The 123,166-nt window shown below is 40.7% G+C and overlaps 1 protein-coding gene across 1 annotated transcript; it reads right to left on the bottom strand.

Moving 5' to 3' along the window:
• Positions 1-59,523: 59,523 nt before the first annotated feature.
• Positions 59,524-117,490, bottom strand: LOC124880274 (mitogen-activated protein kinase kinase kinase 11). Its single transcript, XM_047385307.1, has 10 exons — positions 115,400-117,490; positions 96,887-97,067; positions 89,355-89,503; positions 88,266-88,441; positions 84,446-84,692; positions 79,320-79,436; positions 74,344-74,512; positions 72,718-72,830; positions 71,940-72,560; positions 59,524-68,296 (listed from the first exon to the last, which is right to left on the bottom strand). Exons 1-10 carry the CDS (start codon positions 116,154-116,156, stop codon positions 67,695-67,697), a joined length of 3,132 nt encoding a protein of 1,043 aa, XP_047241263.1. The 5' UTR covers positions 116,157-117,490; the 3' UTR covers positions 59,524-67,694.
• Positions 117,491-123,166: the final 5,676 nt, after the last annotated feature.

Raw genomic sequence — 123,166 nt, 5'->3', positions numbered from 1 at the left:
ATCGATAGGTTGATTAATTCATCCAGTCTTTCGGGTTCATCTCTCAAAACCAACTGGTCCTTTACTTGATCTGCAAGGGAATTAACAAAAATACTCTTGAGTGCCGCTTCATCCCAACCCACTTCCTGCGCTGCCACCCGGAAGTCGATGGCGAACTCCGCCAACGCTCTCCTTCCCTGTTTGAGGGTGAGTATCTTCTTAGCCGCTACCTCCTGCTGGAGTGGTTGATCGAAGACTCTCTTGAAGTGACTGAAAAAAATGGCATAACTAACAGACTCAACAGGGTTAGATGCCAAATAGGCGTGCGCCCAGCGCAGAGCAGATCTCTTTAGCGAGGTAACAATATACGTAATCTTGGAGGCTGCAGTAGGGTAAAGGAAGGGGGAACGACTAAATGCTAATTCACACTGGAGAGAAAAACCACCAAAGTTATTAGGATTACCCTCAAACAGTTCAGACGGACGGAAGTCAGGCTCTCGGATCCCAGAAGATAGAATTGTGGGTGGCTGAGGATTCTCTAAATGAACTGGAGGATTGGAAGAGGCAGGTGAGAGTTTGGTTATGATTTTGCTTAAAGCATGAACCATACCACCAAGTTCCGTGAGATGAGAATCTGTAGTCCTTTGTTGTTGCAGTAGCTGTTGAAGCATGGTTTCAGTAGATTGTAGGCGTTCCTTTAAGGAAGTCTGTTCATCATCTGAATTGTTCTTCGACTTGTTAGTTGGCTGGAACATACTATCATGAATTGCTTAGATAGTCGAATTAGAACAAAATCAGAGGATGAAACAGACTCAGCACACAGGATAAGACAGTAAATGAGGTTTATTTCTACTGTAGACTTTGTTTAAGGAATCTTGAGTTGGAGTTGTCCAGAAGCCAGAGGAGGAGGAGGTAAACCCAGGAATCCAAGGAGAGAGAGAGAGTACTGGTGATGAGAATATTTACAGTGCAGTCCTTAAGAAGGAGTATTACCAGATGTTGGCAGGCAGGTAGGCAGATAGGCAGGTCGATAAGCAGGTTGATAGGCAGACAGACAGGAGTCCACATAACTGAGGTTATGTTCCAGCAAAGGTCTGTATCAGCAGCTACCTTAAGAAGCCCATGAGCTCATTAGGAGAATGCGTTGCAGCTGCAGACAATGAGCTGCCAGAACCAACCAGAAGGGGAGGAGCAGAGATCCTACAAACAGGACAAGGCCTGGCAAAAAATGCTTTCCAAACAAAGTCTTCAAAGTCATCACAAAACCTCAACACAGAAATTAAGTATCTGTGTTTTGATATTTAAGGTAATCAAATAATCCAAACATGTCCAGAGTGTAGGGATCAGTTAGGGAAATGTTATTAAATATCTTTGAATGCATTAATTTAAACTCCTATTGCATAATAACTGGCAAGATCTGTTGTCTGAAAATTCTAGCAGTCGAATCGCCTTTATTGTAGTGTTTGTTGTTGGACGACATGTTTGTAGACAGTGTGTCTTGTTTTCCACATTGTCCACCATGCTGTACCTAGCCTAAGCTAACCGAAATTGCTTTATGAACAGCAACGTCTAGGACCAAAGGTTTTTTTTTCTTGTTTTTTTTGTTTTTGTTTCCAAAACAATTTGCTTTCTGCTTCATGAATTCCTATTATTACACTCCGCCTGACGTCTTATGATGTGTCGTCTTCAGACCGCTGATAGAAAACGCTTTACCCAAATACCCAATAGTAGTCAATCAGCTTGGTAAAATGTGTATAAGCTATGGTGACAGCATGCTATTGTGGCAAATCTACCAAGCAATTCTACACCTCAAGGGCCATCTCCACCAGCTCTTCAATCAAACACTGCAAGGCTGCTAAAAGAACAGCAGTAAGTGATCTACACTTGTCATGGTGATTTACTCATGCTGCGAAAGCTTCAAGGGTTTCTGCTCTCTGAATACCACTTTGTCATTTTCGGTTTTTATTGTGTACCTAAAATACAAATAACTCCTACATGTATATTTATGGTCACTGTGCTCAATTATAATTACTAAATGCAAAAAAGATATTCTGATAACAGCAACTGAACCTCTTTTGACATTAAATAATGTCAAAATTGATGGATTTTGTACAGATTTTGAAATGATATTTCTCCTAGATAGGCTCAGGCATGCACCGCTCAGCAGGGAAATTAAAGGAATATGTCTCTAAGACACCTCTGAAGATTACAGAGACTGATTACACAAGTCTATTTCAAGATTATTGATGACACTGATAGTCTTCAATGGAAATGATTAAGGCGACCATGTCAAATTTACATGAAATTCAGTTGGACTATTGAAGTTTGGCTTGCTGTAGTTTTTGTTTGCTTAGTTTCTTCATCTTGTATTCTACCACTAATCCAAACTGACATTGCTCTGATTGTTCTCTACAACCAGTAAGATACCAGGCAGCCTGTCCCAGATTTGTTTATTTATACAGCAGGTGTTGAGCCCTTTGTAGAAGTACCAAAGAACAATGAGGGATTGAATGTGACAAAGGAAAACTACTAATGCTATTATTATTGAGAATGAGAAGAATGTATCAATAATATGTTTATGTCAGTCATAATTAATATAGCTGGAAGTCAAAGTAATGTTGCTGGCTCATTCATGCAATTATTTCTGTTAAAACATTCTTCTATCTTTACAGCACATTAAATAGAGTGATAACTAATTTAAATTCATTTCAGTTTGTTTATATACCGCCAATTCACAACACATGTCATCTCAAGGCACTTCACAAAACTTAGGTACATACAGGGGTTGGACAATGAAACTTAAAACACCTGTCATTTTAGTGTGGGAGGTTTCATGGCTGAATTGGACCAGTCTGGTAGCCAGTCTTCATTGATTGCACATTGCACCAGTAAGAGCAGAGTGTGAACGTTCAATTAGCAGGGTAAGAGCACAGTTTTGCTCAAAATATTGAAATGCACACAACATTATGGGTGACATACTAGAGTTCAAAAGAGGACACGTCTTGGTGCACGTCTTGCTGGCGCATCTGTGACCAAGACAGCAAGTCTTTGTGATGTATCAAGAGCCACGGTATCCAGGGTAATGTCAGCATACCACCAAGAAGGACGAACCACATCCAACAGGATTAACTGTGGACACAAGAGGAAGCTGTCTGAAAGGGATGTTCGAGTGCTAACCCGGATTGTATCCAAAAAACATAAAACCACGGCTGCCCAAATCACGGCAGAATTAAATGTGCACCTCAACTCTCCTGTTTCAACCAGAACTGTCCATCAGGAGCTCCACAGGGTCAATATACATGGCCGGGCTGCTATAGCCAAACCTTTAGTCACTCATGCCAATGCCAAACGTCGGTTTCAATGGTGCAAGGAGCACAGATCTTGGGCTGTGGATAATGTGAAACATGTACTGTTCTCTGATGAGTCCACCTTTACTGTTTTCCCCACATCCGGGAGAGTTACGGTGTGGAGAAGCCCCAAAGAAGCGTACCACCCAGACTGTTGCATGCCCAGAGTGAAGCATGGGGGTGGATCAGTGATGGTTTGGGCTGCCATATCATGGCATTCCCTTGGCCTAATACTTGTGCTAGATGGGCGCGTCACTGCCAAGGACTACCGAACCATTCTTGAGGACCATGTGCATCTAATGGTTCAAACATTGTAACCTGAAGGCGGTGCCGTGTATCAGGATGACAACAATACACACAGCAAGACTGGTGAAAGATTGGTTTGATGAACATGAAAGTGAAGTTGAACATCTCCCATGGCCTGCACAGTCACCAGATCTAAATATTATTGAGCCACTTTGGGGTGTTTTGGAGGAGCGAGTCAGGAAACGTTTTCCTCCACCAGTATCACGTAGTGACCTGGCCACTATCCTGCAAGAAGAATGGCTTAAAATCCCTCTGACCACTGTGCAGGACTTGTATATGTCATTCCCAAGATGAATTGACGCTGTATTGGCCGCAAAAGGAGGCCCTACACCATACTAATAAATTATTGTGGTCTAAAACCAGGTATTTCAGTTTCATTGTCCAACCCCTGTACATTCCAATTAATCCTAACCATTGAACCAATTATGATAGGTATAATAGATTTGCATCAAGTAATCTTGATGCAAAGAAAAATAAAAACAAAGATGCACTGAGAATTATACAAGTGTCCGGAATTAAACGATTTTCAGCTTATTTGGCTCTGACTGTTGATTAGCTGGTCACATCTGTTCTTTTTCTGATTAGTGACTGCAGCATACTATTCGCTACCATCTTGTGCTGACTCAAAATTATCTATTTTCAATATCAGTAAAGGTATTTAAAATTCAGAGGAAGAAAGCACAGATGCTGTAAGATCCATTAAAAACCTGCAATTTATTCAGACCGTGAAACAGAGAGACAGAGAGAGTGAGAATATCAATAGATAAGAGGAGGGCTGAATGAAGTACAGCAAAGTTGTGCTGTTTTATGCTTTGAGCTTAGCCTCTGTTATGGAACATGCTGGATTTGGAAATATTGACAGCCTGTTGAACATCTCAGACTAATGACAATTCAATGCAGTTTATTTATACAGCACCAATTTACAACACATCATCTCAAGGCATTTTACAAAGTCAATGCAATGGAATCATACAGATTCCAAGTCAAGTACATAAGTTCCAATTGATGCTAGTTATCAAACAATGCAGTCAAATTCAGTTTATTATTCAAATTGGTTAAATAGTTTTCTATCTAAAGAAACCCAACAGGTTGCATCATCTCAGTGACTTGCAGCATTCACTCTTCCTGAATGAGCATGTAGCAACAGTAGACAGTCACTTGCATTGTGTCGTTGACTATGCAGCTTCCCTCATACCGATGCATGTAGCAACAGTGGAAAGGAAAACTCCACTTTAACAGGAAGAATCCTCCAGCAGACACAGGCTCATTGTGAACAGCCATCTGACATGACCGACTGGGGGCTTGAGAGAACAGAGCATACGCACAAAATAAGACAGCGGCACTAACCTAGGAGTACTTTCAATGTGAAATAAAAGTAAATGTTAAAGACAGTAGTAGCTTCTTCAGTGGCTTCATGTAGGAGAGAAAAGCAGCTAAGCAGATAAACTCTGAGCCAGTTTTCAAGTATACAGTATGAAAGAGCACATACATTTAGTCACAGCAAAAGCTCAGCCAACAGCTATGTCTAGGAGAGATACAGGATTAAACACCGAAAAACAGGGCAAACTGCATATTTGTGAAAGGAGAATATTAAGCTGTTGGCATTAGTAGCTCAGCCGATGCAACCGTCCTGGAAGGTGTAGCAGCTAAACACAAAGCCAGGCCAGGTGTAGCTTTTAGGAAGAGAAAAAAGAGAGACAACATAAAGTTAAAAGCTGAAATAACAGCAAGTAATGCAAAATTGGAGAGTAGTAGGAGAATGTAGAAGAGTGAAGGAAAGTGGGTCATTACGTCCTCCAGTAGCATAAACCTATAGCATCATAACTACAGAGATAGCTCAGGATAACCTAAGCCACTCTTACTATAAGAGGAAGGTTTTAGGCCTAGCCTTAAAAGTAGACAGGGTGTCTGCCTCACTGACTAAAACCGGGAGCTGGTTCCACAGGAGAGGAGCCTGATAACTAAATGATCTGCCTCCCATTCTACTTCTAGAGGCTCTAGGAACCACCAGTAAACCTGCAGTCTGAGAATGAAGCGCTATGTTAGGAATATATGGAACAATCAGATCTCTGATTTATGATGGAGCTTGATCGTTAAGGGCTTTATATGTGAGAAGGAGAATTTTAAGTTCTATTCTGGATTTAACAGGGAGCCAATGAAAGGAAGCTAAAACTGTAAAAATATGGTCAATCTTTTTTAATTTTCATCAGAACTCTTGGTGCAGCATTTTGGATCAGCTGGAGGCTTCTAATTGCATTTTGTGGACATCCTGATAGTAAAGAATTACAATATTCCAGCCTTAAAGTAACAAATGCATGGACTAGTTTTTCAGCGTCACTCCTGGATAGGATATTTCTAATTTTGGCAATGTTCCAGAGATGGAGGAATGAAAACCTAGAAACCTGTGTAATATTGGAATTAAATGACATGTTGTGGTCAAAAATAACACCAAGGTTTTTTACTTTATTACCGGAGGTCAATTTAATGCCATCCAGGTTAATTAGTTGACTAAACAGTATCTTTTTCAAAGACTCTGGAATTTCATTAGTGACTTTTTGAAACTCTTCCAACAGATAATTACTGTGTAAATGCTAACAAACTTGATTAACAACTATTTTCTCGAATTTTGATAAAAGTTGAAGATTGGATATAGGTCTGTAATCTATTAAGTGATATTGATCAAGAGAACATTTCTTAAGTAAAGGTTTAACTACAGCAACCCTAAAAGCCTCTGGTACATATCTGATTATTAAGGATAGATTAATCATATCTAAAATGGGGCTGGTAATCAAAGGGAACACTTACTTAAATAATTTGAATGGGATTGGTCTAACATACAAGTTGAAGGATTAGATGAAGCTAATATATCTGATAATTTAGGAAGCTCCACTGGATCAAAGCAGTCCAAACACACAGATCGAGTTCTAAAGTTACCTCCAATGCTGTCTTACTTACTGAAGATGAAGTAATCATGTTTGGGAGTATGCTAATGGTTCTATTTTTAATAGAATTAATTTAATTCATAAAGAATCCTGTAAAGTCCTTACTGCTGAGAGCTAAGGGAATGGATGGCTCAACAAAGGCATGACTGTGTAGTTTGTCAGCTGTGCTTAAAAGAAACCAAGGATTATTCTAATTATCTTCTATTAGTGATGAGAAATTAGCTATTCTTGTTTGGTGAAGTTTGTTTTTTTTATATATATATACAAAATTACTGTTTTTCCTGATCAAGTAGGACTCCTCTAGCTGTATAGAATGCCATTTATTCTCCTATTCTCAAAGATTGTCCTTTAAAATATGCAGCTCTGAATTAAACCAGAGAGCCAGCATCCTATGAATAATTACCTCTTTTTTTTAAAGGGGCTACGATGCACCACGCAATGAGGAAGTACCACATGAACAAGATAATCAATTTGGAACATTGAAAAAAACGAATTTACTGCCCTCCACAGTACTTTGCTGTGATAATGAGGACATTAAAAAGAGAACAGATTCTTTAACGTTTAGTACAGCATTTTCTAAAAATTATTTACTAAAATGAAATTTTCTTTCAGGTGTGGAGTACTCAGTTAAATTAAACTCAAAGGTAATTAGAAAATGGTCAGGGTTATGTGGAAATAGTGTTATATCTTTACACGCAATGCCATACGTCAGCACAAGGTCCAGAGTATAAAGGCAAAAGTGGGTAATTTTGCTAATGTTTTGAGCAAAGCCAACTGAGTCAAAGATAGCTTCAAAGGCTGTATTGAGGCTTATGTGTCAACATGAATGTTAAAATCCCCCACTGTAATGATTTGATTGGTATTCAACACTAAATCAGTTAAGAAAACTAGGGTTAAATATTCAAAAGAATTATAGCCATTAATTTGTCTTGGAATAATCAATAGTTCATTCATTCATTCGTTCATCTTCTGTATTGCTTATTCTATAGTGGGTAACAGGGCAGCTGGTGCCTATCTCCAGCAGTCTATGGGCAAGAGGCAGGGTACATCTTGCACAGGTTGCCAATCCATCGCAGGGCAACACAGAGACATACAGGACAAAAATCCATGGACACACCCATTCACACCTAAGGGCAATTTAGAGAGACCATTTAACCTAACAGTCATGTTTTTGGACTGTGGGAGGAAGACGGAGTATCCGGAGTGAACCCTTAACTTTTTTCATATCTAATTTACTTTTTCACAAACCTATTCAAACCTAGTGAAAATCTTAATTAAATGTATAGGGAGTCTGTACTTAAGTAATTTTCACTCTTCAGTGATGTTCATTGTAAAACAGAGACTATATTGGCACCTGCAGTTCCCTATCTGTGTGGCATCACCAGCTCTGATTGCTGTACTTAAACAGCTCTCTCTGTAGGGGTGAGCTAGGTAGAGTGTAACTGAAACACTAGTCAATAAATTCTATGATATTCAACGCAAAGCGCTAATTTATCAAGCTGAACAGCAATGATTTTTGTAAGTTTTACCGCACTGCTGTATGTTATGAGCCAAAATATCCATAAGTTACAGCAAATTAAAGAGGAAACATGCTTACTTTAGCCTGCAGCGGCTCATCAGGCAAACCTTGTCAGCAGCAGAAAGACCTGGGTTTATAAAAGATTATAGTTGCATGTGTTCAGCCTGACATATCTTCAGAAACATAAGGCTGTCTCTGATCGGGATCCGTCATCAGAACTTTCCTTTTTAATACCATAAGTACATTAACATTATTAACATGTAAAGCCCAGTAGCTCCAAAGTGTTATAAAGAAATTATGTATTCTTGTTGTTTACTTTGTATTATTATTATTATTATTGAATTAAGTCATATTACTACTAATTAGAGAAATATCTTCATTTAAAAAATGCTTTCCAAAACACTTCCTTCCATGGCTGCAGTATTACTGCACAACTGGGGGAAAACCATTAACAGTGACTCTGATACTGAGTAGTCAATGCTTGGGATAACAATGATGCATCTCCTTTTTAAATGCTATAACAGTATGAGAGAGTATATATGTTTGGACCTTGTTATGAAGGGTTGAAGGAAATGGTGTTCCTCTGCGAAACATTACGTAATAAGAAGAAAAAGTGCCTCATTCCAAGCACCAGATCAGGCTAAAACTAACTAGCTTTGCATTAACCTTTAACGCAGCAAACACAATCAGGTCCTTTACTAAGTGCTTCCACCATCATCTCTACTTTTATTTTGCTTGTTTGATTGCCAGAGAAAAAGATATGGAGATCAATGAAATTCTGAAATTTAAAATACCACCAAACTGGAAATTGAGGCTTAAAAATACTACCATCACCCATTAAATGCTGTCTGCTTGCCTCTGAGAGGTTGCATGTGCTGACCTATTAAAAGCTTTCCCAGTATTTCTATTAGAGCAGATATAAAAAATTGCCTAATGATGTCTTAATTGTAAAATGGCGGTAAATAAGTTCCCAACTCTTAAAAAACAAAGCTGTCCTGTGAAAGTAACCACCTCTATGGGTATAACAGCATAGTAAGTTAGGCAGCAAGCCAAACATGCTGCCAATTTATTACAAATGCATGAAACGTCGACCTTATCTGATGTTAATCTGGTTATATCTTGAGATTTTTTGTGACAAATTGTGAGTTTGTTTTTTATTTGGAAAAAGTTTGAAAATATCTTATTATTGTAATAATTTTTTTTTTTTTTTTATTTCCCCAGAATATATATATAATCTAAGGACATAAACATTGTTTTATTCATTCCAGACTCAGTAGTCACATGAGAAGTCAATTAAAAGTATCCAGCTGATCAAAAACACTGCTTGAACAGTCCTGATGAAAATTAAAAAGAGAGATCATATTTCTTCAATTTTAGCTCCCCTTTGTCGGCTCTCCGTTAAATCCAAAATAGAATTTAAAATGATCCTGCAAACTCCATGAAGAACCCAGGACCTTCTTGCTGCAAGGCAACAGTGCTACCAACTTTGCTGCCCTGCAGCCCCTCAGTTCAACATAACACATCTAATATGAAACTGTCACTAAGAAAACATTGCAATACTATGCTTTGAGTACATTACTAGGAAACACTGAATGTAAAACATTTAATTGAAAGCAGTTTTTCAGTGAATCTGCCCACATACATCACCTTAAGACACTTCAGTGAAAAACACTTTGTGCTGCAGTGGTACAAAGAACAGGGCTCATTTAATAGATTTATTAAAGGCATCAATTAAAAACACTACGGAGCTGAAAGTTGAACAAGGACTGAAAGCAGCCCTCCGGAGAATGTGAATATACTGAGCCAATTTCATGCTGCTCCAGCAACTACTGATGCTGCACAAAATGCTGAGACATAGCTGAGGCATCAAAAATGTGATGATGCAATGCTGCATTTTTTTCTACTGCTCCACTGAGAAACACTGTGTAGCAGTAGAAAACACCCCCACCAATATTTGGAGAAATGTCACCAGTGAAACTAACTAGACTGAAGTGAGTGAAACATTAAACATGAAACATGTACATAGAGCGTCTTTACCAAGAAAAGAACACCTTCGGTTGAGTAGAGTTGATGCTCTGCTACTTCCGCCTCTCTGCCTGCTCAGGCGCTTTTCTTCCACTGCTCCCTGCTTGCTTGCATTCTTTTACTCTTAACTTTTTATCTCTTAGCCAAAATTACGGAGAGGTTGGAATTAAACTAATTCATACCTGATTATGACTCCCAAGGATTATTATTATTTTTATTTTTCCTAAGGATTTCGAATCGAACCCGAAAGAAGGACAAGTCGATGCCAGCTAATCAGCACAAGATGCCTTCCTTCACCACACAGAACTTCGACAAACTTTCACAGAAATTATCTGTTTTGGAGATTAAAATCCATCGACTAGAAGTGAATGTTGAGGTTAATATGTGGTACAGTGATTATTCAACTCTGCCTGTGATCCCAAACAGTGACAACCAGCTCAACAACTTAACCAGCAAACAGAACGCCAAAAATAAACCCACCGGCAGAACACCCCTGGAATGTTTTAGACACAAGGCCAAAAACTCAATCAAGACGACTCACTGGAAGATCTCGACAATTAAATAATGCAGAATGGCCAGAAATACAGAGAAATTATCCCTTTTCCCCTGAGAAAAGGAGACTTCGACAGCGAGCTGTTGTCACAACAAATGATAGGAGAGAGCTGGCAGGAAATAATGGACTTAGATTCAGTTTTATTTATATAGGGCCAATTCACAGCACTTTAGAAAGTCAGTTCAATTGAATCATACAGATTTCATGTGGGGTACATAAAGTCCAATTAATCCTAACTATCAAACAGTGTAGTTGGATTCAGTTTATTATTCAAATTGGTTAAAAGTTTTTCTATCTAAGGAAACCCAGAGTCAGAGTTCCCTCCAAATCTGGATCGGAATTCCTCTCCAAAATAGATTTGCCCCACTACAGAATGAAAACCAGGAAAATGATATAGCTTCTAAGAACAAAACAAGGTATGAGGACAATCTTCATTCTAAACAGTCTTCTCCTAATCTACCAGATAAAGAGAACCCTACTGGGCCAAGGAGCCTAATAGTGGACATGCAACTGCGAATGGGATTAAAAACGTCTGCAACAAGAAAAACACAGAAGTTATGATTGGTACCTGTAACATGGTGTCTGATATCTCAGAGAATATTCTGGCAATAACAGAAGAGCACCCAACCCTATAAAACCTTATCATACACTTAGGAGCCATGGATAACGTAGCCAAGAAAAAAAATGGAAGTATTGAAAGAGGATTTCATTCGTACTCATACTCGTACTCGTCGTCTTCCGCTTCATCAGGGAACGGCAGGGGCAGCAGACTCAGCAGAGACACCCAGAAGTCCATCTCCCTAGACACCTCCTCCAGCTCCTCCGGGCTGAGCCCAAGGCGTTCCCAGGCCAGCAGAGAGACATAGTCCATCCAGCGTGTCCTGGGCCGTCCCCTGGGCCTCACCCGGTGGGGCGTGCCTGGAACACCTCCTGTGGAAGGCATCCAGGAGGCATCCGGTATAAATGACCGAGCAACCTCAACTGGCTCCTCTCGATGTGGAGGAGCAGCGGCTCTACTCCGAGCCCCTCCCGGATGGCCGAGCTCCTCACCCTATCTCTAAGGGAGTTCCCGCCCACCCTACAGAGAAAGCTCATTTCAGCCGCTTGTATCCGGGATCTCGTTTCGGTCATGACCCAAAGTTCATGGCCATAGGTAGGGTAGGAACGTAGACCGACCGGTAAATCGAGAATTTCGCTTTTTGGCTCAGCTCTCTCTTCACCACAATGGACCAGCACAGTGCCCCCATTACTGCGGCAGCCGCACCAATCTGTCTGTCGATCTCCTGCTCCATTCTTCCCTCACTCGTGAACAAGACCCCGAGAGGGCATCACGATGGACACAGTCGAATGCTTTCTCCAGGTCCACATGTGGACCGGTTGGGCAAACTCCCATGAACCCCTCAGGTACCCTGTAGAGGGTATAGAGATGGTCCAGTGTTCCACGGCCGGGACGAAAACCACACTGCTCCACCTGAAGCCAAGGTTCGACTATTGGCCGGACTCTCCTCTCCACTACCCTGGCGTATGCCTTACCACGGAGGCTGAGGAGTGTGATCCCTCTGTAGTTGGAACACACCCTCTGGTCACCCTTCTTATGAAGGGGGACCACCACCCCAGTCTGCCAGTCCAAAAGCACTGTCCCCGACCGCCATGCAATGTTGAAGAGGCGTGTCAACGATGACAGCCCCACAACATCCAGAGACTTGAGGTACTCAGGGTGGATCTCATCCACCCCCAAAGCCCTGCCGCCACGGAGCTTTATAACCGGTGACTTCAGCCTGGGTGCTGAAAGAGTCTAGCCCCGAGTCCCCTGCCTCTGTTTCCACCAGGGAATGTGTGATGGCAGGATTGAGGAGATCCTCGAAGTACTCCATCCACCGCCCGATAATGTCCCCAGTCGAGGTCAGCAGCCTCCCACCCCTACTGTAAACAGTGTTGGTGAAGCAGTGCTTCTCCCTCCTGAGGCACTGGACAGTTTGCCAGAATCACTTCGTGGCTAACCGATAGTCCTTCTCCATGGACTCACTGAACTCCTCCCAGACCTGAGTTTTTGCCTCTGCCACAGCCCGGGCTGCGACACGCTTGGCCTCACGGTACCCGTCAGCCGCCTCAAGGGTCCCACAAGCCAACCACAGCTGATAGGACTCCTTCTTTAGCTTGACAGCATCCCTTTCTGCCGGTGTCCACCACCGGGTTCGGGGATTGCCACCAGGACTGGCACCGCAGACCTTACGGCCGCAGCTACGGGCAGCAGCATCGACAATAGATGACTCTTTGTCTCCAACATCTCCCGGAATCTGGTCAAAGCTTTCCCAGAGGTGGGAGTTGAATACATCCCTGGACGAGGGCTCTGCCAGACGTTCCCAGCAGACCCTCACTATGCACTTGGGCCTGCCAAGTCTGTCTGGCTTTCTCCTCTTCCAGCAGATCCAACTCACCACCGGGTGGTGATCAGTGGACAGCTCAGCCCCTCTCTTCACCCCGAGTGTCCAAAACATGTGGCCGAAGGTCTGATGATACGACAACAAAGTTGATCATTGACCTCCTGCCTAGGGTGTCCTGGTACCAAGTGCACTGATGGACAGCCTTATGTTTGAACATTGTGTTCATTATGGACAATCAGTGACTAACACAGAAGTCCAATAACGAAACACCACTCGGATTCAGATCGGGGAGGCCATTCCTCCCGATCACGCCTCTCCAGGTGTCACTGTTGTCTCCACGTGGGCGTTGAAATCCCCCAGCGGAATAACAGAGTCCCCAGGAGGGGCACTATCCAGCTCCCCCAACAGGGACGCCAAGAAGGCCGGGTACTCCACACTACCGCTCGGCCCGTAGGCTGAAACGACAGTCAGAGACCTGTCCCCAACCCGAAGGCGCATGGATGTGACCCTCTCATCCACTGGGGTAAACCCCAACATGAGACGGCTGAGCTGGGGGGCAACAAGCAAACCTACCCCATCCCACTGCCTCTCCCTGTGGGCCTCTCCAGAGTAGAAGAGAGTCCAGCCCCTCTCGAGGAGTTGGGTTCCAGAGCCCACGCTGTGCATGGAGGCGAGCCCGAATATTTCTAGTCGATATCTCTCGACCTCCCGCACAAGCTCAGGCTCCTTCCCCCCCAGCGAGGTGACATTCCACGTCCCTATAGCCAGCCTAAGCATCCAGGGATCGGGCCGCCGAAGTCTCCTCCTTCGTCCGCCGCCCAATCCTCTTTGCTCCGGTCCCTCACGGTTCCCCCTGCAGGTGCTGGGCCCACTGGGAAATGGCCTCGCATCTCTCATCATTCGGGCTTGGCCCGGCCAGGTCCCGCGAGGAGCAACCCGGCCACTAGGCGCTCTCCGACGAGTCCTGACCCCAGGCCTGGCTCCAGGGCGGGGCCCCGGCTCCACTGTACCGGGGGGTGCCAGGTGCCTCGATTTAGCAGTCCTCATGAAGGTGTCTTGAAACACTCTTTGTCTGACCCGTCACCTAGACCCTGTTTGCTATGGGAGACCCTACCAGGGGCATTTAAGCCCCAGACAACATAGCCTCTAGGATCATTCGAGCACTCAAACCCCTCCACCACGTTATGGTGGCGGTTCAAGGAGGGGTTTCATTCGTCTGCTGAATAAAGTTAGAGGTCTCAATATCAAGGTATTTCTCAGCAGACCCTTTGCACTGATTTTATGTGAAGATTAGATTTTTGTGAGACTTCTGATGATTAATAAATGGTTGAAAAAAGCATGTGCTACTATATCTTTGAACTTCATCAACAACAAACTTAATATTTTTTGGGAAAAAAGAAATCTATTCAAGCTTGATGGTTTCTGTTTGAACAAGCCGGGAGCCAGATGTTTCACTTCTAATCAATATTAGATCAATGAATAGATATCTAATCAATATCTATTCAATAGATAATGCACCAGCAGCCTCGACCTTTAGCAGAGAGCATGGAGTATCAACAAAAATGATAAGGCTGCCACCAACAGCTCCAGCAGAGATAGAGATAACCAGGCAGTTGGCTGAGAGAGAGAGTTCCACAGGAAAAGTGGACCCCACTAATTAATTACCTTCATGCCACTGTAATGTACTTTTCCTATTATGTCTCTTTCTCTTTTTTTTCGTGTACAGCACTTTGAATTGTCTTGCTACAGAAATGTGCTATATAAATAAACTTGTCTTGCCTTGCCTTCAAGCTTGACTGAAAATTGCAGCTACTAAAGTAGACAAGAAATTTCTTGAGTTAAATGTTTCATAGCTGAAGGAGACAAAGATTAAGTCACACCAACAAAAAGCATGTTTGAGGCTTTAAAACTTAAAAACACTGTGCCAACTGTCAGACACAGCAGTGGCAGCATCATGCTGTGGGTCTGTTTTACTTCTAGTAAAACTGATGCATTGCACAAAATGAGTGGAACAGCAAAGAAACCGCCTCAATTCAACATCTAAATGGATGAAACTTGGACACTACTGTGTGATCCAACAGCACAATGATCCCAAACACACATTAAAACAGATGTCAGAATAAATAAAGTTAGCTAATGTTCATTTTTTAATAAAAACAAGTATCATTACACAAGTATCATGCACTTAGTACATAATAAGTATGTGCCTTTTGTGAACCAGTATATCACCTTTGTTTTGAGCATACCTTTTACCATTTTTATCATTAGTAGTGGTAGTTGGAATAATTTTTCGCCATTATCTCATTTTGACCAACAGAAGGACTTCTGTTCAATCCATCAGGGACAATCGTTTCTCAGCCTGAACACACACCACAGCCAGCAGTCAGACATATAGACATACTGTAAGCTGTGTTGATTAGACTTCAAATATACCATTTAAGGTTGGGAGCACTATATAGTTAAGGGTCTTCTAGTTATAGTTTGCTGTATTGTTGCTTTACAATATAGGCATAAACAGTTATTTTATTCATTTGGCAGTCATGTTAAGTTTAAACAAAACCTCTAAATACAATACCAGTAGTCCAATAAGCCAGACAAGCTATTAACAAGTTAAACAGGCATGCTTTGGGAATTGCCCCAAACATAACTTAGTTAAAAATTATTGGACCACTCTTAAACACCGGGTCTATATCAGGAAACCAAACTATTTAAATGAACTCCACATTTTCTAATATAAAGAGCGGTAAAACATCCAGACAGAAATACTCCAGAAGCTTATGAGTGGCTACAAAAAGCAATTGCTTTATCTGCAAAGGACAAATATGTGTGAGGATGTATGCATACACCTGTCTTCATTTTGACCATGTGTGGAATTGGAAAATACCCGCAATTCTTGTTTTTAAAATAATGTTTGATTTTTTTGTTGTAAAATGTTTTCACCATGAGAAAATTAAGGGTTCAAATGCATCATTAGAAGCCTAAAATGAATACATTATTTGCCATGATGTGTATGTAAACCTCCTACAGGCACAATATGTCAATCTGGAAAAACGTGAGAACAACTGCGGGTACCTGGATGTTCACCTGGACAACAGATCGCTGTGGAAATACAAAATGGCTGTATACAAGAGGGGACAGAGATTTGACAAAGGTTAGGTCCTTTAGCATCATCAACATGTACAATATCTTCCATAAATTGGGGGGGAAAGTGTACTTTTCTACAGCCATCTGTAGGAACAGCAGCATTAGAGCCAGAGACTCAGAGAAAGTGAACAAACTGATAAAGAAGGATGGTTGTGTGCTGGGAGGCACTCCGTAGTCCCCAGAGATGAAAGCAGAAAGAGGAATGTTGCCAAGCTGTTCAACATAATGAATGATACTGTACACCATCTGCATTATATGTTAATGAACCAAAGGAGTAACTTTAGTTGGGAAGTTTTCCAGCTCTGCTGCAAAAATGATCCGTGCAGGAGGGGGTTTTGTAGTCAATTCAGTTTTAATTCTGTTAGATCATCAATAACTGTGTGTTACATAAAAACAGCTTTTAGATGTTTCTCACAATGCACAAGTTTTGAGTACTATGTCGTATGTTGTCTAATTTTAAATATTAATTAAACATTTACTCAAAAGTCTTTAGAGAAATGGTCCCACCAGGATGTAATCAGTGTATTTAGAGAAGCAAGATAGAAATCACAAACTCCATCATCTTGGAGCAGAGGAAGGGGAAAAAAAACAACTCCTCTGTGTTCCGTTTTTGTGAGGTGTTTCCTCCTCATTTCATCATCCAATCTTCAATCCTGCTGTGAGTAGTACCTCATGGTTCAATTTCCCATCTACTCACCAGTGTGTAAAATATGAGCTGCATGCATGCATAAATCACACTAGAAAGAGGCCAAGCCAATATTCCCTTGCAGAAACTGATAGATGCACTTTTCTTGCTCTCCTCCTCATTTATCAAATCAGAAAGTGGAAAAAGAGCTGTGGCATAATTTTCCTGCAGGGAGAAAGTTCAGTTGGAAATGGCCCTGAGAACTTTGCTTTCAGAAGGAATACAATATCTGGGGTTAGACAATCAGCAACAATATCATCTCAGCTGCCGCCTTGCCATTTTAAACCATCAGCGCTGTGCTTGGCTGTGTGTCTGAGCACATGTGGGTTCTTGTTAAAGCAGAAACGATGCATCTTTAGACTCAATTTGTTTATTTGCCTCTCCCCCGAGCAGAAGCTCAAATGAGCTGTGAGCTGCCTGTTTGTTTGTTTGTGAGTGCATTGTTCTGAGTTCTGTGTGATCGTGCACCCCAAGGCACCATTCCTGACAAAGGGGGGCTCCCTAAGTAACTCACGATGATGCAGCTTAGGAGGGGTTTTAATGCTACGCATACTCAGAGAAACACCTTTTAAAGTAAATCCTCAGACAGCTGAAGACTGAGCTGGAGTGTGCTTCAAAGTCTACAACCCAAAACGTATTGATCCAGAGCCGGCTTTGCTTTGAAGACAGAAACCAAATACTTGCTGCAGTGTTTCTGACCACAAGAGACATCATGGGGCCATGCTTTCTTTGCACTTGCCCCCTTTACACCACATATCAGCAGCCATTACAATCCAAAGAGCCATTTTCCTCTCATTCTTAATAAATAAAAAAGAAGTCGTCGTATTGTTAAAGGCATTCTGGTGTGGAAATTCTAATTCTGCAAATATTGCATGAAAAAATGCTAGAACTAGTGTTTTTTATCTTTGTATATAAAAACATTTCTCAGGTCTTCATCATTTTAGGCCAAAGTTATGAAGAGGCACTGTGGAGGATCTAAAGAGCCACATGTGGCTCTGAAGCCGCAGGTTGCAGATCACAGCTTTATATGTTTCCACATAATCTATGCCTGCTTTTGTTAAATTATTTTCTAATAGAAAAGTCTACCACCGATAACCACCAACCTACCAGCTTGAAACACTTGGATCAACCTTAGTTAAGCAAGCAACATGCAATCAAGTGTTTTACTCAGGTATGACAATCCACAAAAAGGCACGGGAAAAAGAGGGTGTACACTGACTGCATAAGGAATAAGTAATCCTTCATCCTCCAGTGCAATAATATTACAAAGCTGTAATCTACTTTGAGTGTCCAGGCATACAAGCTGCCATGTGCTCAGGGATGCCACCAAGGTACAACTGCTAGAAAACAACAACAAAAAATCATAAGGCAGAGAGATTAGGCTGAGAAACACCTGTAGGCAGATTTTGAAAAGCTTGATGGACAGCTGAAATGACATTCCCTCCTCATGGAGCAGGTGGACACATGCTGAATAACTAATAAGCACATGGCACAGTGGATTATCAAATGTTGAGATCATTCAGGATGAACTAGCTGAATGTTTTTCAGATAAGTGTGGGCAGGTAAGCATCTCCCAAGCCTGATGCAAATGCGGCAACAAATCCTTTCAGCAAACGTTTGGCCCAGCAGCAAAGATCCCTGAGCTAACAGCAACATTATCTTCCTCCCTTCCTAACCCAACCTAAATCCCTAGACTGAAAACTCCACACATCTTCATTAAAAAGCATTCATATACTTTTTCCCATTTTGTCATGTTTCAACCACAGACTTCATTGTTTTTATTGGGGTTTTGTCTTATAGACCAGCAGCAATGCATAATTGTGAAGTGTGATTTTCATCATTTTCTTTTCTATTTCCCTATATAAAAGCATAAATGGAGCAAATTAGCCAAAGTGTTTTTTGCACATTTTTACTATGTTTTCATATATTTGGGTCTCCAACTGCTTTGCCCAACAAGAAAAAATGTCTTAATTTAAAAATTATTATCGAAATTTCCTAAAATGCACTTCCTACAAAATAAGTACGTGATTTTTGTGAGCCAGTTCATCACAGTTGTTTATCTTCAGCATAAATGTCACCATTTTCAACATTAGTAGTGATAGTTGCAATATTTTTCATAATTTTTATAGCTCTCTCACCAAAGAAGGTTTTCTGTTCAATCCATCAGGGACAAATTAACATTTTTCAGCCTGAACACACACCACAGCCAGCAGTCAGACACACAGAGATGCTGTCAGCTGTTTTCGTTAGGCTTAAAATATACCATTCAAGGTTAGGAGCACTATACAGTTAAGGCTCTTCTAGTAACGGTTGGCTGTATTGTTGGGATAAAATTTAACAAACAGTTATTTTATTCATTTGGCGTTCCTGTTAAGTATAAACAGAACCCATAAATACATTACCAGTATAGTTCAATAAACCAGACAAGCTGGTAACAAGTTAAACAGGTGAACCAGAACATTCTGAAGAGCCCATACTTCAGGCTAAATGTTGACTTTACTTATAAACCAAGGAGCTAGTAAGTGTGGAGAAGATAAGTAGTCATGTAGTGTCCTTCAACATGTAGTGAGGACATAACATCTAAAAAAAGCCTGTTTTGTGCATTTATAAAGAGGAGAGTACAGCTTATTTTATTATCTACTGCTCTTTGGTGGCAGAAATGTTAATTTATATATATTTGTATGTGTCTGAATAAGAGCATAGAACTGTTTTTACAGATCCTCAATACCAAGTCCTTCATGATCTAATATTATCAGATTGTCCACCCTTCAAGAGATTTGGTTCTGGACTTTGACTAGGCCATTCTAACTCATGACTAGACACTGATTTAAACTAGGCATCCCTAACCCCAGCCCTTAAGGGCCAGAGTCCTGCATGTGTTAGATGTAGCTCTGCTATAACATACATGAATTAAATGACTAAATTACATCTTTAGCAAGTCATTCAGCTCTAAAGAGTCTTTATAATGAACCATTCATTTAATTCAGGTGTTCTGAACAGGGGTTATATATAAAATATGCATGAGGACTTGAAGACTTTCTTTGCCCACCACTCACTTAGAACATGGGTCAGTAACTTGAACAACAACTCCAGTCCTAAGGAGCTGCTATCCTGCAACATTTAGATGCATCTCTTCTCCAACACACCTAAATTGAGTGAATCGGTCTTTACCTGGCCTCTGTAGAGCTGAATGACATGCTGATTAAGTAATTCAGCCATTTGACTGTGTTGGGAGGAAGGATTCATATGTAAATGCAGAATTATGAGGGATTGCTGAATTCATCTTGTGTTGGTCTATCTAAATTTCCAATATTATACTGCAGAATGGAGGGTTGTTAATGGGTGAGATGATTGAAAGATCCATTGAAAGATCAAGAGGATCAAGAGGGGATCAGCATTGCAGCCGTTCATTTGGATAAGCTTCCAAGAAAATGTCTACAGGTTATGCAGCTAATTACTGTAACTAAAACCACAAAGGAGACACATTTTGACAGTAGTGTTACTAACCTATTTAAAAACTGGATCATTTCTCTGAAATGCTGATTAGGAGACAGAGGCTTTTCTCCATAGCTCTTAATGAACAGTTCTGCTTTCTACCTGGACAAGGTTTTTACATTTGTGGGCACATTTGACCTTCTTTTAGTGACAGTCTCTCAGTAATAAGTTTGTATCCAATCCCCTTTTCATTTGGAGCGCATTCTTGCTCAGGAGGACGGATTGCTGTCAGGAAAACGGTGCAATAAGCTGGGTTTTCCTGGAGTTTGATTGCACTGTATTATGATTATGATTGAACTTTACTGTATGTAATTGGATCTGAAAGTGACATGACTGGAGGATTAAATTGTTTGGGACTAAACCGGATGCCTCCTGGACGCCTTCCTCAGGAGGTGTTCCAGGCACGTCCCACCGGGAGGAGGCCCAGGGGACGGCCCAGGACACGCTGGAGGGACTATGTCTCTGGGTGGCCTGGGAACGCCTTGGGCTCCCCCCGGAGGAGCTGGAGAAGGTGTCTGAGGAGAGGGACGTCTGGGCGTCTCTGCTGAGTCTGCTGCCCCCGCAACCCGGTCCCGGATAAAGCGGAAGACGACGAGTACGAGGGACTAAACTGAATTTATTTGAATTAGGACTGAAATGGATTCCATATAACTGCATGTGTAATGGACCTGTTTGTAAAGTGCCTTGAAATGACATTTGCTGTTATTCGGCACTGTTTTAATAAACTGAACTGAATTTGGTCAACTGAAATCGGTGGCAATCAGACAGAACTCGGTACCTGGCATCCTTGTCCCAGTAGTTTCTTCTTCATGCAATTCAATTTGAGGGATTACAGATTGGTTTTTTTTGTATTTACGTAGTCAATTTGATCAGTTTCAGGGTTTATTCACACGAGCAAAGTCCTTTAGTCTGCTTGTTTGGTCCGGACCAAAAGAAGACTTTTTTTTTGTTTGGTGCAGTTTGCTTTCAAATTGTACTTTTTGCAAGTGAACTATTACCTGTAAACAAAGCCACGCCGGTGATGATCATTGCTCCCATTGGACAGAAATGACAAGGGTGGGACACAGACCCACAAATATAGGAATACAACTGTAGACGTGCTGCGGGGAGCAACTCTGTTCTGCATATTTGCACCGTTATTACAGCTGCAATATTATTGTGAGAGTCAAGAGCAGCTCATTCAACACAGATTTTATGTATAATTTTGGAATGGTGTTGGAGAATGTATGTGCCCTGTCCCACAACATGCCATGCCACAAAAGGTCCGGACCGACGGGGGAAATTAACTCTGGTCCGTTTAAAGCGCACCAAAAGTGGGCTACTGGAAAGTTGAGTGGAAGGAAAACGTTGACTATCTCGTATTAGATGGAAGTAAATGTTATTTTATAAGTAGAAATCAAGGTCCCAAAGTCTGAAGGGACAGTGGACAAGCAAAGAATCCAGCTTGCCTAAGGTCCAGTGATGTTTTGGGGAGCCTACACTGTGTTTTAATAAGACCATAGTGAAGGCAGCCAGTTGGCAGGAAAGTTTTGAGCACTTCATGCTTCCCTCTGCTAACACGCTTTAAATAGACATTGATTTCGATTTGCAATATGATTAGGCACCTGCCCTCACTGCCAAAAGTAACACACCTGCTTTAATGACCATGGTATCACTATGTTTGAGAGACCAAATCTAACCCCCACAGACAATCTTTGGAGTATTGTCAAGACAAAGATGTATCACAACAGCCAACAATGCAAATAAAATGAAGCCCAATATCAAAGCAACCTGGAGGCTGACCACCTCCATGCTACGCAGCAGTAATGCTGTCCCAATCAAGTATTGAATCCATTTGCTGTACATATTTTTCAGTAGGCTGAGATTTTTGTGTTACAATCCTGTGTTTAATTCATCAATATAATAAGAATTGAACTTTTTTAACTGTATTACCGAAATAAATAAACGTTTTGATTGCATTCTAATTTACTGAGACATACTTGTATTTGCTTGGGAAACAGTCAACTGGCCAGTTGCAAACTCTGGCAGATAGAAAGGGAATCTGACTGTCTAAGCATCAGGTATCCTTATTATCTTCTATTACGTCACAAGGACTGTAAAAGTTATCAGCACAGCCAGTGGGTTTAAACTACTCTCTGAGAGATGATCAGAAACAAAGTGTCACATAGTTAAGCACAGACATGTAATACCGGGCTTGAAATTCATTTATTTTAAGTGAGTTTGCCCCAAAGATTAGATCAAGCTGCAACTAGATGCTCTGCTAACACGACTTTATGGTCTAGTCTGTGAAGTTAATGTGAGCACTGTGGATTCTGATATAACAACAGCCATGTTGGGAGGGTGGGAGAAGGGAAAAAGGCGAGGACAAAGAGGAGGTACGAAGGGGGTCAAGCTGGGACACTGGTGTGCACAGGCTTCTATTAATTAACAGCTTGATGGAGGCTGACGGGGCGTGTGCTGCTATCAAATAAAAAGGTTAGGGTTGGTCAATGGTTTCAGGGCAGAAAAACCTGATTAACACTAATCCTGGCTTAAGTCAATTAACAATGCCGGTTCAGGGATTCATGCAAATGAGGTGCTTTTGTGAGGTGTGCTTGCAAAGAACGTAGCACATGGAACATCACATTCAGACATGTAAAACATCAATAGAACATATAAGAAAGGAAAAGAAGAGCAGTCAAGCATAGCTCTAACTAGTGGTCTTTAACCAGATCTACAGTATGACACCTAATGTTTGATGAACAGACTTGGTTAAACCTTAAGAGACGGCTCATACAAATGCAGATGCATTAAACAAAACATGGACTACATGTTCCATAAGCATGCATACAAACATTTTAATAGGTCTCTTTAGTTTGGGAAAATGCACACATGCTGGCCTGGGAATCTTTCAGCAGGACTATGTGTCCTTTAACATTTGGCCTAGTCTCAGTCCACTTTGGATGACTTTGTAAGGTGTGCAAATATTCTCCTTTCCACCTAAATGTCCAACTGCAACTTCTCTCTTGCAGATACTTTCCCAAAGCTATGTTTCCTTTCTCCAAGTCCAGCTCTTTACAAGCTCCCACAAAATTTGTGTCTCTGTCTGAGTGCAGAAGCTTGGCTCAGTGCATTTATAAAACTATGAGTAGACATTGTCTCTATCAGTTCAATATGCACAGCTCTGGTCGATATGCACGTAAACAACACGCCCCAGCGTTTACTCTGGGAGTACCCGCCTTTTGTGCGACACATCACAATTGTCCATGGCCGAAATACATCGAGACCGACAGAGTGAAAGGTGGCTCAGGGATGATTCAGTCAGCAGGCAGGTCGCCATATTGTGGACCTGCATTTTGCCCCCCAACTTGCAACATGCGACGCACTTATGAATGACAGAGTAAACAAGGCACTTAGCTCCAGCGATCCAGAATCCAGCACCACGGACAGTTCCTTCAGTTATGTGTCTCCCCTGATGAGATACTTTTTCATGGTAGTGTCTTACTAGTAGTGTGGCAATATTGTTAGTAGATGGGTTCTTTTTTTTTCTCTGCTAGGTTAGGACAGGAGAGACGTTCTCCGACTCGTAAGAGGTTGTCCTTGTCCACTACAGCATTGAGCTGACTGTGTCAAGTTTCGCATTTGTCTGTTTTCCTGCTTTAGGATTTTTAAATGTCTCTTCGTAAACATCTTGCTGGACAGCTCGTATAATGACTATTTTGGCTTGTGTGAGTTCTTGGATGCTTGGAGTCTCACTGAAACTGTTCCATCCCCTTTGTCCATTTGTCTTTTGTTTGAAGGACGAGATGACATGAATAAATCTAGCTATGACTCTGCACAGTGTGGTTCAACTGGAGTAGCTCTCAGAATGCTTAGAGCCTTGCTGTGAGTCACTTCAGGAAATCTCTCTTTATCTTTCTCAGGTTCAATGATTGTAAAAGGATTAGTTTTGTGTGATTCTGCTTGTGTGTCATAATAAAAAAAGGGTGGACCTGAGCACCAGGTACTGTTCTGCAGGTTGGCTGCCGGAATTAACCTAGGCGCTAGGTCAGCTGGATTTAACTTAGTTGTTACATAATGCCATTGGTTAGGGTGTGTGGACGCTCTAATGCGTGTAATCCTGTTGGCAACATACATGTAGAATGGTCTGGGCGTGCTGTGTATGTACCCTAACACAATTCTACTGTCTGTATAAAACTTCACATTGTGTACTTCAATGTCCAGCTCATCCCTGATGAGCTCAAACATTTCTACTGCAAGCACAGCAGCACAGAGTTCTAGGCGTGGTACCGTGTGTGCGGGCAAGGGTGCGAGCCCCTTTCCCCATTACAATCAAAAGATAGAAAAATATTTGCTGTGGTTTATGTGTTTGTTGTTGAAAAATAATAATATATTTTATCTGTAAATTGTTGAATTTGGAGCATAATTGAAAAGACAATAGGACGAAAGAACATGGTTAAAATGTAATACATGAAATCTAGAATATAAAAAAATGGAATTTGTGCTAAAATAAAGAGAAAAATTGAGAAAATCTAAGAATAGGCATTCCTAACTATTTAGTAGTTTGCCTAAAGGTACAGGTTCATCCCAGATGAATGAGTGAAATCACAGGTTGAGTGTCTACCACACGTTTCCAGTGTAATACAGACAAACAGCAGCCAACTACATGTTATATGCAGGAAATGAACATACATTAGTGATGAATGTCAGTGTTTTCACCATGTCATGGTGCATGTGCTCTTATTGTCATGGTTTTTAGGGACATGTGCCTAGAACAGAGCTATCACTAATGCTGTTAGTTTGAGCCACGCTTTTACAGGTGCTGCTGCCTCTCTCCCTTCATCTTCCTGCAGCTCCTTCCTGTTAAAAGCAATAAAAAGTGGATCATGCAGAAAAAAAGTCTTTTTAGAATGTGTAAAGCATCTTTGACTTCGATCTTCGATTGCTGGTTCTTTGGTAATGCACGCTTCCTTTTCAGCCAAGAATACATTATTACCATCAGATGTTCTGACGCGGAAAACCCAGCATAAATGTTCAAGCGACTGAGTCATAATCACAACCTTCCTAGTTGACAAGGGTTGTGCAACAAATCTTTGGTTATGTCAGAGGTTCGACAATGAAGCAAGAGAAACTGACTAATACTGATTGTTACTGTATTAATGTTTATCTTTAAATATGCACCATGTTGCTTTAGGATATAAATATTACTAAGTCTTACTCAGAGCAGCTTGTGTGTGGAGGAGTTGATCATAGTCTGGCCAGGATGTTACATAATCTGAATATTTTGGTTTTCATTAGCTATAAGGTTATTTTAGACGGCATGCCACATGCAGCCTCTTCGGCATCAACACCACCACTCACCTGCGTTCAGCACGTATCTGAGGATGAGCATTTCATAAGAGGCTCCTTGGGTCCTTCTGTGCATAAACACTATCTCAGGTCTGTTGTAAGTCTGAATTCACCCCCATATTTTCATTTTCCTTGTATTTTCCTTCTCTCCGGTCTCCCTTATTTGGCTGCTTTTTTCCCACCCTTCATCTCCCTCTCTCTGCTCAAGCAGCGTCATGGTGTTTAAACTAATTGACAGCACCTCTTGGGCATGACACAAATAGAGCCACAATTTACAAGTCAAATCTGTATAAGGAGCAGAGCGTGAATGGAAGGGAGCCAGGAAGAGCTGAGAATGCAGAAGGGCGAAGAGTGTGTGCGTAAAACCGAACATAAAATGGTGAGTAGAGGCTTAAAAAACATTTATACCAGAGCTGAGGATATATATGAGAAACCCTGTGGCTGCTACAGTATTTAATTATCCACACAAATGAAAACCTGGCATACGCATTTTTTTACAAGCATACAAAACTGTGCATGCAAGTGAAAGGATGTCTGTCCCTGCAAGGATAGATGCTAAAGTTTGCATAACCCAGGAGCATAATCCTCTAAAATCTGCCCAGCAAGAGCCAGCTAAAGACTAACAGCTTCTTTAAAAGGAGGGTCTCAACAAATCTGGAATAAATTACCTGTTGTCAAACAGAGAATCAGCAACTGGGAAGAGAATGGACCTGACACCACCAGTTTCCTCCATCAATTAGAATAAAGGGCCCTGGTCCAATGAGCATTGACTGTATTGCCCTGTTTACACCTGGCTCTAACACAACTCTGACTCTTCCCTAAATATAGCTGTGAACACACTAAGGACGCACTGCGAACGGTTTTTCTCAGACCACATTGAGAGGTGGCCTGGGACACATGTGAATGAATTAATTTAGCAGTCGGTACGCAATCGGTCATGGGACGCATTGAGGGACCACCCACTGACATGACGTGAATTCCCCTCAAGCAGCAAGTTACCTCCACAGCAGCTGACAAAATTAGTGCTGCACCGGATCCTCATTTAAAAAAAATTTGATTTTCACCAGTAGGGATTTTATTAATCAACTGACATTAGGACACTGTACAGAGCAGTGAATTTCTCTCTCATAATATTTCTTTAGTATCGTTTTGGAGTTTGAATCAACCCACTGCAGGCGTCCTGTTAGGAATTCTACTCAAGGAAATCACATCAACTCTGGAATCTCTAGTCACATTTATGCAGCGTCATGCACATAAACTAATAAAGTTGGACAAGCGAGCCATTAGCTCTTTCATTTATTTAACATCTCTGTCAGCTAACACTGAGCTTTGGAAACGACCACAAGAGGCTATTTATTCAATGCCCCCTCCTGTCTGTGAAGTTACACAGTTGAGTTTATAAAGAGTTTGCAATATTTCCACAAAAACTAGACTCAGATGAATCTCAGCCATGTTGATGCCTGAATAACAATGTGACCCAAGTAAATTAAAGCATCTGTGACATTACAGAAACATCATGCAAACAGTGGACTTGTTAAATGCTCAGCTGACAGCCCATCCTGACGTGACTACGTATTTATTTGCATGTAAAGAGGGTAGCTGTGAGAATAGTTGTTTGGTATGCCTACTTATATCCTGGATGCATGGTTATACTAGGTCTGAACAGAGCCTAAGACTGACTTGAAAACACTTAATAGTTAATGTAATATATTTATATCAATGTATTGTCTTGTCACCGAAGCCTAACCCTTCCTCAGAGATGGGAAGTGCAAATACTTCGTTACTGTATTTAAGTAGCTTTAATAGGCTTCTGTACTTTACTGAAGTATTTATTTTTTTGATGACTTTTAACTTTTACTCCCTACTTTTGAACACATTTATCTGTACTTTCTACTCCTTACGATCTCAAAACTGGCTCGTTTCTTCTACATGTATCAATAACAACATGAAGTAACAGTCGTAACAAAACAGAGGGAAAATCAACTGCACAGAGAGAAGGCATCCACTGGGAGCAAAAAACATTAACAGTGACATGTATGAAGATAGTGAACTAGGAAACATTCCAGACAACAACGGAACAGATTCTTAAAAGAAGGCTGTTCCCCATCCACAATCTTGTTTGAGAAAACTACGATGTTGTCGGCTCCAAGAATAATTCATAGCGAATGTGTTCTGTTTTGTGCCAACCTAAAAACCACAAGCTTCTGACATTCAAGAATTTGTCATGAATCTACAAAATAGAACTTTTTTCGTAGGGCGGGTTGTGAGCAAAAGAGGAAAACTATAGTGACATATCAATGCCAAAAATCCGCTAGCGTAAATGATATCCAGCAGGCAAGAAAAGAGATCCGCGAAACCAAAGAGAAAGATCTGCATGAGCAAAAGAGATCTGCACAAACGTAAATGAGAGCAAGGTTTTCTCTCCTCGCGCGAGCAGCTGCTGCTGCTTTTTGGGAGTAGGTGGTGGGTCATGTCACTATGGTTACAGTTCCTGTCCTCTGTGACTGGCCGTCAGAAGAGGAAGAACAAGCAGTAGTAGTAGGAGAGCCAAGACAGCTTCATGGCAGACCATCAGGAGGTAAGTTACATACAGTATGTCTTACACTGCATACTGTGCATATTGGGTGTAACACAGTTTATAATTCAGTTAAAATATTTTTGTAACTTACCTTACTTTGCCGCTGCTGTCTTCCAGCAGCACGTAGTTGTAAACTTGACATAATGCTAGCTGACTAGCATGTCTTTTCTTCTTGTTTGTTTATGTCTATATAACAGTCACAGTTGAGTGCCAGGCAAGTGGTTGCCTTGTTATGGAACTGCATTCCCCTTTCGCGGATCTCTTTTTTGCTCATTTACTCTTGCGGGTTTTTGCCAGTGACATGCCACCATAGAAAACTGGCCTATCTTGTGTGCATATAACATTTTTTTCTTTTGTAGAGTTATCAATGAAGGTCAAAATAATTTTTTACTTTTGTACTTCTACTTTACCTTATGTAAATAACTTCACTCAGTACTTTTAACCTTATCAGTCTTTTGTTTTACACAAGTATGTGTACTTTTACTTAAGTAAAGAATGTGATACTTTCTCCACCTCTGCCCCCCACTGAGCCATTTTACAGGACCCTGAATGGCTTCTGTCATGAAAAGGTTTTCTACAGATTAGACCAGAGGTGACAATTTATCAGTGGAGAGTTTAGTTCTTACTGATGCAAAACAAAAACTAATTGTATATATGTTCACATAATCTTGACACCTCATTGGCCCAATAAACTGGTGAGTATCCTAATATTACCAACAAAGACAAATCTGGTTTTCCTAGTAGGAAATGCTGTGTATTTATAACCTAAAAACATTTGTACATTTATTATGAAATCACTTCCTTCAGAGTAACCACACTTCCATTTCATAGGAGCCAAACCCACTTTCGCTCACTAAGGTTTTCCTACAGCAGTAAAGCCTTCTCTCTTCTTTTCATACCAGAAACACAAGGAAGACATCCAGCTGGGGGACTCCTGCTGCCTAAACCAAGTCAAAGCTGGGGCTATTTCTGCATGAAGAAATGCAAATGGGTTCTTTCTTAAAAAAACACCAACTGTGGACACACACCAAAGATTGCTACAATTTACCAGTTATGTTAACATTTTATTTCTTTATACAGGCTGCACAACTACGTGGTTGTTAGTACTGTTCCCTAGTAGCAAAAAGGCCCCGAGTTCAGTTCCTGACCAGAGGTTTTTCTTAATTGTCGGCTCTAATTTGCCCCTAGGAGTGTGTGTGTGTGTGCGTGTGTGTGTGTGTGTGTGTGTGTGTGTCAGTCTTTGCGTTGTTCTGTGATGGACTGCAGACCGGTCCAAGGTGTACCCTGCTTTTGGTTCAATGAACACCAGGGTGACATGCAGCAGCTCCCTGCAACCCTGCATTGATAAGCGGGTATAGACAGTGAACGCATGAATGGAAGTGTCTGTAGACACTTATTGTTATTTCTTAATAAATAGACTAGCTCCCCCAGTGCATGAGAGCAGTTTCAAATTTGCGTTGTTGTCAAATTCCTCCCTGGCTTGCAGATCCAGTACATTGAACATAACAGAGAAGTTAATCACCATTTCAAGAGGAGCTCTGCTTGTTTTTAAACATAACAAATTATTTTCAAGTATAGGGCAAACAGTGGTAATAATATAGGATTCCTGCGTACCAAGTTTACCATAACCAGGACACTAAACAGTGCAACACAATCACATTAAAAAGGAAGTGACTCTAAAATATTCTACTCTATATACTATAAAAGTTGTGCTGGCTACACAGCTAATCAGACATTTGCATTAAAAGGCTAAAATATATACATATGGCCCCACTAATTTTGGAAGAAATGCCTCATAGCAATTAGCATAGCAGACTAGAGTTGCACAATATATCAAATCATAATCACCAACAGAATATCAGTGGGTGGGGCACGGCGCTGGTGGTGTAGGGGTTTAAGCGTGCAACCAATGTACAAGAGGCTTTGTTCCTCAACACGGCAGTCCTGGGTTTGAGTCTTGAAGGTCCAGACCCAGTGACATTTGCTGCATGTCTTCCCCTCTCTCTCCACCTCTGTTTCCTGTCTAACTACTGCCAAAAAAAAAAGTCTGGAAAAAATAAAAGCCAATAGTGCCACAAAACAAATCTTTTAAATAAAAGAAGTGGGTGTAATACTGCAGTCGCAAAGAAATACTGAGACACAATATTTGAAAGGATAGAATATTTTAAGTGTTATGCCTTCACGTTCTGCAGATCCATGTTTGGCTGTATAGATTGAGTCTAACTGGCCTTAATGCGCACTCCAGAGGTAGGTGTTTAGTGGCTGAAAAGTTAAAACTCACAAAGAAATGACTGGCAAATATGGTAGTTAATTGCAAAGAAACTATCCACCTTCTGAAGCCATTAACAAACTTCTGCCATAATTCTGGATAGATAGTTGACCAAACTTCTTATGAGAACTGACCATATTCAAATTAAATTAGTTTTTAATGGGGTTGAGGTCAAGGCCATTCCAAAACCTTAATCTTTTTATCCATTCCTTAACCCGTCTTGACATGTGTTTGGGATCATTAGAACACTCAACTGTGTCCAAATTATAACTGTCTAGCTGTTGGTTTGAGGTACATTTGAAGACACTCATCTGACCCAAACTGTCATCCTCCAATGAAAGGACATTTATTTGGCTGTACAAGAACAACCTTGGAACTACATAGGCTCAAGCCTGTCATGTACGTGAAAAAGCTAGAACACCAGTGCCGCTGTCACCAGTGAAATACGTTTTGCATCACTATATCCTGAGTGGGGACTAGCCATCTCAGACCCTGGTCGAATGAGCCAAATATTGAGCCAAGGTGAGCCTTTCTGCCAGGCATGGTGGTGATAGTATCATGCTATTGGTCTGTTTTGCTGCCAGTGGTACTGGTGCATTTTATACATAGGATAAAATAATAAAAAGGAGAAGGAATACCTCCACTTTCATCTAATTTGTTACATCAACAGCTTCATGATAGAGGCACAGACAAAGCTGGTTGTTCCTACAGGACAATGATCCCAAACACACTTAAAAACTGGTTTTAGCATGGGTAAAATTGCCTTGAATGAACATTTATGGACTATGCAAAAAAGCTGGATGTGTGCCACAAAACAACCAATTAAAATGAAGTCTGCCTATTTTGAGAGTGGTAAAATATCCAGCCAGAATAATAATAGAAGCCATGTTGATGGCTTCTAGACTGTCAGCCAACTAACAGCGGCATCCATGCTCCAATCACATAAAAAGGCTTGATTTAATTTTTCCCTATTTTTCCCAAACACCAGAATGCTATTTTTCAAATTGCTGTGTCCCACAATGAATTGTATCAGTAATTACGAAAATGGCAATGCAACAGTGCTTGCTCTCTGCTTAGCGTCAAATTTATGTGTCCATGAGAAAAAAATCATGAATGTTATGGGAATGTGTTATTTTTTATTTTCTTAAACCATACAAATTGTTGCCAGATGTTTTCTGGGATTATTGTCTGTGAGAAAGGCCTCAAATTGGACTAACACACACAAACAGACACACACACAGTTTAACATTATTTATGCTACTTAATCTGTTACCATGTTCACGTTGCACTTTTTCCGCTTGTGACTTGATGCTACCTTGAAGGCAATACCCCTTCCTAAACTATCAAAGCTGGTGGAGACCTAAGAGTCTGATGTTGGATTCATAAGCTGTTTTAATTAATCCCCTGATGTTGCTATAAAACGTGCCTTAAAAAGGAGATAGTAGAGTGAATAAAGATGGAAAGAAGAACTGGAAAGTTCAGGTAAAAAAAGTTAAATGAAACAAAAGTGTTGCAAGATAATCCTGCCAACTGTGGTAAATATATACTCACCTTGCCAACAAGCAAAATGCTGACTCACTTATTCGTGATAACTTCAAACCAAAAACATTCTAAAGTATATCATTTTAAAGAAAAACATTACACACACACACACACACAGTGCATTTTCTAGCCTGAGGGCAGCAAACAGACCGTTTGAAATGAAATTTACTGAGCGGTAGGTGTATTAGTGTTAGCATATATGCCAGTTTACAGCATAGGTGCAATAACCTGCCAGCACAAATCACATTTTAAATACACAGTATGTTACTGGCAACTTATAAAAGCGACACATATTCAATGTCGTAATTTTTAGCAAGAGATTCAATTCAAATCATTTTAGTTTAAAAATATTTTATTCCACTGCAAAATGAACGTAAATGTCAAATAAAATGTTGTAAGTTGCTTAAAAGATTGCTTTGGGCAGGAAGGATCTCCTAGCGGTCTGTATTGCTGTGGACCTGCTAAAGCGTCTGAATGAAGACACTGTTGTTGTATTACAATCTTGTGAAGACAATGCTCAGGGTTTTCCATTATGGTCTTTTAAAAAAGGGACAATTTTTTGGGCAGAGTTGTTTCCAGAACAGATGCAGCCCTCTTTACCAGCTTGTTCAGCTTTCTTTTTAAAATGGCTCTTTGGATTAGAAGCTCTGGCACTTCCAACCCAAAGGATGATGGCAAAACAGGTAGCACTCTCCACAACAGACTTCTAGAAGATATGCAGCACCTTCTTGCAAACACTGACAGACCCAAGCTTCCTCAAGAGGTATAGTTTGAGATTATTTAGTTGTCTTTAAGTTCTTCTTGGAAAGTTTGTCTCTAAGGATGTTACTGTATAAAATAACTGGGTGAATGTGGGTACAATATATATATAGGAACTTAGTGTGTGTGTTTGTGATGGTGTGGATTAATGAAATAATTGTTGTCAGTATAGAGACAAATCTGACTGTAGGGTTACAGGGAACAAGGAAGATGATGAATGAACAGGTAACTCCAGACCTCTGCTGCTGGAATAAAGCCATACAAACAACACATTTAGCCATCAATCTGGCTGTCAGCAGATCACACTTTCAGATACACACACAATACACACTTACAGAAAGATTTAAAGAGAGAAGGAGATGAGTCTGAGAGAACGAGGGACAAAAGATAGAGAGATGTTGAATGGGGGACAAACATGTTGAGAGATTGCCAAAACCAGCAGGCCTGTGAGAGGGTTTGCCTTTTGATGATTGTGTGTACCCTCTGCTCGCCCGCAACTATTTTTGCCCAGTTACCATGACAACCATCATTCTTGTGCAACTGTTTGTGTGTGTGTGTGTGTGTGTGTGTGTGTGTGTGTGTGTGTGTGTGTTTGGGGGGGAGGGGGGGGGACAATGCAGTTTTTGCTTTGCTTGCAAAAACTGCATTGTCCACACCTTTCTGCAGCATTCCTCACCCGGCTCTGATGTCTGTGGCAAGTGAACAAAGCTGGGACAGCTCCCAAATACAAACTTCCCCTAATTCCATCGGCCCGAGATCATCATTCATAGTTTGGGATTATTCATGGCCCCAGTTATGTGGAACAAATTAAGGACACATAGAATGACGAGGTGCTCATTAGGGCCTATTCCAGATAGGGTTCCATTATACAGCACTCTAATTAAACTGCTGCAGTACTGAACCAGCATCCAGCTGACCTCACTGCCTCTGAAGACACTTCATCTCCATCACGCAGCCCGGATCCACTCGTTACAACTCTGCGCTCTATCTGGGCTAATTACAACATGTCTGTCTCTGGATTGGAGGGCCGTTTAGTTTTGTTCATTTATGCAAGCTGTGACAAATGCAGTTACATTAAAGAATAAACGCATTACTGTAAGTTTTAGAAGTACATGTATGTTGATGTGCAAGTCTTATTTCCCACACGTTTTAAGATAAGGATTTTTAATGCACCATGGAGCATCGGGGGGCTCTCGTCTTGGTCATGCAGAGGTAGAGAACACCTTTATCCTCAAGGACTTAATGAGGGTGGTCCACAAAAAGCAGTCTGATCCTTCAATAAACAATAGAAGAGCTTGTTTCTGGTACTGGTTGGATCTCACCAGTTCCGTCCATTATCACAAATCCTGTTTGTGGTGTTCATGGACAGGATCTCAAAGTGTAGTCGTGAAGAGGGTGTCTGGTCTAGGAACCTCACAGTCTCACCTTTGCTGTTTGCAGATGATAGACATTGGCACCATATTGGTGTCTTTAAAGACTGACCTTCAGCATGCACTGAAGCTGTTTTAGCTGAGAGTTAGTTTCTCCAAGTCAAGTGGAGGATTTCAAGTATGTTTTTTGTATGGTCCCCACATGATAGTATAATGGGGTAGGAAATAGACAGTTTGATTGTCACCTCATCTGCAGTAATGAGGACACTAATGTTATATGTTGTGGTGAAGAACAAACTGACCCAAAAGGTGAAGGAGTCAGCTGAGGTGGTTCGACATTCTTATCAGGATGTCTCTTGAGACGCCTCCTTTTGGAGGTTTTATCCCTTTAAAACAGGTCCCAAGGACACACTGGGAACTCACAAGAGGAACTATTTATGCCTGACCACAGAATGGAAACTAAGGTGCTAAGGAGAGGGATGTCCAGGTTTCCCTACTGGACCTGTTACCTACTTGACCCAATCTTGAATAAGCAGAAGCAGACAATGGAGTGATAAATGTAAACCATCTTCAAAAAAAAAGCCTCAAGGATTAGTGCAGTATTTTGCATCAGTGTGTAATGTTTTGAGATTGAGCAGGACCAAAATACAGCCAGTTGGACGGGAGCCGCATAGTGAGTTGACAACATGTATTAAGAACTGAAAAACACTTACACAGGGAACGCAGGCAGGGTAACAGACACGACCACAGAGACGTGGAACTGGGGATGTGAGCAGAGAATCCAGTGGTGAACAATGAAAACCAGAGAACTTAAATCCTGAGGAAAGTGGAGTGTGAACCAGTGAACTGGGAGAGGAGCTAATCAGGAGAATGTGAGACAACTGGAGACCAGGGAACCTAAACAATACCGAGGGAGAATGACTGATTAGCATGAGGAATATAGAGAGCAGGCAGGTGGCCAGAACACAAGTAAACAATGACTAGAATAAAGAACATAAACATGAAGAATCCAGATCTATCAGGATATAACTAAACACATCTAACACCGGAACCCAGGAAGCAACAAAACGAAACAGAAGGAATCTAAATAAACCAAAATGAACAGAAAAGCACCTGACTGAGGAGAGAAGGTTAACAAACACAAGTCTAACAGACAGATCCTGACAGTGAGATTAGATCTGCCTTGCTGCAGCTTCATTGATCAGGTTGGTTGATAGAGAGGACTGTTTAAGTTAAATATTGAGTGTTACAGAACCTTGTGTGGCTACATCATCGTGATAACAGGGTTTTTCTTTACATTCATCTTTTAATAGAAACACCAAATTATGCATTTGCTGTTAAACCATTTCAGCAATTAGCATTATGATCAACATCAGTTTCACAGCCGCTCATTTGCTCAGACATTAAATCAACAGGTTCCGATGAACAAATCCAACACTTCCAGGCTACAATGTAAGCTGTTGACAAGAAATCCAATTTCTAAATATAAACTAATTCAATTTTAAGTCTTACTCCAAAACTAAACCCGGTAAGATATAAGACTGTGTCTCAGCTATGTGTGGCAGATGTTGTTAACACATCTGTTCTGGCACTGTCCTGTTTTGTATAATTACTGAAAAAATATATTTTATTGGTTTTCTAAACATTTTGGTTTTGACATTCAGTTCAATTGTAATCTGGCAATATTTGGTTGCTGTAATGGGATGGGGCCTCTCCCCATTCCCCAGAGACAGATTCTTACAGCAGGCATGGTTGCAGCTAAAAACTAATATTGTTAAAGTGGAAATCAAAATCACCACGATTTTTCCACCATGTGGCTAAATAAGATGTTTATAGAACAGATTTGTTATAGTAAAAGAAATAGCCCTAACTTTTTTTCAGAGATTGTGGAAGCTATACTTAACGTTACTCCACTGGGACCAGAAAGACTGCTTGCTGCACTTTAAAAGCATTTTTATGCAGTATTATATTGTGTATCACATGTTTTGATGTTTTCCCTGAGTTATTTTTATGATTTTTGAATGAGTTGTTTATTCTTCTTGATTTAGTTTTTTCTTTGTTTTTCTTTTTAGTTCATCCTATTTAGATCTGGGATCTTCTATTGCTCCGTTGATTTACAACACATCTTTATACACCTGACAACACCGGATACAGGCGTTGATGTAGTGACGTTTATAACACAAATCTCTTTAGAAGGACATAATACATAAGAATACTGCCTGAAAACTGAAATATTTCTATTTGTGCCCACTTCTACTTGTTCAGCCAATTAAAGACAGACGTATCATCATCTTTAGTTCTGCTTTAACAATCACTGAGATCTTAAGAACACCAGGGATGAACCAGAACCTTTGAAAAATCTAGTTATAAAGAGTTTAGGTGCTTGTTTTCAAAAGTATCTCACAAAACACAATTTATTTCTCTAGTGGAATCTCTGAAAAATACCTATGGTGTGGCAATCGGACAGATATGTAATAGGATTTTTCCACTGATAAGGTGATTCAAAAAATGGTTCCATAATTCTGACAAGACCCCACAATACCAACCTATTTCCCAAAAGCTTGGCCTTCAAGTTGTATTCCTCCGCAGTAAATAAAAAAACGGACAGCTGCCAAAAACCAAAATGTTTATCATGACACTGAACAATACATTGTCATGATGAGGTTGTGTTGGACACAAAATGAGTGAAATAGCAGTTAAAGTCTGATGAAAACATCCAGAAAGCCTAGAAAAATATTGATTAGGATTCACTCTTCATTTTTCTGGCAGATCTGGAGCCACATGAACTTTAAGGAAGCAGTTCACTTCTACAGAGAGGCTGGTTCATATGGTGGAATCATAGAGGAGGGTAAAACACATTAGCCCTCTTGGGGACAGCTGCAGTGTTACTGGTGCTAAGAAAAAGGGCTTAATTGCCCATAGGCTGAATGGTCAGCAAAACATTAGATCTATAACCGATGTATACAATGAGGATCATTGTATATTTACAGCATATATAGGAAAGAGATGAAAGATTACTGTGTCATCCTGTTCTACAGTGAAAATCAATCATGTGTAAGAGTAATTGTATTGAATGATTGTTTCATTTGCATATAAAGTATGGAAGATAATGTGACTATAGTAGTAAATGTAATAGGTGTGAAGTATGAGTCATCCGAAAGTGAAACAGTACAAATTTTAAACAGGGAGGGGAATTAATTGGTGTTGTGGAGGAAAAAGGTAACCAGGCCAACTCACTGTAGGCACAGAGGTGGGTCAGCTCATGACATATGTATACAGCCAACAGCTCTACCAATTTATTATCTCCTAAGGGGGATGAATGGACTTCCTGGATTTCATTTGGATAAGAAATGAGCCACGGCAAAGAAAACCAATCCGTCATCATTCCAGTGTGCTCAGGACAGGCTATGAATGGCTTTTAAGAACACCATTTATTACGGCTGACTCTCCACTGTATACCCCTGGTTCCTCTTAAAATGTTCAATTGCACCTCCGCTGGTCATGAATCAAGATATGGACTCATAAATCCCCAGGGACTGAGCCTGAGGGAGAAGAATTAACCGCACCATCGGCGCTCTGCAGTACAAAAGCCATCTGCTGCTGCTAATGATATCTTTTATATTTTGCTTTCAATATAGCAGGACTGATTATTTTGTTTGTTTTATTGTTTCATCATTTTTATCATTTAAAAACTGTTTTCCTCCTCTGTATACTCATGTTATTTATTTCTTTCTAGCTTGCTCTATTAAAAAATAAAAAAATTATATCTGCTTCAGCAGCTGTTCTGCTGCTGTCTAGATGAATCTCAGGATTTTCGGTCAGTTTTGTTTCACTAAAAAAGATTTAGTGTTTTGTTTTTTTTGGTCACAAAACTCTAATAAAGAATTCAATGAATATTTTTCAGCCATATCAATGAATATATTATTTTTATTATCATTAGTTAGAGCATGGCCAAAATGAAAGTGGATTTCCACTCGATAAAACAATCGTTGCAATTGTCATTTTCTAAACCTTTAAACATCTGTTGGCTGTTCACAAAGTAATCTGTGATTATTTACATGAGAGATGGAAGTAGGTCTCTGCCTGAAACAAATGCATAAACATGATCTGCTTTAAATGAAACATCTTGCATAAAAGAAAACAATATCAACTAAAGATCCCAGTGGAGGTACGACATTCTAGCATCTTGCAAAACTGTCCATACTTCTTGAACTTTTTCACATTTTGTTACTTTAGAAAAACAAACCTCGATATATTTTACTGGGATTTCATGTGACAGACCAACACAAAGTGGTGCATAATTGTGAAGTTAAAGAAAAAGTATACATGGTTACAATTCTGAAAAGTGTGGCATTCATGTATATTAACCTAGAATCAGTCTTCTGTGGCATAAACCAGTGTTGCACATTGAATAACTAAAATGTATGCATTCTCTTTTGCAAAACAGCTAAAGCTCTAAACAATGATTTTCAAGTCTTGCCACAGATTCTCAACTGGATTTAGGCATGGACTTTGAATAGGCCTACACTTTTAAACAGGTGCAACATACTCAGGATTTCTGAGTCTAGATAAACAAACAGAGATTGTGATTGGTCCTCAAAATAAGAGGCCCAATCACAATCACAGAAGAAGGAAAGCCAGGGCTGAAGCTAATGGTTTGATCACGTTTCTTTTTGTGTATAAGAAGTTTCAACTTTAACCTCTGACATACAATGCTGCCATTTTAAATGTTCCACATGAATAAGCCATTAAGATTTTTCAAATTCAGTGCAGCAGATGATGCAAATATCTGAGCTGTCATCCCGATTCTGTAATGTCACATTCGCCATGTATGATTGGGGAGTAGTGTTAAATATATTTAAGAAATAATAGAAATAAATATTAAAATATCAAAAAAGCCAAGTTAACGAGCATGAAGTACTCGATGTGCCAATGGTGGGATTTTTCTTAGGGTTAAATGGCAACCAAACCTTTTAAAGTTCAAAGGTAGACTCGTTAATTTATGAATTAGCTCCAAACAGGAGCTGAGATTTCTCTCTTTTTACAGGATACTCGGGTATCAGTTCTGCTCAGATTCGTCTCATGAAGATTTTTCTTGCCAAAGAATGTCTCAATGAACCTCAGAGTGAAAGAGGAGAAGAGAGAAGAGGATATTAGATCATAATTGTATGTCATTTGCTCTCATACACTGTTAAAGCCAGTGCTTTAACATGTGATGTTGGAACAAAGCCTGCTCAGGAGCAGCTTTTGACATCCTGCACTAACCCTTTTATAACACAAAATGCAATGGTGTCAGTTAATATTAGAAAATCTAAATGTATTTCTTAATGAAGGAGTTTTCAGCCGAAACCAACTTTTTTGTTGCTATTGCTTTATTATTTTCCTTACTGATGTTGGTATTACCCTGTAATTCTCATATTGATCACACTAATTGATATTTTCAGGTTCAACAAAGTTCATCTGCTAATTTTACTGCAGCTATGGCATTTTCTCAGAGTTTGCCCGATCATTATGCTTGGCTCCCATTATCAATTAGAAAAATAGAATGCAATACTTGCACAACCCCTATCCTTCCAACAAGAACAAACTTCAAAAATCAACAAAACAATTAGGAAGACACTGAGAACGTGCTGATGTTTTGAAGCCGTTGTAATGGAAAGCTAAACCCTATGATAGATCATTTAAATTCAACCTACTCTTTGGCATGTCCATAGCTTTTAACAGCCTGCTAAAGGAGACGGACAGTATCAAGTGAGATTTCTCCTCCTAGTGTTGGTGGGTTTCTCAGGCTGAATAGGCAGCCGTTGCTGTCTCGGGCCATTTTTGTCACAACAATGAAGCATGTAATTGTTCCGTACACATGCTTTAAGGCCAACAGCAATATTTATCCTGCAAACACGTCTCACTCAGAAGTCTTTTGTTCATGCAGGCACATTTATTTGGTGTACCCTTATCGGGTGCCACAAAGTAGCACAAAGTGCTGTTGTGCAGTGTGCATTACCTGCAAGCACTTAATGCTGTGATCATGGACATGCTCCTTTTCATGCAGGTGAAAGCCAAAAATACAGTGAGAGGATGGATATTTTTACATTAGGTGTGTCAAAGCTAGACAAAACAGCAGCTAATTTTGCATAAACACTTTAGGCATTTTGGGAACAAATTGAGAATTCGTCTTTGAACAGTAATACCGCAGCAACTTCAAGAACATCTGAGGTGAGCTTCATGCCGAGCATGTGTGTTTTTCCAAATATCGAACCAACAGGGGGAATTAAAGAGATTAAAGAATACCTTTGTATACTGCCTGTTCTTTGTGCCATGATAGGCACACTGTTATGATAAGGAGTAAAGACCAGAGATTGTGTAATGTTTCTGCCGACATTTCCTTTTGTGTGTAATTTCCATGATCTCAATCTGTCATTCAGTCCTCCTCTGTTACATGTGCAGCTTTCTGTTGTGGGAGGACATGTGCTCTCTGAAAACATCATTATTCAGCCGTGCCATGCAGTGTTGTTTCTGACAGCAGCTCATCAGAGATGCTCCACATGAGCAGGGAGAAAAGAAAACCATGCTCAACCTCTGACCTGATGCAGTGTTGATTTAAAACTCTCTGCTGGACTTGGATGGCATGCTATGGAAACAAAAAGGCAGACTGCAGGGAAGACAAATAGAATAAATTAGTACACAAAGTCTGATATCATTGCGCAGTGCAGTAGTTGCACTTACACACTGCCCCCTGGTGGTTGGATCTAAACAGGCTGATCTGCAGGCTGATAATGAATGCAGTGAGACATTTAACTTGTTAGATTAAAATGTGTTGGGGTTTTTTTTGTGATAGTTTCACTTTCAGATGACATTGGCATTAAGATTAACAACCACACCACTATATTTAACTAATTGGGTCCTCACCTAAGTTGAACGTTGTGGCTTTAGCCTCTTGCTTTTTTATTGCTACAACAAAGGGGACATCTTCTATTCCAGAGTCGATTTGCCCTGAGCAAGTCTTATCAGACAGCAATTTTTTTCTGCTCGGGCTCATTCCCCTCAAAAGCACTTTGTGTAATTTGGCTGGGGGAGCACATATCACACTTCAAATTGGCTCTTAACAGATATAAAGCCAGAGGAGCTGAGAAGTTTTTTTACCCTAAGAGCTGGAGGCTTATAGATTGTGCAAAGACAGTAAATTTATCAGATAACAGTTAGATCTCAGTGAATGTCAGTATCATAGCATCTTGGCTGCAGTTTCTTGCAAAAGTATCCAAACCCCTGTTCACATTTTGTCACATTGTTACCATAAAAATCTGTGTATTTGATCAGAATTTTACAAGACCGACAGTCACAAAGCTGTGCGTAATTGTGACGTGAAAGAATAAATTATACAAAAATCTGTAAAGTGTAGTGTGCATTTGTATTTAGCCCCCTCTACTCAGACACCCCTAAATAAAATCCAGCGCAACCAACTGCCTAAAGTCACCTAATTGGTAAATAGAGTCCACCTGTGTGGAATATAATCTCTGTATAACTTCAGTGAAAATCCAGCTGTTCTGTTGTTGGAGAACATTAGTGCACAAACAGCATCATGAAGACCAAGGAACACAGCAGACAGGTCAGAGAGAATGTTTAGGAGACGTTAAAAGTACATATAAAACTTTTCAGCAACTGACAACACAGTTCACTCCATCAAACAAAATGTAACGAGTGTGTCACAACAAAGACATTATAAGACATGGTAGTCCAGCCAAACTGACAAGCTGGGCAAGGATTAATCAGCACGCAATCTAAAGGCCTGTGGTAACTAGAGAAGCTGCAGAGATCCACAGCTAAGACTTGAAAATCTGTCAACAAGACAACTACAGTTCACACATTTTGCAAATCTGGCCTTTAAGGAAGAGTGATAAGGTGAAATTCATTGTTGAAAGAAAGACTTTAAGAAGTTCTGCTTGCAGTTTGGCAAAATCATCCAGGAAACATAGCACACTTGTTGAAGATGTTCAGGTCAGATGAGACCAAAATTGAACTTTTTGGGCTTGATGGGGTGGTAACATCATGCCGTAAGGATACTTTTTTTCAACGGGTACAGAAAATCTGATTGGGGTGTGGCAGGAATTATAGATGATACTAGTTTTAGTATAGATGTAATTAACTTAAATAGCCTCTAACAGATTTCCTAGAAGAAAGACTGTTAGAGGCTACCAGGTAGAGTGGGGAAAAAGTTCACCTCAGACCCTCAGCATACAACCAGAGCTACAATGGAAAGGTTTAGATGAAAGCATATTCATGTGTTAGAATGGTCTAGTCAAAGTCCCCACTGGTCTCATAACTATCAGATTTAGAGTTTGTGGCAAGACTTGTAAACTGATGAATATCAACACTCTCCATCCAAATAAACTTTATTTGAGATAAGAAAATGCACAAAGATCCCAGTTTCTGGATGTGCAAACCTGCAGCTGTAACTAGCAAAAGGTAAGTCTACGAAGTACTGGCTCATGAGAGGCTGACCACAGATGCACACCGCACATATTTGTGAAAAAATGGGAGGAAAACAAGACATTGTATTTCTTCCACTTAAAATTCTGCACTAACATTTATAATAAACTGTATCTGACAAAATCTGGACAATGTGGAAATGTGCTGAAGTCCTAATGAGGGTTCAACCTTGGCATCATTCACAGCAGCTCCCTTTGATATGGACCACCGCATCTGCCTACCTCCCTGAAAACAACAATAGAGCAACAGTTCCGAAGCCTCAGAAACCATCTTTGTTATACTGAAAATAATGTGGTAAAATGTGTTGATTTGAAGGAAATAATTGGATGAAATTACACATGATGAATTAAGATGTTGAGGGTAGAACCAAAGAAAGGTTTACAGTGTACATATATATCACTGTATATTTGGTTTTGGACAACATTTTATACACAGACCCTTCCACTAAATTAGAATATTGTTAAAAAGTTTATTTGTTTTAGTAACTTAGCTCATTAAGGAAACACCTTATGCATGTTAACTGCACACTAACTCATGATCTTTAAGCCTTTATTTCTGTTAATTATAATTTCCTGCTTACAGCCTAATGAAAACATGACATTAAAGGTTAGAATATTACATCAGACCAATAAAAAAAAAAAATATATATATATATATATATATATATATATAAATGTATATTTAAATAAACCCTTTGTAATGTTGCCTAATAATGGTTGGTGGGGCTGCATTCGGATGCACCAGTCGGTCTGAGAAAGGGATCAGGATGTATGGCTTCCCTAAAGACACTGAAAGAAGAAAATGGTTGCCATAAATACTAACTTTGTCAAGGTTATGATGTTAATGTACTGTTGTTCAAACATTTTTATTCAGCTCTTATTATTTTTGCTGGAAAATGACATCGTTACCTTGGTGATCCTGTGCATGTAACATGCTTCAGATGTTCTCGTGTGGTTTAACTGAAAAATATGAAATATTTCGCATTTTTCTTTACTGATAATATCCCTATTTATGCTGCCATTTCTGACACATTGTCTGTCAAAAGTTTTATAACTTGAACTAAATTAGCCATGTCAGTTTCACAGAACAAAAGATAGTTTAGTAACTGGAATATTAGTTAAAGATTGTGGACACAGCAAAAAGTAAAAACCTTCTTCCTAACAATCGTTTTGTCCTCTGCCAGTCAGTTGGAGCCTTCACTCCTCACACAAACATTCTGTCTCATTGGAATGCATTTTAAGCTCACAAATTTTAAAAAGCTGAATTAGACTAAAATAGACCAGTTTAAACCCATCAAGACCCAACATGCTCACAATTAGCTAGCTACAGTTAAATTACAACTAGCTGGTTAACATTAATTAACTAAAACTGGCTAGATGAAATATAACTGTTGACTTATTTTGGTACAGAGCAGTCAGCTAACATTTCACAATGCAAAAAAATGTAATTTCATCAACTTACCAGAGAAAATTCCCTTCTTTCTATGGAAGTCTATGAGAATTTCGCCACTCTCTCTATTGTAGCACTCTGGTCTTCCCCCTGTGTTGAACTGCCAGTCATGGTTCCACACCCCTGTTATCTGAGGCCTCGTCCCAACGCCAAACAGGGTCTGAAATTGGGTCTTGAAATTGAAAAAAACAAATCTGAAAGTGTAAAAAAAAAATCTTTTGGCAGTTGGGTAGCGGTCCTGTGTGGTGATCCTCTGGCCATCGCGTGGGGGTGCGGTGAGGCAGGCGTCTTTGGGGCCTGTGGTTGCACCCGGCTTCTTGGTCTTGTGCTGGTTTACTTGTCTGCTGGGTGGTTCCTGGTGGGTGGTGTGTGCTTGGGGTTGATGGTTTTCACTGTGTCCCTACAGACATTTGGAAGGATGTGTGGTGTTGCTGTTGGTGGTTCTACGTCTGGGAGGGGGTACATCTTTTTGTGGTGCAGACTGTGCCTCTCTGTGGCACTCTTTGGCCTCTGGAACTGTGCGCTCTGTAGGTTCTGCACCCTGGGGTCATGGGTGTTTGGGCGTGTTTGGTTGTGCGCCCTCTTTTGCTCTGTGTATTCTTGTTGTGGGTGTTGCATTGAGCAGGAAGGATTTACCAGCAAAATACCTCCTATTAGAAAAGAATTTTTGATAGGCAAATTTTTCAGGCAGAGATATTGGATAGAAAACTCATAATCAACCTCATTTTACATTGTTTTATTACAGAAAAGTTTTCCTCTTAACCATTTTAATTTATCTTAAACAGGTGCTCTCATGGGGATAGTACTGTATTTCTCGGGTATTGTTATTCATTTCTTAAAAATTATTTTTGTCTCTGGTAAAACGTAGGCCTTTAATGAAAACCCTGAAAGCCAAGACAGTTTGCCCTCGCTTTTGTTGCTTTTAAATGTTCAGCAGAAATAAATTTGACATTGACAGTAAACCACTTATCAGTGAGGTTAGTTGAAACAATAAGCTTCAGTTTCCAAGGAAATAAAATGACTAATACTAATGTAATGGAAAAAGTTTCTTCTTGCTAGTTGAATACACTAAATGAAATGGTTTTTCCATCAATAGCTTTTATTCTTTCCCTGGTGGTGCATATTCCTAGATGGCAATGCCAGGATTCATTGACCTCAAATAGAGGAAGATTGGTTCAGAGAGCATGATTCTATCTGATCGTAAAACCTGCAATGGTCTCCACAGAGTCAAGACTTTTACTCCACAGAGAATCTTCTTGATGTACAGAGTAGACATTACACAGTTGAATGACTTTCTCACAAGGACTAGATTTGAACAGATTATTGTAGGTAGTGTAAATAATTAGACACACAGGCAGTTCTTTACTATTCAGAATTCAGGAGATTCCTGTGCACACCTACAGCTGAATTGTTCCATTTCCAGCATACCAAAGTTGTGGCCAGAATTCACATAGAATCCAAAAATGTCAAGATGCAAATGCTGTAAGATGGTACCATTTTCACCCCCAAGCTTTTGTCATGGGTTAACCAGCCCTCACTCTCCTGTACACAATGATTGCCTGAATGATTAAAAATGACACAATTTTCTCTTTATTTTCAGTCTCTTGGGACTGTTTAGATGATGACATTTTAATTCTGCTGTGTCAGACAACACCACGGCAAAAGTGATATTAAAGTCAGCAAACATATCACAGGAAAAATTCTAAAATTCGCAATAAAAGGGAAACTTAGCAGACACTGGCAAGCTTTTCTTTAAATCCATATAGAGCCTTTTCCTTTAGATTTGTTAGACACAAGCAGGCTGATTTCATTAACATCTCATCCATTTAAGTTTATAAATTCCATTAGAAATTACCTGCAAAAACTACAAAACAAATAGAGCATATATATATAGCACATAAAAAGCACATTATATACCAGCAATAACCTATTTGAAGAGTTTCAGTCAGGCTTCAGAGCTCATCATAGCACTGAAACAGCTCTGCTGAAAGTCACTAATGATATTCTTATGGCCTCAGAAAATAGACTTGTGTCTGTACTTGTCCTGTTAGATCTCGGTGCTGCATTTGATACAGTTGATCACAATATTGTCTAAGTTGGAATATGCTGTAGGGATCAGTGGAACAGCGCTAGGCTGATTTAAATCTTATTTGTCAATGATAAATCATCTTTAAACTCCAGGGTTAATTGTGGAGTATGACTGTGGAGGCAACTGTGGCTCAGTAGGATGAGTAGTCATCTTGCAATCAGAAGGTTGTGGGTTCAATTCCAGCTTCCTCCTGCCACATGTTGATGTGCCCCTGGGCAATGCACTTCACCTCAAGATGCCTACCGATATGAATGTGTGAGTGTGATTGGGTGAATGTGGCTCTAGTGTAAAGTGCTTTGAGTGGTCTGCATGACTGGAAAAGGGCTATATAAATTCATTCAGTCCATTTACCACAAGGTTCAGTACTTGGGCCAATTCTCTTTACTGTATATGCTTCCAATAGCTCAAATTATCAGGCAGCATAGGATACATTTTCACTGTTACGCTGATGATACTCAGCTTTACTTATCCATAAATCCTGATGAGCCCAACCAGTTAGATAGACTACAAGCATGTCTTGAAGATATAAAAACTTGGATGACTTTAAATTTTTTGCTTCTAAATTCAGACAAGACAGAAGTTGTCGTCTTTAAAAAAGAAACTGCTTAGTCAATCACTTAACCTGGATGGCATTAAATTGACCTCCGGTAATAAAGTAAAAAACCTTGGTGTTATTTTTGACCAGGACATGTCATTTAAATCCCATATTAAACAGGTTTCTAGGATTTACTTCTTTCACTTCCAGAACATTGCCAAAATTAGAAATATCCTATCCAGGAGTGACGCTGAAAAACTAGTCCATGCATTGTTACTTCAAGGCTGGACTATTGTAATTCTTTACTATCATGATGTCCACAAAATGCAGTTAAAAGCCTTCAGCTGATTCAAAATGCTGCAGCAAGAGTTCTGATGAAAATTAAAAAGAGAGATCATATTTCTCCTATTTTAGCTTCCCTTCATTGGCTCCCTGTTAAATCCAGAAACGAATTTAAAATTGAGGTGCAAACACACCCTCCATTTCTGCTACCTGTATGACCCCTTCGCTTTTCCAATGGTTATAATCAGTCTGACAGAGGGAGGTATCCCAATCCTTGTGGTTTTTAGTATAACAATGACCATCAGTGGGACCCTTTATACACCGTTCTGGAGAAGGGAATCATCCGAGCTTCTGCTGACAACAACTTAATGCTCACCTTCTACCGATGATCCACATGGCCCTGTCTTTTAGTGTTTAACTCTTTCTCTCTCCTAGACATGGCGATTGACTGAGCTTAACTGTAACAAACTCTATGTGCTCTCTTTCAGACTCTAACCTTGAAAACTGGCTCAGAGTTTATCTGTTCTTTCCTTCTAGGTGAAACGACTAAAGGAGCTACATCCATTAACATTTACTTTTCCTTCCCATAGAAAGTACTCCTGGATCAGTGCGTCTTTGTTCTCTTTGTGTCTCTGCTCTGTTCTTTCTCTCTAACCCCCAGTCAGTCGTGGCAGATGGCCGCTCACACTGAGCCTGGTTCTGCTGGAGGTTTCTTCCTGTTAAAAGGGAGTTTTTCCTCTCCACTGTCGCTACATACATGCTCAGTATGAGGGATTGCTGCAAAGTCAACGCCAGTGACTGCCCACTGTCTCTACATGCTCATCCGGGAGGAGTGAATGCTACAAGTCACTGACTTGATGCAATCTGCTGGGTTTCCTTAGATAGAAAAACTTTTTATCCAATTTGAATAAATAACTAACTCTGACTGCATTGTTCAATGGTTAGGATTAATAGGAATGTATGTAATTGACTTTTGTGAAGTGCCTTGAGACAACATGTGTTGTGAATTGGTGCTATATAAATAAAACTGAATTGAATTGAATTGAAAATTGTTCCAGATTTCAGTTTTAAAACAGGTAAAACAATTACTGATGGTGTTTCACTATACGCAGGAGAGATGTTGGGAATTATATTAGGTTTGGGATGGATTGAGGAAGTCCGTTGGTTAAGAAGATAAGTTTGCTCTGATTCTAGTTCATCATTATAATTATTGAACTACATCATTCAGAAAGCAAAGCAGACCTTCTATTAGAAATTCAACAATTACGGTACATAATTCAAGCAATGCAACTAACAGTTACCTTATATATATACTTTTGCATGTTGGAATAAAAGGAAATGAACTGGCAGGCAAATATGCAAAACAAGCCACAAAAAACAGCCAAAGTGATATAATTGTACCATTCAGTAAAGGAGCAATGCACTCAGTAATTAAACAAAAGGTAAAGGGTAGATGGCAAAAATAGTGGGAAGAAAAATGAACTGACAGGTGGCTTTATAACATTCTAAGAAAAGTTGGCAGAATGAGGAAAATAGGATGAAATAGAAAGGATGAAATAACTATACTCAGATTACTGTTATATACTGTTATAGATTACTTATTGTTCTGTACCAAATATGCTGTGGAGAGAAGAGAACTGGTACGTAATTTACAACACAAAAGAGAATAAATTGTAATTTATAAATATATGAAGCAATTTAGGCTCTGTCTACACCACAATGATCAATGTGATAGTGATATATTTAATTATGCTTTCTTTTTAATATACATATTTTTATTTCAAAATTATAAACACTACACTTCACCTGAATGCATAGTTTCCTTAACACTGAACAAAAAAAAAAGAAAAAAACACCCACGTGGGTACCATCTTATATAGATGGAGTTTTGGTTAATAGTGAAAAAATGATATTTATGAAAAATCTGATCTTACAGGTGTTGTACACTGAGTTCAGGGTTCCTGGAGGAGTGTGAATTTCCCGCCTAATGTCGCAAAATGAAATTCAGCATCTGCATCACATAAATATTGTAGATCACATCCATCCAGCCTTCAATTGAAGGAGGGACAGTAGTTAGCCACTTTCTGGGAAGTACTTTCTTACTGGCTACCAACAAAACATAAATACTTTTTCTCCAAACCCTCCAGAGTTTGAGGTTTGAAACCCAAGTATAAGGTTTCGAATCTCAGCAAAATAGTTAATTTATTTTTATTTTTTTTTTATATCTCATGTACCTCTGTCCAAAACTGGAGGATCAGTGGGCAAGACCAGAAAGTATAGAAGTGGTTTGCATTTCTTTCACCACAGGTTCTCCAACAAGACAATTATGTGTGTAAAAACTAACACTGCACAGGAGACCTGCAAAATCTCACAACATTCTTCCATCCAAACTCCATCCAGGTCAGAAAGGAACGACTTTTCCACTGGTGCTTGATTATGTGTTCCCAGGTTTCCAGTTCCATTTTAAAATAAACTTTCTTTTCCCATTTTCCTTTAGGCTACAATACCATTCTAACCTTATTTAGAAAGCACTTTAAAACTACCACAGCTGAAACAAAGTGCTGCACATAACCGCAAACTATACACATACATTAAAAGAAAAGGCAAATATGGCATTAGAACGCTTAAATATTAAACACACAGTTAAAACAGACAAGATCAAGCCTTGCTAATGTTGAAAGATAAAGAATAAAACTGGGATTTAAGAAGGGCACTGAAGGAGTCTCTCTAAGGTTATTCCACACCTGAGGAGCAGCATTAGAGAAGGCTCTGCCCCCCCTCCTGCTAGACCCTGGTACCTGCAGGAGCTGCTGTTAGGCCGACCTGAGGGACCGAGAAGGTAAGTGGAGATGAAGAAGCTCACCGAGGTACAGTAGGGCAAGATCATTGAAACAATAAAAACAAAAATAAGGATTTAAAATAACCTCTGAAATGCACAGGCAACCTGTGGAGTGAGGCCAGAACAGGGGTGGTGTTCTGTTCTTGGAGTACCAGTTTTGAACCATCTGCAGGCAAGAGAACAATGAATTTATATACAGTATATTTTCCCCATCCAGTTCTTCTAATCAGCGGTATTTTGAAATATATCTAATTCCTGGCGTTAATTGACATGTCATTAGAAAAATCTTCAAATCACCTGACACAGTCCCCCAAACTTTCAGGATCATCTCCAATGATGCTTGTTCGTTAATAGAGAAGAAAATATTTTTAGGTGGGCATTAAGATGTTCTGGTAAAATCATTAACAAACTACAATGTAGTCTTTATCTAAACAACTTTTTCCAACAAACCAAGAACAATGGAAGGAATTAACTGAATTTGTTCCTCCTTTTCGGATCAACTAATCAGTCTCTGATTTGGGTTCATGGCAAATATAGATATTAGCACTTTTTAGTTAAGTATTTGTTTCATTATAGCAGCTTATACTGACATCGCAACATTCGGCAACTTTATTGTGTATCACAGATTTTCCAAACATAAAGACAGTGAAGTAGTGACTTAAAATGCTGAACATAAAGGTTCAGGGTTGTGTGTTTTCTACAACAGCAGCCCTCTCCAGAGACATCTGGTCGTTGACCACTGCACCACGATGTTGTGCCGAGGGATCCTTTCCAGATGTGTTGCATTTGTTTTTTTCATTTTGCGGCACTAGTGGCCTTTATTTATTAGTGGCTTGATATTAAGGAGGGCAGAAGGAGAAGGGGAAGATCGGGGAGTCGAACACAGGACAGAACTATAGCCTCTATACTGTAAGTTGCAAAGGTAGAATTAAATAAATTTAAATGTGTGGTGAAAAACCCCGGACTCTACATGTTGCTTTTTCTTTTGTTATTCCTCATAATGTCTGAAATAACTCAATCTATGGTCAACTATAAAGTAAGTTTGCCTTTATGTATGGATGTCAGAATGTATGTCGAGACTGTTTGTGCTTTGTCTGGCCCAAAACAATAGCTCACATGCTGAGCTAAAAAGGAGAGTTTAATCAATTGTTGCAGACTTTGTTATGCATTAAGTTCAACATACATTGACTGATAATTAATAATCTGAAGAAGATGTTGTATTAAGCCCATTTTACTTTGATACCCCTAAATAACAAACTCATGTAGAGAACATAGCAAATATGAGGATGAATACACCATCTGCATGGTAAAACATGGCAGTGGCAGCATCATGCTGTGGGGAGGCCTTTTTTTAGCAGGGACAGGGAAGCTGGTTAAATCTGATGGGAAGCTAAGCATAGAGCAATCCTGAAAGAAAACCTGTAAAGGTGAAAAGACTTGAGACTGGAATGGAGGTTCACCTTCCAGCAGGATGATAACCCTAAACATACAGCCAGAGCTCCAGTGGAATGGTTAAGATCAAAGCACATTCATGTGTTAATCAATCAATCAGTCTTTATTCCAGACACAAGGTCCATAGTAAAGTAAAAAGAAAAAGAGATAAATACAAAGAAATACAAAGAAATAAATATAACGTTAGAGTGGCCCAGTCAACATCTACTGTACACCTAAATGAAGACTTGAAAATTGCTGTTCTCAGATGCTTTCTATCTTATTAAGCTTGGGCTATTTTGCAAGGAAGATTAGGCAAAATAAAGTATTTGTAACAGAACAAAAGTGGAACAACTTCAAAGAATAAATACAGTGCAAGGCACTGTACATCTGTCATACAGGATGCAAAAAATGTTTCAAGATATTTTTGAGTAGCAACAATAAATACTGAATTAAAATATTTTTGCTAAGTCAGTTTGAAATATAATTTTTTTTTTTAAACTAGACGACTGCTGGCAGGTGTCAAAAATATAAACGGGGATATAAAAAAATGAATAGTATGAAATGCAACAACATCTACATAAGGAATTTTATATTTAACAATTGGGCAAAGGAGTTCAAATGCACAGCATTATACATGACGCAGATGTAAACATTTCATGAGTTACAGAATATAGTTGTATTTGTCACCGAAGGTTGTACCTCATCACATGCATTTTCATGGAGTGATGAGAGCCTCACCACCATTTGGGCCTTCAGGATGATGCTGATGTGACAGATAGGCTGAAAACAAGCAGGCTGCCTGTGGAAAGGTAGCATAGATATGCAGAGTGAAGCAGGACGCATGCATCTTTAACAGATGAACCCAGACCGTATGGATCAGTTGGATTTGCCATGTGCTGTGTGAGGTAGGACATGTGTACAGCAGCAGTGAAGCTCAACCTTACCATACAAATATATCTTACTATACAAATGTTATATACAGCATCCTTATGCATTTATTCAGTAGTGAAAAGATCCCATATAAGGAACAAATGATTTTTAACAAACTCTCATGTGCCACACTTCTAGGCTCATTTTAAATATTTCTGGTAAAATAAATGTAACTGCTGTAATTTTGTAATTAATATTTTACTTTTTAAACTAACCCATGACTTCCTCTTCTCCCAGGTGTTTCATATTCTTAGTCACTCACCTAAATAGGAAAGACAAGAGAACATGCAATTCAAGTCCGGCACATGTCAGAAAATGGCTTAGAAAACAACCCTAAACCTGCCACACATCTACAGTCAGAGTGACTTCTTAAACACACAGTGTGCAATAAGAAAAGAAATCACCAGCAGTTTTCACTGTCAGAAAACTGCAGCAAAACATGGCATCTTAAAGTGACAGGGTCTCCTTAACAACCATTACACCCTGTCTACACAATAGCTGATATCCATTGTAAAGTATGGTGAAGGAGCTTTGATGCAGTGGCCTGTTTCTCTGAAAAATGACCTCAGAGTGAGTTGCATCAGAAACTTAGAAATCTGCCAGATTTTATCAGGGAATTGAAATAAGGTCTTCATCGATTAAGTGTGTCACCAGCAGTTTTTGTAAAACAAGCAAACAAACAAAAAGAAAACCCAAGATGTTACTGCTAAAAGTTTTTTTTGTAGTTTTTAATCCGCTACTTGTAGAAGCTCTTTTTGCTTACAACTCAAATAGCTACTCCTTGGAGATATTACCAGGGCTGCTCTGGGTTTTTCGGATCATTATCTAATCCACCTCATCCCAACCTACAGACAGAGACTAAGAGCGTCCAAACCCAAGGTTCACACTGTTAAGAAGTGGACTGAGGAATCAAAGCAGATGTTACAGGCCTGCTTTGAATGCACAGACTGGACTGTTTTTGAAACCTCATCCACTGACACCTGTCAGTGGATCAACAGCTTCCTGACGGACCGACAGCAGCAGGTGAGACTGGGGAGCATCTTCTCCCGCACCAGATCAATAAGTACTGGAGCCCCCCAGGGGTGTGTTCTATCCCCACTCCTCTTCTCTCTGTACACAAATGACTGCACCTCATCGGACTCGTCTCTGAAACTCCTTACGTTTGCAGACGACACCACTGTCATTGGTCTGATCCAGGACGGTGATGAGTCTGCATACAGACAGCAGGTGGATCGGCTGATACACTGGTGTTGTCAGAACTACCTGGGACTCAACCCACTCAAGACTGTGGAAATGGTGGTGGACCTTCGGAGAACACCACCCTTATACACCCCCCTCACCATCCTGAACAACACTGTATCGGCTGTGGACCACTTCAGGTTCTTAGGAACCACCATCTCTGAGGACCTGAGATGGTCCTCACACATAGACACTGTTCGAAAGAAGGCCCAGCAGAGACTGTACTTCCTGAGGCAACTCAAGAAGTTCAACCTTCCACAGGAGCTGCTGGTCATCTTCTACACTGCCATCATTCAGTCTGTCCTGTCTTCATCCATCTCAGTGTGGTTTGGCTCATCCACAAAACAGGACAGGTCCAGACTGCAACGAATAATCAGAGCTGACCTTCCCTCCATCCAGGACTTATACAGGTCTAGGGTCAAGAAAAGAGCTGCTAAACTCTCTGCAGACCCCACACACCCTGCACATAAACTGTTTAGAGTTTTACCTTCAGGCCGCCACTACAGAGCACTGTTTACTAAAACCAGCCGCCACAGAGACAGTTTCTTCCCCCAGGCTGTTTCTCTGTTGAACATTTAATAAAGTACAAAACAACTACATACAGATGTTGCAAATGCACCTTTTTATTATATATGTGTATATTGTACATATGTATACTCTTTAATGCAAAAAACAAAAACCAGAGAGCAAAGTGTATCGGAATCAAATTCCTTGTTTGTATGTACAAACTTGGCAATAAAGCTGATTCTGATATTTCTACTTAGACCAGTATCAGATGTTTTAATTTTTAGAATGATATCCAGTCTGACTTCTAGTAATCAGGGTGAGTACCCCAAAAGCAGACCTTGATGATCGGACAGAAATTTAACAACACTCAATAAATGTCTTTAATGTGAGAGATCGGTCCAGCAGAATGCAAAACAAGCCGGGTACATTTCCTCAAGAGGTGGAAAATAATGTAAATCTTGAATTACTGTTCCTGAAGCCGAGGAGAGATGTTCCGAACTTAATGAAGCTGCTAAGATGATAAATGTTTTGGCCAATTTTATCTCTTTCTGCTGGAAAACCTGATAATTTTCTATTTGAAACTGATTACAGGCAAAACACAGACAAAAGAAAAAGTTTAAATTGTAGCTTGAGCTGAATGGGAAAAATGAGCTGCCTCCACTAATTTTGTTGTTATACTCATGGAGTCAGCGAGTGCTTAAAAGGTGCATAAACATAAAACAAGAAGACTATTTAAAAGAGAAAAAATAATGCATTTGTCTAAAATAATCTGACCACCAGAGAGAGCATGACTGTTTGTAGCCTTTGGGTTTGGACAGCCTGCAGCGACTGAGAAAGCAAAGAAGCCATAATTGTGGCAATTTCATCTGTTGCTTTGGATCCATCGAGTAGTAGATTGTTTCACCCAAAGCCACTTACAAATTCACATGAATATTGGCTTTGGCATCTTGCTCAAGGGCTATTCAATTTGTGAATTGACTGAACTGTACGAGCTGCAGACATCTAACAGGCCTTTTGTACACTTCTAAACTTGGTAAATAATCAAGATGATGCTTGGTAGAATGTGCACCGATAAAACAAACTGCTCCAATTATCTGCTAAAACTGGTGTTACCGTTTGCATTCAGTTTATTTGGGTTGAATCGAATTTGAATGTATGTAACTTTGAATCTGTTTGTACAGGTCCTTCTCAAAATATTAGCATATTGTGATAAAGTTCATTATTTTCCATAATGTAATGATGAAAATGTAACATTCATATATTTTAGATTCATTGCACACTAACTGAAATATTTCAGGTCGTTTATTGTCTTAATACGGATGATTTTGGCATACAGCTCATGAAAACCAAAAATTCCTATCTCACAAAATTAGCATATTTCATCCGACCAATAAAAGAAAAGTGTTTTTAATACAAAAAACGTCAACCTTCAAATAATCATGTACAGTTATGCACTCAATACTTGGTCGGGAATCCTTTGGCAGAAATGACTGCTTCAATGCGGCGTGGCATGGAGGCAATCAGCCTGTGGCACTGCTGAGGTCTTATGGAGGCCCAGGATGCTTCGATAGCGGCCTTTAGCTCATCCAGAGTGTTGGGTCTTGAGTCTCTCAACGTTCTCTTCACAATATCCCACAGATTCTCTATGGGGTTCAGGTCAGGAGAGTTGGCAGGCCAATTGAGCACAGTGATACCATGGTCAGTAAACCATTTACCAGTGGTTTTGGCACTGTGAGCAGGTGCCAGGTCGTGCTGAAAAATGAAATCTTCATCTCCATAAAGCTTTTCAGCAGATGGAAGCATGAAGTGCTCCAAAATCTCCTGATAGCTAGCTGCATTGACCCTGCCCTTGATAAAACACAGTGGACCAACACCAGCAGCTGACACGGCACCCCAGACCATCACTGACTGTGGGTACTTGACACTGGACTTCTGGCATTTTGGCATTTCCTTCTCCCCAGTCTTCCTCCAGACTCTGGCACCTTGATTTCCGAATGACATGCAGAATTTGCTTTCATCTGAAAAAAGTACTTTGGACCACTGAGCAACAGTCCAGTGCTGCTTCTCAGTAGCCCAGGTCAGGCGCTTCTGTCGCTGTTTCTGGTTCAAAAGTGGCTTGACCTGGGGAATGCGGCACCTGTAGCCCATTTCCTGCACTCCTGTGCACGGTGGCTCTGGATGTTTCTACTCCAGACTCAGTCCACTGCTTCCGCAGGTCCCCCAAGGTCTGGAATCGGCCCTTCTCCACAATCTTCCTCAGGGTCCGGTCACCTCTTCTCGTTGTGCAGCGTTTTCTGCCACACTTTTTCCTTCCCACAGACTTCCCACTGAGGTGCCTTGATACAGCACTCTGGGAACAGCCTATTCGTTCAGAAATTTCTTTCTGTGTCTTACCCTCTTGCTTGAGGGTGTCAACAGTGGCCTTCTGGACAGCAGTCAGGTCGGCAGTCTTACCCATGATTGGGGTTTTGAGTGATGAACCAGGCTGGGAGTTTTAAAGGCCTCAGGAATCTTTTGCAGGTGTTTAGAGATAACTCGTTGATTCAGATGATTAGGTTCATAGCTCGTTTAGAGACCCTTTTAATGATATGCTAATTTTGTGAGATAGGAATTTTGGGTTTTCATGAGCTGTATGCCAAAATCATCCGTATTAAGACAATAAAAGACCTGAAATATTTCAGTTAGTGTGCAATGAATCTAAAATATATGAATGTTAAATTTTCATCATGACATTATGGAAAATAATGAACTTTATCACAATATGCTAATATTTTGAGAAGGACCTGTATGATTAAATTGACTTTTTCTGTCTTAAGTGCCTTGAGACAATATTTGTTGTAAACTGACACTACATAAATAAACTGAACTGAATTGGAAAAAATATAGAAATTACAATCGATATAACTCCAAAGGAAACCTTCAAGTGTTCAATGCAGTCACACCGCTGTGCTCCCCGTCCTCAGTGTCCATGGAAACAGGAACCTTTGAGACGTATGCTGGTATAAAGGAGGGTCAGGCGTTGCAGAAGGTTCCTGCTTCACGTCTTCTCTGATGCTGCTGATTCCTGATTCTCTGTGTTATCCAGCTGAAGTTGGCAGTTTGTGAGCTCTCACCTCTTCATTCGGACTAAAGCTGTTTCCTCGCAGACCTTCTCGGGTTCTGACATTCGATGGCAAACATGGAATACTACATCAGAGACAGAGCCTCTGCCACCGCATGCATACAAAACACCTAAAGCTATAAATAATTAGTTTTCAGCTATGGGATTTCATGATCTTGGCATATGCCAACAAAATAAAACAATATTTCTTGTGTATTACACAGAGATTTTATAAATTCCTGATCATTGACCTAAAAGCCTCCAAGCTTAGGAAAGAAATCGGAAAATATTACATAAAGCCTAACAATAGTCTGTAACGAGGTAAAAAACAATCGTCTGCTCTGACAAGGCACCAACACAGTGTGAAATTAAAAAGTATGGTGGCCCAAACTCATGTTTTGGAGGACACACACCTGTTAAAGCCTGTCATCACCTAAAGCAACGTCTCACCACTGACTCACACCATGTCCACGTGATAATGCTGCACATGCACATGCAGAATCACTGAACCACAATCAGTTTATTCAATTCATAATACGGAAACTTCCTCCTACTTTTTTAGATTATCAAATGAAAAGTTTTAGATCATATGTAGACCTAGTGTCGGTGGTTTTTGCACCGATACAAATTTTGGTTCCTGGAATCTTTGCATCTTCAGTATTTAGATGATTATGCAGTGTGCACATTAATTCACTGCAAAAAGTTTTATTAACCTAAAACGTTTAATTTATGAACAAAGCTCACCACCTTCATATTTTTGCCCTGAGAGAAAACAGTTAACGTTTCTTCATTATACTCCCATCAGGCTCATTATAGTCCTATCATCAGCACAGGTTAAACTGTGAAAGAATCCAGCTGAAATTACTGTCGATGTAATTAGTAGACGGATTTCTATAAAAGGGGGACAGATGTGTTGGAAATCATTGCCTTAATGTGGGAACACTGGTTTCCTTAGAAGCTTGCGCCCATCACTATGGCTTCTAATGTAATGAAGCGATGCTGCAAATATTGCAGGGGAAAGTTTTCCAGATCAGTGACAACTTCATGGTGAGGGCTGCATTGATATCCAAGACACCCTAGAAAGCGAAAGAGGATGTACAGTCATGTGCTAACATTGTGTAGCATTGGCTCCAGTGGTAAGGGTTCGTCCTGTTACTGGTGAGGTTGCTGGTTCAAACCACTGCTCCATCTTGGGTGCTGGTGGTGGTCAGATTGTATGACAGACCCGCTTCTGTTAGTCTGCCCCAGGCTACGTTGTATCCTACCACTGTCAGTGTAGTAGGATACAGCACTATAGAAGCGTAGGCCATTTACCATTGTAAACATTAGGGGACCAAGAAAAAACCTTGAGGGCACCCATGGCTCAGTGTGATAGAGATGTGTTTTCCAACCAGGACTAATTGCGTTCTGCAAGTCAGAAAGTTCTGAATCCAGAAACGAAAGGCAGTGTTCAGACCAAGCAGGAGCAACTTCTTTATTTCATGTTCACATGAAATTTGCTGCGTTTGCTACAAACCGATTTTAAAACTTTAAAAAATTTTTAACTGGCTCTTCAATCTACAACAAAAATATAAAAAAATATATTGCAGTCACAAAACACATTTGTATCACTTTTGCAAGAGACTGATTTGCAGTCTTAAGACCTGGAGTGAGAAGCCTCCACTGGGTAAATTAGAATGAGATTTGAGCCACCAGGAGAAGAAACAATCACAGATCTACGAAATCTCAGTACGAGGATGAAAAGCATGGTTAATATTTGTTGGATTTCTTCTTTTAGCTGGAGACTGAAAATAAGTAATATTCTGTCTCTGGAAAACATTCTACTGGGGATTAGCTATATTTGATCTGTCAACGTAAACCTGGTGAACCATGTAGACTAGATATGGTTTTGTGTGCTTGGGATTGGGGGTTTTTTTTTTCTCCCCTCTCCTTTTAGTCGGCAAATTCTGATCACAAGCCTGCTACAATTTAGGATGCGTCTGTCAAAATCAGCTTTCTTCACGTAGTACAGCAAACTCACACTTCAGCTGAAATCCTCCCAAACCTCATGCATAGATTTTAAATTTTTTTTAAATTAAAAATGTGGCATGATGTGAAAATGTCAATTATATTTTCAAACAAAATAATTGCTTTGATAGATAATTGTTCTCATTGAATAAATAACACATTTGTTCCAGTCTGTGACTGTTGGTGCGACACCGGAGGTTTCACACTTCGTAATTGGTGTCTAGTGTGGCGGTGAAGTGCGGGAAAATTGTTCCAGACCATTGTGACAATAGTTCAATCAAACAGCAGAAATTTCACACTATTTTTATATTTGAAGAATAAAGAAATCATGAAAGCCTCCCAGCAGTGGCTTAAAATTGTGTTATTGCACTGCTTTAGCTCAAAAAGAAAAGTCACAGATGAGTCAGGAGTGTTACATTTTATTTGGTCGTTTCTTTTTCAGCTTTTTTTTTCCTCTCCACAGGTTAAAACCCATTGTAATAGTCATGAGAAATAAAAACATTTTCACATACTGCATACAGAAATAATACTCTAAACGCACAGTAAAAACTGTTGATTCAGGCCCAGCCCAGTGTGAGACTTCAATAAGACAACATGCAATGAGGAGGAGTTTGCAAAAGTCCAAAGGTGTGCGGAACCTTTAACGCGCGCGCGCAGTGACGGTCAGTGGGGCGGGTGGACGATGTGACGATTGCGATCTCACACCGCCGAGAAAACGATTCTCAGTTATGTTAGGAATGTACATACAGGCAAAGAAGAGATGAAGCCTGTCTGCAGTTAAAAAAAAAAAAAAAAGAGAAGAAAAACCAGCCCCAACTTTGATTGAACAATTTAACACAGTATGGGTGCCCCAAGGGACCATTAGGCTGAAATTCCTGTTCATGATTTTTACCGAGATGCTCACGAAGAGCCAAACTTTTAATCCTGCACTCTGCAGAGAAAATATTTTACAAATGAAATGTGCAGTTAATGTGTCCAGCAGGAAGCACCCAAACATGCCTTGTCAAGACTCCAGTGAAAACCTAAAACTAAAACCAATCATCCTAATGTAGACTGCGTCAATAGCCACCTTCAAAAAAGTCTTTATCCAGTGTTTAGGAAGATAGCCAGCCATAAAAATCCTTAGGAAGCCCTGCATATAAATGCCGTGAGTGTCCTCGGTAGGCTTGCAGGGAGCTGGGAGAAGTAAAAACCTTTAACTGTGCTGAAATACTGAGTGTGAAACATTTGACTGGTGAGTCAAGGGAATTTGTTCCATCCAGAAACTTGCAAATTGCATCTGTGCATCATTGGGAGTTCAGCTCTAATGAAGACCTGAAAGAGACCACCCATTGCTAAATGCTCCCATGCTTCCATTAATTACTTTTAAATGCCTTACAGAATATGAATCAGGTTGACTGTCAGTAGATAAGCAAAGTCAGAACTCCACATGCAGTGCTGTGATTAAGTATTTGTCCCCATCCAGATTTCTTGTTTCTGCTTTTATGTCGCAAAAAAGTTCAATCATCAAATAAATTTTAATATCAGACAAAGATAATCCGAGATACAATAAAACCAAGCTTTACGGTCATGCCACACCATTGTCATTGGATTTCAGTCCAAGCCACTCCAAAACATTTTTAATAACCATTTTAACATCATATTTGTGAGCTTTTGGTCATTTTTATGCTGCACACCTTCAGGATAGAACTAGGAGAATTAATTAATTCAGGCAGGCTCATAAACAGCCCCACACTATGATCACACCACCACCGACATGATTGGCTGTTGGTAGGAATTCTTCTTAATGGTCCTATTGTGACCTCTAGAAAAAGTCAGCGATGCCCTCTTGGAGTAATTTTGGTAGGCAGGTGCAAGGTTCATCACTGTTCATCGTGTTTTCTTCATTTGCGGATGATACCTCCCACTGAGGTTTGTTGGGCTGCATGTAGGCATCCATACAGACCTCTAGTAGACCCCAACTGCTGGCACCGGAGACAAAATGTATGTCATATTGTAAACCTTTCCAGATTGATTGGTGTTAATCATGGTTATCTAATGATTTAAGAAGGGGTGGGCAATTACCTTTTAAACAGAGCCAGGGTGGCTTGTATTATTATTCTCTTTAAATAATTGAAAATAATGAATTGAAAGCTGCATTTTGCATTTACTCTAGTTAGCTTTGTCTAATGTGAAAAGAAGTTTATCTTAAACATATAGCTTTGACAAAAAACTAAAGGATGAAAGGGGGCAAATACTTTTTACAACTCTTTAAAAGCTTGAAAGACTAGTTTATCTAATGAACAAGAGAAAGGCCAAAAAGATCTTCTACCTGTATGAGCAAACAGTAATAAATCATTTAGCCCCTCCATATCTAAGAGGTGATCGGAACTTATCCAACCAAATTGATTTGCAGCAGGCCTGTTCCATACCGCAAAAGCAGAAATTTAAAAACTGAATAGCTTCTGCAAGAGAGGAAGATGACAAGGTAATTGAGTGTCAGTAACTAGACAGAGCAATAATCACAAGCAAGCGGCTGCCACATGCTGCTGAGTTCAGTGAGGAAAGCGTATTTGAGCGTTGGACTTGATAACCTTGCTGAAATCTGTGTTTATTTTCCAGACGCGCTGCCAGTTCTCTGCAGGAGCCAACGCTCTGCTCTTGGAAACCAATCAGCCTTTCTTTCACAGCTACTATTCATTTTGTTTTCATTGTTATTGGAAGAGAAGGGACAGCAGATTGTGACCTTGGGTGCCCACGCTGAAAGAATTAGAAATAATATTCAGTTTCACAGACTGAGCATTAGCTTCTGCACCTGGCGGCATCCCTCACAGATGCGGCTTTTCCCCACCGGGATCCGCCATTGCTGTATGGTCAGCAAAAAGGTCAGATTTAATCATTTGGGCCCGGCCTTACGAGGCCAAACAAAGGTCCGGGCAGGTGTTTCACTTTTGCAAAAGCTCGAACCGGCAATAATAGCTCTGGCTTTGATAGCAAGCTGAGAAGCAATTGTAGCTAACCTGAAAACCTAATATATTTGTAACTTAACTAAGCCCAAGCAAAGAAAAAAAACTGCCAATGATAAATGGAGTGAGAGCCACAGATTGTAGTGACTGTAGGAGGTAAATAATGAAATTACATTTCCACTCAAAATTTCTTTAAGCCAATCTAACCCAGTATGATTACATGCACACCGTTTCTCCTCAGTTCGACAAGCATTTAAATGATACATTTTATTTCCCTTCCTTAGTGACAAAGGTTTATGTGTTTCTGTTGCAGAGCTTGGTTAGTTTACCCTGAAGGCTTTAAAGTAATAGATTTTCAACCTCCATCACCATCCCACCGCGTTGCAGCGGCTGCATATAGCACATTGATTTATGTTATTTATCCTCTCCATTTTTTTGACAGAGAGGTGAATTAGATTCTGTCTGCATGGGTGCAGAAACTGGAAGTTGGGAACACACATCAAACTAGCAAGCAATACTGATTCGTTCAGATTTGGATAGAAAAACCAGAAAAAAATCAAATCCGTACAATGTGAAGCTGTGCATGAATCTTACGAAGTTTAGTAATAACACCTAATTCTAAAATAAATATGAAGTTTTACGTTTCTCCTGGAGGTTTGGTTTAAAAAGCAAAACTTAGCTTAAGCACATTGCTAATGCTAAGCGAATCAAGCTAGCTAACAAAGAAAACTGTTTAGTTAGCTTTTTAAGTTTCTTGTAATGTTTTAGTTCAAGTACTTATGTTTTCAATAAAGCTTTACTTTATAATGCTTTAGGTTTTCTGATTTGCGTCCATCTAAATGGCAACACACATCCGTGACGTATAACGCCAATCAAAACATATGGCCACTATTGGCTAGTAGTGGCAACACGCATCACTGGTGTATTATGCACGATAAAAAACAAAACGGGAATTTAATATTAAGGGAAACAGCTTAATAGATTGACCTTTCAGTTTCTATTAAGGCCATCGCACATCAGCAGCATATGATGTTTATGTCAAAAAATGTGCCCCGATTATTTTCTATTAAGGGCAAAAACATTGATGGCACTGAAGCTTTAAGCAACAGCGCCGCCTAGCAAACTTGTTTGACTCAGAAGCATCAGCTATCCACGACTGAAATCCACTAATCTGTACAGTCCTGACACACTTCCACAAAAAGTGTCTGATTTGGGTTGATGGTGGGAAAAAAACTTGCAAAATGATGCTACAAACATATATACCTATTCTCCTTATAGCTATAGATATAATCAATAGAGTACATTCATTAGCAACAACTGGTGGTGGTACTAATTAAATACTTGTTAATTTAATAACTGTAACAGCTAAATCAATGTCTCAATCGAAGTCTGAATGTAAACATCAATGCTGACACATTGGCCATTTTGCATTCAGTTATTACTGTAAATGCTCCAAGCATGTCTTTAAATGAGGTTTGTCAAATCAGGCCGGAGGGACTTGACTGTCAGCTGTACTCAGAACAGTGACTTGTGGTGAGGGACTGCCTGCTTCCTCGATGCGCAGAGACCCGTCAGGACTTTCTTGTTCGGGGGGAGGGGATTGCGAATGGCAGCTATGCTTCTTAAATCTGACAGCTAAAACCAAGAATCAGACACCCTGTCAAAGACAGCCTGAATAAAATGTGTCAAGCCCTTTTCCTCAGGGCTAGCAAATTAGAAAACCTAGTTCAGGGAATCTGAGTGTGGGGAGTATTTATGTGCAAATGCAGTGCTTATTCATTCTGTTGCAGAAGCGATTACCAGGAAGAAAAACATTCCCCCTCTGGATGCAGGTAGGAAAGTAATCATCTGTGAGAAGCACAAGAGACTCCTTTTATTTCAAGTTATATTTTAGGTCCTCAATTATTAAACATTTTTGATCACTGTCTTCTTTTGAAAACAGCAGCCGCCCAAAGGTAACGACTGTCATAAGATAGATCTCGTCAATGTGTGTTGACATAACGAGACAAGGCATTAACTGTTAACTCACAATCCCAGTTGAATGTCCATATATTTTGTTTGCAGGGGCGAGGGATCATTGCAGCTAATAAAATAGTTTCTAACTAGTTTGTAAAGCAGGCCAGTCATACTGTATGTATTTTGTGAGGTGGTTATTTCTCTCTGTTGCTGCTTTGCACCTTTGTTTTTGGTAAATTCATGATGGACTTTTCTGAATAAAAAGTGGAGCAGTTTGCTGTTGGACATTCTGTACCGACCACTTTGTGGTCATATCCACTTTGTTAACTTTTTTTAAAATCTATTGTTTGTAAGGAAATTTGGTTGAGCTGCTACTATAAATGCCACGTACCAGCAGGAGGTGCTTAGCTTTATTCGGGTTTTCTCAGGGGTCATAAAGCTTTCATATTTCATAAGAGTCAAAACCACAGTAAATGGAAATCTATGAGATTGCAGCATTTTATGAACATTTAACGCATGCATTGCAACTAAAATAATATAGCTTATTAAATATTGCATGAAAGCAGTTCTTTAGGATTGTGATATTGCACATATTGATACTGATCTGATATACTTCACAGCTCTAGATGAAATGGCAACTCGTAGGTACAAAATGACTAAGGAGCAAATTAACCCAATGAGTGTTTGTTTCTGCATTCCAGCGAGCTGTTGTGTGGCTGACCGACTTCAGACTTTTACGTTTCTAGGGATGACTATTTCTTCCTAACTGGTAGCCATTTAGTAAATCTTGTGGCCATTCAAGACACCTATAACACTTTTAGAGTCAGGAAGCAGAAGGACAGCACATAATATTACTTGAAACTCCAGTAAATGATGTGGACCAGTACAGAATGTGTTAAAAAGAAAACAATCGCTCCTCACTAAATGGACTCTGCCCTGGAACAAATGCCACTTTTTCTCTCCCCTCCGGCACATCATGGTTGTTACAGAACTGAAAGCTCCCCAATGCCAGGACTGCTCATGAGAAAATGCTCCGAAAAGAAGAAAAAAAAAAAAAGAGTAGGAGAATGCAGGAGAAAATGAAGAATGGCCAGGTAAACAAGACGTGAAGGAGGGAAGGCTGCAGAATCAGAAACAGCCTTACCAATGAGGGAGAAGAAAAAACGTTGCAGCCAGCAGCTGTAGCCCCTGGCACAGAAAAAAAATAGAAACGGAAGGGAGGAGACCCTGCTCACACAGTCTCTGAAACTTCACACGGGCCACAATGTAAATCTGGATCTGAGTTGGTGCTGCAAACAGACGGATCTCTTGCCTAACGCAAGGTATCGTCAGCGCAAATTAATTAACCAAAATCACTTTGTTAGTGCTACCCACTCCTTTCTTGAGGCTCATTATCGCGGCCAGCTTTCTCTGGTCCACGGTGGGATCGCTGGGGTAACCCCACAGCTGTTCAGTCAAGAATCAAATCCGATGACAGGGCCTCTCCTGGATGAAGCCAGTCAGAATCTGGACTTTGTGATATTTAAAACTATTCTTAGCTAACAGGAAGGCTTTCTGCTATGAATGAGATAAGATAACATAAGATCAAAGCCAACATCCCATCGACAGTCTGGAATGTAAATGATATCATCAGTCACCCGATCAGGCACTCTCAAATTAATATAACCACAACTAAAGCATGAAGCCAACCAAAACAGCCAGACAGGCTCAGAGCAAATGTAACAGAAATCCACCAATTTGACTGTATAACGTGGCCTAGATGTCTCAGCTAGTTGCTTGGCAACTCCATGATGGCCAGTGTCAAAGAAAGACCCACGGGATGGTTGAAATGTCTGAGAAAGCCAAAGAAATCAGGACGATTTACCTTCAAGACTTCTTAATGTGGAAGTATGTGGAGATTTTATGGTAGAAAATGTATGAAAAAACAAACTGATAGTGTTTTAAAACTGATATGTGTGGTTGTGAGCAGTCTGAGTTTAGAATGAGGAAGAAACATCCCAACGTCCCAGGGAAAAGCTCGGATTTCTTGGAATTGAAGTTGTATAAAAGTAAAGGATTCCTCAAAAGCAGTGGAAGGCTCATGGCTAGCAAGACAGCAGCTGATCAGGCGGTCTGACGCAGCCAACAGCCTCCCCCACTGCAGTTTAACTTGTTAATATCTAAAATCAGTTAAAAGGGAGGTCAAGAAGTCATCCACAGCTCTGAGGATTGCCTCATGTTTCTACAAACTCAGTGTGATAGAACATCTTTCTACTACAGGCAAGGAATTAACGACTATTACTAAAAGTTAAATCTTAGAATCTGCACTTTTCTCTTAAATAAAAAGCAACAGAAGAGTGAATTTTTCATTGCATCAAAATCAAATCCCGTGTTTTTCTGAAAAGCATGGAGACGCTGGCCAATGATGAGAAAACAGTGAAAAGTAAATACAAATCTAAAACTCAGCATCAGCTGTGCTGCTTTTAGATGTTTGAGCTGTTTTAATCTTCCCAACAGATAACTATATCGTCCATAACGTCTGGAAAACAAGGGATCAACACCAAGATTTCTTTAAATGTAAATATTGTAGTATTTGGGTTAGTGATTTTTTTTTTTTTTTTTTTTTAGAAAGCTCTAAAGCGTTTTCAAGTTCTATGAAGAATGTAAGATTTTGACTTTGCTACCATAATGAAATGTTTGTGTTCAGCCCATATGTAGCCGGCCCATCTTTGTCTGCGCTGCTCTGCTGCCTGGGCCTGGCACTACACGGAGCTGAAAACAGCTTATTTGTAAGCACCTTTTGTCCGAGCGTTCAGTGGCATTCCTTGGCATGAGGAGGGGATGCAGAGGGCTCCTCATCCCGCTTCCTGTGCCGCGCCGCCTGCCAGCCGAGTGGATCTGTCCAATCCCTGGCGTTTCCCAAGGAATGTGACTGGAATGCTTTCTGCTTCTGAGGGGAACGCCCGAGTCATGGTTTTGTTATGAATTTCATGAGCGGCCTAGAATAGCTGCTGTGAGTGGATTCTACCATAAGGCAGCAAACAGTTAAGAGAAAAGAAGCTTTGTTTGAACAATGAGACACAGATGCAACGCACATGATTTCTTTAACATGGTCTGGAAATTTAGGTCAAATTCCTAGCATCTTAGGTGTGCACCAGATAAACGGTTCACAGGAACTTCGAAGAGATATTAAAAACACTTCACAAAATAAGGCACTCCAATTTTCTATCATTGTCCTGAACGTTGTCAGTCTGCAGCGCAGTAGAGGCGGATGAAGCTGTAAAAATGGCCTGATCCACCTCTGTATTGTCACAATGCTTCAAAGCTATGGGGAGAAAGAAAGCAGGTGATACGAGCAGGCTGACATAAGCTCAAGATGAGGCTGCTGATCTATGAACTGCTCCTTCAAAGGGACAGCAGTAACAGAGACAGACAGGAAAAATGAAATCGGCACCAGCAGTTGGTTCACAGGCAGATATCCCACAATCCATTGTACTACCTTTCCACTGGCTTTGTGCTTTTCAAAGCACCAGGCTGGTATATAAATAAGAACTGCAGCCCCCTCCCTCAGTAGGATTTAAATTTTAAGGTTCCAAGTTTTCGTCCAACAATAAACCAGTAGTAAGGTCCTGGACTGAGCTACTGGGATGAAGTCTGCATTGTGTATAATCCATAACTGGAAATGAGACTGGATTCAGAACCGATCGTCTCTGTGTTGCGTCGGAGACTTGAAGGGCTTGAGCCCCAGTGTTCTACGGGGGTGGGCCCTCTCTTTGGTCATATCCAGAGGCTTGCTGCAAGCTGCCCAGCGCAGGTCCATGAAGGCTGGGTCTGCCGGATTGATGGGCGCGATGCGGAACGATGGCAGTGTGGGGGAGCCATTTGCAGAGCACGGGGCAGAACGGGACGTTGGAAACGGAGCAGAGAAAGGGTCGAAGGGGGACGCAGCATCAGAGCTGTTCGAAGGGTCCGCCTTGAGGGCAAAGGGGTCACAGTCCGGAGAGGGGAAAGGGTCACAGCTGGTGAAAGGGTTGGTGGGTGAGGGCTGGTAACCCAAAGGGTGGCTGTCCGAACGGACCGGGCTACGGCCTCCAGTTGAGATGCCGCCGCCTGCAGAGATGAAGCTCCAAGGGTCAATGCGGGGCCGTATGGGAGAAGGGCGTGGCCGGGGAATGACACTGACCTCCAGGCGGCGGGTTTTGGGGCTCCATAGCGCTGGGTTGGGGTGGAGAGCATAGGGCACAGAAGCCTTGTCCTCAAAGTCCAGTGTGTCTTGGCATAGGGGCAGATCTAGGACTGGGAAAAAAGAACAAACCAGTGTTAGCCTTCAATAGTTTCTTAAATAAAAGAAATTCTCTGACAGTCAAGCTGACCGTTCAGCACTCATCATTATAGTACCATGCTAAAGCATCCATAACTCCTAAACTTCAAAAACGTCAATGTATTTTACTGGGATCTGTTGTGATACGCACTAACAGAGTATAATTGTGACGTGGGAAGAAAATGATACATGTCTTCAAAAATTATTTACAAACAAATAGGAAAATGCAGAGACTTGTGGTAACCCTGGAGCAGCTGTAGGGATCCACAACTCAGGTGTGAGAACCATGTGACTGTACAGCTTTTACATTTTTACCTACACAAATATGGCCACCGGGACTAAGGGCAAAAAACAGAGCCATTGTTGAAAGAAAGTCAAGAAGCTCTGCACAGCAAAAATGTGAGGTAGTCTGTCCATATGAGACAAGAGTCAAACTTTTTTGCCTATTTGCAAAAGCACTAGTAGCTGAGAAAAACAAAAACTGCAAATCACCATCAACACACCATGGCCATCATGAAACACAAGTATGACGGCATCATGCTGTGGGGATGCTTTTCTTCCACAAGGACATAGAAACCGGTCAGAACAGATTGGAAGATTGGGCCCACTTTCAAAGAACAAACGGAAAAAATGGCCCAGTCAAAGTCCAGACCTAAATCCATCCGAACTAAGCTTGAGCCATTTTGCCTAATTAGGAGACATAAGACTTGCAATTGTAATTGAAGAGAAAGGTCGTTCTACGAATGCCGACTCAAAGAGTCTGAATACAATCCAAAGCTTTCAGATTTTTATTTGTAAAACTATTTGAGAACCAAGTGTCCTTTTTGTTCATTTTCATTCCACTTCCACATTTATGCACCACTTTGTGCACCAATAAAACACACAGAGGTCCGTGGCTATATCTTGACTAGTCCCCCTTCTTCTGAATTTAGACTTTGCTTAAAATTCAGCGAAACACAAACCTGTGCAGCCAAATCTATGAAAACAGAAAGATGAAAGCACGACGTCACTGCAGCAAAAAGAAATGCAGTAATGACAAGTGAAGAATGTTGATGTAATTAGTCTCAATTAAGTTTAACATAGTGCTGTTTAACTAGTTGACAGAGCTGCAAGAGCAGCAGACAAGGCGTAAATTGGCGCTGACAAGAACATTAAACTCAGAATAAATCACCTTGAGTGAACATTTGCTGTTTCCAAATGTGAGACGTCTGCCAAATGGTATTATTTACATCAACAGTAACCCTCAAAGGCTGCTGAGCTTTTCAGCTGTCAAGAGTGTGAGCAATCAGAAGCCACAGAAGAGCAGCGGAATATTAAAAAAGGAGACGAAAGTGAAAAAATTCATCCGAATTTACGTCTCTCTTTCAAGCGCATGATGCCAGGAAACCTTGTGGCACTCTATCGCCTGCGTCATTCCAGTCAACAAATATATCAGGGTGTTTAGCTAAAACACTCTTGCTTACTTATGGGTTTTTTTTTTTTGTCTTGTTCGGCTCATAATGAGCCTGAGTGTTTTGTGAGATTATGGCAGCGTGTATGTGGAGCTGTCAGATCGGATCTATGCAGAACCGAAGAATTTGGTAAACACATGGACTGGACGCAGGGTGTGATATTCATACCAAAGGATGCTCCTAAATGGGCTCCTAATGAACACTAAAATGAACACTCCCTTCATTACTGCAGCCATGCAGCCGAACTTTAATCAGAAGGAAGGAAAATCAATGCAGTTGTATGAAATATTACATGATGCAAATTTTCTTTGAGCAAAGGTATTCATAGCGTATCTTACATTAGCTTTTATTAAAAACATAATTCTGCAAACCCCATTTACTCTGAACCTCCATAATAAAATCCACTGAAAACAATTGGCTTCTACCTGCATCTGATTGAATTTTAGTATAAATTCAGCTGTTCTGTCTCAGAGGTTTGCTACAGAACATTAGTGAACAAACAGCATCAAAGAACACAGCTGGCATTCCAGGGAGAAAGTTTAAAGCAGCTTTCGGTTATAAAACAATATTCCAAACTTCTGACAGAGCGCTGTTTCATCCATCATTCCAAAATGGAAAGAGTATGGCACCATTGCAAATCATCCACCTAACCAGACAGAGCAGGCAAGGAAAGTATAAATCAGAGAGGCAACAGGGTGGTCCACGATAACCGTGGAGAAGCTATAAAGTTAGACGGGTCTGGTTGCTGTCAACACGACAGCTATTAGTCGTGCACTCCACAAGTATGGTCTTTAAGGAAGAGTGGCAAGAAAACAGACATAAGAGGTGTTCTTTGCAGTTTGCTGCAGGTCAAGAAGGGGACACAGCAAGCATGTGGAGGAAGGAGCTCTGTCTAGAGGACAACAGAACTTCTGAACCCTCATGCAAAACAACGTGTGTGAGAGAAGACTAACACTTGACATAAACATGAAAACACCATCTCCACACTTCGTGTGTTACAAAGGGTCTGTTAAAGTTCAGACTGAAAGTCTGGGGCAGGACTAAAAAACTCCAGTTGGTAGATGCTCTCTGTCTAATCTAGAGCTATTTTACAAAGACAAATGGGCAAATATTTCAGTCCACTGATGTGCAGAGTTGGTGGAGACATATCTCAAAGTACTTACACCTGTAAAGGCAAGGAGAAGTCCTTCTTCAAAAGTACTCCTAGTCATAGAAGGTAAATACAAATGCATGGCAAACTTTTCCGATTTTTAGCTGTAAGAAGTGTAAAAATCATGTTTTATTGTTCTGCCACTTCAAAATTCTGATCTACTTTGTGTTGGTCAAAAATCCGAAGAAAACAGTGCAGTTTGTGGCTGCATCATCCCAAAATGTATAAAAGAATGTTATCAAATGTGTAAAATGAACACCCTTTGCAAGGCATTGTAGCTCCGGCCCAGATCCGTGCTGAGCTCCACACTAACTTTCCCAGCTATCCAACAGACTGCAGGATTAGCAGTTTTGAATTTGTTACAATTCTATCCAACGTGGTGCACTCATCCTCAGCTATTCAATAAAAGATAACTCATTCTTGGAAGAGTGAAAACCGCTAGAAAAGTGGTAGATAGCTCTGCTTAGTAAGTATTAGCAGTGAAGTACAGCGAGGGCCAGCTGTTACCTGAGATATGCAAATGGCTGCAGAGAAGCTTTGCTGCAAATGAAAAAGCTCCTGCAGCAATGAAGTATCCCCGGTGCCATTAAATGAAAAATATTAAAAAAGCTTGCTGAAGAGAAAGACAATGATAATTCTGGAAGAACTGCGTGGGAACATCGCTATGCTGCAGATGATTCAAGGTTAAAGCCGGATTCTGATTTCTGTGCGCAGCCTCGTGGAACGAGCTCGGTTAGGGATTGCAGATGAATCACGAAGCTCAATTAAAAACCAAATCCAAAACCCAGTCTGGGGAAGAGCAGGTTAAAGGACGCACTCTGTACATTTAAAATGGTACTTCAGAAAAGCAGAGACTTGTAGAAGAGAATTTAACAGCTGAGTTACCCTCGTATTTTCTTGCTGAGCCCTTAAAGTAACGTGATGTAACCGCTTGTTCAGGTATACAGCCTCGCATATAACTGACCTCTACCTGGAAAACTGCTGGAGTCCCGTTTTGAAATGAGAAAACACACTGACCTAGCTGAGAAGCATGCAGCCCATAGCTGGACCTCCTCCTCCTGTCAGGTCTGTGCTCCCAGCCCTCGTTGCTCAGCTCTCCATTGCTGGAACTAGAACTAGCATTCCAGTCTCCTGGGATGGCTCTATCCTGCTGCAGTGGGGTCCCGGGACTCGGTGGGCTGTGCTGTATTTGCGGTGTCCGGGGGCCGGACCTCTCACGGGGATTCGGCGGAGGCGCCGTCGGGGGCAAAGGTTTTAGCTCTTGGTACTGTAGGGCTAAATCCAACAGGGGTCTAGGGAGCGGCTCAGAGGTGGAGAAGGTGATGAGGTCATCAACCACAGGGGGGTCTGTTATTAGGGGCCTAGGGTGGGAGATCTCAAGTTCAAAGGAGATGCGGTCCTCAGAGGAGGGGGGGTTAGTTCGAGGGGGCACCCTAGGGGGAACATCCAATCCTCGACCTAGTGCTACGGAGGCCAAGAGGGAGCCACAACCTAGCAATGCCCGGTGTGTGTTCTTGATCATGCTGCCAAGAGGACCCCTCTCAGGCATGGGGGAGCCGGCTGGGGAGTAACCTCCCTCCTCACTGCCAGAGTCTCCCTGGGAGAGAGGGAGCTGCAGGCTGTCCTTCGATGAGGAGCCTGCACAAAGAGAAAGTTTGAAAAAAAGAAAAAAGAGGCATGAGACAGAGAAAAATGACTCAATGCATTCATTATTCATTCAGCTTCTCTTTCTAATTCACACTTCTAGACTCATGCGAATTTTAATGGCAGCTAACAAAAGCAGAGGGTGCAGTACCGTTTTGCGTGGAGGCCGAGGTTGGTGTGGAGGGTCGGTACTCCTCAAAGTCATCCATGGCGTCTCCGTTCTCATTGCTGTCTGACCCCAGCAGTTTGGCCCTCATTGATAAACTAGAAGCAGTCAGAATTTCAATTAGAGGCTGCTGAAACAAGCAGAACATCTTAGAACATCTTTGCCCTTTGCTTTAAATGTGTGATTTTTTTGGATTTCTCTTCTATTTGCATTTTTGCAGGATTTAAGCCATGATTTTAGTTATTATAATTTATACCTTCTGTTCGGTGTATTTGATCATTTCTCCTTTCTTATATACATTTAATTAAAGTGCGTGATATTATATGTACAGTATCTCACAAAAGTGACTGCACCCCTCACATTTCTGTAAAGATTTTATTATATCTTTTCATGGGACAACAATAAAGGTATGACACTTTGATACAATGTAAAGTAGTCAGTGTCCAGCTTATATAACAGTTTAAATTTGCTGTCCTTTCAATATAGCTCAACACCCGGACATTAAGTGAAACTTTGTGCCTAATAGGGCATTTTCCCTCCCTGGTGTCATGTCACTCATTAGTGTCACAAGGTCTCAGGTGTGTTAACTTTGGCCTTATCGCTCTCACACTCTCATCCTGGTTACTGGAAGGTCAACATGGCACCTCATGGTGAAGAACTCTCTGACGATCTGAAAAAAACTATTGTTTTGCTACATAAAGATGGCCTAGACTATAAGAAGATCGGCAACACCCTGAAACTGAGCTGCACCACGATAGTCAAGCCCATGCAGGACAGGTTTCATTTAGAACAGGCCTCGTCATAGCCCACCGAAGAAGTACACGTGCTCAGCATCACACCAGAGGCTGTCTTTTGAAAATAGACGTATGAGAGGAGGTAGGGGGTCAGCCTGCCAGTGCTCAGACCCTTCGCTGCACACTGCCTCACATTAGTCTACATGATAGCTGCTAGGAGGATGAAGCACATAAAGAAACTGGGCCATAGGGCAGTATTCCAACATAACGACCCCAAACACATCTCCAAGATGTCCTCTGCCTTGCTGAAGAAACTGAGGGTAAAGGGGCTGGACAGCCAAGCATGTCTCAGAGACCTAAACCCTATTAAGCATCGTTGGGGCATGTTCAAAAGGAAGGTGGAGGATTGCACGGTCTCCAACATCCACCAGCTCTGTGACGTCGTCATGGAGGAGTGGAAGAGGATTGCAGTGACAACCTGTGGAGCTCACAAGTTGTTCCATGCCCAAGAGAGGTAAGGTGGTGCTGGAGAATAATGGAGACCACACACAATGTTAAAACCTTTGGCACAACTTGGACAGTTTCACTTAGAGGTGTACTCACTTTTGTTGCCAGTGGTTTAGACATTACTGGCTGTCTGTTGGGTTATTCTAAGTAGACAGCAGATGTACACTGACCACCTTACATTGGATCAAAGTGTCATCTCTTCAATGTTGTCCCATAAAAGGATATAACAAAATATTTACAAAAATGTGAGAGGTGTACTCACTTTTGTGAGATTCTGTTTTTATGTGTGATCTTCCATTGCAGACTGTTAAAAAAAGAAACAAGCAGAACCTAATGAGAACATTGCTAATGGTTTAAAGTCCCAATGTACCTCTCCTGGAGACTCAGCCGCAGAACCTTTGGGCTTTTGGGACTCTTGGGGCTCTGGGGCCTCCAGTGTGGGTTCAACCTCAGGTCTCCATTGCATTGCTTGTGAGAGGGGGTCTCTAATGGCCGAACAGGGGTGAGACCAAAAGTCCTGCTGTTGTCGCTGGGGCTGACTGTGGAGTGAGAAGAGACAGGGAAAAGTAGGATGAAATTAGCATGCAGTGGCTACAGCTTTTCTTAGCGTTAGTTCCTACAATTTCAAAACGGCTAATGTTACCACCTAACCTTAATACTGAGGGTGTGTAAGCCAGACTTTCTGCAACAACTCTGTCACAGTGCTAAACGTTACGGTTCCTGCTATCAGTCTCTACAAAGCGTCATAAGAGCTCATATTCCTTTTGGTCTTGATTTTCAAACTTTAGTCCAGCAGGTGGCGATAATGAGCTGGCTTTCAGCAGCTTGTTTAAAAGAAATTTCTAGCGTTTTCTCTCTAGGAATTTGGCACAGTTCTTTTGCCATTTTAGTCAATGAATGCTAAATTGTAAAAATGCAGGTCAAATAGTTTCTTCTTTAAATATATAGTGTTTTTTATACTTCTGCAAGAAAATGGGAGTTTTAAAACTGCTGAAGAAGTCACAAAAATCTGGCCTGGAGCTCGAACGGCCGAGCGTTCCGTGCACAGATCTAAGCACAGAAAAAGTAAATGACTGTGATTAAAGAGCAAATATATTTCAGAGACAGAAACATTGGAGGTATAAAATCTAAAAATACATTACAATAGGTTTTTTTCTTGAGAAAAAAGTTATGTTAAAATGTCTGAAACACAATGAGCCTTTAGAGCTACACCTCTCTAAAAAGGTGCTGAAACAGGGCTGGTCAGAACCAGAAAAGAAATCCCATTTACCTAAATGCAGCAAATTGTATTTGTTGTTAATTTCAGTTTGGGTAATCATCAAGGTGCTTTTTTTTAGTAGGTTACTAGTCTTTTAGGCCCCCAGGCTATAGTTCTAACTTGCGTCCCTGTCATTTGTCTAATCATCACATAAAACCTTGCCAATCCCACATTTACGCTGGAATTTTTAATTACATCTTTTGTTTCGGCTTTGTACTGATGTCCTGGTTTGATGTTCTATATGTAACACCATCATTGTTCGGCAGCATCATTCTTCTGCAACATGGCACCCTTGTGCTCACATGTTCCTTACCTTTGTGCTTTTCTTTTTGACATATTTCTTGATTTTGGACAAGCAACTGAACTATAACTTTTGTGAGCTGAAAGCCGTTCAAGTCAAAACAGTATACATCAGTTACTTAACATGATTCCTTCATCTTTGCTTTATTTCCTATTTTACTTTACTACAGGGGTTGGACAATGAAACTGAAACACCTGTCATTTTAGTGTGGGAGGTTTCATGGCTAAATTGGACCAGCCTGGTAGCCAGTCTTCATTGATTGCACATTGCACCAGTAAGAGCAGATTGTGAAGGTTCAATTATCAGGGTAAGAGCACAGTTTTGCTCAAAATATTGAAATGCACACAACATTATGGGTGACATACCAGAGTTCAAAAGAGGACAAATTGTTGGTGCACGTCTTGCTGGCGCATCTGTGACCAAGACAGCAAGTCTTTATGATGTATCAAGAGCCACGGTATCCAGGGTAATGTCAGCATACCACCAAGAAGGACGAACCACATCCAACAGGATTAACTGTGGATGCAAGAGGAAGCTGTCTGAAAGGGATGTTCGGGTGCTGACCTGGATTGTATCCAAAAAACATAAAACCACGGCTGCCCAAATCACGGCAGAATTAAATGTGAACCTCAACTCTCCTGTTTCCACCAGAACTGTCCGTCGGGAGATCCACAGGGTCAATATACACAGCCGGGTTGCTATAGCCAAACCTTTGGTCACTCATGCCAATGCCAAACGTCGGTTTCAATGGTGCAAGGAGCACAAATCTTGGGCTGTGGACAATGTGAAACATGTATTGTTCTCTGATGAGTCCACCTTTACTGTTTTCCCCACATCCGGGAGAGTTACGGTGTGGAGAAGCCCCAAAGAAGCGTACCACCCAGACTGTTGCATGCCCAGAGTGAAGCATGGGGGTGGATCAGTGATGGTTTGGTCTGCCATATCATGGCATTCCCTTGGCCCAATACTTGTGCTAGATGGGCGCGTCATTGCCAAGGACTACCGAACCATTCTTGAGGACCATGTGCATCCAATGGTTCAAACATTGTATCCTGAAGGTGGTGCCGTGTATCAGGATGACAATGCACCAATACACACAGCAAGACTGGTGAAAGATTGGTTTGATGAATATGAAAGTGAAGTTGAACATCTCCCATGGCCTGCACAGTCACCAGATCTAAATATTATTGAGCCACTTTGGGGTGTTTCGGAGAAGCGAGTCAGGAAACGTTTTCCTCCACCAGTATCACGTAGTGACCTGGCCACTATCCTGCAAGAAGAATGGCTTAAAATCCCTCTGACCACTGTGCAGGACTTGTATATGTCATTCCCAAGACGAAATGATGCTGTATTGGCCGCAAAAGGAGGCCCTACACCATACTAATAAATTATTGTGGTCTAAAACCAGGTGTTTCAGTTTCATTGTCCAATCCCTGTAGATGCTACATTTTGACTGAAGTGTCTGTATTTTCTAGTCTTTGGTTTTTTTAAAGGATGCTTGTTTATTGATTTTCATAGCCATATTAACATGTCTAATGTTTTTGCCCTTAGGTTTATAAAGTGTGAAATAAAAAAGGAAAAAGGTGAAAACTGATATGCAAGCCTTAATTACCTAATCATTTAAACAACTTAGTGAAACAGTTTTTGTTTAGTGCATTTCTTAAAAGTGTGAAACCCATTAAATGTGGGATTTTGAAGCTCTTTACAAACCTAACGATGTTAAAGCAATGCCTTTTCAAAGCATAAGTTAATGTTTAATTACACTAATATGATGATATAACAAGCGAGCCAGCTATACATGTATAATACATACAGTGAGCGGTAGCCACTGTTTGATCGAAATTCAGCTGGAACATGTAACATGATTAGCTCTGCACTGTTAGGAGCCACAACAACTCGACCTCCGGGAAATCTGCAATCGTGGTCCAGTTACATGATCGGGTTTAAATACTGTAACACTTCCAGAAAGTGTACCTCCTAACCTCAATGTCTCTTAAATGGAGCTGGTACCTGACAATAAGAGGCATAGAAAATAAGCTTTACGTCAGCAGGGCAATGCTACAACAGAGAATTTAGCTAATTTCCTTACGAAATCTACTGCATTTAGTCAGGTGGAGATTGGGCATGTTTTTACAACCCAGTAGATTTGTATGCACTTCAAATATTGGGAACAAATGATAATAGTAATTGTAATGAATCTTATTTTTGTGGTTCTAAAATTCATTTCAGTACCAGAAATGAAAAGGCTCAGTAGGTAAACTTTTATATTTGAGGCAATCTACTACTTGCTCCCAGAAGTGCGCCAAAACACAATTTAGGAAATTATGTCAGCGTTGCAGGTTCATGAAGATCAGACTGCAGGTTCAAAACATCTCCATTTCTATTATTTTCATCTGTTAACTTGCACATTTGTATTTGGCTCAGATCATTATCATGCTTGGACAAAGTATTAATCTTACTATTTTATATGCATTCAGAGGTTGCTTTTCTGTCTTGTTTTGGGATTCCATTAATAAGAGTCAGAATCTCTAACCTGATTGTTTTGTTTGCAATCATTTAGGATGGTCTAGAGGGATGGACTGGAACTAACGTAGCAAATAGAAAGCAAAATGACTAATAAAGAACAATGACTTGATCTGGTTCTACCCAAAACATGCAGAAAATAAACTGTAACAGAAATGTTGTCTAGTTTCAAACACATCGCCTAGCTAGTAAGCTGAGTTGTGAATAGAGCTTAACAATTAGGACACCCAAATATGGGCTGGTTTGCCTTTCTTGTTATCTAATTTCTCATATCATGTATTAATGGAACTGATCTGAGCAGATTAATGCAAGTTAGTCTGGCTGTTCTCCACAGAAATGCCCTTGATAAATCCTTACTTGCTTCTAAGAGGGTGAAAACGAATATCCTCCAAACATATTTTAATGACAGCCCCACTCATGGCTTACTAAACTCCTATTAAGAGAGTCATTTGGAAAATAAAAATGTCATATCACTTATTTATGATTAAATGGAGATGGTAGATCTGGTAGACCTACAAATCACTTTTGCAGATTATTTTTTACTCCAGTTTAAGCTTTTATATCATTTTCACCAGTAACTGCTTCCTGAAATCCCTGTTACCACCTGTTATTAACATTTCCCCTTTGGAGTTGTTCGAAAATACGGAAACATTAAACATTAAAACATGCTGGAAAATCCCTTCAGCAAAATCGGAGGACATGTTTCCAAGAACCGGGCCAGCAGGAGTACTGTGCGTCTGCAATCCTTCTTGACCTCTTTCCATAGAGAAATGAATTATTCCCTCGCTTATTTTTAATTCAGTAAACCACACAGTGGCTGTTGCATGCATTTAAAACGGAATCTGCTTAAGAAGCATGGCTGAATGACTCCCCCTCCTGTTGCATTGTAGTAACTGCAGATAGAAGGACGGAGGAGGTCTACAGTTGAGGAAAAGCAGCTGAGCAGCTCAGAGGAAGTCAGATAATATTTGGACTGGAGCAGACTATAGAAATGGAAAAAGGGTGTGTGTGAGAGACAGAGCAGGGAGGGGAGAAAGAGAGGGAAAGAGGACAGGGGTCCCACAGGGGAACTGGGGAAGACAATAGACGTGTGTTTAAAATAACAAGAAAGGAGATGGAGTTCAGAAACAGAGATGTTGCTACACGAGCTGTGTGTGCAGGCATGATCATAAGCAAATCAGCGAAGTGCTCCAAGTACCTGTACGGTGAACAAATCTGTTCGGGCATAAATATGTGTCTGTTGAGGAAAAATAACTATACTCACGTTGAATTGCACGAAACCGTGGGCCGAAGGAAGGCGAGGAGCCTGAGCCCAAATCTGGAGAGTTCCGCCTCTTTTCCAGGCCCGGGGATGCCTGCACTGTAATTTTATGGATGAAATCTGCAAAAATCACAAAACAGCTTAGACAATTTACTACTGTTTGGAAGGCTGCAACATTTCCGTATTTCATTAAGAATGCTGACAAAGAGCTTCATTCTACTGTGAATTTCCTATTATACCCATAATCTAAACGATTTTTCTCCAACTGCTTGAAACATGGAAAAAGCTGCCGGTACCGTATGCATGTATTTTCAATACTTACATTCCATACAAAGAAGAATATTGCAATATTACAGTACAGCCATATATCATCTCATCCCCTAAATTTGACCCAATGAGAAACAGCATTGAGTGGGTGATACGTTACCAACAGCCATGTTTCCTGCATTTAAATGATGGTAATGATTACCAGTCATACATACATCACCTATCAATGTCCTGCGGCTAATGTAGATTATGTAAGTCATATTAATGGGCCTAGCTAACAGCCAGTGAGTTCCAGCTGTAAGCTAGGACCTCTTATGTTGAGTACCGGCCAATTTCCAGTACTGCCATATGGAAAAGAGCTTTCACTGGCATTGTTTTTCACTACTCATTAAATATATTGCTTTTCTGCTTTGAAAAACTCACGTTTAGTTTAAAAAGTTACAAGAATGCATGATAAATGATGACCAGAAAAAAATTCATCAATGAGTTGGAATTATTTAACTGATTAGGTAAATCACTTTGCTAAATGTAGCCATTCAAAAAGCTCTCCATTTCTGCGTAATCATGACCGAAAGACTTTAAGACAAACTCCTGACATTCATCAAGATCAAATTGAAGTTCATAATTTGTTATCTGCACCTTTGGCGTGCTGGAGTACTTTTTTTTTTTTTTTGCCGAAAATGGCTTAAATAATTAAACTATTCTCTTAAATAATGAATTAATAATGATTATTTTAGACTCTGAGGAGGGTCGGAGTTGAAAGAAAAAATACATACCAGGGTGTAACCAACAAACATGTTGCCATTTTTTAATTAAACATAAATGATAATTTACTGCCAGCAGATAACAGGCATTAACAACTACAATTATTAGCATGAACCTGCCAGTACTTTTTTTCTTAATCTCATAGGATGCTAAGTTAGCCCTGAAATGCTAGCTCAGCATTTCAGGAATGCTAAGCTAAAACTAAAGTAGCTAGCTAAGTAATTGGTAGATTTGGTTAATTTATAAGCTGCTAGGTAGTTCTGAAGGTAAAGATTATGGATTTAAATATATTAAAGAAACGGTCTTCAACTCCAATCCTTGAGAGCCGCTGTTCTGAAACTTTTACACGTGTCCTTGCTTAAGGTGACCAGATTTGTGAAATCAAATCCGGGGAAATTTCCAGCTCAGAGATTGAAATAATTAAATGTCTTCAAAATATAATACATTTACGGTTTCATTTATTTTAAAATATTTATTCATAATTAAGCAATACAAAATCAAGTGTAGTAGCAGGAAAGTGTCAATCCACACTGTTGTTAGCATTTCCTAAGAGAGTTATAAAATTAATAAAAGTATTAGCAGTAGTAATGTCTTCTTTCCTCTCCTCCCTTTTCTATCCAACACTTTCTTTCCCTCTTAGCTTTACTAATCTTCCTAGCAATCTATTTTCCTCCTCTCTATTTAAGTCTTCCTATTTTAATCTGTTCTGTCACTCTTTTCCACTATGCATTTCTATTTTCCTCGTCTCTGTTCTTCTATCACTCTTTCATACGGTGGCCGACAGGTGCAAACACGCAGCAAACAACTGAATGAACTGCAAAACAAAACACGCTGCAACTCCAAGTAACAAAACAAATGCAACCTAGCTCCACAAAACGGAAGTGCACCAGACCACTAGGGGGAGTTGACCTTATGCCCCTTTTCCACTGGCTCGATTTGGCCAGCCCGGAACAGCTCCGCACGGCTCTGCACATTCTGTGTTGCATTTGCCAAACGCCAATGTAAAGAAGACCGAAACGCATTACAAAAAACAAGTAGTAACACATCTATTGCCTGCGGATTAAATCTGCTGACTGCATTGACAATTAGATTTGATGAATAGGATTTTGATATTATTATTAAAAATTTCACTTCCCCCTAAAGAGACTTGGAAAGATTTGAATTAGGTCCCATTTTATTTCTAATAGTTGTTGCCTATATATTTATTCAGCTGCTGATGAATATTGCAGTCTCCTATGATCGCCAGAAAAGCTTGCACCTCTTCGTTGCTCCAAGGGGTGACTTTTCCGGATAACTGTGCCGACTCCTATGCGGACTCTCACTCGCTTGAATGCACGTTTGAAAATGGCGGTTGTTTTTTTTACATTGGTTGACTCTTACGGCTGGCTGCACCCACGGCCAATCAGTGAACAGCCATTTGTTCACATCACGTACAGTACCAACTAGGCCTCGCTTAGCCATGCTAAGGAGGTACTAAAAAAGTAAGTACCGGTACTAATGTAACGGTAATGGAAATGCTCGCGAAGCAAGCCAACTGGAGCCGAGTCAGGCCAAATCGAGCCAGTGGAAAAGGGGCATTTGTAAACATTAAGTGGATGCCCATAGGAAACTTGGGCGGAAAACAGAAAGGGTACATTTTCTTTTGTGTCTTTTTAAACACTTAATCTTTTACAATATTATAGAACGACAGCACAGTCCTTAGTTTTAGCATTCTAGAGACTTTGATCAATAATAGTTTGCCAGCTCAGCATTTCAGGAGCTTAGCATTTCAGGGATTACCTAGCATTTGCAGCATTTTTCTCTGGCATTTGTTTTGTAACTTGTAGTTGTTTTTTGTGTTTGTGTGTTTGCATCATTTATGGGTTTGTTTGCAGCGCCTCTTGTGTTTGCAGATCGTTTAACTGATTGCACCTGTCGGCCACTGTACTTTTACTATTCTAAAATAGAGACATAATATAATCACAATCCCCTTCAAAAATACGTATAATATAATGAAAAATTACAATTTAACAAATAAAATAAGATTTTTATCTCAGATACCCTTTACTTTTAGATGAGAAACCAGGCTAATCCTAATATAATCTAATAAATATTAATGTTTCTTTAATTATTTCACCAGTTTCCTCAGCTGACAAAATGCCAAAGTTGTTATATTTAGCAAAGAAACGCAACAATTTTTACTTGGAGCTACAAGCTAAAACAACAGAAGAAATGCACATTTAACCAGGTGATTCTCTCCCTCCTCATCCTTCTGAGTTCATGCAATTCCTGCCTCATTCCGTTTCCCTCTTACTGACTCCTTTATTTTTTTCGTGAGGAACTTTCATATGTCCAAACTGAGTAGACAAACACCCCTCAGCTTGAAAGGCTGTGTTCACATATCACAACAATAGATTAACAAAACAACTAATAACTAGCTCTCAAAATATAAACTAAAGTTCACCAATTAATTCTAAAACATCTTACTTTGGACGAATCCTAGTTGACATTGTAGCTCCACTTTCCCAAATATGGCGGCACTTAACAAGTTATTCCTTCGTCACTTAGCTGCTTCTTATCCCTGTGCCCCTCCTGCCTTTTGTTGTTCTGTTTTTTCATAAAAGCTTGGTTTGTTTGCATTTAGTAAAACAAAACACATCCGAGGCTAATTTTCTTAACCTGGACACTGAATGTTAACAACACTAGTAATGTTTCCTACCATAACCCAAACCTTCATAACAGCAAGGACAGCCCAGCCCAAGGCAGCGCACTCAGCTCTTCTTCTTCTCTGTCTGTAACCTTACCACCAGCAGCGCAACCAGCTACCGTAACAGCTGTTGTTGAGCGCAAAATGGTCTCTTGCTCTTTCTACCCTTGGTTATCGTAATAACAGCCTACAGGCAACTTTTTTTTTTTTTGTCATTCACAAAATGCTAGAACCGGGGACATTTCCAGGGGCAGCTTTAGCATCCGGCGACATCTGGTCACCCTATCCTTGCTGCAACACACCTGAATCAGATGAGGGTCTTGCTGTGAGGCCCTGGAGAGCTTGATGGCCCGCTGAGGATTTCAAATATTAGATTCAAGTGATTCAGGGCAGGGATACGGTCCTGCAACCTTAAAAAGTATGTCTCGAAGACTAAAGTTGGACATCCCTGCATTTATGGCTTTCTTGTACTTGTACTCTGGCTGAACAAATTACAATCTACTCTGGCAAATAGCGTGTCGGGCTAGTTAGCAAGATAAGACCATATAGTTTTTGTTTTTTGTTCATTCTTCCCAATGAATGTATTATTTTTTATTCATTTCTTATGTATTTATAATACTAACACTGAGTACTATATTTATTTTCCCTTCTAACTTTGTAGATGTTTTTGCAAATCTTTGAGAACCTACAAAACTACATATAATTTCACAATTTCGCATTTGTGACAAATAAATTCCATTATGAACTTTTAATCAAGATATTGAAGAAAGTCATAGAAGTTAATTTAGGTCATAAAGTGCAGGAGTAACATAAGCAGAATGACTACATGGAAAGGAAATTAAAAAAAGAAAATTAAAGGATTCAGCATCAAATGGCTAGAAAATGCTGGCTGCAGGGGAAAGGAACGTATCGAGAAAAAAAAAAGTCAAAGGCATAGACTGGAAACGACAGAGTGAGAGAGGCCAGCATATCTATGGAGTGGAAGTGTTGAGGCGTGGTTGGCTCACTCTCCCCTCTCATCAACCCCCCACAACCACCACCGCATCACTGCCCTGCTGCTGCTGGGAAAGGCCTCACCACGACACACAAATACACTGACAGGCACACACAGACAGCGCATTTACGCATGCTTGCTCAGCCTAAAATACACCCAGACGTGCATTGTAACACTGGATGGGAACTGTTGCTGTCTGTGTGACTCTGTTAAAGGAGAGGACACATCAGTTCAAGCAGTCAGGTGAGTATAAGGGAGAAAACTGTTGCTCAAAGTGGTCAGTTGTGAGTGTAATCCACTGCTCACAGACATGTCTGACAACAAAATGAATCCTTATGTGCAGGGTTTCAAAGTTTAAAACTAGAGCTTTTATGAGATTCCACATCAAGGTTGAAGTTAAACCACGCAGACACAAACCTTGTGGCATGCTGATCTTCTCGCCATTCTTGCTTTTGAGTTTGTGCTTCTTGAAAGTGCCCTTCCTCTTCTTGACGTTTGGTTTCTCTTGGTTCTGGTTCAAGTGGAGGATGAGGAGGCTGAGCTCTCGTTCGAAGACGTCCTGCTCCCACTGGGCCAGCTGCTGCTCCCGCTGCCGCAGGAACTCTTCATGGGACTTCTGCTCCAGAGCTGCTCGCTTGAGCTCCTCTTCACGGCACCGCAGCTCCTGATGTAGGAGGAAAGATTCATTAGATTCATTCTACAGGTTATACAGTGACTTACAAAATTATTCATACTATTTAAACTTTTGCACATTTTATAACAACCAAAAACTTCCTTTTATTTCTTTGGGATTTCATGCAATCCACCAGCACAAAGTAGTGGATAATGGCTTAGTGAATTATAAAGTCTCGTCAAAGATTCTCAATTGGATTTGAGTCTGGACTTGACTCGGCCATTTGGACACATGAATATGCTTTTATCTGAGCTTTTCCATCATGGCTCTGGCTGTTCTGGTTGGATTTAGCTCAATCAATCTTCCCATCAACTGTGACCATCGTCCCTGTCCCACACTGGATTTTATTTAATGGCAACAGTGTAAAGGGGGCTGAATGCATGCCACACTTTCAGATTTTTCGGGAAGTCAGTTTTTCTTCACATTTATGCACTACTTTGTGTTGGTCTATCAGATAAAATCTCAATGAAGTTTGTGACTAATGTGAACAAAATATTATTGTAAGGCACTTTAATTCTTATTCATGTTTGACTGAGTTTAGGAAGATTTGGCTCGATGACATTAAAACTATTTGCTTGAAGGATCTTACATTACACATGGTGTAATTCATATACGTTTACTTTACAAGAATCACAGAAATAGGTTGAGCTGGAATGAACTAAAAGAATGGCTTTATAATGTTGCAGAGTTCCATCAGTATTCCTTCTCACACCATAAAGAAACAAATAATAAAGCTTTTAAAACCCTTTGCAGTTCTCCTTCTGAACTACTTTCTGAAGAACAGCCTGAAAAGCAACCTGTGCTCACAATAAACAACAGCTTTATAGCCTCCAATATATCCAGAGGTGTGTTCTTTATAAAACCCGGCAACAACCATACCGCCTTGAACCGAAGCGTTGCTTTTAGCTCGACAGCGTTCACATTAAAATGCCAACCCAGAGGAGCAGAAATATGCCCCGCTCTGCTGTAAACGTTCAAGGGGAGGCCTGTTAAATGGCCGTCCGAGAGCTCACACAAAGGCGATCATTTTAGGTTTCATTTGATGTTTTCTACTCCAGATACAACAAATGCCTGACGCTTCAATCACGAGAAGAGCACGCTGCTTTACTAGAGAGGCGTGAAAAACCGAAACGTCTAAAAAGAAGGGAATGCAGTTAAAATAAGAAGAGTTTGATATGTAAACTGTAATATGGCTACCATTTATGTCCTGACAGCTACACAGAATGCCCTGTTTTACTTGCAGTTTTCAACAGATGGAAATAAAATATGGTAATGAATAAACAGGATATCATCAAGACAAAGCAAGAAGTTTGTGTCATGACTTATTATCAAAATTAAATTCTTTTCAAGATCAAGTTTGTAGAGTTTAGTCAGTTTTTGTCCATTTGTTTATTTTGTACACTCAAAGATATACTGTAGAAGAAGAATTTGCACTATATAAATAAAACTGAATTGAATTGAATTGAGTTTGTGGCTGGGATGTGAAAAAAAAACTAGGGTTATGAACACAGGCCCTCTGCAGTAATATACATGCATCTAAATACATTTCTTTGTTTCTAAAGGAGGTCTGGATCAGCATTTGAACTTTTTCCTCAAAGTCCTTCTTTAGATCTGGGCTGTTTCCCAGTAACAATGTGATACCAGATGTCAGATGAAAGGTCATGAATCTCTGGTTTCTTGAAAGCATGAAGTTTTAGTTGCTGCTAAAATTAATTTGGCTGTTTGCTTTCTTGTCTAAAGACTTTTGATCTTGTGAGTAGTGGGCAACCTGTTGCATCACCTGATGAACAGGATCCTGTGACATAAAGCTGCAACATATATGCATCATACCTTCATGCACCAGGTGTCTCCAGACAGTTCAGACAGGAAGAATGTCCCTTTGGCTTTTATACTCTTGCTTTAGGTGAATGGCATCTACTGCAGTTCTTATTTTCAACAGTGGATGGCGTGGCAAATAAATTCTGCTCCTATTCAATCACAGGAAGCAGGAAGGCGGAGGAGTCCATACAGAAAGTGTAGGGGGTCATTTCATTTCTAAAGGAGCTGGATGTTGCCATGTCAATGGAAAGTTGTGTGGAAGGAAAAAGGTGCACAAGCAACAAGAGTCAGGGCGGTGAAGCAAAATCCATTCTAGGAATTAGGGCAGATTTATAAAGCGTTGAGTCAGTGCTTCAAATAGCCACCACACGGATCAGGACATGAGCTTCAAAAACAACATCAGAAGGGTCCTACCTGGGCTAAACTGGAGAAAGGGCTATTACTCAGTAGTATACAGTCAAGGTTTCATACAGAAAAAAAACTGCACATTTCAATATCTGGCAATGAAAGTCCCAAAGTCTGGAGAAGGACTGGACATCAAGCACTAAAGTTGTTTGATGTCCAGTGTGACGTTTCCAGAGTTTGTGACAACTTGGGAAATCATGTTGGTGTTTTATTATGTCCAAAGTCAGTGCGGAAAATTTTATAGTGCTTTTATACAAGCTTGATGGAGATGGTCACTTCTTTTCCACAAGGATGTGGCACTTCCCACACTTTTGCAATCCTCCACCATATGGAGTAAGCTAAGGAGTATTGTCAAAGGTACTCTCTCCTCAGCCATGGGCTGCTATTTAAGCATCAGGCTGATCGCTTCCATGTCACACTGTACCAATGCAGTAACTCTTACAAGAAGGGTCCCTGCCGAGCACCAAGTGTTTACACTGCACAGTACATGGACATATTTTTCAGGAGGCCCACCATTCCGAATGAAAGAAATCTTATTTATTTGTCTTTGTAAACCAGTAATTTTCTGAGAAAGAGAATATCAGATTTTTATTAGCTGCAAGCCAAAATCATTAAAACTAATAGTTATAAACGCCTGAAACGGATCACTCTGTATGTAATAAATGAGTGTCATTTTTGAATTAATGAGATATATTTACTGTTTGATGATACTCTAGGCTATTGAGATGCACCTGAACAAGAAAGCGAAAATACTAAATAAACACAAGAGAAATGCAGTACTTGTTTATGTGTGAATTGGGCAAAATACTACATCTTTTCAGCTATTTATATAGCAACATAAATATAACAAGCTAATTTTAGCTGGTTAGTTAGTTGGGCTATCTACAATGGTAGAGCAGACATGAGGGTTCTAGTTTTGAAACCAGGTTACCCCAAAAAGATTGATGAGAGGGGTCTCCTTTGGTTTCCGCACCATAACTGTTTTCATGACTGGAATTATTTTCAAATGGCCAGATTTGTCTTACTTGTTATAATTGTAGTAGCTCTCTTTCAGCCAGCTGGCGTGCAGTGTGCAGCAACTTGTAGGGGAGGGGCATGGCGGCATTATTCTTTGTTTTGTACATTACCTACATTACCTACCTATTGCCTATAAGAACATAGCAGAGACTGTTGATGCTTTAGTCAGTATATTTAAGAAAAATATTTTATTAGAATTGGGGTTTTTTTCCCTGACAGGTGAAGCATTTGGGCATAAGAGTCCCAGATCAGTAGGCAGCTAGAATGTTTATCTTTACAGTGCGGGAATGGCAACATGCTGACTAAAGGCTGCACGTCTTGTACCTTCTCTTTGGCCCGCAGCTCATCAAACATATCCTGGATCTCCAGCTTCCAGTCATCCTGCAGTGAGTGAAAAGAGTCCTGTGGCATTTCTTCCTTCACCTGCTGCTCCAGGGCGGTGAGCTGCGTCAGGATGGAGCAGAAGTCGGGTCTTCGATGAGGGTCCTGGTCCCAGCATTCTGTCACACACAGACAGATAGCATGGTTTGACAATGTACTGTAACTAGCATATAGATGACGTGTATATATATATATATATATATATATATATATATATATATATGTATATATATATATATATATATAGTTGTAATCTGAACTGGTGCAGCAGTTTCCTTAAAATGAAAAGAATATGACAGATTCAGTAGGTACCAGTACAGTTTCACTTCTTTTCTTCCAGAAACGAGGAAGTCGCTTGATTATTAACCATAATACTTCGACTCAAAAGCTGCCAGATCTGATTTTAAGACCTAAATTAGAACAAACGGCTCATTCAGAAGGATGTTTCTGCACTAGCAAATGTTTAATGATTTTCCTGCCATGCCTACAACTTTTATTTACACGTTTCAGGCATTTGAGCCGGTTCCACAGACAAGCTGATCTCTTACAGAAAGGGTTCGGCCTAATTAACCTGCTATGGAGAGTTCTGCCTAATTTGCTGCAAAGTTTTGGGCATAATGCACAGATCAAAAACCAAAGCATTAATTAAATAACGATCAAAGGGCCACCTTAGATGGTGGTTTAGAATTTTTAATGACATTTTTTTTTTATCAAGTGAGCAAAAAAAGATACAGGAGCAAACTGAAGAAATGTGTCTGTTTTAGCAAAGTATTCAAGTATTTTTTTTTTGTGTTAGACTTAAACTGAATAAGAGAAGAATACAAACATATTGCACAAGCTAGATCCAGAACAACACACTTCCTCCCCTCCTTAATAACCGCATAGATGAATCTTTTTTCTCCGTTTCAGAGCAGCTTTGTGGAAATGAAAAACAAAATCATGTGATAGTTGCAATGATGAATCGATCTCATGCCACTGAACTGTGACCAAAGGGGGGAAAAAAAAAAACTTAATCCAATTTCAAAATCCCACCTGACATGAGCTGAGCGAAGGGTTCGGGACAGGTGGAAGGGATGGGCAGGGTGAGCTTGTTGACGGCGACTCCATAGGCAACGGCAAGACCATCAATCCCTCTGTAGGGGACCTCCCCTGTTAGCAGCTCCCACAGCAGGACCCCGTAGCTAGAAATGGGGAAAAAACAAATAAACCACATTGTGCGCAGAACAAAACTGGACAAAAGGACATACCCTGAAACCCGCAGAAAATATTTATTTTTTTTTTTTTTTTTTGTTTCTTTGTGATTATTGCTAAATCCAGTATTAATTCTCTCCTTTCAGCTTTGTTGTTCTGATCAGGTTTTCGGGTCCTAACCTTTGGCTTCTTACGGTCAGTTTGATCTGAATGAAAATCCTTTGTTTGCTAAATAACACAGCTGCCCTCTTTGTGAATAGCCCCCCGTTAAATAAAAAACAAGTATGCAAGCTGAGAGTATTTAAATAACTAATGCAGAGCAATAGCTTTGTGCCGTAGGAATTACAGTCAAACTTGATTTTTGCACCTGATGAGGTCATGTATTGTTATGCAGAAGAAGGTAGTAAGTGTGAAATTTAGGAATTTATTCATTCAAATTGAAGTGGAGAGCCAAAGGAAAACCCTTTCTGATAAACAGTTTATACCCTTTGAACCATATTATTTTATTACGTTAAAATCACAAACATTCGGTGTATTTTATTGAGGATTTCATGTCATAGACCAACACAAAGCAGTGTAGTTTATGAAGTGAAAGGAAGCTGATAAATGGTTTTCTAAATTTCTTTGGAAATAAGAATCTAAAAAGTGTCATTAGTTTTCACTCCCCTTTACTCTGATACCCCTAAAAAAAATCCCCTACCCCCAATTCCCTTCAAAAGACACCTGATGAATAAATAAATCTGTGTGGAACTTTTTTTGGGTAAATGCAAAAAGCAATGCCTATAAAAAAATAAACTAAATGCAACAAATCATCCTGAACACATTTTCTTTACAGGGAAACATGGTGGAGGAAGCATTATGCTTTGGTGGATGCTGTTCTTTAGTAGGAACAACAGAGGGTAAAACTTGATGGATGGATGGATGGATGGATGGATGGAAGGAAGGAAGGAAGGAAGGAAGGAAGGAAGGAAGGAAGGAAGGAGATAACAACAGGGTAATATTAGAAGAAAAACTGTTAGGGGCTGCAAAATACTTTAGACTGGCTAAAGCATACTCATGTGGTAGATCGGTGCAGTCAAAGTCCAGACCTTAATCCGATTGAATATCTGTGGCAAGACTTGAAAGCAAAGCTGGTAGAGCTGGTATGTGAAAATGGACACAAAAACAACTCAGAAAATGTTTTTATCTTTAATTTAAAAAAAACATCAATCTGAAACTTCGGTTATTTTTTTTCAGAATTCATCTAAATGTTTTGCTAATTATTTTTCCAAAATGTCTCCCCTTATTATCCTTCTTTTTCTTCCTAGTTTGCTGTGGGCTAATCCAGTTGAAACATTAGTTGGTTTCTGTCAATGAACTGGACATTTTATTTTAATCAAACCAAATATCCACCAAACTATAGTCCCATTACTCCTGATCTAGCACATCTAAATAAGGCCTTCAGAGAAAAGTTAAACGAGTCTCTGGAAAATCCCGCTTTACAACAATTCCAGTGCAACAGGAAAGTCTGTGACCCATCAGATACTACGGTTCAAACAGGAAGTGAAGTTGTAGTCTATGGTGTACACAAGTAGGAGGAGGCTGGCAGATGTAATCCGATTCCAACTATGGTGCTTGTTTCTTAAAAGAGAAACGGGTGAGAAATAGGATGAAAAAACCGACAGGCTGACTGTTCTCCACACAAACAGAGTTCTTTATGAGGGAGCAACCGAGTCACACGCTCAAACCTGACCGACTCAGAGCCAAAAGAAATTCTAGGAAAGATTCTTTTGACAGGAAGAGAAAAAGAACAGGACAAAATACAGACAAATAACTAAATAAATTATTAATGTAAGAAAAGAATAGCCAACTATAAAGAAAAAGCAACAATTTACTTAATTTTTGTGAATACTGATAATGCACATTATTAAAGAAGCATTTAAAGGTAAAAACATTCCACTGAATTCTAACTAGGGAAGATGAGTCACTGGTAAATGATTTTATTACTTTTTCATAGATTTTTAGTTTTATCAGAAGGATTAGGAATATTATCATCTTCTTTTAGCATAAGATGCTTCATTATTAAGAGTGGCTTGGAACCAATTTCTACCAGTAAACTTGGAAGGATTATAAATTATTATTACTCCCAAGGATTATTAGTGTCATTTGATTTGTTTTTCTGAGTCTGTATCTGTGTTTATTTTCTTTGTGATTGTATTGTAATTGTTCTTCCTCATGTACAGCGCTTTGAATGTCTTGTTACTGAAAAGCGCTATATAAATAAACTTACTTTACCCAGTTTTAGTCCATGAGGCAAACACCCTGTCTACTTTTAAGGCTAAAATGTTCCTTTTTGATAAAGCTTATAGTTAGAGTGGCTTAGGTTGTCCTGAACTATCTCTGTAGTTATGATGCTATAGGCTTAGGCTGCTGGAGGACATAATGACCACTTTCACCCTCTGTGCTACACTCTCACACTACTCTCTTTGCATTATTTGCTGTTATTTCAGCTTTTAACTTCTTGTTCTCTCTTTTCTCTTCCTAGAAGCTACACCTGGCCTGACTCTGTGTCTACCTGTGACACCTTCCTGCAGGGGTCATCGTCCAAGCTTCTGCTGCCAACAACTTAATGCTCACCTTCTACCTATGATACACTTGGCCCTGTCTTCAGTGTTTAACCCTATTTTTCTCCTAGATATAGCTACTGACTGAACTTTTACTGTGACTAACTGTATGTGTTCTCTCTCAGACTCTAAACTTGAAAACTGGCTCAGAGTTTTTCTGTTCTTTCTTTCTAGGTGACTAAAGGAGCTACATCCATTAACATTTACTTTTCCTTCCCATAGAAAGTACTCCTGGATCAGTGCTTCTTTGTTCTCTTTGTGTCTCTGCTCTGTTCTCTCTAACCCCCAGTAGGTCGTGGCAGATGGCTGCTCACACTGAGCCTGGTTCTGCTGGAGGTTTCTTCCTGTTAAAAGGGAGTTTTTCCTCTCCACTGTCGCTACATGCATGCTCAGTATGAGGGATTTCTGCAAAGTCAACGCCAGTGACTGTCCACTGTCTCTACATGCTCATCCAGGAGGAGTGAATGCTGCAAGTCACTGACTGGATGCAATCTGCTGGGTTTCCTTAGAGAGAAAAACTTTTTATCCAATTTGAATAAATAACTGAATCTGACTGCACTGTTCAATGGTTAGGATTAATTGGAATGTATGTACCTGAATTGAAATCTGTATGATTTGATTGAATTGACTTTGTGAAGTGCCTTGAGACGACATGTGTTGTGAATTGGCGCTATATAAATAAAATAGCATTGAATTGAATTGAATAAGCATATGGATGCAGGTGCTTAGGCCAGATGAGACTAAATCTGAACCTTTTGGTGTATATGCAAAACCAAATGTGTGACGGAAAACTAACAAGGCACACCACTTTGAATACACTAGCCCCATGGTAAAATATAAAGGTGTAATCATGATGCTGTGGAGATGCTTTTCTTCAGGGGACCAGGGAAGCTGATCTGGGCTAATAAGAAGATAGATGGAGCTAAATACAGGGTGATACTGGAAGAAAATATGCTAAATGCCTCAAAAGACTTGAGACTGGGCTGGACCCCAACTTCTAGTAGGACAATGGACCTAAACATCAAGCCTGAGCAACAAAGGAATGTTTTAGATCCCAGGTGTCAAACTCCAGTCTTCCAGAGCCAATGTCTTGCAGTGTTTAGCTTAGTCCCAGCTTAATTCGCTCTTTAGCGGAAATTTGATGACATACCAAGGAGTAATTCAGGTTTGTTGGACCAAGGACACATCTAAAAGGTACAGGACATCGGCCCTTGAGAACTGGAGTTTGACACCAACTTTAGATCAAAGCATATTTAAGTGTTACAATGGCCCAGTCAAAGCCCAGACCTAAATCTATTTGAGATACGACGGCAAGACTTAAGAAATGCTGTTTAGAGATGCTTTTCATGGGCAGAAATATGAGTCTCTATATTTGCAAAGCTGCTAGAGGCATGCCTCAAAAGGCTTGCAGCTCTAATCGCAGCAAATGGTTGATCTAGAAAGAATTGACTCACGGGGGTTAAATACAAATGCACGCCGCATTTAAAAAAAAGTAAAATATTTGTTTCCCTTTTCTTAACTTCACAGTTATGCACTGGTTGGTGATTTTCTATTATATAAAAACATAAAAACATGGGGTTGTACAAAAGGTGTAAAGGTTCATTAGTGCTTTTACAAGGAACTGTAGTAGAAAACATTTTGAGCTGCACAATATATTGAACCACAATCCTCATCACAACATCAGTGTGTGCAGTATCTATATATCAAGGGACTGCTTGGACCCAATAAGTCAAGCGTCGGGCATTGCCACTCTGTGTAGCGACAATGTATTTGGTCAGTTGGACACACACCCAAGTTATAATTTGAGTTGCTACAGCTCACAGAGTGGCGAAGACGTTGCGTAATGGCAAAGGAAGAAAAAAGCAATTTTCACAGCCATCCCAATTAAATATTTTCCTGATACCACACAGCCCTAAAGACGTTGAACCAAACGTGCAGTTAACGTAGGCCAAATGGAGCTCTAAGCCCCTAAATACAGGTAAGGAATCCATCCAACCATGTGTTACACCTGCCTACTCAGATACAATGTATGACAGTGTCTATTTTAGTCCTGAGCACACAGTCTGATAACACCATGGACACTGGGCTTGCTCTTGTGCAACTGTAAAATAACCCTGTCATGACAAACTGATGCAATGGAATATTGTGCTGGATGAACCACATCCTTACAAAGCACTGGGAAGTCATGCATGCTGAACACAAATAGACAAACAGCCAGGATTCTGGAGCACACACAAAGGTTTCAGACTTCATCTTCAGAAGATGAAGCGTGGAGTAGGACTTGGATCACCCACACCGTCAATTAGCCCTCGCCTGGCCCCGACTGAGTGCACTCTGGAGGCTCACTGAGGGGGGAGTACAGGCCGCCGCCTTTTTGTTTTTAATTTAGTTCTTTAATTACAACTTCCACACAGTGTGACTGGGCAGGAATCCTGCTCGTCGGCTCGCCCAGAGGCGGCCGTCTGTTCTGCTCAACAAATTTGGAGACGAGCAGTAGAGGACAGATGAGAAGGAATAGCAGAACAAAGATTGCCCTTCATTTCCAGTGGACAGCTGTCTGCTTAGCAGTGTGAATGCTGGGAAATGAGCTCGCCCTGTTCTCTCATTGTTGGTGCTGGACACAGGAGGCAAAAAGAAACACTGAGTGAATTAAAGTAGGACAAACTGTAAACTTTTTTAATTAGGGATTTTCTATATGATAGAAATATCCCGTAGCAGCTCCAGCATATCAAGATCCTTTTTTGCCGTTCTTAGAGGACATTTCAGAAATGTTCTGTAGAAACGGGGAGGATGAAAAGTTCCCTTTTGACAGGATTAAATAAAGGATGAACTAAAGCAAAGCATATGAAAGTAGCTGCTTTGATATCGACAAAAGCAAATCAGAGAATGTGTCATCGTTTTAGCAAACAACAAATCTTTCCTCTTTTTGTCAAGATTAAAAAGTTTCTGCCTGCGTCCATCCAGACTTCAGTTTGAAAACGCCAATTAAAAGCCGTCGAAACGCCACTTTTAAAAATCTCAGTCAATATGATAAACCTCAAAAACCATAATTAGGGGATTCCTGTTAACGTGTGAAGATGTGGTTCAACACACACCCACAACTATTCCCAGATAAAGGACAGTGGTCAGGTCTGGTGTGAAGCCTCCTTCTCTGTCTACACCGGAGACAATGGGACAGTGTGCAGTACACATGTCCCACAACAAAGCACAGAGCATCTCTTTGAAGAGACGCCGTCACATGGTCACGGTGGCCTTGCTGCAGTCCTTCTCTTCATCAACAAGTCTCCAATTACAATTTCTATTTTTTTCCCCCAAACCACCGAGCCAACTAGTTCAGGCTTTACAGTTAAATGGAAAACGGACTATTGTACACACAAAAAAAACTTGCAAACTACTGCAGCAGGTCTTGCAAAAGTATTCAAACCCTTTCAAGATTTTGTCAAATTACAACCACAGACTTAAAACATCTGAAAGGTGTGCCATGCATATGTAACCCAGCCCCCTTTACTCTGAGATCCCTAAATAAAATCCAGTGCAACCAATAGACAATCAAGCTGCTAAAACCCACAGAAGACTTTATTTTACTTTTTCTCCAGGGCGATTTTTCCAACCAAGCGTACCATTTGAGACCCTCTGAGGTTTAAGACCACCAAATAATGTGGGCATCCAAATTCTTGAAAATGAACCATTCTCTTTCATGTTTGAACTGAAAAAAACAAAAACGAATAATGATACCAACAGATTGAGACAAAGGAGTATGTGCAGAAACACCTCATGCCCACTGTTAGGCACAGCGGTTGACTTGTGATTCTGTGGGCCTGTTGCTCTTCCAAAAGGCATGATGTTTTCCTATTTGCTCTGCCAGTCTCTGACAGACAGCAGACCGGCATATCTTAAGTTTAATAAACAGAATAAATGCTCCCTAAACCGGTCCACCAGCATCTGCCCACTGCTCTCAGTGTGCAGCACCTCTGGTATTTGTGCTTAAAATTGCTAACTGCTTTTGCAGGAATGTGTCTTCGCTACAAATGAATACAAGGGAAGGAAGCAAAAGCTATTTTTATTGTACATGTTAAGGTTAGAGTTAGAATGGTTTTTTATAATATTGCTGACTAATGATGAAAGCCCCACAACATTTGTCATAGATCAGTAGCTCAGTAAAACAGCATGTTAAACCGTAGTTTGAGTTGTTTTATAGATGTCTGACAGAGCCAAAGAAAAGATCAGGTTTAAACTGAAGAGCCAGTGAGTTGTGTCAGATGCTCAGCATCATCTCCTGCTGCTACTAGACTATCAAGCCAACTGGGGGTGCAATTCTGCTATATTTATTTAACAAATGGAGCTACACTTAGCAAGACAATTACTGATAAATTCTACTTAACCTTCACTAACAAACTTCAACATTAACATAAATTGTGCAAAAAGGTGCGATTTAACCCACAGAACCCAGACGTTGCATGCCTCAAGGCTTTTCCCAAGGAGCTGAACGATTATTCCAGAACCATGTTGGCTGCAAGGCAATCAATGCAGGTCCAGCCAGACCTATGCCAGCAGCCTCTTGATGGCTACATAAAGCATGTGATTGAGATTCAACTTGCCAAAAGACATCTGACCCAATATTAGTTTAAATAGTACTTCAATTGTATGTTGTATTATCATTCCAACCTTAAAAAGGAATAGTTTAAAAGCCTTAAAGCCAGGTTATTATATGAAACTTCTCTCCATAATGAGTGGACGTAAACCTTGGACCTCAACTGTAACTGTACTCACCTCCAAACATCACTGCCCTTGGAGAAGGTTGAGGACTTGATGACCTCCGGGGCCATCCAGGCGTAGGTGCCAGCCGTGCTCATCTTTGTGGTCTTGTGCCACTCTCTCGCCAGGCCAAAATCGGTGATCTTCAACGTCAGGCCCTCTATGCATTCGTTCTCTATGGGCTGAGCCAACAGAACTGCAGAACACAGGGACAGGTATGGAGGAAAAGGAAGAAGGAAATAAAACGGCATGAATTAGACTTGAATATTTTGTTGAGTGGTGGAGGACTCTGTCATGATCTTACGTTCTGATGAAATTGATTACTGTAGACTGATTTTGTCCCATAACACAAGATAATATCTAGCCTGACTTAGCTTCTACATCTGTATAAAGATTCTCAGTTTCCTTCTCACTTCCTCTTCCTCTTGTTTTCAGGCCACTATAATCCAAACACACACACATTTCTGCAATTCCAGTGTCACACTTCACTTTCCTGGAGTAACTATTGTAAATATATTCATCTTTGCCCACCAAAACCATCAGCGGTGGTGTAAATGTAACAGACATGGCATTTCAGGAGCCCCTATTAAAATACAGTGCTAATGAAGGCATGTGCATCCTTGAGAGGACGCTCATTACGCTGACTCCACTCCTGCTTGAATAAAAGCTGTTCATGTTTTTTAGCTCCAGTCTACATCACAACAGGGGCTTAACTGAGGCTCAGACTTGAAGGGGGTTATAGGCCTGAAATTCAATGGTGATGTTTTGTGGTATGTATTACAATGACCTTAAAAGTATTTATAAATCTATGACTGCAAACAGTCAGGACCTTATAGACATAATTATCGTTCTGAAAATGAAAATGAGCGCTTCAGAGAAACCACAGCTGAAACAAACATAACTGCAAACACCATTAAAAGAAAACACACAATATGACAAAAGAACGGTAAAAGATTAAACACAACAAAAGCAATTAAACCAACAGAGTCAAACTAATTCTCGCAGAGGTTGAGAACCAAAGAATAAAACTGGGTTTTAAGAAGGGCCGTGAAGGAGCCTCTCTAATGTGCAGGGGTAGGTGATTCCACAGCTGAGGAGCAGCATTAGAAAAGGCCCTGTCCGGGCGCAGTGCTGGTGGTGTAGGGGTTAGCGCGCGACCACATATAGAGGCTATAGTCCTCAAAGCGGCCGTCCCGGGTTCGCGACCTTTGCCGAATGTCTCCCCCTCTCTTTGCCCCTCCTTCCTGTCTGCCAACTATCAAAAATAAAGGCCTCTAGTGCTGAAAAAAAAGAAAAAGAAAAGGCCCTGTCCCCCCTGAGCTTCCTGCTGGACCCTGGTACCTGCAGGAGATGCTGTTGGGACAACTTGAGGGACCAAGAAGGTAAATGGAGATGAAGAAGCTTAGAGAGGTATGGCGGGGTGAGACCATTGAAACACTTACAAACAAAAATAAGGACAGTAAAAAGCTTTCTAAAAATATAAATTATAATATGAACTCTATAACCATTAGAAAATAGGCTACTTCACTAGACCTGCTACATGAACTGCTTCCATGATCACTGGATTCAAACTTTGGAACAAACTGAACTTATTGAAGCTATCAGTGGGAAACATTTTCAAATAAAAAGCAACAATCCTTCACAGTTAGAGATGCACCAATCAATCGGCCACAGAATGGAAATGTCCAATTGTCCCTTGATCGATTCTTCCTGGCAGATCAACACTGAAAAGAATCCAATTACCCCACAATTATTTCCTTAATGCTTCAAAATGACACGACAAGGATCCACTGAAAACAGGACTTGTTTCCTGTTTCTGTAAACACATCAACATGACGTTTTAATTACGATCTCTGTTCACATGGCACCCCTAGAAACTCGAGTTGTAAGTTGTTGTACTGTCGTTAGATTCAAAAGAGTCAGCAGCACAAGTTAGTACTCTGCCATCCGCCATTGTTTTTGTTGACACCTGCTTCTGTGGGTTTTTAACTGGTCGACCGCCTTTATGTTGTGTGCATTAATTTCTACTAATTTCCGTCATACTGCACATGAGCCAGGGCGAGTTTCAGTGGAAACAGAGTCTAACTCTGAGGATGGTGGTTGCTGCTGCACAGTGACTCTGGATCACATGTCTCAGAACGAGCAGCAGCGGTGTCTTTCTTCCTCTTTGCTGACAGACCGCTCATCGTTCAGGGCACGACTCGCTGTCAAACTCGCAGAGGAGAAGCAGCACAGAAAAATCTCACTCATTATAGGGAAGTAGGACTCCTGCTATTTGGAGCCACTTTCTGACTTTCTACACTTGGTGCCTTATCCCCCCCCCCTTAGACTTTTGTGGGGAAAAAAATAGATTTTTGTCCAGACTCTTTTTCCACATTAATATGAGTTTCATCTCTTTCGCTGCATTTCTCTGACTCCCATTGTCTTCTTGTGCAGCCACCCTGAGCTTCACCTCCTAACCCGGAGGCAGGGACTTTGACGTCATAAAGGAATGCATCACAAGAAGTTGTGCTGTCTACTGTGTTTGTGGGAGCTTTGAGGGGGAAGGAGAGAGTTGGTTCTTTCATGATCTGGTTCAAGGAGAATTTATACACCCCGTTCTGCTAAATACAAACATACAGGCTGCAAAGACAGAAGATTAATGGAATCTTTCAGTTCAGGTGTACAACAGCTTCAATGCTTTCTTGTAGCTAGGCAAGTTGCATTAAGGCAATGAGTTTTAATATTTTATTTCATCTTTACAAACATGGTACAAACTTTACAATGTTTAATGTAAATCTGCATCCCCTTTACATTTGAGTCATGGGTTCTGTGGGCTACTGTTTGGGTTGGGGAGGATAGGAGCACAGTCATCCCCTGATTCCAACTTGCTTGGAACCTGTGACCCTACTTCCAGGAAGTGACATGGATTTTGGTCAATTAAGAGTCACAACACCAATCATTAAAACCTAAATAATATTTTTTTAAAGCCTCCCCAGTGTTTTCTACGCAATGAGCACAACATAAGCAATGCTATTTTCGTAAACCCAGGTTAAGAGAGGTCACAGGGACGGATCGAAGAAAAAGAAAAAATAAACGCTCCTTAGCATACCGTAAATATGGCTTGACTTTTCACTCATTTTAATGTGACAAACTTTAGTGTATTATATTGTTTGTTTTTTGGGATATTTGTGGAGTTTCTGGACCTCTACATTTATTCTAGCTTAGGATACAATGAGCTTGCATACCTTCAAATTGAAGAAATGTCCTAAAAACAACACAGTCAAAGACGTTTCTTAACAGGCACAGTGCAGCAGTCGGGAATGACCAAGGGTTTTGGTTATTCTACATATCTGTTGGAGACTCAAGCGTGTCATAGGAATGAACAGTCTTTGACTTTGCTGCTTCAAACATTCCCACAGCTCACCTCTGAACAGAGGTCTGAAAGAACTCTTATTGTAGATTTAGATAAGACATATCATGTGTATTAGATAACTGGATTCATCGAGGCAATATTCGAGAACTCAATACCTACCCACTATGATTGTCCAAAGCAAAGTACAAAATACTTATGAAGTGCCAGGAACAAAAATTACCTCTATCTTTCCATCAACTCCGACCAGCTTTTCTGTCTTTACTGAAGAAAAGCATTCCATCACCATGATGCTGCCCCCACCGTGCTTTACCATTGCGATGGTGCACCAAGGGTGATGTAACAGTTTTGTTTTCTCTGCCATACGTGCACTCCTCGGGTGCAACTTACACCCCCTCGACTGATTCTAAGTGGCCCCCTGACCACAATTTGAGAATGGTGCAATTTGGCCTGGCGGAACGGGCGGTAGGTGGAGGTAGAGAATTTATTTACTGACCAAATAAAATCTTCTTATAATAGTACAAAACAAAGTATTTCCCTTTTAACAACCATGCTTTGATCTTTCTTTTTAATTTAGTAAATAGGACCACATGTGTCCAGTGACTTTTACTCAAAAGAAGCCTTAGGGTCACACAAGTCTTTTTAATACATTTATTAAACTTTGCTAAATGCAGCAAGCATTTTCAAAGAGTGACCCAAATCCCCTTTTTGTCGCTGAAAACAGACAACGGAATAGAAAACCGTCACTACCAAATATATTTGCTTATTGGAGACTTTAACAAGGCAAATGTGCAAAACTCTTACACCTCCCTTTCCCAAAAAAATGCTGACTACATAATTCTTTTAACTATTATATTGCATAATTAGTTTGATGTTTTTTAGTTGTGGCCCACAAGTATTTTCAACATGACAAATTTGGCCGAAGTGAAACAAATCTGGAAACTACTGACTTGGACTATCACACTGCTTATAACCTGATTTATTTATTTTTTATTATTCCAAAGGGTGTGAATACTGTTGCGATGTACTGTATATGGGCCATGTTGTACATGGATGCTTTCATTACTTCAGGTGAACTTCAGGGATCATTCTTCACTACATCCAATCAATGACTGAGACTCAACATGCCAAGCAGGTCAAAATAAAACAAACCGCAATGACAGTGTCTGGCATTCATTAACACAACCAAGAAACATGAGCAGGTGACAGTCACACACACTCCAGATGTTCCTGACAACCAGTTCTCAACTTGATAAGTCAGGCTCCAGGTATGAAAAGGACAGGAAATGGTTGGAGCGGAACGCTGAACAGCATTCCTTATTTTAGTGAGTATGGACAAAGCCTAAAATAAGAGCCAGGGCCACTAATCCATAATGAGCATTAACCCATTAACATGCTATAATACCTTCTAGGCAGCTGCACAGAAGTGGACGAACGTAAGACGTGTGAGGAGAGGACACACCGGCAAAAAGAATGACAAGAAGTGTCGACCAAGCCCCAGATGGGCATGGCTGAGGACTGAGAGCTGAAGCATCAAAACACCAATCAGCTAGTGACTGTAGCTGTGTATACAAGTTTAATCAAATAAAGTCCTATAGTTGGCAGTGAGACTCCTCTTACACACACACACCTGTCATTACATTCAGTAATGTAAATGCTGGTAATACAGTGAAACTAAGTTCACTGATAAGATTAGACAGCTCAGCAGAAGAAGGTTCCGGTGTTGTGGAAGACCTCCTGTCTTGTTCCGGTACCAAAGAAAACTCACCCATCAGTCCTCAATGACTATAGACCTGTTGCCCTGACATCTCACATCATGAAGGTCCTAGAGAGACTCCTGTTGGCCCACCTGAGTAAGCAAACAGTAAACCATCAGGACCCCCTTCAGTTTGCTTATCGCTGTGGAGTTGGAGTTGAAGATGCCATCATACACCTGCTTCAACAAACCCACTGTCATCTGGACAAAGCCAGCAGCTCTGTGAGGATCATGTTCTTTGATTTATCCAGTGCATTTAACACAATCCAACCTGATTTGCTTTGTCAGAAACTCCAGAAGACTCAGGTGGAGGCCTCAACAATCTCCTGGATCAAAGACTACCTGACAAACAGACCACAGTTTGTGAGACTGAAGGGTTATGAGTCTAACCAGGTAGTCAGCAGCACAGGAGCACCACAGGGGACTGTACTCTCACCATTCCTTTTCACTCTGTATACCTCAGACTTCCAGTACAAGACAGACTCCTGTCATCTGCAGAAATACTCGGATGATTCTGCAGTCGTGGGGTGGATCAGAGATGGACAAGAAGATGAGTACAGGAAGGTGGTGGACTACTTTGTGGCATGGTGTGGAAACAATCATCTCATCTTGAACGTGACTAAAACAAAGGAGATGATTGTAGATTTTAAGAGAAACAGGAATAAGTCAAAACTATTTCTATCATGGGAGAAGAAGTGGAGGTGGTGGAGGAGTATAAATACCTCGGTGTTCACCTGGACAACAGACTAGAGTGGAGATGCAACTGTGAAGCCATCTACAAGAAGGGACAGAGCAGACTCTACTTCTTGAGGAAGCTTAGGTCCTTTGATGTTTGCAGCAAGATGCTGAATATCTTCTATAAGTCTGTCGTCGAGAGTTTGATCTCTTCTGCCATCATCTGCTGGGGAAGCAGCATCAGAGCCAGGGACTTAAAAAAGCTCAACAAGCTGATAAAGAAGGCTGGTTCTGTTCTGGGGACTCCTCTGGAACCTCTGAAGATCATTGTGGAAAGACGGATTCTTCATAAAATGAAGAACATTATGGAGAACCCTGAGCATCCTCTTCATCAGACTGTCCTACAACAACAGAGTGTCTTCAGTCAGAGGCTTCTTCAGATCTGCTGTAAGACGGAGCGCTACAGGAGATCCTTCCTGCCCACAGCCATTAGCATCTACAACGGCTCTTTGAGGAAACCTTCATAATATGAGCTATAACAACATTTAATTTCCCTTTGGGATTAATAAAGTATTTTTGAATTTTGAATTTTTAAAAATAATCCTGATGCATCTTAAAACAACCCTAATTACAGGAAGCATGTGGTCTACCTGTACTCTGAACTCTCATGCAAGCTTCTGCAACACCCGCGTGCAACCAAGAGGAGAAGTAAACACACACGAAAGCATTTCAGCAATCTCAGCACACACACACACATGCCGCATTCTTCCTCCGCTTCCTGAGCCAAGGGAGAGAGAGTGCATCCACAGTTCAGTCCTTGTTCAACCCCACCACCGCCATCACACTGATGGCGGCTGTTGCATTAGTCAGCAGCTTACTGGACGGCATGTGGTAACGCGCCGTGTCCAAATCAGCCATTGACCCATATTAAGTGAAATGCCGCTGACATCCTCATATCTGCACGGAGAAGTTTTAAAGTGCATTCCCAAGCACCATGGCAGAAGAAACTCCTAATTTAATGCGTTACAAGGTGTAAGGTGGTTCTTCTTGCATGTGCACTTTGTAGAAAAGATATCAGAATTTCAAATAATGTGTCCTGTATAAGAGTTTCCACCTGCATCCTTTTATCTCCTACATTCCTTCCATTCTGGAAGAAGTGCATTAACCACAGTGGTACACAGAAACAGAAACCCGGCACGTCTTCAAAGGGGGCAAACAGCAAGTATCATCAGTAGATCAGTCTTGTCCGGACAGAACATCGTCCTGACTGAGAGGGGAAACCCACAATGTCACCACAAAACACCGTGACAGGATCTCCATGGCAACGGGCCTCTGTTTGGTTCTGTTTGTGGCACAGAAACAAGGGAGCATCAGTTGCAGACGCGAATCGTACAAAAAGCGGCCCAGACACAAGTTTGGTGATGCTGACTCAAGTGAGTGGTAGTTAATTCTGAAAAAATTCCTGAGTCTTGCTGATTAGATGTGAGCGTACCCAACTGATAATGCAGAATCACAGATATGTTTTTATTCCGCTAATTCATGACGCGCACCCTCAGAGATTTCAGGTAACAAAGTCAACACTACTAATTTGAGCAAACCCTAATCTTTGAGATAAAAACTCGGCTCAAATTACCATTCCTATTTTTAAACTGCATATTTTTGTTTAGCTGTGCTCTGGTAAAGAGAAAGGAAGAATGGTGAAACCCGCTTTCAGCAAAGGTATTCCGTTTCAAGTCAGGCGACATACTTAGCCAGGTCACAGTTTCTTCTTTTCTCTTCGAGGACTCTTGTGTAATTCTGGCGTGGCGCTGAGAATCATGCTGGAATATTGCTTTTGAATCAAGCTAACCAGAAAGTCGTTTTTTTTTTTTTTTTGCTTTATCTATATGCATTCACTGTTAGATAATGATGGTCAACTTCCTAACACCTTTTGAACTCATGCACCCACATATTTTACCTGTCTAGTTGTCTTTACATTTGTGTGCATCTGAGTCAACGGAGGTCTTTAGCGTTTTGGGTGTTGGGTTTTTGTTTTGGTTTATATTGTGCAATATCCCTTGATCCATTCAGTCTCTTACAAAAGCACCAATTGCCATTTATATACCTTGTTCATACCATAGCATGAAGCAGCTGCCAGACAGGTTTTATTCTAAAACTAGTGTTGGATCAGTTTAGATTAGCTACAGAAGGCCCGAACAGCAGCACACTGACTTGCTATACAACTCCTTGTTAATGCCGCCACTATTTTCCTGTGGTTTATCCATCCTGGTATTGATCTTTTACCATTTACATCTTGTTTGGTCTCATGATTGAAGATCATTTTGAAATAAGAATCTTTATTATATCAATCTTTTACTTTGAGAGCCTTTATTTTTTTTAAACCATGTTCTGAATAGAACTACATAATATACTATGAATATTTGGTTCTGACTAAATCACTGTAAACAATATGCATGTCTATGATCTCTATTGTAATAATATTTTGGGTGACACTTGTTTATGGCAGCATAAAAAAAGCTTGCAGAGGATCACCACCCTGCTCAAGGACATGAGGCAGAACATAGCTGGAGCTGAACACGCGATAACCCAGGCAGTAACCTTCCAGATACAAACGTCAGCTCTCTGCATTGTCACTCAGCACCTTATTTAATGATCTTCTCTCAGTGGAGAGAGCTACATCTGGAGCTGTATCTCCACCTCTCAGGGCACTTTTGTCTATATGCTGCTGTGTCGTTCCTCACCTTGTCTTGTTTCCAATGAGTCTTGGCTGAGTATATTCTAAAAACGATTCACTCAACGGCCACTTTTGCTAGGTACACCTCCTGCTTGTTAACTTACAGGGGGTCGGCTAGCCACGCAGCAGCAGCTCAAAGCATTTAGGCCTCTGGATGTAGTGAAGATGACTTTCTGAAGAAGTTCTAATCAAGCCTCAGAATGGGGAAGACAGGGAATTTAATTGCCATTTACAGAGAATGGTCAAAAGAAAATAGGAAGAAATATCCAGTGAGAAGTAACTGCGAGGACAAAAACACCAGAGAAAAATGGGTGGACTGGTTTGAGATAAAAGAACTGTATCTCAAATAAGCACTCGTTACAACCAAGGTATGCTGTAACCTTGAAGCAGATGGGCTGCAGCAGCAGAAGACCACACCAGGTGCCACTCCTGCCAGCTAAGCTTAGGAAACTGAGACTACAATTCACACCCACTCACCAAAACTGTTCTGGGACACTTAGTGTGCATGAAGCTGGAGAACTATGTGAACAATGTGTGCCTAATTAAGTGGCCAGTGAGTGAATGTTGTGCAGAAATTCTGCCCATGAACTTTCTCAACATCTGAATTGGTCCTTAACTGTCCAGGATGGTTCTCAATGCTCGTGATCTCTTTCTACCTTGTTCTTTCTCCCTGTCCTGCAGTCGTAGGCGAGAGTAGAATTCAGGCAGGGTGGGGGCTTTCCCCAGGAAGAACGGACGCTTTGTCCCGTGAGGGACGAGGCCACAGGCTGACAGAAAGTCTGGCATCCCCTGACCAGCCAGGGAGTGAGCGAAGTGAGAGGGAAGGAATGGAGAGCTACGGGATTGTCATAGCTCAGACGATGTAAGCTCACAGTGAAACCAGCACTCGCTCCAATGGAGTTTTGTCTTAGCTCCACCAAATTGTACTCTAGGGTCTGGGGGTGAAGCTGCCTCACGGAGTTTAAAACAGGGACAGACAGGCAAACTGGGTGATTTAAAAAAAGCAACTTTAGGGTCAATCTGATCTTTGCTAAGGGTTTACTCATAAAATTGTGAATTCTGATGCATGAAGTAATTTCATATTCTCTCTGAAATCCCTAAGCTAAATCTGGACTTTTTGTACAATATCTGTCTTGTGTTTTCAAACTGGGGAAAGAAAAATCTTGTTTCCTGTAAGACCCTCTTTGTTAAGCTGCTTGTTTGGTCCCTTCTATTTAGTTTGCCAGTTTAAGTACGGTCTAAATTCATCACTCAATGTTGTCTGATGTTTAGCGTGGGCAGTTCTGACAAGCAAGCTTTGTTTTCTCTGGCTACTGAATCCAGCCAACCTCTCAGCTTCAAACCACTTCTGGACGCACTGATTGGACTGAAGCCAGGCCTCTGGGACAGACTGAACGAGCAGAAAAGTTTATAATGAAGAAGCAGACTGGGTTTAGGTCGCTATTCCCGCAGTATGGGTGGAATGTTGCTGGAAATTATAGTTAACAAGAAACTATAAGGTTCGGTAAGGAAATTTGAAGAAACATCCAAAAGTGTTGCTTAATAAAATAAAATTAGTTGGGACAGAAAAAAATAAAAATAAAAACAGAAGTGAAAACAGGAAAAAATAAGAAAAGTGCAAAAGGAGGAGGAAAACTTTCTTGTCCTCATCAATTAGTCCACCAGAATGTTATATTTATGGACAAAACAAGCTTGTTCCTTTATCAGAAACAAGTCTTATTGGTACACCGTCTTCAAAACATTTCTGAGACACAGTGAGTGTTTAACAGGAAAAGGTACAGAATGCCATTAAAACAGCTCAATGTTTGAGTACAGAGGCGGCAGTATTATGATTTTCACCGGGGTTGTAACCAGTAAGCAAGAGAATTTTCCACTTATTGAGCTAAGTAATTACTAACTAGCAAATATAATGTGCCGATCTTTGGAAGAAAAATTCTCTGAATACAAACAGAAGGATCGATACGTTAAAAAACCATTTACGGCTGTATTTTGCACTGTCATACATTTAAACAGGGAAAAAAGAAACAATTTCATCCAGCACAGAACTAGCATTCAACTGTGCGAATAAAATGTAATTCATGTTAAACAGGTCTGATGGCCAAATAAAATGAGGAAACCTTGAGTTGCTGCAAAGCTAAATATTTGACAGTTTTTCAGTACATATCTTAAATAGGGCTGCAACTTATAATTGTTTTGCTAATTGACTAATCTGCTAACTATTGTTTCGATAAATTGGTTAATAATCAGATAGCCTAATGTGCTTAATAGGATATTTTTTTACAGAATTTGAACCAGGTGAAGCTAAAGTTATGAGGAGTTCTGGATAGTGAATATTTACAGACAAAGAAGGTTTTATATCTTAAAGGCAAAAATCAATATCTTTTTGTCCAGTTTTGGCTTAATTGCTGCTCTGAGCAGGTTGTTCTTTCAGCAAATGGTATATTTTAGAGTTTGTACACCCTAGTAATGATTATTTGATTAGTAAATTAGTTAGACGATTATTTCAATTATCAATTAATCACGACTAACCCGATTAATTGTTTCAGTCCTAATCTCAAACTGTCTGTAAAACAGATGAGGACAAGAAAGCACACCTAACAACTTACATCAAGCATTTTTTACACACCACAAACAGCACGAAAATATAAAAACAGAATGTAGCCATATTTCCAGACCTTACTTTATTGTTAAGTGGCCCTGTAACTATTTTTCATTGGTAATAATAAAACACGTCTTTGATGCTAAGTTGATCAGATTTCCAACACCCATCAACAGTAACATGTTACCTACATGAGATTTTTAAGACTAACGCTCAGCATTTAGAGCTCTAGAGATACAGATTCGATATGAAAACAGCACCAGATTCTATCATGCATTTTCTGGCACATGAGATTCATTATAATCATCATTATAAATCATCATTGAACACACACAAAGAAGTGTTCTGTTTCTGGCTAGCCACTTTGACACTGTCAAGACGGGGGTTATAAAGGATTCGCTGTGCCAGGTGAAAGTCTGTGTGTGAGCAGTTATTTATTAACAAGCTCCCAGAGCCTCTGTGTTGAAATTTAACCTTCATTAGGGTCATTTCCTTACAAACTCCCAAAGGGGTCCATCGCTGGCTTGACCTAGAAGCAAGGTAGTGATCAGAGTTAAGGCTGGTGTATCTGATGTATCAAAAACAGCCAAGCACAGATGGATTTAGAGTATATAAGCATGAATACAATTTCCCTATTAAAAGTAATTGTGCTTCTTAAGGAAGTGCATCTTTTGAGCATTCCAGTTTGGACTTCCACTACATGAAGTGACACTCTCTATAGCTTTCTCCCACATCTCTCCTGCATGCAATCGGACTGATGGGTATAGAATTATTACAGATGCTAAAAAGCTTTGAAACATTTAAAACCTCCCAATCGTTTCTGCATTGGAAAATAGATATTCATCAAAACCACATTTCGTGGCCTTGAAAAGTCATAATGACCATTTGCTTCAATTAAATAACGAAGGAAAACAACAACAAAGAAAAAAGCGGGTATTTGTTCCTTTTTTCTGCAGTGGGCAAGAGTTCAGCTATAGAGCTGTACAACAAGGTAAATCCCAATCTTTCATTACAATGGCAATGTGTGCAACATTGTAATTGCAAAGGACTGCTTGGTGCAACAGTTTTAAGGCAAATTTTCCATCTATGAGCCTTTACTTATTATGACACAGCTTGGACTATAACCCTTTTAGAAAAGTTAATGCATGCGAGTATCCACTTTCATCTTGACTGCGGACCCTGGCTATGATGTATCCCACATCCATCCAGTAATCCGTGACCCTGACCAGGAAAAAGCCTAACTGTGCACTTTTTGCATTAAGAAATACACTATATCGGTCCAAGATTAGTGTCATCTCTAGTCTTTGACTGCCATCAGCCTATTGTCCCATACGGTCATCCTGGTGGGGTCATGTAAGCACAGAAGGTCATTGAGTCGGTGACACTTTACCAGGCTTCCAAACAAGTTTGAACAACCCCCCTTATATAAAAAACAAACAAAAAAAAAGACATTTTTCCTGCTTTTTAAAAGAAAATCATCGCTGATATTGAACAAGCATTTGCATCCTGTCATAATTTGGATGAAAACTGAACCAACATTTTCATAATATCAATAATACACAGGTCTCTGCAGTCACTGTTTGTCTGTGGGATCACCTTTTTCAAATAAATTGGGTTTTGGCAAGCTGGTGGGGACATTTATTGTCCCTAAAAAAGTATCTGGAAAGTACACAAACAAGTCCACCGCTGTATAGCTAAAAAACAAAGCAAAAAAGATTTTGGAGTGGCCTAGTCAAAGTCAGGCGTTAAATCCAAATTATAAGCTGTGCCAGGACTTTACACAGGCTGTGGAAACCTTCCAGTGAGCCAAAGGGCCAGGTTGGTTTAGAAATCCTCTTTCTCTAAAATAAAATTAAACCCTCATTTTAAAACTGCATTTTGTATGAATTATATCCTTACTTATGAAACCGCTTTCACCACAATGAAACCATAGGAAGGCCTAAGTCACCATCAATATCTTCCATCTGTTACCATGGGGATCTTTTGAAATAAATGAATGAATTCAAAACATATACATTATTTTGGAACTGGAGACGTTATTTACCTTGAGTTTTCTGATAATCAACAACCCAAAAAAAGGATAGTCCATCCTTGCTGTGGTATTTAAGTCGGTAATAACCTAATTGCAAAGCTGGAATTTAAATTTAGACTTAAATGTGAATCAGGGTATTTAGTCAGGCTGTGTAATTTCATTTGTCAATTCCCACCAAAGAAACACCCAACATGCATCGCTGTATGAGCATTTTGTTCTTCATACATGTTGAGCATCGCAAGTTGTTGTGTGATTCAGCAGGCAGACGTACAATACCATGGAGGAGGGTATTCGGTTGATATTTTGACCTTTTAATCAGTACAGTTTAATATGCCGCTAAATATATAACAGTTAAACATTTGGAATATTTATTAGAAAATTCATTGTTCCAAAAGGATTTAAAATCATGAATTATCTTATTTTATCTGATGACCAATAAGCAAGAAAATCAAGATAAACTTGACTTAACAAGGTTAATGACATCTACCAAATCATAAACAAAATGCGTGCTTTATGATCTGACGGAACTTGGAACTTACTTTTACATTTATTTTACATGGAACCTGACCAGTGGCCAGCAGATCAGAAGCTAAAAAAATATTTTCTTCTTTTTCCATCAGAGAACGCTCCCCTATGGAGAGCCGTTTCATTCAACAGTAAATAAATAGTGCTATTGATAAAATTATTAATAAATATTCCATGAAATAAAACAAAATAATTATGTTAAAAAAAAATTTTTTATCTTGTTTTCTTTAATTCATTTCAAGATTTATTTAATTTAATTAAATATTTCTTTATTTATTTCATAATGCAGTTTTATTTTGTGACACTTTTATTTTGTAAAGCTACTTTACGTATTTCAGTGACTTACTTTTTAACCCAGTTTTTCATTTTAAGCTCTTTTTAGTTCATGTTCTTATATTCAAATGAGGGGGCGGAGTTTTATCTGTGGGGCGGAGCTGGGACAGCAGAGCCGAGCTCAATTTGTGGCTGAAGCCGGCAGAAGCATGCCGGAAGGAGCCAGGGGATTCCGCGAGGATGCCAGAAGGTGCCAGACCGGCCATAGAAGCCTGTCTCGGCGGTTGCCTCTCAGCATTGATCGCGGAATGAGCCGGTTACTAAATGAGTTTAACACGCTTCCATTCAATTTGCTCAATTTCTACAGCTGTCAGAAAAAAACTGCTTAAATATGTGTATCACCCACATAATGCAAGCAGCTATAGCAGGGATCTGAAATGTTAAAGGGAAAGCGGTTCCCCAAATGCATGCAGCAAACATCACACACAAGAACACACACAAGGGATGTTTTTAGTGCACTGTGGGCCCTGAATGAAAACATGCAGGTAAAGGGATGCATCAGATGTTTGTCCACTCACGGCAAAAGAGGGCATGTTGATCCACGATCTACCTGTGGCTTCCTACTGAGAAAGAAGCCTCTAAGCAGCAGCCCACAGAGAGCGCTTAGCTTGGCGCTTTACCCCGGCAGTTCTAACTAAAGCCTCTCCAAAGTTTTATGTCTTTGATAATGCAAATTGCTGCTTTCGGGTCTATGGAGGCTTTGTGCAGACAAAACACACATGGGGTGAAGACCACAGGTGAACGTGATGAACCTGATGGAATGTCAATAAATAAAAGGATGAAAAACATATCTTTTATTGATAGTCTGGATAGTATCTAGTTAGAGAATCAGTGGTCTCCAGTTCTAGCATAAACAGACTGGGATTTTAAGGTCTCCTAAACAAAAGGTGATAAAACAAAGGAAAATTAAAGCCGAGGATGATTATTTTATCATAAACAGATGCAAATAGAAAGTTTTAAGACATAATCCATCCTGTCTTTGGGTCATCTGGGATAAAAGCCTTTTCCAATGACTGTCTAAAACTAAATGGATACATGTAACACAAAACCAACAACCAGTCCATTTGTTGCTTCTATGTGGGACTGTGGTGATTCTTTACATGATGTACTAAGAAAATAGTCATGCTGCTATAAGCTTAGGTTGCTATTGAACCTGTTGACAATCTTTACTCTTTCGGCCATCTTATTTGTGTTTATTCTGACTTTTGTCTCACAATAGTTCTGCCACTTTGTTTTTCTCTTCTCTTCTTCCCCAAACCAAGCCCTGGTTCTGCTGGAAGTTTCCTCAGGTTGAAAGGAAGCTGGTCCTCCGCACTGTTGCCCTGTCTTTGCTCAGGATGAAGACTGGATACAAGCTGCTGGTTTCATTGGATGCCTAATTATCACTGTACGCTGTATGATCCACTAAATCTGACTGTGCAGTATTAAATTAGGATTAAACTGGACCGTAGCTTAATCTGAATGTAATTGTAATAAATTCAAGGGATTCATTTGGGTTGAACTGCATGTAATTTGGTTTGAATTAGATCGATTTGTCTTGACTTAGAACTTGAGTTCTGAATTTGTATTTATAAAATAAAACTAAACTGAAGCAAACTGAGTCTTAAGACGAGAATCTGCTTATTTCTTCTGACCCAGATGCTTTTAAAGCCAGAACCAGAAGGGATGATTAATAATGTGAAGGTATTCGTTTAATAGGGTCCAGTACAAAGCTCATAACGAACCCACACGCAACACCACTTCATTTCACTACACCAGACATGACAACAGATAATATTCTTTGGGCCGGTATTATATTCTCATGGAGCCATGGCCTTAAGCAAAAACACCCCGATTTCACCTTATTTACACAATGTTTTTAAACAACACTATAAAACATGATCTATTTGTTTTTATCGAAGAAGAAAATCAAAAATGTATCCTACTGCTGCTAAACTCATACATGGAGATCCACCAGTCAGGATCTTCCCAGCAAATCCACATTTCTGGTTTTCTCTCAGGTCTGGTTGCCAGTTCCATCCAAACCTCAGCATTATTTTTCTACTGACTATAACAGAGTAGAGTGTAGAGTTTGCAGCCTGTTGCTTCACAGAAATACCAACTGTAGTTTTAAAACAGCTCCTTAGGTTGCCACAGTAAGAAGTATTATTTTTGCAACTGAATATGCTTCAAAAAAGCAGATTTTGTCTTGCTTGTCAGAAAGGGAGAATTTTGTGGCCTTTTTATGCCATCTGATTGGCAGCGCACAGCCCTGGACTTTAAATCAAAGGGATTTAAGTTCATGCAAAGCCCCAAAATCTCATAGAAATAAAGAAAACTACCGTGTGCCAACAGTAATGTGCCAAATACACTACCCCTCCGCACACATCCAGACAGGATCCTCTACTCCCTGCTCTTTGTCCATGCTCACTGGAATTCAAGTTATGGCCTCTGCCGTCGACCCAAGCACCCCCACAATGAACTCTCCTGCATGCTCCTGCTTAATCGTAATCTTCTGCTGGTCATTGGCTTCAACAGCAACTCTTGGCTGTTGTTCATGAGCCCTGCAAGGATAATGACTTTGCACCTCAATCCATCAACGGGACACATGAGCCCAGTTATCCAAAGCGACCATTTTTCCTAACCTGCAGTTTCGATTGACCTGATCAAGCCCCCTGTCAATGAAAGCACTGCATTAGATCCCATCTTTCAACGTTGCTGCCATATTGAAAAATGGCAGCAACTCACTTGGGAATGCAGATGTGAAAAAAAAAGTGTGACGGATTTCTGGCATAAAATGGCACCTCGAGAAAGAAGAACTTGCATCAATAGTCTGAGGAACTGACACCACATTCAGAGGCAGGTCTTTTACACTGAACTACAAACCAAATGGTCAAACTAAGTCTGTTAAGATCCCCTTCTGTGCTCCTGCACCTGTTTATCAAACCAATCAGTGAACCTATTTCACCCAAGAAAAAGACTCATTGTCTTTGTTAAATCATGCCCCCCCCCCCACCCCTCTTCTATCCTTCCTCCAACACAACAGGATGTTGCTCAGTGACACAACAGGGCAACGGCTGTTTGGAGACATGTTGAGGCAGGCCGGGGACATAGCTCGAGAGAAGAATTAAAAAACAAGAGGTAGCAGGAGAGCGATACAATCTAGCTGTGCACAGAGAGGGGGATTGTGTTCACGCTGGCCTGCCCCATATACAAACACCATATGAACATAACTCCTTCTTCTCTTGCACTGCAGAAGATGCATTTTCAACAGGAGGGGAAAAAAACTGACAAGCGAGCCAAAGATAGCCGAAGGTGAAGACGCCTGTGATGAAAATCATGCCAAGAATCCGACAAGCGAGACCCATGTATACAGAGGAAGAAAGAATGACAACGGTGAGGACTCGTGGGGAAAGGTATTCTTGGGATGTGCTGCATAATGTTCTTGTGCGATAAACAAACCTTGAGTCAAGCGAGTTAACCTTCTCACAGTCAAAGCCAAACTCTCAGAAAACTACAGAACCAAGGTTTAGTATTGTCAGTTATTTTTACCAAACACAGTCGTTTGCCAACTTTGTGTATTCTGGTACTCAGCAGCTGCAGCAACAGTAGGGAATGATAATACCAGAGAGGGGACTGCTGTGAATTACAGCTGCTGTGTGTTTAAGTTAAAAGTACTAGGACAGCCGAGACTCTTTATGTGCAAAGAGCCAATACACTGCCAACCCGCTTTTCTGCTGCCCCCTAAAGGTATCAAAGTCCTTAGGATGAGTCTCAAAGGTGCTGATACAGAACATTTCCTCTTGTAATCCTGACCTTTGCTCAAAAGAAAAGGTATTTTGCCCCATTAACAGCTTTTTTGAAGGCCTTGCAGTCTCTATCACCGAGGCCTACTTTTGTTATGTATGTATGTCATGTGACTGGGTATTCATAAAGAAGTGTTAGCAAACAACTGATCTCTCTGTCTAATTGCATATCATAAACTTAGACCAAGATTATAAAAAAAGTCACAGGCCACCGCTGAGGAGTGGAGTTGGACCCTCTGACCCTGTCTAAAACTCCCTTAGGGTTATGTTCTCTCTGGTTGGTGTATACGCTGAGAAAAACCAGTTCAAGTTCTCTTCCAGTTCATGACAGAGCAAATAAACAACATTGGCTGTGGGTAGTTTGTGTTTAAGGTTAGGGTGAGGCATGACAGCAAAGGATTTAGGAACCAGAAGGCGCCCGAGAACGATGCCTGCAACCCAATACTTCTTTTTCAGCCAACTTGATCAGCAGTGCACAGAAACAGGTGGAGGAGGGGCAGAGGAATTTTTTGCTGTTTTAAAACTAGATGGCTGTTAAAATCTTAGAACAGGTTAGTCACATGCTATAACCAGTACAACTTCATAAACACATAAAGATGTTTTATAAGCCAAGGTCTGGATGCAAACACTGACCCTGACCCTATCAATACATCCATAACCTTGAATCCACCAGTCTGACCCAGCTGGAGATATGGAGGTATTACAGGTGAAAGACTCTGAAGACTTGAAGGACTTACTGTTGTTGGACTTGAGATCCCGGTGTATGACGGGGACGATGGCCTCATTGTGCAGGTAAAGCATCCCTCTGGCTATCTGCACGGCCCAGTTGACCAGGACATGAGGCGGAATGCGGCGGCCAGCCAGCGCCCGGCTAAGAGGTCCACCTGAGGCATACTCCATGATGAGGCAGAGGTTGGGCTCCTGCAGGCAAACACCCTTCAGGGCGATGATGTTCTGGTGGGTGAGCATGGCAAACAGGTGGGCTTCCTGCCTCACGTTCTGCGCTGTCACGCTGATGTCCTCATCTGGGTCTTGCCGAGCCGCTTTTACTGCAACCAGCTCGCCCCTCCATGTACCACGATACACTTTCCCAAAGCCCCCAACCCCAATTACCTCCTCCAAGCTCAGCTCCCGGAAATCCACCTCCTCGGGATCAACATTGCCAACCACAGCACGGTTTAGCTCCTCTACCACACTGCTACCTGGAAGCTGGGCATATCCACTTGGCTTGAAGGAGCCGTAGTTGGATGGGAAGATGCCCACCTTGTTGTTGACCTTACCTGCCCACCAGCCCTCATCCCCAGATATCTCAGAGTCCTGAGAGAGGACCTCCACCAGGTCACCTTTACGCAAGGTGAGCTCATCTTTACAGGAGGCCTCATAGTCAAACAAGGCCGTCCATACAGGGTTGGTGAAGTTCCCCTTTTGGGACTGATCCAAATTTTTCCAGTTCGACAGCGAGCTACGACTGAATATGTTCTTCAGCGGTTCCATGGAGCCTCCTCTAGATAACCTGACTGGATCCGACTGCACACTCCAGGGGTCTGAAAATAAAGTACAAAGGAGTACTCTATGACACCTTGCTCCCTTTCTTGTCTTTCTTGTCTCATCAGGGACCAATGAGATGTGTTCAAAAGACCAACAAGTGGGCTATAGATGAGGATTTAAGGACAAATGAAAGCCAAGTGTCTTGCATTTGTTCTGGCATTAAACTCAGATCATTCCATTTAGGAGCCCTCAGACGGTTTTTGCATTTCCTAACTTTTATCAAATCTCAGAAAGAAGGCAGTGAGTAACTCCATAAGATTGATGTGGTGTGTGGTTTCCCTGCACGTGGTTTGAGTATATTGTCATCTCATCAGCCTGTGTTTAAGAGGTTCTGGAATCAGCTCATTATGCCTGAACTGGTCCTATTTTTTCCCCTCATTCAGAACCACCACCTGTTGAGTTCCAAGTGTGAAGAGTCAAAGTTTAAAGTAAAAGTTCAGGAATAAAACTGCTCGTAGCTCGCATATAAGACTCCAAATCAACATTTCGCGCACACTTGGCTGTCCATGTCCAGTTTTTTTTTATGTATTTTTAGCAATTAAGAGCAGTGGCCACCACAAGCAGGAAGCGCTGAGAGGAGGAGAAGAATGGCAGGAAAAGGAGCATTCAGTCCGGCCAACCAGTGTTTTACGACAAGTTTCAAGCGCTGAACACTGTTCATTATTTAAGCCCGAGGATCCAGAAAATGCGCCTGAATGCAACACTGCGGTGACCACACAGGAAATCCCGCATTCCCACAACATCCATGCTGACTGTGTTATGAAGGAGCTCACACATAAACAACGAACCGCCGACACTGGGAACAGGAAGAGTTCTCCAAACCTGCTTGGCTTTATTTTCCAGAGAAGAAAGAACGAAGAAAAACAAACAATTCCCGTTAACTTTTAGTTCCTGTTGGGTGTTCAGCGTCGGGCCCGGGGAACGTCGGTGCTCCGCTTCATGAAGACGGTATCCAGACAGCGGAACTGCTCCGTGAGAACTTCTACTCCGTTCCTCCTCCTCGGTCAGCCTTCAGCGGTCAGCTCCTCGGACCACTGCAACGTCGTTGCTTACAGCCGCTGCGGAGGGTGGGGTTTCAAAACTTTTCCTCTCCCAACAGGAAACACAGTCAGCTGACAAGACGCGGCCAATGGCGACGAAATGAATACAACACTTCTGGTTTCAAAATAAAAGTTTAACAAGATGGGCAAGACGTAGAGGAGAGGACGCCACACTGGCTTCTTTGCGAGGTAGATGGCTGAGCGAGTCCGCCATATTGTGAGTGGCAAGTTCTCGGTGAAATCGTGCCCGTGAGTTTTCCGAATAAAATAAGAGCAAAACTCGTTCAAATAATGACTGAGACTAAAATGAATGTCTGAAAATGAAAACAGGAGAGTTAAACCAATTTGAAACGGAGTAGGTTTTAAATACAACTAAATATGTCTCAATTTGCATATGAAAATATAATTATATAACAAGAAATAGCTTTATTATGCCAAAACTTAAAAGCGGTTAAAAGTAATGAATGCACTGGGCGTGGGATCTTCAGATGTCGACCTGACTATATATTCATATAATAATAATAATAATAGCTGGTATTATTAATGTTATACAATTAAATATTGTATAAGTATTTGACCCTACTTGATAAGAATAAGAGGTGAAAAATAGCATTGAACGTTCATTTTATTTATTTATTGAATTTCTTTAATGAATGTGCCTTCCTATAAAAAGAAAAACGTTGTACTATTGTTTTAGATATGTACTTTTGTCTTTTATTGATAAATTAATCTATTGTAAAACAGAAGAGCTATGTGCTATAATCTGGATGCCCATGTGGCATCTACCCTTCTATTTCTAATAGAAGAACGTCTAGCTGAGAAACCCAGATTGTTTTGGTCATTTCATATGCAACTTCTTCAGAAACGTAAAGGAGCCATCGCCCACTGGGATATTTCATACTGACAGACTTGTTTATCCAGAAGCGGTTTTAGATGTTGGCCAAATGGCTCTCCACCCAGGCCGACATAGCCTAGGAGACACCATGAAGGAAAACATTTTTGAATCAATTGCTCATTCTCGTCCAAAGGGGTCTTTCATGACTTATTATCATCTGCAGTCAATAAGATTGATCCAATAGTGACACAGATCTATAGTGAGGGGAAGAAGGTTCAGATAACCATCACCTTGACAAATGAGCTGGCCCCACCCCCTCCCGCAGACCCTACTCCCTGCCAGCAGAATGTGCTCCTTGAAGGAAGGAGCACCTGCAATGAGATGGGACCTACCCACCAGTTTCGGAGGCCCTTATGCCCACCGCATGCACCAGCCCAAAACCCCGGCGACATACCCGCCAGGACCCAAGACCCCCAAGGCCCAGCCAGGACCCCAGCCCGGGGGGGCGATATGCCCCAGGGACCCTGAGCCCCCAAGCCCACCCCAGACCCACCCAGGAGCAGCACGGGCACCAGGCCAGTGACCATCGGCGCAGGCCCCCAAAAAGCATCGCATGCAGCTACCAGATGTCCCCCCCCAAGAACCACCAAAGCCCCACCCCAGCCGGGACCACAGCCCCCAGCGCCAGTCCCCCAAGCGATCCCAGCCCAGGGACACCCCAAATGCCCCAACCCAGACACCCCCCCGAATCCGCCACAACGTCCCACAGGATGAAGCCAAGGGCGCCCCACCCCCACTAGGTGATGTAGCCGATTAAAGGAGCCCAGAGAGATTGATCTGACGTAGAGGCAGAGGCTGTCTCAAGGCTTATATAATCCAACAGAAAATTTCTATACTGATTAATATTAAGAAGGTTTTTATTTTTCCAGTTCATGAAGATAGTTTTATTAGCGATGCATAAGGCAGTGAAAACCATGTGAACTGAATTTGTCTCTATGATGACATCATCTAAGTTGCTCAACAAGCAAACTGAAGGGGAAGGTGAAATATTACATCTCAGACACTTTGATAAGTCTTCACATATCAGGCACCAGAACCTCTGAACGAGTGTACATAACCATAGTGCATGGATATAATTATCTGGTATATTGCTTGTGCAGTGTAAGCAAATATTGGAAGGTGCCAAGCCCATCCTCCCAAAAGCCCAGCCAATCAAAAGCAATTCTAAACAAATTAGGTTTTAACTCAGGGATTCAGCATTTTTGCAGTTTTCTGAAAGTTTGTTTCAGATTAGTGGAGCATAGGAACTGAATGCTGCTGGTTCCAATTCTGGGGATGCAGAGTAGACTTCAACCAGAAGATCTGGTGGTTTGGAAGGTTCATAAAACAGCAATATATCTTTAATATATTTAGGAGCTAAGCTATTTAGTGACTTTTAAACTAACAGAAGTATTTTAAAATCTATTCTCTGAGATACAGGGAGCCAGTGTAATGATTTCAGAGCTGGGAGTGATGTGCTCTACTTTCTTAGTTCTAGTGAGGACATGGGCAGCAGTGTTCTGGATCAGCTTCAGCTGTCTGTCTTTTTAGGCAGACCTGTGAAGATACTGTTGCAGTAATCCATTCGACTAAAGATAAATGCACGGATGAGTTTTTCAAGATCCTGCTGGGACATCAGGCCTTTATTCCTGGAAACTCAGTGGAAACTGAGTAAGTATGTCACACGTTTCTCATTATATCGGACAAATTTTGAACACCATTCACACTTTTCCTTACGTCAACATTCTCACTCCACAGTTATGCCCTTTGTTAGGATCACATAAAATCCCAATAAAATACTTAAAATTTGAGGTTAAAACATGACAAATTATAACAAAGCTGACACTGTTTAAGGCACTGTTCATCCAGAAACTTTAAACAAGCACATACATATAACAAACTAGCCTACATTAGAATTAAAATGTGCAACATGTGGGCATACGCGTAGTTGTCTCGGTTCCATTACTTCCTCGCATGGCTTTATCAATTTTGAAGTAAACTTTTCCTAAAAGTTTGTTCATAGCATTTTACATAAACCTGCAAACAATCGAACCATATAACCAGGCCTGATGAAGCGAGGACATAATGTGCAAAAGAGGTCCAAAAGAAAACAATGCACCTCTAATTAGAGAGTGTCACATTACTGCCTTTAATGAAGAGCTGAAGCACAATGTACATTTCATTCAAGCAAAACGTCAGGGAATTCCTTTTTTTCAACAATTACCCTAGTTTTTGAAAACTACAGACAGCCTTAAAGACAGTAGCTTGATGGGAGCGGATGGGAATCAGAGGGGCCACCTTTGGCCCCTGTTGGCTGCTGTGTGGAAACAGTGTGCTTCCTTCTGTTGACTCGCCCTCCCCTCCCTCCCCCTTGCTCCTCTTTGTTTGAACACCAATCCTAATGTCAACCACCCAAAGCCCGATCCCACCCTCCTCCGATCCAACACACACACACACATACATACATACACATACACAAACACACACACACAGACGCTCCACCCTCCTCCCAGTCCGCTGAGTCAACTTTTGTGCAGGAAGGATGCAGTTGTTTTTGTGGCACCAGATCCAAGTTGCCTCTTTGGTTGGGTGGTAAAAAGCCTGGGTTAACAAAATAAATATGGCAGTAGGAAGGGGAAATGGCCTGAGTGGGCCTGACGTTCCAAAGGTGACAATCACCGCAGCAGCTCTCCTCCAACCTGTGCTGTCTTGCACTGATCTGATACAAATACCAAAAGGGAGGCTGCAGATAAATGCTAGCTGTTGTCTTTCAGGTTGCATGAGTCAGGGGCAGCATGTGAACATGAGCGGCATCCAAGAGAACTTTTCTAAGCAAAATTCTGAGAAAAGGCACATCAGAAGGAGGCACAAAATGGAGACAAGGCAAAAAAAAAAAAAAAAAAATATGCGATTCATGGTTGCGAAACTGCGAAATGAAGGAGGAAGCAGTTTGTGACTGCCAAAAAGATGCCACAGGATTTAAATTTTCTACTCCCAGTTGGTGAACAACCAGGTCTAAACATGGTGATCTGCTGATCTTTTCTTTAATCAACAGGAAAAAGGTGTTGTCTTAATATTTGCCTAAAATTCTTTTTGTGCATGTTACTATATAATCATGAAATAAAATTAAAAACCATGACATAAGTTCCAAATGTTTTTATAAGGTGACATTTTGTGTTACACTTCACAATCCTTACAACCATTGGATATTTAATCAGTTTGTTGGTTTCTGTTTATTTCACTCACTTTGTGAAAACTCATTACAGGTTGTAAATGGTGTTAATATCATCCATCATACTGGAAAATACACAGATCAACACCAAACTATGGTCTGCTTGTTGGAAGATGTTTCTCTTAAAGCACATCTTGATCCTCTTTGGTGTTCTTGGACAAATCGTGTTCTTTGATTTCTCCAGAACATTTAACACAATTCAACCTGATTTGCTTTGTCGGAAACTCCAGAAGACTCAGGTGGAGGCCTCAACAATCTCCTGGATCAAAGACTACCTGACAAACAGACCACAGTTTGTGAGACTGAAGGGTTATGAGTCTAACCAGGTAGTCAGCAGCACAGGAGCACCACAGGGGACTGTACTCTCACCATTCATTTTCACTCTACACCTCAGACTTCCAGAACAAGACAAACTCCTGTCACCTGCAGAAATACTCGGATGATTCTGCAGTCGTTGGTGGATCAGAGATGGACAAGAAGATGAGTAAAGGGAGCTGGTGGACCGCTTTGTGGCATGGTGTGGAAACCATCATCTCATCTTGAACGTGACTAAAACAAAGGAGATGATTGTAGATTTTAAGAGAAACAAGAATAGGTCACACACTATTTCCATCATGGGAGAAGAAGTGGAGGTGGTGGAGGAGAACCCTGAGCATCTTCTTCAACAGACTGTCGTACAACAACAAAGTGTCTTCAGTCAGAGGCTTCTTCAGATCTGCTGTAAGACAGACCATGTACACTCACCGGCCACTTTATTAGGTACACCTGTCCAACTGCCAGTTAACGTAAATTTCTAATCAGCCAATCACATGGCAGCAACTCAATGCATTTAGGCTTGTAGACATGGTCAAGACGATCTGCTGCAGTTCAAACCGAGCATCAGAATGGGGAAGAAAGGTGATTTAAGTGACTTTGAACGTGGCATGGTTGTTGGAGCCAGACGGGCTGGTCTGAGTATTTCAGAAACTGCTGATCTACTGGAATTTTCACGCACTGCCATCTTTAGGGTTTAGAGAGAATGGTCCGTAAAAGAGAAAATATCCAGTGAGCGGCAGTTCTGTGGTCGCAAATGCCTTGTTGATGCCAAAGGTCAGAGGAGAATGGCCACTCGTTACAACCAAGGCATGCAGAAGAGCATCTCTGAACGCACAACACGTCGAACCTTGAGGCGGATGGGCTACAGCAGCAGAAGACCAGACCAGGTGCCACTCCTGTCAGCTAAGAACAAGAAACTGAGGTTACAATTTGCACAGGCTCACCAAAATTGGACAGTAGAAGATTAGAAAAACGTTGCCTGGTCTGTTGAGTCTCGATTTCTGCTGCAACATTCAGATGTTAGGGTCAGAATTTGGTCAACAACATCAAAGCATGGATCCATCCTGCCTTGTATCAACGGTTCAGGCTGGTGGTGGTGGTGTAATGGTGTGGGGGATATTTTCTTGGCACACTTTGGGCCCCTTAGTACCAATTGAGCATCGTGTCAACGCCACAGCCTACCTGAGTATTGTTGCTGACCATGTCCATCCCTTTATGACCACAGTGTACCCATCTTCTGTTGGTTACTTCCAGCAGGATAACGCACCATGTCATAAAGCACGAATCACCTGACTGGTTTCTTGAACATGACAATGAGTTCACTGGACTCAAATGGCCTCCACAGTCACCAGATCTCAATCCAATAGAGCACCTTTGGGATGTGATGGAACGGGAGATTCGCATCATGGATGAGCAGCCGACAAATATGCCGCATCTGTGTGATGCGATCATGTCAATATGGACCAAACTCTCTGAGGAATGTTTTCAGTACCTT

This window comes from Girardinichthys multiradiatus, chromosome 14, assembly GCF_021462225.1.
Source record: "Girardinichthys multiradiatus isolate DD_20200921_A chromosome 14, DD_fGirMul_XY1, whole genome shotgun sequence".
NCBI lineage: Eukaryota > Metazoa > Chordata > Actinopteri > Cyprinodontiformes > Goodeidae > Girardinichthys > Girardinichthys multiradiatus.
This window is presented reverse-complemented; position numbering and strand designations above follow the sequence as displayed.

Bases quoted from the DNA above. Each gene is read 5' to 3' on its own strand.
- LOC124880274 (XM_047385307.1), bottom strand. From the start codon at position 116,156: ATGGAACCGCTGAAGAACATATTCAGTCGTAGCTCGCTGTCGAACTGG. The intron at 88,442-89,354 runs GTGGGATTTTGA...TGTGTGTGACAG, and splicing joins CTTCGCTCAGCTCATGTCAG to AATGCTGGGACCAGGACCCT. The intron at 68,297-71,939 runs GTCAGTGTGTTT...CTTTTTTCCCAG, and splicing joins GCTGCATGCTTCTCAGCTAG to TCCTAGATCTGCCCCTATGC.